The 131150-nt window shown below is 51.1% G+C and overlaps 5 protein-coding genes across 9 annotated transcripts; 4 read left to right on the top strand and 1 right to left on the bottom strand.

Moving 5' to 3' along the window:
• The first annotated feature begins 13946 nt into the window (after positions 1–13946).
• Positions 13947–47389, top strand: LOC122380666 (visual system homeobox 2-like). Of its 2 annotated transcripts, none has more exons than XM_043364031.1 (6): positions 13947–14296; positions 17451–17628; positions 34059–34143; positions 34350–34473; positions 45600–45777; positions 46058–47389. In XM_043364031.1, the coding sequence occupies exons 1-6, from the start codon at positions 14063–14065 to the stop codon at positions 46381–46383; spliced, it is 1125 nt and encodes a 374-aa protein (XP_043219966.1). In that variant the 5' UTR covers positions 13947–14062; the 3' UTR covers positions 46384–47389. The 2 variants fall into 2 exon arrangements, with proteins under 2 accessions (XP_043219966.1, XP_043219967.1); XM_043364032.1 differs by having other exon boundaries at positions 13979–14296; positions 34059–34137; positions 46058–47379.
• Positions 47390–47768: 379 nt separating this feature from the next.
• LOC122380676 (GDP-D-glucose phosphorylase 1-like) lies at positions 47769–57096 on the bottom strand. Its single transcript, XM_043364050.1, has 8 exons — positions 57001–57096; positions 55318–55569; positions 50329–50738; positions 49747–49849; positions 49397–49497; positions 49090–49241; positions 48785–48850; positions 47769–48570 (listed from the first exon to the last, which is right to left on the bottom strand). Exons 2-8 carry the CDS (start codon positions 55567–55569, stop codon positions 48428–48430), a joined length of 1227 nt encoding a protein of 408 aa, XP_043219985.1. The 5' UTR covers positions 57001–57096; the 3' UTR covers positions 47769–48427.
• A 4044-nt stretch (positions 57097–61140) lies between these two features.
• On the top strand, positions 61141–92855 carry LOC122380667 (ubiquitin carboxyl-terminal hydrolase 34-like). The gene is given in 50 exon segments (XM_043364033.1): positions 61141–61427; positions 61835–61937; positions 62116–63067; positions 63947–64060; positions 65017–65121; positions 65505–65654; positions 66028–66179; positions 66501–66614; positions 66933–67088; positions 67465–67611; positions 67895–68228; positions 68635–68841; positions 69261–69448; positions 69840–69974; positions 70426–70601; positions 70946–71147; positions 71340–71718; positions 72092–72256; positions 72926–73141; positions 73304–73409; positions 73803–74761; positions 75065–75349; positions 75719–75832; positions 76173–76376; positions 76798–76970; positions 77303–77472; positions 77713–77918; positions 78272–78391; positions 78618–78928; positions 81109–81286; positions 81700–81833; positions 82467–82578; positions 82880–83038; positions 83622–83859; positions 84320–84474; positions 84910–84921; positions 84923–85181; positions 85546–85670; positions 86032–86166; positions 86672–86862; positions 87223–87400; positions 87705–87824; positions 88222–88464; positions 88803–88911; positions 89279–89511; positions 89885–90088; positions 90384–90518; positions 90829–91128; positions 91450–91480; positions 92441–92855. Coding segments are annotated over 50 exon segments (10113 nt in total). The 5' UTR covers positions 61141–61375; the 3' UTR covers positions 92608–92855.
• Positions 92856–95968: 3113 nt separating this feature from the next.
• On the top strand, positions 95969–121157 carry LOC122380694 (aftiphilin-like). Of its 4 annotated transcripts, none has more exons than XM_043364076.1 (8): positions 96065–96374; positions 98419–98566; positions 98811–100534; positions 101000–101203; positions 102915–103121; positions 103437–103497; positions 104908–104991; positions 119935–121157. In XM_043364076.1, the coding sequence occupies exons 2-8, from the start codon at positions 98461–98463 to the stop codon at positions 120135–120137; spliced, it is 2589 nt and encodes an 862-aa protein (XP_043220011.1). In that variant the 5' UTR covers positions 96065–96374; positions 98419–98460; the 3' UTR covers positions 120138–121157. The 4 variants fall into 4 exon arrangements, with proteins under 4 accessions (XP_043220014.1, XP_043220011.1, XP_043220013.1 ...); XM_043364077.1 differs by having other exon boundaries at positions 96235–96374; positions 98426–98566; XM_043364079.1 differs by lacking the exon at positions 104908–104991 and having other exon boundaries at positions 95969–96374.
• A 2592-nt stretch (positions 121158–123749) lies between these two features.
• Positions 123750–125307, top strand: LOC122380693 (mastermind-like protein 2; the record flags this gene model as incomplete). Its single annotated transcript, XM_043364075.1, has 2 exons — positions 123750–124422; positions 125158–125307. Coding segments are annotated over exons 1-2 (823 nt in total), but the record flags the coding sequence as incomplete, so codon positions are not given.
• Positions 125308–131150: the final 5843 nt, after the last annotated feature.

Raw genomic sequence — 131150 nt, 5'->3', positions numbered from 1 at the left:
AATCAGAATGACTAAACGAGGTGACGTCACACTAACGGTCGCTCCATGTTGAAGATAGGGCCTTGTACAAGGCCCATTTTCAAATGAAGGGAACGAATTTCTTCAACACCAAGAAGCCGCGGGGGTTGCAACCTAGATAGATAGTGGTTTCTGAACCTCGCCGCAAACTTGGCTATCTCAACTCAAACCCCATGTTAAAGGTGGGATAGTCCCTTTAACGAAATAAGACGAATTTTGTTGTAAAAAAGACGAAGACGGAGGAGGGTAGTCGGTCAAACAGCGAAGAACAGGGCTCCGGAGAGACGATCCAGAGTGGTAGGGCAGGGCGACTGAGGGTCGTTCCAGCGGATGGGCAGAGCGACTGGTCCCACCCCAGGGGCCTCCGAATTCCAAAAAAGCTATCCATTTGAGGGCATCCGGCACCCATCAAGCAAGACAGTCTATTTTTCAACTCTACGACGGTCCCAAGCTAGGTAGAAGGGTAGAAGTACGGTTAGAGAGCTGAGATTTGGCATACCTTCGTGACCAGCATCGCGACCCGAGTGTTTCTGACCTGACCTTGACGTGAGGTCAACGTCTAAAGCTGCAGCCTCACCCAAACAAAAAATATTCAACGAGCCTGAGCAGAATGCAATGGTGCTAAAATCGCGGCTCTGCGACCGTTTTTGGTGAAGTTATTTACCAAAAACCGAACTCGTGCCCTGGAGCACTTGACCTGACCTCAGATGTCACCGGTTGACCTGAAACCTTAAGATCGGGTACCAGTCGCTGCGTTTCGTAACGGAGCAAACGCTCGTGTTTTCCGTGAGGCTCTAGCTCAATTAGGCTCGAAGCGGCGATAAGGGATCGTATTGGCCCAGCCTGTATCCAACCTGTATGTACTTACCTATATACGTGTATGTACACCGACCCCGGAGTCAGAGTCAGTAAGATTTTGGCGAAACTGCGACTCCGACTCCGGGAAGAACTCCCGATTCCGACCGACGCTGACTCCGGCTCCGACTCCGGAGCCCCAGACTTAAAGGTGCGCTACATGCGACTAGGAGAATCTGAAAATTATTGCATGCTCTAACCCGCGCCGGGCCGGTGCTCTGAGATTCCGCGCCGGGCCGGGGGGGGGGCTGAACACCCCCCCCCCCTTCCTCCTGGGCCACGTAGCGACACGCGGTAAGCGGCAATCGAAAGAACGTCCAAAATAAGGACGAAAACACTAGGGTCATTTTTTGGGTCAGGTCAAAGGTCAGGTCCCCAGGGGTCACCAAAGGTAAAATGTTGAGTATTTCAACATTTTGGAAACTGCCAAGTGCCAACGGCTATCTCGGGAACCGATAGAGCTACAGCGCCGCGGAAATGCGTATTCGATAGCCCTTTTACAGACCTTTCTGATTAATGTTCTCAGATTTGACCTCAGGTCAACGGTTTAGCCTCCAGAGGGCAAAAACTCCAAAAATAGCCGTTTTTACGAAAAGCGTTTTTTTCTGCAATAACTTTTGACTCGAAAGAGCCACGACATTACTTTTGCCAGCATCGTGTTCCTCTCATCGAGACGCGTCGAATGAATTATAATTTGACCTTGAAAGGTCAACTTGAAAATTTGACCTTAGGTCAAGGTCGTGACCTGACCGGAAAAGGTCATGTTGCATATCAGTCGATCCGCAACGTCGAGCCGAACACATCTAAAGCGTTTTCAGCGCTCTAGCACGCCTCTATCAGAAGTTATTAGCGAAAAAAACTGTTAGATTCTGTTCGTGACCTGAGATGACCTCTGAGACATAACGAGGGGTCACAGTTGCCATTTTCCGGTTCAGTGTGTCAATTTTACCTACATCTCGATGTTTGAGCGTGTCTAGAATAGCGTTCGTGCAAAACAGACGCTTTTCAATTTTCTCCCATTGACTTATAGGTATGTACCTACCTAATGGAGAGGCCGCAAAATTGACCTGACCTTAGGTCACCGATATCAAAATTCCGAGATATACACTTTATAGATAATGTTGCTCTTACCATTCGCTGAAAGTTTCAAGGCAATCGATCAATCGGTGTAGCTATGACGAGCATTCTTATTTTTTTCTGAGGTGAGGTCACTTGGCGTGACCTGGTGATCTGACCTAAGGCGACCTGGGTCTGAAATTTTCACAACATGTGCGAAAAAGATGCACAAACAGGTGTGCCAAAAACGGCGGCCTTCCGCGCCGCCGTTTTTGAGATATCTGCGAAAAACCGCAGGGGGGGGGGTGTTCAAACACAAATGCCCCCCGGCCCGGCGCGGGACCGTGTGGCATTTAGCTTCGTAAAAGAATTGCGGTGACCAACTGACCACATGGCGCTCTAACCTGTTAATGGAGAGATATCGTCACATAATGGGTCGTTTAGGTCGCTGATCGATTCTGACCGTTTAAAGGACTGTTATGGGGCAGCCGATCATTTCTGAAGTGAGGCCAATCGTAGCTGTGTATTAGCTGCACGCCGTTCATGTTAGGGTCTGCAATCGAGTAGAAATCGACGCTAGAATGGGATAGTAGGTAGGGTCTAATGCAAGCTAAGTTTAAATACCATGTGAGAGGTGGACTATGTTGCTGTTAGAGTGAGTTTGCGAAATCGGTGGATCCGCGGAGTCCCTAGGGAATCCACGGAGTCCCTAGTGGCTCCGCGGATGAACATCAAGTCTAGTATACATATTCGCGGATAAACGAGCGGGGATCCGCGGATGAACAAGACTCTTCAGGATAACCGCGAACTCCCTGAAGAGTTGACGAGATCCGCGAACCACCCGGGGAATCCGCTGAGTAACGATTCATTCTAGTGAGTTTGCGAAGTTCCTATGCGTTTCATGCAGCTATCTTATGACAAGAATGCAAGGGCATATTGGTTAGATCGTCTGCGACTTAACCCTCGCCCGTCTTGGTGTTTTCCCAGTTGCTGTTGGAATTCGCTAAGTAGGTAACGATTCATTCTAGTGAGTTTGCGAATTACTTTTTTCATCTCGCTTAGACATCGCTCGCAAATATCAATATACAATTAAATAATAGACGGTAAGCCATTTTTGGCGTGGTTGAACTTCTGCGACCAGTCTGCTTACTTTTCTCCCAACCATGAATATTGAATGGAAAGCTGGAAAGGCATCTGAGCGATCATGTGAATGTATGCAAGTGTGTATGAACTATGAATAACAGTAATGCTCACTCTTCCTCAGAGGCGGAGCTTCCTGTACAGCCCTCAGCAGACTGCGTGGTAGGTATTCTTTTTTGGACAAAACCGATAATTACTCAAAGGCGGAACTCACTGCAAATAGATGAGCCATGCTCCACTCCTTCGATTGGGTCTATCACTAAGCAAAGTATATGCCTTGTGTGGCAATAAAATGCAAAAGTTTTTTTGGGGGGCAAATATAAACTTTTGGGTTTCGTTGCCAAATTGGATGTAAAATGAGCACGATGATAATGTCAATCTAACGTGCGGAGTCTCATGCGTCTTGCTGTCACGATTTCCGAGTGACCGATAGCATAGTATTCGCGTTAGGTATTCTCAGTTTTGTCGAAAAAAGAATACCTACCACGCAGTTTGCAGAGGGCTGCACAGTTGGTGGGGCAGTTGCCCCCTCCCACAACTTGCCCTTTTGCCACAGCCGACCTGACCCGACCGGTCAGCACCGCGCCTACAGCCGCTCCAGCCCGGCGCCACAGTATATCTATTCTGGGGAACATTTGGACTGGAGGGGCAATGCTGAACTCCGATACGAGAACCCAAAACGTACCTATTAACCCGCGCAAAAATATCAACTTTGAAATTTTAGCTAATTTGACCTGACCTTGACCTGACCTTCACCAGAGCATAACCTAAACTGGCCCCAAAGGCTGCCTTACCCAAATAATCGCATTTGTCATGTAAAATTGACCATAAAACATGCATCACATGCTATTTTCATATTGTGACCCTCTGTGACCTGACCTGGCATCAGTGACCTCAACTAGCAAAATATGTGTTTGAAGAACAATTTTCCATCGTTGATTTTCAGTGACATGCATTTTACTCGATTTTACAAGCACAACACATTTCTTGAAATGCCTGTAAACGGTGAAAATTCGACATTTGACCTGACCTGTGACGTTATCGCTTTGACCTAGGTCAATGAAATTGGGTCACATGGTAGTTCCCCGCTGCGGCTATCCAACACCGTTTGCGGCTTGTCGCTTTGTTACGTGGTTCTCGAGATCTTAGGGGGGGGGGATGCTCGGCAGACCCCAACGGGGCGCGGGTTAAGTCGCAGATGATCTACCCAATATCCCATGCATTCTAGTCTAGATAGCTGTATGAAACGCATAGGAACTTCGCAAACTCACTAGAATGAATCGTTACTCCGCGGATTCCCCGGGTGGTTCGCGGATCTCGTCAACTCTTCAGGGAGTTCGCGGTTATCCTGAAGAGTCTTGTTCATCCGCGGATCCCCGCCCGTTTATCCGCGAATATACTAGACTTGATGTTCATCCGCGGAGCCACTAGGGACTTCGCGGATTCCCTAGGAAATCCGCGGATCCACAAATTTCGCAAACTCACTCTAACATTGCTATTTTATTCTTCACCCGCGCTGAATCAGGAATCAACACTAACGGAAGAGCGTTGGGATCGTTTTTATGTTTTGTTGTTCCCTTTGCTCGGATCTTAACCCCCCTCACCGGCACAGGGGGGGGGGTTAATGCAACCCCCTTAAGGTTTTTTTCGCGAATAACTCGCGTAAAAAGCGGCCGATCGCGGCGAAACTTTCAGTACCCTCGCATCGATCAATTTTACACCTAGGTACCCTGAAAATTTCATGACCCTTGTCGTACTGACTTAAAAGTCACCGTCCAGCACAAGAAGAAGATCTATTCTGCTCTCCTCTACACCTTCCAGCCAACTAAACTCACAATCCCCCTCCTGGCACATCCACAGCTCGCAGACACACATCTCACATCATCACCAACCAATCGCGCTGTCATACGTCATATATCTCACATCATAACCAGCCAATCATGCTCCCATACGTCATGCCCGGCCCAGCTACTTGCAGGGTGTAACTCGGCCCTGCCGGCATCAGATGCCGGCGGCTATGACCAACGCTGGGTCACCGGTTCACAGCTCGACGCTGAAGCTGACTCACACTTATACGGCTCACATTCATCCTTGCGTCACGCTACATCACCCCCTGGTTCTGAAGAACCACATTACTCTACATGTTACATGTCATTCAATCAACGCATCAACTACATCCTCTGGCACACCATCGCCATATCTTTCCGGCTCTCTTCGAACACGCGTACCACGCCGCAGCGTCGCAGGCACGAACGTTTCACTCTCGTCTGCGGACACATCGGACCCGGTCGGTGGATCGGGGTTCGGGGACTGAGCGACGCTGGGCGGCCGCGTGTCCGACTCCGTCACATCACTCGGAGCTGGCGACACACACACGCCATCACACTCGCTGTCATCAGACCACTCCACCGTTGGCGCTCGCAGAGCCCCTGGCCTCGGACATTCAGGGACGGTCAACCGATGTCGGAGGTTTCGCACATGTCGTGGGACATTATCGACTTCGATTGTCTGGGCCGAAACGACGCCTGTCACAATACCCTCGTCTGACTTTACAAAACATCGGTCGCCCCGCCGCCGAACCCACACCTTGTCCCCTACCTGGTATACACCGGGTTTCTTCAGCGGCAGGGCGTCACCAGGCTCGTCTGAGGTTCTGCGGGGCGTCACGTCAACGTCTCGGCCAGGGTGTCGAAGCACCCCGTTGATTGGAGCTGTGGCCGGGTCACTGCCATCCTTCGGTGTCACGTTGTATCGATGGACTGCTTCAGCAACGGAGCAGGACTGCCGGGCCACCATCACTTTGATGGTACGATGATGGCGCTCGACGATGCCGTTCCCGCCGGGCTCGTAGGCAGCGCGGAACCGGATGGATACGTCCCAGCGAGCCGCGAACGCTAACATGACCCGGCCACGGAACTCTGTCGCATTGTCCGTGAGTATTTCCGCCGGGGCTCCACGCTCTAGAAACACGTTCTCCAGCTCACTCACAATCTCCAGAGCTCCTGCCCGGCGAAGCCGTCGCCATATGGCGTACCTCGACGGCCCGCAGTCCACCAGCGTCAGGTATGGGTGGCCGTGCACGTGGGTGACATCCATGGCCAGGCGATCCCACGTGCGTTCTGTTCCGAGTGACCCACCGGGCCAGCGCTCCGGCGCCGGGTCAATCGAGGCACACGTCTGGCATCGTCTGACCACGTCTCGCACAGCTGGTTTTGACACCCGCCTCACCCCCAGCTCACGTCGGGCGTACCACAACGTTCTCCTCACTCCTTGGTGACCGATGTTTTCGTGGATGGTGCGGATGTCACTCGCTGAGGCACTTGTGATGGCAGCGACAGCCACCGGTTGTGCTTTGGACGAATCAGTGGTTGGCTGGTCGGCAGTCTGCAGCCAGGCGTTGGGCACCCGCGTCACCTCATCAGCACGGTTGACCGCTGACGCGACCAGCTCGATAGTGACCTCCAGTTCGTACTCGATGACGAGCTGACGGAAAACAGCCACGCGCCGTCGGATAAGCATTTCGGACTGCGCCTTGGTTCGCAGCCTTGCCTTACCCGACAGCGCGTCACTCAGCCAGCGGTGCACCGTCACCGAGTCTGTCCGGAGCGTCAGGCGACGGAAGCCCCATGCTACCGCCAGGTTGACACCGTTGAGAGCGGCATCCAGTTCTGAGATATTGATGTGCACGTCCCTCTCCGATTCGGCACGCAGCCAGGACGCGTCCTCGATGATGGCGCCCGTGTCAGGGTCAGTGAGCACGACACCGCGGGCGATGGAGCTGGCGTCGGTCCACACCACGACGCTCGTCCCTGTCACACACCACTGGCCGCGTGCCGGGTCACATGCTCGAAACCGCCGTGACACCTCATCCACCTCACGTTGTAGTTCCTCGCTGACGATCGGAGTGTCCCAGTCCGGGCTGAGGCGGTTGGCAGTCCGCTTCATCCATGCAGCGGCCGGCCGCAGCCAGCCTGCGACCGGCACATGAGATGTCAGCTGGCCGGCCCACGCGAAGACAGATCGCCGCGTTAGCACGGGTGGAGCCTGCGTTGGTGACTCCCCGTCCCTACTCCACTGGAGTGCCGGCCCGTCGCTCTCGGCGACACGAAGGCCCAGCATACGTGCACCGGTCGCGACCCGCTCCGGCGGCTTGCATGTGAGCCCGAATCGAGCGAAGTGCTCGGCAACCTCATCAGCCGAGACCACCGCTTCGTTGACCAGCAGATCATCGGCGTAAGGCAGCACTGCCTCTGCCAACCCGGGGCTCTGTGCGAGCACCTTCCTGACCACAGCCTTCATGATCAGAGGCGCGATACTGAGCCCAAAGCCGACCCTGGTCAGGCAGTACCGCCGCCCTTGCACGATGACTGTCTGGTACGGCCACAGGGCCGGGTCCACACGAAGCTGAAGAAAAGCTTTCTTCAGATCCAGGACAGCGACCCGGCGTCCGTGACGTCGCCACCTTCGCAGCTCTTCCACGCAGACGTCAGCGTCGGCTGTGTGACGTGTCAGGTGTTGATTGAGTTCCCGATAATCTAACACCGGCCGCACCTTGTCCTTCGCTGCCTGAGTAACCACCATCAACGGGATCAATCCCTGTGCGGGACCGTACATCGTCTCATCGTATTCGCGCAGCCAGCCCTCACTAATCCACAGCGCCAGCTCTGCATCGAATTTTTCACGCGCACAACTCGGCACACCGTACTGAGCTATCGAGTTTCCAAGCGGGGGCGGAGCCACGCCACCGGCCCATTTCCAACGGACTGTCCACACATCATCGAACACAGCCGTGAAGTCAGTCTCGTCAATCCTTAGCTCCGGCTCCGTGTCGACCGCTCGACACACCTCCCGCTCCGGCGGGACCTCACGCTGCACCACAGCAGCCGTGTCGACCGCACGACACACCTCCCGCTCCGGCGGGGCCTCACGCTGCACCACAGTAGCCGTGTCGACCGCTCGACACACCTCCCGCTCCGGCGGGACCTCACGCTGCACCACAGCAGCCGTGTCAACCGCTCGACACACCTCCCGCTCCGGCGGGGCCTCACGCTGCACCACAGCAGCCGTGTCGACCGCTCGACACACCTCCCGCTCCGGCGGGGCCTCACGCTGCACCACAGCAGCCGTGTCGACGCTCGCAACTGGGTTGTCGCTCCCGAAGCGAACGGATCCTCCACTTACACTCACGCCCTGCAGGGCGTCAATGCCGGTCATGCCCAGCAACACGTCTACGCCCAGCAACCGGGCCGGTACGACGACCGCCCGCACACTCACTGTCGCCCCGCGCACTCCAAGGCTGACCACAGCCCGCCCACAGCACAGCACCGGGCTGTCGTTGACAGCGACCAAGCTGGCGTCACTCCGCTCCCAGCAGGACACCATGCCCTTCCACACCACTGTCTCGCTGCACCCTGTGTCGACGAGTGCTCGGCACTTGCGCCCATTTACATTGATGTCGATGATGGGGGCTCTTGGGTCACTGCGGCAGCTGGCGACGGCGGAGCCCGTGGCGCTGATGTAGCGCCGTCGCCGTGCCCGTTTGGGCAGAGCCGGGCGATGTGGCCTACCTGGTTACAGGTCCAACACCGCAGTGGTGGACGGCGACCCGTCCCTCTGGCTCCCCGCTGCTGCTGTACATATGATGGCGGCGGCTGGACGACAGCCACCGATGCAGTCGCTCTCTCCCTGGCCGCCATCGCCAACGTTGACCTAGCGACGGCGACGGCTCCCTCCAAGGAGAGAGTTTCATCTCCAGCACTGTTACGTACTGTTAGCCGCACCTCCGGCGGCAGACCTTGCAGGAAGTGCGTCGTCATCACTTCGTTGGACACTGAACCTATGAGGGATATCAGCCGCTTGACTGATCCCAGGTAGGCATCCACAGACTCGCCCGGTTGTAGACGTCGGTGATACAGCTCATACATAGCCGCGTCGGGTCCCAATGCAAATGCACGATGCAGTTTTTGGCGGACGATTGCAGCATCCCGCTGCTCGGTGGAGGAGAGGGTGGCCCACACCTCGTACGCCTGGTCCCTCAGGCGTGTGGGTATGACAGCGGCCAGTGACACACGACGCAGGGCACACAGCTGTGTCGCCTGCTCCAGCCATCTGACGACGTCACCGCTGCCGTCGAACTCCGGTATTGCCCGCAGATCGAATGCAGGCGCAGGAAACTCTGGTTCCATGGTATTGGTACCAGCTACCGGTGCACCACTGCCCTCTTCTACGTCAGACATAATCACAACACTTAGTCGAGAAGGCCGAAATAGCTTGTCGTACTGACTTAAAAGTCACCGTCCAGCACAAGAAGAAGATCTATTCTGCTCTCCTCTACACCTTCCAGCCAACTAAACTCACAATCCCCCTCCTGGCACATCCACAGCTCGCAGACACACATCTCACATCATCACCAACCAATCGCGCTGTCATACGTCATATATCTCACATCATAACCAGCCAATCATGCTCCCATACGTCATGCCCGGCCCAGCTACTTGCAGGGTGTAACTCGGCCCTGCCGGCATCAGATGCCGGCGGCTATGACCAACGCTGGGTCACCGGTTCACAGCTCGACGCTGAAGCTGACTCACACTTATACGGCTCACATTCATCCTTGCGTCACGCTACAACCCTGAACCAAATGAACTTTGACCTGTGACCTCTTTTCCGAGACCATGTTTGGCCGGAATGCGATTCGGCGTATATCGGCTCGCATTAGCCGCGCGTTTGCAAGCTTTTCGTGGTTTCAAACGTTCAAACATGTGATTTGATGTTGCTCCCATACATTAGGGTGGGTGTCAAGGTCACCTGAAGGTCAGGTCAGGTCATTGACCTTTGGTGACCTCGGGTGACCTCGGCTCACTTTTTCGAGTTTTACATGTTTCTAGGTTAGTTTTTGGAGCTGAATTCGAATTTAGCAACCATTTGAACATTTACGAAGTAGTTTTGGTGCCTTCGTAACATGTTACGAAGCTGTCAGAGTCGGTTGACACGTATTACGAATAGGTACCCGTCACAACCCCTACCGGTTGACCTGACCTGACCTGACCCGACCTGGTCTAAATACTTAAAACCATCATCTCTGATCAAAACTAACACGATATTCGTGATCAGCACCCCGGAAAATCACACAGCAGCCACACTTTACGACTTTCTATCTAACAGGTCCCGATTTTCCCGGTTTTCGGGTCATTGACCTGACCTGGAAGGTCAACCGATGACCTAGGACCTTAAAATTGGGTATCATCGGCTTCCTCTCGTGACGGGCAACACGCTCGTTTTTTCCGCGAAGCTCTAGCTCGATCAGGGGCCAAACGCGAGGGGGGGTCGTACCCCCCCCCCCCATTGTGCCGTCGAAGGACGCAAAATGGCCTGTGCCGGCGAGGGTTAAATCCTGTACGCATCTGGTATGGTCTCTGAGTGTATGATCCTTCATCCTGGGGTATCAAATGCCCTGTGATTCGACCACTATCACGCTTACTCACACAAAACACGTTGAAGAAGACACTTAACCGGCGCCGGGCCGGGGGGGGGGGGGTAGGGTTGAACACCCCCTTGCGGTTTTTCGCAGGTATCCGTTTTTGCCACACCTGTTCATACATCTTTTCCGCAAATGTGTAAATTTCAGACCCAGGTCTCTCAAGGTCAGGTCACCAGGTCACGTCAAGTGACCTCTCATCAGAAGAAGTTAGAATCCTCGTCATAGCTACACCAACTGAACGATCGCCTCAACATCGGCTTACAGGTAAGCCTGACCAGGTCAACCAAAAAATGGTACCCGTGACGGACCTCTCCTTACGTCCCTGAGGTCATATCAGGTCCCGAACAGTTTTTTGACCAATAACTTTTGATAAAGACCTGCTAGAGCGATGGAAAGACGATGTTCAGCTCGACGACACGGATCGATTGATATGTAACATGACTTTTTTCCGGTCAGGTCATGACCTTGACCTGCGTTTAGATTTTCGAAATGACCTTTCAAGGTTAAATTATAATTCGTTCGACGCGTCTCGACAAGAATAACATGATGATGGCAAAATAAAGGTTGCCACGTTCTTGAGTCAGCAAAAGTTATTACGAAAAAAAAAAAACGTTTTTCATAAAAATGGTTTTTGCCCTCTGGGGGCTAAACCGTTGACCTGAGGTCAAATCTGAGGACATGACGGCTAAAGAGCGTTGAAAGAGATATTGAATCGAATGCGCTTTACTCCGGCGCTGTAGCTCTATTGGTTCCCGAGTAATGCGCCGGGTTTTCGAAAATTGTTGAAATATGCAAAATTTGACCTCTGATGACCTCTGGCGACCTGACCTTTGACCTGACCTTAAAAAACTTAGTGTTTTCTATTTTTGAAACTCTTTCGGATGCTGCTTACCGCGTGTCGCTACGTGGCCCAGGAGCCAAGTTAGACGGGGGGGGGGGCGGGGGTGTGTGTTCAGACACCCCCGGGCCCGGCACGGCTGGCGTCGGGTACCGGCCCGACGCGGGTTAACCAGTGTTGCGGTCTACAGGTGCTCCCCTCCCCTCCGCTCTCCTACCCCCTCCCCCCTCACTGCTCCCCGAGACCCGAGCGGCGGGTAGGGGAGAGAGGTCATATTGCGCCATGTTCTTAAATGCGCCACACCTTCCTCCTGTCCAAAATTCGATTCCAATGAATGCTCGAATGTGTGCATTTACTTCACCACCAATAACTCGCTCTTATTCCGGTCCACGGGGGCAGGTGAGGTGTCTCAGCTTTCTCGCAGACCATTTTTTTGTGATTTCCTTTATTTTCTTACGCGAAACAGTCTATTTCGACCTTTCTAGTGTCATGGTTTATCTTAGAGATAGTGATTCAACTAATAATCATTGTTAATTGCTCGTTTAATGGTAGTTTTGAAAGTTTATCACCACCGTGGCTTCGCTGTCCTCGCCATATTTGAAGCTCATGAAAAATGTGTTCCATTCGTAATTGCGCCCACCCTATTTGCGCCCTATTCTTCAACCCAGAGAAACAGCATCTGGTGGTTGGGACACATTTCATTGAACACTTTGATTATTAGAGCGCTCACCTTACCATTACCTTATCCTTCACAGCATAAATGGTTAATGGGCTGACACGTTCAAATAGGCTACTTACACTTAGTTAGGTGGCAAACCGTTGTTTTTAATAGGGCGCTTTTACATGAGAGGCATGGGCGCTTTTTGATGGGGTAGTCCGTAAATGCGCCCTTTGCAGGTGCGTCGGAAAACTTTTCTCTTGTTAACCCGCGCCCCGTCGGGCTCTGCCGAGCAACGCGCCCGGTTGGGGGGGGGGGGCCATTTTGCCCCCCCCCCCTAAGATCTCGAGAACCACGCAACATAGCGACAAGCGGTAAACGGCGTTGGATAGCCCCAACGGGGAACTACCTTGTGACCCAATTTAATAACCTAGGTCAAACCGATGACGTCACAGGTCAGGTCAAAGGTCCAATTTTCACCGTTTACAGGCATTTCAAGAAATGCGTTGTAAAATCGAGTAAAATGCATTTCATTGAAAATCATCGATGGGGAAATGTTCTTCAAACACATATTTTGCTATTTGAGGTAACTGATACCAGGTCAGGTCACAGAGGTCAGGTCACGGGGGGGGTCACAATATGAAAGTGTCGTGTGATACATGTTTTATGGTCAATTTTACATGACAAATGCGATTATGTGGGTCAGGCAGCCTTTGGGTCCAGCTTAGGTCACGTTTTGGTCAAGGTCAGGTCAAGGTCAGGTCAAGGTCAGGTCAAATTAGGTCAAATTTCAAAGTTAATATTTTTGCATAAAATGGGTATCGAATCGATGCAGCTCGTCACGGGGAGTTCAATGGTGGTCTTTGTTTTGCCGTACGTGGTCTAGAATCGCTAAAAATTGAGTTCAAAAATTTGACGTCATCATTTTTGAACAGTTTTTTCGCTATAACTTGGCCAAAAAACGAGATATCGATCTGAAATTTGGTATGTATATAGAAGAGCGCTGGGACTATCACATATATTCCGGTTTTTTCGAAATTCGGAAAATGTTGGATTTTTTTCTAGTTTTTCTAAAGAAAATCAATTTTTTGAATTTTTTTTGGTCAAAAACCAAAAATTTTAAAAATCCGAGATAGCAGTTTTGTAGCGCCGCTTTTTGTCTACTAGACCATATAAAGAACTTTAAAATTGCTTGATAACTGTAGATTTGGTGAGCGTTTCAAGATTGCATGTTTTTTGCTCATTTTTGCTCGAACATGACCTCAGTTTGACCTCAATAACTCCTGACCTAAGGTGACCTAAGACTTGAAATTTGGTGTGAAGGTGTCAAATAGATGCCCGGGAAGGTGCTGAAAATTTGGCGGCGCTGCGCGCCGCCGTTTTCTTGCTATTCAGGAAAAACCACAGGGGCGAGGGTTAATTTTTATGGGTGTGATACAAATTAGGAGTTGTAATTTGATGCCAAAATAACTGAGGTACAATTTGAGATATCATCAAGCATGACAGCTGGTCAACTTTTGCCACAATAGGCCGATATCCTTAAGGTGGCGCAATATGACCTCTCTCCCCTACACTTGGCGGTGGGACGTGGCCGTGGGTGCTCTCTGCCCCCCCCCCCTCGGCTCCCCGGGTGGTGGGTGCATTTGGCGGTGGGTGCTCTCCCGTCTCCGACCCCTCCCTCTCACTGCTCCCTGGGCGGGGGGGGGGGGGGTGCATTTGGCGGGCAGCCTCGCGGTTCGTCGACCGCTAACAAACCAATTACCTCCCCGCCCGTCGGACTGCCTCCTCCGGCGCTGATTGGCCGGTCGGCCGCGGTGGGCGGGGCCTCGGCGGTGACGCGGGGCGGCCTCTAATAGGCCGACGTATGGGCGCCGTGCTCGGCTCAGCCAGATTGGCGCCGGGGTTCGGGCGGCGGGTCGGTGGGCCAAGTGGTAATTAGGGCCGCGCTAGGTGATCCAGCCGCTGCGGTCAGTGTGTGTGCGGCGGCCCGCGGCGCGGCGCCCAGTCGGAGTCCGAGATGAGTGTACTACACCCGGAGAGGAGCAGGATGGGCGTGCCTCCCGGGACACTGCTGGGTCACGGGATGGCCGCCGGCGGCGGGCACCACCAGCGCTCCCCGTTCGCCATACAGGAGCTGCTGGGACTGCACCAGGAGCAGCGGACCGGGCTGCCGCCGCCCCCGCCGCCGCCGCCGCCACCTCCGCCTCCGTCACATACACCGCCCTACAGCCGGACGCCGCTCTTCGCTCAGGTCAGTCGCTCTCTGTCATATGTTTTCACATTTTTCAAAGCACATCTGCTTCTGCAATCATTTTCGATGTTATGTAGGACATTCCGGCATGGGCAGTGGACACACAAAGCAGTTTGGCTGTATAATTGGATGGCATGGCTTAGCGACTTTAAGAGTCGGTCAACGTAAATCAAAGTATATAGTCTTCGAAGTTCTAGGAAGGTGAACCTGCATTAGAGTGTGAAAAAGCCTTGCGGGCACTTGATGGGGGGCACTTGCGGTAGGTATTTGCATCTTCCGGAGAGACCGAACTTCGCCGAAGTTGTGTGGCTTCCCTTGCAAAGAAGGCGAATATAAAACAAAAGTTCATCCAGCTAGCCTGCCTCAACATAGGTATAAGTAGGCGAAGTTTGATAAGTTTTCGGAGGTCAGGAAGTCTTATGGGAGAGCATGGTTTCTTACAACCACCCCCCCCTCACCCCAGCAACGACCAGCACCATCACGGAACGGACCCACCGATGCCTGAACCGTCCATTGCTATGTTCCAATATAATTACGGGGAAGGGAGAGTGGAGTAAATTGGTCGTTTTTTGGAAAACAATATAGGTATCTTAAAACTCACCACTTGTTTCTGCATCTAATCAACGGTAGCTTTTCTGCATTCATTTTTCTATCCGCGGGTCAGAAAGCCTAAGGGCTAAGATTATAGAACAACCATTAATGTCAACATTTTGACGTTCAACAAAGGTCTGCAAGGTGGCCAAATGCTTGGCCGGTGGGGTATGAGGGCTATGGTATGGGGCCGGTGTCAATTAGAGGCCGGAAACATAAATAGTGGCGAAACTTCAGTGTCATCAACGGAAAGTTTTCTACGCACATTTCTCAGCTTAGATCGACGTTGGATTTCGATTCGAAGGACTGGCTAATTTCTGGTCTGCGGAGTTTGTGTCACACTTTGAGAACCATGAGAACGTAATTATTTTAAACGTTCTGCTGACTTTTGAATTATAACTAATTTTTGCATTTGTTTGTTTTAACTTTTATCATTAGCTTCACGACGCTCTTCGAAATGGAAAAGTTACCTTAAAAGTAAACAGCTTATACTCGTATGTCAATTGAAGTAAAACAGTGATTAGCCGATCGAATTTACCGAACGCATGTTTGCATTGTTCCGACGTCATGAACGAAATGCTGCCATCAAAAATGGCAATTCAAATAAATTTAAACCATTGTCGCAATTTGTAGCCTTCTCAGCGCTTTCCCGTTTCGTGGCCATGGACTTCTCCTTTAGGCCAAGTGACCAGAACCCGGCAGCTACTGCGCAGTCTGATGGCTTAGCCTGCACTCCCTTGAAGGTAGACTGTGCCGTAATACCATCTATGTAGATCGACATCACCCTTTTAGAGACACGATTTCTAGTAACGATCCTGAAAGCGCTGGCCAATTTAACCAGCTAGGTATGTACCGGCCAAATAGCCCCGCATCGACATAATAAAAGGATAAATCGCAAAGAGTTTTTGAAAAAAAAGATGAATTGTTCTTCCAGATACCGAACCCACCAACGCATGGTATGTACTAGAGATGTCAATCGGATACCAACTTTTTGGTATACCGATACCAAACCGATACCAACTCGGTATTTGGTATTTCAATCCTAATGTGTTTGGTATTTTGTTGGTATCATGAACCCTCGCTAATGTTTAAGAGGCTAAGAAACCGGTAAAAAGTTAGTATTTTCCTCATGTTCCCAAGTTGGTTTGGTTTCGGTATTTCTCCACGGTTTTGGTTGGTATTTGGTTAGGTATCGGTACTCCGATTTTCCGTAATTGACATCACTAGTATCACAGATAACAGTAGTACTACTGTTTTCTGTGCTAGTATGTACCCGGATGTCGAATTTTGCTAACAACTAAGGTTAGGTCATGCAATACAACGTTTCCAACGGCAGTAAAAGTGCTCGTTTTTCGTCCAAATTCAAATTTCACTGGCTTTGAAGAAAAATTACGGGAGGCAGAATTTTGATACCTTCCCGCACAGTGACACTAGAAATGTCAACTACTTAAAGGGCTATCTATTCATGGCGTTAATTTTCTTACAGGTGGGGCGGCCGATTTACCTCTCCGGATAAATTGTCTCATTATCACCTACCAGAGAGCGCAAAGAGCGAACCAACTCTTTCCAATAAAACGTGTTTTTTTTTAACGAGGGCCTGTCCCAGACGGGTCTGATCCGCCCTGTAACATTTTAAGGGTTTTGTGTCTTTACAACCGTACAACCGTTTGACAAACAGCTTCTTTGTTTAATAAGTTTCGCTGTCGTCCCTTTTGCAATTTGATATTGAATGTCTACTACCTGCCATAATTATGAGTGCTAAACTGAGAGTGTCAAGATTCAGTAGTTCTAATATGAGAAAGCGGTTATTTGAGGTTCATTATAATTAGTAGGTATATTGATGAAATAAAACATCAATCTAGAAATCTGATGATGAACTATGCCCGAAACTGTTGTCTCTTTTATTTTCGATCATACTTTATTCATACTGGGCAAATTGCACCGAAGCGTACAACTTTGCCTGTCCGTCGGAAAACAACGGGCAATGCGTTTCCACGTTTCACGGTTATGGTGCTACAGCACGAGTACTGCGGTTTGTGGCTTTAAATTATTTCTACACAGCAAACACACAGCACAGCACACAGCACACAGCAAACACATTCTGAAGCTTTGGGAATATTTTAAAGCCAAAGAATATTCGATACATAGAAATATAAGGGAGAAACTTCGGGGAATAGTTCCTCATACTGTGTCATATAGGCGGCGGAACGGGGGGGGGGTTGCACCGGGGCATCGTAGGTACCCCCTTGATTTTGCCATTTTAACATTAGCCCTATGGGTGTTGCATGGAAAGAATGGGACCAAAAGTCAGCAGTGCCCCACCTTAATTGAAGGTGTTCCGCCGCTACTGTACAGTGTCCAAAATTGTCAATTTTTCTTTTCATCATTTCGTTCGCACAAAAATAAGCACTAACAATATTATGAATAAAAGTTGTATTTAAATTGCACATTGCACAGCAGCCCATGAGGGTTTGTCTGGCTTGTCTATCGTACGTTTACAGCCGAGTTTCGACTATTTGTCTACATCCCTGTTTAAGCTGGCTCGTCTGCCGTCCGTTTCCAGCCGAGTTTCGACCACCTGAACTCCGTGGCCACATCACGGATGTACCAGGCGGCGGCGGCGGCGGCAGCGGCTGGCTTCCTGCCCTCCGGGGTACAGGGCCACGCCGTGCCGACCACGGGCGCAGGCGCGCAGTTCGCGGGATTCGACCTGCGGGGGATGGAGCACGCGCCCAGCACAGGTGGGTGCCGGAGCGGGCGGCCGGTTCGGAGCGGGCGGCCGGGCGGCAGGGCCCGGGGAGGGCGGCCGGTTCAAAGGGAGGCTCGTACTGAGGGACTGAGATTTGATGTGTACCTACAATGTACGTAGTACGTACATATGGTGTACATATGGTGTACATATGGTGTACATATGGTGTACATATGGTGTGTACATATGGTGAGTTGCGAGAGTGGGGCTATAAGCAATGAATATTGAGCAGTGCGGCTTACTTCCACTGCAATTTGGCGGCTTCCTCATCCAAATACTTGGGTTATCGGTGTTCTCCTTCAAAAGCAATATGAATAACCGAAACTGTCCGTCTCCGGTAAGTATACCTACCGGAGACATCCCGATTTTTGGTGCGTGGATTAAAGGGCATGACCAAAACACATACGGTGACGGACAGAACATCAGAGGAGAGACGAGAGTGAGACAAACCATCACTCATTCCTTATTTGTATTCTTAATCTAAATCGATCACTGTCAGCTGCTGGCATAAAAGTAAGATCAACACAACTGCAGCAAAGTTACGATGTTCCCTCAACATCGAACTCTCGGAAACTCTCAGTCGTTAGATTACAAGCTAACTGGCCACGTGCTCCTCCGTACCTGACAGAACTGACACCTCGTCACGTCCCGATTTTCGCCGCCAGCCCGGTAGCCGGGCGATGACGCGGCATATTTGCACCGGCCTCACATGGCGAGTCAGCTGCGCGGCAGAACCAGATCGATAGATGGTTGCCCAGGCAACCCCGCCGTGAACGAGAAACGTCTTCGCTAATTATTTGTCGGGGAGAGAGGGACCAATAGCGGTGTTTCTCCCGTGATGATTCCGTAAGCTCGTGCCATCCTTCTCGTAACGAGTTGATTGGACCATGGGATTGGGATGGGATACATAGGTTGGCTTATTTAAAGCCAGAATAATCTGAATATACTGCGATGGTGTTCGTGATAGGTTATCAGCGAAAAGAGAATCTTTGAATTGAGTTGTCAATAAACATCCATAGTGCGTGCTCTCAAGCTGTTAGCGTTGTTCACATCTGTAATTACAAGCAAGAGTCACCTGATCTAATGCCTCGTCGAACCCTCGACTCTGAGTCCACCAAACGCTAAAATCATCCGCATCCCTTCTTTAACAGCTCAATTTATTGTCGCTAAAACGATCGGCCCAGCCATTAGAAGTCGAGCTGGGTATCAATATTACATTCAAGTAATCATCACCGGTCCCGGGAGCCGTTTCGTTTCAATTATTGGCCGCGCGTCGCCGCTGCCCCTGGAGCCGATATGGCCCCGGGGCACGGCACGGTCCGACAATGGGGACTCTATTGGCCATCGCCGCCCATTGACTGCCGGGACGGCGACAATGCGCTCCTCACCGGCGTCATTGGAGGCGAGCCGGACTGCCAAACTGGCTGCCAGAGCCGGAATGTGGGCGCCGAATAGGACCCGGGAGCGAACGAATTGGAAATTGGGTGTACTTACAGACCGGTGGACTGAATTTAATTGGGTATTGCCGGTATTGCGGCTGGATGCTGCTACATCTGGAATTTGAATTTTTGCTGGTTTGCATTGGGCACATACGTACCGATTACCTACCCTACCTAGTCAACCATTGGGCAATGCGCATTGGACAGTCTTTTCAAAACATTTTCATTGACACTGCATCATTTCTTCTAGCGTATAACCCAACGAGTGCAGCCTCGGGATCTCTTTGGCCCCTACTGCCAGACTCGTCTATCTATCGTCAGCTCTCCCCGACTGCTCTTCCCAAGGCACTGTCCAGTAGCTAGCACACTGCACAGCACCATAACATCACATGATATCATCCCTCAACACCACATGATCACTGCCCCCGTGGCCACTGGCGGATCCAGGGGGGGGGGGGCCACGGGGGCCATGGCCCCCCCCCCAAAGGCCTAAAGTGGCCTGTTTGGCCCCCCCCCAAAACGCCAGAAAAATTGCTAAGAAAATATGCCTTGATGGAGGTTTTTAGCCACTTGGTGAAGTAAAGCTTTCCACAGCATAATATGGAAGCAATATAGTAGCAGTGAGGGTCAGTCAAAAGTTGCGCGAGCGGAGTCGACCTTAAAAAAAAGACTGTTGTTGGCACGTGTTTATGGCGCGGCAGCTGGTAGTTGGCGGTGTTTCGCGTGGTGTGGCATCACTGGCGGATCTGGGGGGGGGGGGGGCACGGGAGCCTGAGGTGCCCCTGACAGGCCCGTGGTGCCCTTGCTAGGCCTGTGGTGCCCCTGGACGCTGGCAGGCCTGTGGTACAGTCCACAGCAGAAGTAATGTGGGGTTTCAGTCATGGGTATGTTCTGCTTCTGAAGCTTAGGAACGATTAGCCAGACTACAATGAAACTTTGAATGTAGCTTATATGTATCGTCACCCTTGCAGCTGCAACTTTAGCTATTGACATCTTCTTTTCAATCACTTCGCATTAAACAATCGCCAGTCAAAGCCAACCGTTGAGTTTGGTAAAACCCTACATTACTTTAGCGGTGGGCTGTACCTCTGGCGGGCCTAGGGTGCCCCTGCTAGGCTGCTGATGCCCCTGGGACCTGACAGGACTGTGGTGCCCCTGACAAGCCTAAAGTGCCCCCAACAGGCCCGTGATGCCCCCGACAGGCCCAAGGTGCCCCTGCGTGATGCCGTGATGCCTGCGAGGCCGGTGGTGCCCCCTGCGAGGCCGGTGGGGCCCCTGACAGGCCCATGGTGCCCCTGCTAGACCGATTGTGCCCCTGGCAGGCCTGTGGTGCCCCTGCTAGGCCGCTGGTGCCCCTGGGCCCTGACAGGACTGTGGTGCCCCTGACAGGCCCAAGGTGCCCCTGCAAGGCCGGTGGTGCCCCTGTAAGGCCTGTGGTACCCCTGCTAGGCCTCTGGTGTCCCTGACAGGCCCATGGTGCCCCTGCGAGGCCGGCGGCGCCCCTGGCAGGTCTCTGGTGTCCCTGACAGACCTGGGGTGCCCCTGACAAGCCTGTGGGGCCCCTCACAGGCCCGTGGTGCCCTTGCTAGGCATGTGGTGCCCCTGGCGGGCTGGTGGTGCCCCTACTAGGCCGGTGGTGCCCCTGACAGGCCTGTGGTGCCCCCGGGCACCAAGGGGGTCATGACCCATGTGGCCCCCCTTGGATCTGCCACTGATGCATAATATATTGATTTGTAAAGGCGTTATGGCTTATGCAATATGCAATTGCAGGCACTTGGTATCCCTCACTTATCCCTCATTGGGGCTCTGGCGGGCTCCTGAGGGCCCACGTCTATCTCCGGGAGCCCATATAGACAGGCTCCTTTGGGTCCTTTCAGTACACTATAGCATAAGAGGTCTCCATGCGAGTCCTATACATACATCTGAGGGCGTACCTGAGGGCGTACTCTGAGGGCGTACCCTGATGATGATGTGATGAGGTACCCAACTGCAGCTCCAATGGTCTCTTTTACACTGGCGGATCCAGGGAGGGGGCATTTAGGGCCATGCCCCCTTCCCAGAGGCCTAAAGTGGCCCGTTTTCCCCCTCCCCCAAACGATAATGAAACATAGTTCAATCAGGGCGTGGCCCAGGAGCCGAGTTAGACAGGGCTGTTTTACCACCTCCGGCCCGCAAAGGGACCCAAGCACTGACTCGAAGCGGGTTAAAGAGACCCTCCCACCTTCAAAAAAGTTAATGAATTGGCATGAAAGTGATGTCGCTAGGTTCAGAAAGGGCGAAAACGAATATCTACCAAATTTTATCGAAAAATATTCACCGGTTTTCAAGAGATTAGACTTTTATTTTTGTTTACTTTTTGGGATATCCGCTGCTGTTCCTAGCGACTTTATTTGAAAGTGCGGCATTTGTTGCGCGCAAAGCAGCCTATACCACCGCATGCTACCAAACGTTTTAGTAAAATATTAAAAAATCATTAGATCTCCGCTGACGTCACACATTCAGAGGGGTATCCAAAAGCATTAGCCCCTCTGAATCAAAATGCTGCAATTTTGAAATTCAATATTTCCGATTTAAGGCATTTTTCGATGTTGTGAGTGCGTGCCGAAACCGGTAATTGTGAGCCAGGGACCCCATTTTGGCTATCTCAGCTCAAATCTAATGTTAAGGTGGGAGGGTCCCTTTAACTGGTCGATAAAAACAATGGTAAGTGTTTACAAAGTAATATAAAAGCATGGGTCGGGTGGGCTACCATTTATATATTTTCTTTTTAGTTTAAAAAAAAATCATAGTGTCAGGGCTGTGACGAAAAATAAGTGGCCTAAATCCGATGAGAAAACAGGATTTGGGGGTACCCTAGGTTTGGCTCCTGCATGAGTTGGCCCCCCCCCCAAAACGCAAGCCTGGATCCGCCAGTGCCCGTGGCTCACGGACTACATCTCACTCCTCAGCCCACCACTGCACCGCGAGCGGTCGGTAAACCCGGCCTCGCGTGTGACAAAACCACCGCCGCCGCCACCGGCGATTAGGGACGACACGCCAATGGAACGGAAATGACACAATCCTGATAAGAAGGGAGAGGAGGCCCGCTCTCAGGTGTTCCCATGACGTCACGCACAAAATGGCCGCCGGACGTCGACCGCCGCCCAATAATAAGCTCCAATCGGCGGCGGCGGCGGCGGGACATGGGACGGCAGTAACGACCGGCGCGACAGCCGAGGGCGCTTTGTTTTCCCGCTCTGAAGGGGTGTCGAGGGTGAGAGCGGCACAGAGGGACCGGACGGGGTACGGACGGCGACACAACTCGTTCACATGACTGCTCAGCTGGACGGAAGGGAGAGCTTGTGGGACTGTAATCCGGAGGTGGGCGTCGTAGAAGAACGTACTGTGTCCAAGTGCCAAGGAGTAAGGTATGAATTAACCCTCGCCCGTATTGATGTTTTTCCAGCCGCGACCGTATAAGGGGGGAGGGGGGGTCCGTTGGACCCCCCTTGCCGTTTCGCCCCTGATCGAGCTAGAGCTTCGCGGAAAAAACGAGCGTATTGCCCGTGATGAGAGGAAGCCGATGATACCCAATTTTAAGGTCCTAGGTCATTGGTTGACCTTCCAGGCCAGGTCAATGACCCAAAAGTCGGGAAAATCGGGACCTGTTAGAACGTCTTAAGTGTGGCTGCTGTGTGTGTGTGTGTGTTTTTTTTTTTTTTTTGGGTGCTGATCACGAATACCATGATGTAAGTTTTGATCACAGATGATATCTTCATGCATTTAGGCCAGGTCGGGTCAGGTCAGGTTGAACAGTTGGATTAAATAAGGTATCCGCTATGCGAATAACATTATTACCTACAGTTTAAATTCAGTTTCTGGTTCCCTTTCCCTTTCAATTCCCTTTCGACGTTTCAGCTGTCCAAGCCAAGCCTTCTTTGGTGCGACTGTTCGTTTGAATTTGGGAAACTGTTCCGGTCTCAAGCATAGGATTTCAAATTTTGCCATGATATGACACCTGAAGGCCCCTAATAGAAAACACAACGTTCATCAGTCGGCACCTACCGGAGCCGGGCCAGATTTGCCTCCCCACACCTAAACAGAGCGGTCTGCCGGGCCGGCGCGGCTGTGTTTGGTCTCCGGCCGGAACTGACCGCGGCGGGGGACGGAAGGAACGCGCCGACTTCCATCGGAAACCGGAGCGGCTTCTTCCCCGCGCGCCGGCGGACCCCGCCGCGCGGGCCGCTGGGCGCCGCTCTGAGGCTCCCGCGCCGCCGCCGACGGGCCTCGGGGCGCCCGACGGCGCCGACGGACGTCCGCCGGCCGCCTGCCGTCGCCGCCGACCGCACTAATTTGTTGTTGGCTCGATGGCTGCTTGAACGGCTATTTCTGGGCCGGCTGGCGCTGTGAAGTTGTCAATGAACTATCTGGAGGGTGTTCAAGGTGACAGGGTTTGTTTGGAAATGGATATCACTCCTGTAATTATAGTTCAAAACCCAGGCTTCGGCTCGCGGGTCTTATCGTCCTAACGGTAAAGAAAATAAGCATTATTTTGGAAGAAGCAAGAGTTAAACTTAACTGAAACGTAAATAATTAGCCTTGCTTTTCACCATATTCCACGTCATTCCACGTCAAGTGAGACAAAAAATGACCATTTTGAACCTCACCTCCTCCGATTTTTGCGAAACTTTGTAAAACTACTCATCTATATGTGAAAAGAAAGGGGACACGTTTTTGTCAAGATATGACGTCACGTTTCCGAGACAGACGTCATCAAATATTGACTTAGGCAAGGCACATTATCATCTTTAAAGCGTCATAACCATTGAAGTTTTAGACATATCACCATGAGACAAAGTGTGAAATGGAGGGAATAGATCAGGCTTTAATTTGAGGATAACAATATTGACGTAATTAGCTAATTAATGGACTAAATTAAAATTCAAAAAATAAATTTTGATTTTCTGAAAAATGTGTACCCTTCGATTTTGCTGATTTTTACATATTTTATTCTCCCATACATTAGCTACATCATATAAAAAATCCAGAATGGGCCGACGTCTACGTAACTGTCTTTTGGACTTCGTAATGTCTGGCACTCGCGTGTTTCGTTTTAGCGCTACCCGGAGATGCTTCTTTCTACCCCAAACCAAAGCAAACCTGGCCTGACCTGACGTGACCTGACCTAATCTAACACGCGTAAATATGTACAGCCCTCACGGCAGTTGCCGACTGGCCGAATGCTACTTAGATACGAACATTAACCCTCCCGACATTTGCCGGCTGGCCAGATGCTACTTAAAACGAATGCGTGTTCAAACACTTGAGGCTAACCGGCCACGAGCCAGCCACCTTTAGATTACGAGGTGGGTACACTCGGCACTTTAACTACTAAGCCACGAAGATAGCTGGTCATCGCAGAGATGTACGCCAGTTTTTTTAATGATGCAATTGGGTATTCTCCGGGCAGCGCCTCTCTTTGGTTGCAAAAAGGAAATACGCCTGACTCTCCCAGCGCTAGGGGAGAAAGGCCCGGCTTAGCCAAAAAAAGGTATAAAAAACGGAATTTGAATTGTAGGTGGGGCGGTGGGGAACTTTATCGTGTGCCAATTTCATTGCCCCAGATCAATATCTTCAAGATGAAATGAGGTTAACCGTGATGAAATTTGCTATAGTGACTATTTTGCGTTTATACGCCCATAGCTCTAAGAGTTACTGGCCGATTTTCCTATTTCTTCCTTTATACGACATTTGTAGTGTTATGAGAATCTCTAGTTAATCTAACCATAAATTTGGCAGTTCGTGGCCTGCTAAGAGTAAGATGTCGCCGGCAAAGGCGCGGGGATCGGCCGACGCGGGAAACGTTTCAGTCATAGATTGTGTTTGCACCCTAATAATTCAATTTTTACCAGTTGTTTTTCGTATTTATTTGACCATTAGTTTGCCTGTACATTTTTAAGCCTTCACACAAAATTTGACACGAATCGATCATAATCAGCGGTAAGAAGCGCAGTCCAAAGATGGAACCGTCCGGCGCCGGCACAGTCTACCATTCAGGCGCCAACGGCGGGCGCCGGCCCGGCCGCCGCGCCGCTCCGGCAAGATGTTTGACTTTACACCGCTATTACTAGAAAAGTTGTGGACCGATTTACCTATTGCTTGCACGGGAGGATTTGCAATTCAATTCTGGACAGATGCTGAAAGTTTGACGTTAATATAATAGTTATGGCGTGAGTTATTGGCGAAAAACAGGTGGGGTTGGCGAAATCCGCCCCTTACATCGCCCGTGCTACGTTGCACTACTTGTTGCTATATCATCCAAAGTTATTGTTGGCCCACTCTAATTTTCTCAGCACGAATGCCTTACGTGTGGTGGAAGATAATATATAAATTTGAGCAAAATCGAAGGGTACCCATTTTTCACAAATTAGATTTTAAGAAATTAATTCAAAATAAAATAAATTCAAAATCACCAAAAAATGTTAAAATTGCCTAATTTAACTAGCATAACTCCTTATGTACACGTTTCCGTTTAATGTAGATATATTGGACAGGTATGTAGTAAAGAGCAAGTAGCATACGAATATATTCAAGTAGCAATTACATATAAATACGCGGACCGGTTTCGTCTATGAAAGACTTCTTCAGCGCTTTTCAAAAACGTATAACAAGAAAACTAGCACAGTGACAATCGTTTGAAATAAAATCGGATAGAAAATAATAAGCATTGCTGAGAAGGGCACCTTCTCAGCAATGCTTATTGCTGAGAAGCATTGCTACCCGTAGCAATGCTTGCTACGGGTAGCAATGATTGCTACCCGTAGCCGTAGTTTATAGGGTACCATGCGGGATGTGCGAGAAAGCATATATAGGAGAGACAGGGAGAGGGATAAATACTAGACTGAAAGAGCACAAAAGAGATCTTTGCAACTACCGAGAGTATAGCGCCTTTGTGGCCCATGCAGACGAAACGGGACATCTGCCAAACTGGGAGAGAGCAAAAGCAATAGCTTCCTGCAGTTCAAAATGTATTAGAAAAGCAGCCGAAGCGGCATTTATAAGCACTAGCGAAACGATTAACACGAAGGGTGGGTTCATAAAATGGGCAAAATCGGCAGCAACTTTTAGCATCAAAGATTTTACAAAAAGCTGAAAATGAGAGAGAGAGAGAAAGAGAGAGAGAGAGAGAGAGAGAGAGAGAGAGAGAGAGAGAGAGAGAGAGAGAGAAAGAGAGAGAAGGAGAGAGAGAGAGAGAGAGAGAGAGAGAGAGAGAGAGAGAGAGAGAGAGTGAGAGAGAGAGAGAAATGAAATAGATTTCTATACACCGTCAAACATGTTAAACTTTTAGGCATTTACTGATGTATCGGACGTTGATGTTTGGTGTAGGAGCATAATCACCGAAATATGATGATAGATTGTGAGTGTTTTTAGGTAGTAGGTGCCCTTCTCAGCAATGCTTATTATTTTCTATCCGATTTTATTTCAAACGATTGTCACTGTGCTAGTTTTCTTGTTATACGTTTTTGAAAAGCGCTGAAGAAGTCTTTCATAGACGAAACCGGTCCGCGTATTTATATGTAATTGCTACTTGAATATATTCGTATGCTACTTGCTCTTTACTACACGTTTCCGTTTGTTTGAAATTAATAGCTTCAAAAATGTTGAAGCTATAGATCTTTCAAGATTGCAATACACGTCCAATTCTGCTAAAAAAGCAGATGTTTAGCGGCTTGTATCTCTGTAGCCCGAGGGCATATGACAAAATCCTTTGACCCTCAGAGGTTTCACCCAATAGCCAACAAGTATACCAAGTTTGAACAAAATCGCAGAGGTGGCCGATTTTGGCTGTCCCGGTTGACATGGAATGCCCCCATAAGGTTTGACTTATGAGTAGATCACCAAACATGCATCGATATTCTTCGTCCAATCTAATGCTTCAACACCCTCTCAATCTCATGTATCCTATGTATTATGCATATGCCTACTGTCTGCTAGAGCACTTCACGGATAGGCTTTTTAGGATCCGGCCCGGCCCATATCCGGCAAGTCATATCCAGATCCGCCCATTATCCGCCTTTCTTTGAATATCAGAATCCGGCCCACCCATGGCCCGTATTGCAGCCAAACTTCCAAAAAATATCCGTAACAATCCGTTTCACCAATAACTGGTTTCACCCAAAACTGGACTAACAAATTCAGTCTAAGGGACCAGACAGCCATACATCTCATAGACCATCATGGTTCCAAAAACCATGCATACATTGCATACATTATCCACTTGAAGACAAGTCTTGTGACAAGTGAGTGTCATAAAATGATGCCTATTACTTTAATCAAACCTCTGCTGCCGCTTAACACATTAGGTTAATTTTTAACTTCAATGTTGAATGTTAAAATTTTGATCCGTTTTGATCCGGGTTCAACCTTCAATTCCCAAAGCCGGCCAGCCCATATCCGTTCTTTTTTAACAAATTTAGAATCCAATCCTATCCGGTCCGCGGATTTATCCGTGGATAACGGATTTATCCGGCCCATGAAGTGCTCTACTGTCTGCCCGTTTTAGTTCTCTCTTTATCACCCACTCTCGCTTTCCATTTCTATCTACCCCAGCTCTTTCCTCTCCTATCGACCACTTCCTCGGAAGCCGACCACCAAATTGAGAAATGCCAACGGGCAATTCAAGGCGCGCCCGCCGACCGCACAAAGTGTGCGAAATAATTGGCAATTTGCCGGTGACGGTGCTGCTGGGCGGGGACGGGGGCGGGGGCGGGGACGGGGGCGGGGGCGGGGGCGGGGACGGGGAAGCTTCGACAGGCCGTCCGCGGCCGAGCTCCGGCAGACCACAGCCGTCGTGAGGCCACGCCCCAGTGATGGAAGGATGAAGAGAACGGCAGCAAGGAGAGAGCCCGATGGGCGGCAGCATGAGTGGCATTTCTGCGGTGAATATAATGAATGCAGTGCAGCTGTACTACATGGCTGTCATCTAATCATGCAAACTTGTTGCTGCTGATGTTTTGAATACCGTGCCGTTGATCTAGCGCAATGCGACAGCCAACCTGAGATGGGTCACAAAAATGGTTAAAACTAGATTACCGCGTTAGCTCATTCTAATCTGCTTTGTATCGTAGCACACACCAGTTAGCACTAGGCAATCGAATAGAGTTGCCAAGCACGCAGCATCAGTTAATACGTTACATACGCGTTTCTGACTCACCGTGCTGTTCGACTCGAATTTCCATATTATCCATCTGCGAGCTATCTCAGCAGCGTCCGGAATCTGTTCGGCCGTCGGCACGATATGGCATGCACACCGTCAGATAGCCAATATCTTTTTACGCAACCAGGGCTTCGTTTCATAAAGCGAGTCCGTAACTTACGGCGGTTTTTGGTCTTATATTGCAAGCGCATGTGAAGCGATGACGATAGTTTGAATCGTTGAATTTATTTATCTTGCAAGCAAGAACAGAAGGGAGAAGGGGAAATAAATTTATCGCTTCACATGCGCTTGCAATACAAGCCCAAAAAACGGCGTAAGTTACGGACTCGCTTTATGAAACGAGGCACTTGAACGGCCGCCCTATTAAGCGGGCCAAATTGCTAGTTGGGCCGGCCGGCGCGCGTTGCGTGCTCCGTGATTTACTCGCGTCACTCAGCGGGTGCTCGGCCGTGGTCCGGCTGCCGAGCTGTCGAACCACGCGGCCGAGCCGAGATGCCGTGATCGGCGTGATTGGCACGGTAATTAACTCGCTGGAAGTCGGGCCGCGGACTTTGATCGTGGGTGGCGGCCAGCACGGTCGGTCGGCCAGCCGCGGGAACTGGTGGAATATGATCGGGTGTTTTTTTAGGCATGCGTCAGTATCTGGGAAAACGGTTTATCGGGTCACGAGGTCAACCGGATGAGGAGTGCCGTCGTTTGTGCGACAAATAAAACACAGCTCGGGCGGCAGCCCGTCGGCGGAGTTTGCCTGGCTGGGTAGGCTGTACCGCAGTACTGGCGTGTCGTGCGGCACAGCATGCCAGATACATTACGCTCATCGTATGGGCATTCGGCATCATCGGGCGTTGTGTGTTGCCCGAGACTCGAGTTTTTAGTATATTGTTTTGGCCGTATCATTTCATCAACCATTCGAATTCTGAGGCAGCATCCATGACTGTCGGAATGGAAGCAAACACAGTCAATGACGCCTTATAGCATCGGTATATGACGAAGCTAATGACGCCTTAAGCATCGGTTGCGTTATCTTTCTAATCTTGCGAACATTGCAGCGTGCAGGGACGAGGAGACGCATCATTTGTAATAGGTTTGTTAGTTTTTCTGTTGACTGAAATTTAGGTTTGTGAGGTCTGGTTATTTCAAATCGGTTCTTTGCTGTCTTCTGGGCAACCGCCGTGTTGGCTTAAAATACCTTATCTTACCTCACTTTACCGGATATAGTACTTGGAGTGCCCATATGACCAGCAGCGATTCTGTTTTGTCTGTTAGTTCACTGGCAACTGTTGGATTTCTTTTGTTTGGTGGCTGACCATGGGGTCTGTCGGGTCTTCTGGTCGGCTGTCTGGTCTGTATTTTGTCTGCTGGTTTCCCGCCGGACCTGTCTGGTCCGTGACTGTCGGGTTTGTTATCGGGCTGGACTGCCGTTCGGCTGCACTGGTCGGTCAGTGGTCTGTGTCGGACTGCCCTCTCTCTGGTCTGTACCGAACTGGCAGAACTGCCGGTCTGCGTCAGTCCCGTCTGCACTCTCGCTGTGGTCTGTGTCTGTCCTGGCTCATGGCTGCACTCTCGCTGTAGTCTGTGTCGGTCTGTGTCTGGCGTCTGGCGCCGCCGTCCGCAGGTGTGTGGGACGTACCCGACCGACCGAGCAGACACGGCCCGCCGGCCCGACACGACCACAATGGCTCTCCTGAACAGTACACCAATTAGCCGACAAAGCGGCGGCCGTGATTGGCGGCATCCGACGGCCATTTTCGGCCCGTCATGCTCCGTAATTAATCATCACGTCAATGCGTGGCGCGAAACGGGCCGACGCCTCACTATAATTTGATGCTGATTCGCGGCCTGCTGCTGACAGCGAGCATGTGCTGCTGCATATGAACAGGCTGCCACCGCCGCCGGTCGGCACCCGATGCCGGTGAGTGCCACAATTACACGGCGTAATTGTCATACCTGCACAAAGTGGCTGACAGAATAACTATGAGTGAAAAGAACGGGCTGATTTGGGGGTTGTAAGCCGAGGCTTTCAAAAACTCGAGCGCCCGTCCACGACCTGGGTTGTGATGAAGACACGACTGCACATTTTGCAACACTAGCACATGCTAACCACAAAATGCCAGTGCTTTGGCGAGACAACCGTCAGCTCTGAATATAATTAGATGCTTGTCTGTTCAAACAAAATATGATATAGCGTACGTGCCACAATCACAACTGCATGCGTCTGTACAGGCGGTAGCATACGAGCTATACAGAAGCTGACAGGCGCCGGGTGGAGCCCAAGAGGAAACCTAGCCGTCAGCAGCGTGCTTTCATGTTTGCAAAATACAGACACATGCATTCCTGATCACAAAGCACTAAAAGTAGCCACTTTTCAGCCTCAGCTGCCGGTTGCCGCGCCGCCGCCACCTCCAGTGTGTGGGGCTGCGGGTCGGCAGCTGTGTAGCTGCTGTGAGGGTGCCAGGGCCAGGCGCCGCCCTGCTCCCACACCGGGACGCTCGTGTTGTCTCAACGCCTCGCCCGACACGCTATCAAAGCGCGCGAAACGCGAGCCGCGCGCCCCGAGCGCGCCGCCTCCGGTTACACGAGCGACAATGGCCGGCCGTGCCGCGCGGCGCCGCCGTTTGTCAAAATATTATTGTTTGCTCGGTGTGTTGGCGGCGTGGCCGCGGTCAGGCATCTCATTATATGGCCAGCAGCGTCCGGAAATGACACGGACGGAGAGAGTGACTGGGTGTGGAGCCGGTGCCATGCTGACTTTTGAGTTTTGACTTATGCCAGGTGTCAAAATAACCGGAAAGGTTCAGCCTGCGGCGGCTCCGCCATGGTTTTAGGATTGAGGGACCCCAAAATGCACATCTTTATGCATATAGTCACTCAGAAACAATTTTTAGGCATCCTGACTACCACAGCTCCCGATGGCGGAACCCTTGGCTTTGCCTACATACTCTTAGGCATGTAGATCTTGTGTATGTAATGGAAAATAAACTAACCCTTAAGTGGAATAAAAAAAAAAAAATAGGCATGTAGATGACCAAATAATAGAAAGGCTCATCATGTATTTGAAAACGGTAAACGAAAGTAAATCTGAAACGGCGAGGACACACCTACTATTGCACAAGTGTGTTTTCCGTTGTCAAGTCGCTCGAGTTCACCTTGATATGATCGATGCCATTTCCTAAGCTCGTCGCCGAAAACAATTTTGGCATCGATAGGTTGAACATTTATGCGAGGCACTGATTTTTTCTTCAAACTTTGCCACCGGCCACGTAAGTACAGGTCTCGCGAGATTAAGCGGTAGGTTTTGCACTTTTACATTTTCGGTTATATCTCAATATATATTACTGACCGGGCCGACGAAATTATTTGGAAACGAGGTTTGCAAAAATTGACGGAGGCCCGAGTGCGGAGCACGAGGGCCGGAGTCAAATTTTGCAAGCCGAGTTTCCAAATAATTTCGTACGGTTGAGGTCAAGTTGAGGTCAGTAAGATTTTTCCTACATGCCGCATACCTACATATTAAAACGTTTTGACAGGTTTTGGTGACACTTATATAATTGTTTTGCCCACAATTTCCTAACAATGATTGCGCTACTGCTGTGGATAAAGTTTTGAAGGAAATTCAAAGAAGAAAATGCATCAAAATACCTTACTTCAAACGGAATCGTCTCTGAAAACATGCACAACAATCGGATATCCAAGGAACATAATACATGAATGATTTGTCACGACATAAGAACAAGAAGAAGGTATACTATTCCTAGTGATTAAACGTGAATTTTCCAGTCTTCTTGCAGAAAACCTTTGCTTTATATATGTAATCGTGATGTGTTGATGCCCTATGGCAAAACGTTCGTGAAATACATTGTATTTTCCATATTTTACATGTTTGTTTCAAGGAAAGGACTATACAACTATCAAATAATACCTCAATAAATAAATAAACTCAGGCCCAAGGAAACGGTGTACATATAAAACGAAGATATGACAACAAGCGATAATGGATTTCGGTTAATAGGCGCATATCTAACCATAATTTTGGCTTTGTATCCAATACAAAATATTTAAAAGCCCTTTATAAGCAGAGCAGATATTCTTTACCAAAAGTGATAGTTTTCTAATTTTACGATGCAAATATCATGCAATAATGATGTCAATTATACATTCCCTGGGTCAATACCTCTGGGCTAATGCGATAAGCTCTATAGTTCAGAGGTCATTGCCTTGGGCAGTGAACCCGGGCAGTAAACTTTTGTTTCCTGCCCGGCCTATCAAATAACATGGCATTTTGACACCGACAGTTTCTTGGTCATAGTTTTACTGCCCGGCTCGTGCTGTGCTTAAGACATACCCCGGCATGTAGGAAATAGGTTTCCTAGACACCTACTAGCTGTACTAGCCAAGTACTAGCCGTACTAGCTACTTGTCCAACAAGTAGCATACTTTAAAACTCCAGTCACGTGCGAGTTCTGCTGTTTGCACTGACACTGCGGCTGATTTAATGCTTCCAATTGGCACAACCCTTCACGGCAGAGAGCTCCGACAATGGCTTCCTCATCGTCATCCGTGGCCATCAATCGTTTGGTCCATGGTCCTCGTGTTTGAGAACATTTTCATTTCGGAAATTGCTGTTTAAACAAGCTAATAACCAACTGAACGTCCGATGTTGTTTGCAGAACATTTGCATTAGCTGGATGGTGCCTATAAGTGGGCATTCGTGGATGATGTGTGCATATGTACATTATGCACGTATGTTTGCACTGGAATGTTTCTGACAGGAGAAGGGGAAGGGAAACACGGGCCACTGGGTGCTGGGATGGAAATTCTGTCCCTATGACGGCCCGAAACTAGACGAAACATAGCGCATATTGTATATAGGTACATTGGTGTTTCAATGTGTGCCAAACACTTTTCAACTATAGAAGTACAAACATTATGATGATGAATTGGCTAATGGTTATTTTCTTTCCGTGACACAAATGGAGCTCAATCTTGAACCTTTCGATGTTGTAATGGCTGTTACGTGGCACAAGCCACAAACTTCTCAATCAATTTCTGTCTAGCTCTGAAGTTTCGCTATGTTTCATCTCGAATTCCAAAGCCTTAGGCACCTAATAGGTAGCAGGTATTTGGTATACGTCTAAACTGCCTTAGTTTCTCCAAGGAACGCAACACAAAAATGCACACATCTGTCGTTCACAAACGATACAACACACAAATGCATTAGCCAATGTATTAGCGTAGAAAAAAGTTGATTTTAAATGCAAAACATTGCCGCGCAGCAAATTTCATATTTTTATTCTGGCTCCACCTATAACAGTAGTTTAATCAGATTCAAATGCACAACCATCAAAAAGCCACCCGCAGAGGTTACCATCAATCAGATCTTCACATTTTAGCTTACTGTGAGTGAAAATAACGTATAAACACCGAATCGCATTCGAGCACTAGGATTTCTGCGCTCACCCAACTCACCGGCAACGAGGTGAGTTAGTGAGCTGGGGAGCCAGTGAGTTAGAGAGTTGGCTGGCGGCCTTCTTAATGGTCCCCCTTAGCGCCATGTCGATTCGGTCCGTCTAAAGGAGTTATATCGTGGGAAAATGAGTGTTCTATAGCATAGCACATCTGTCGCGCCTGTATCGCGTAAAAGCACTATCGGCAGAATCGTTCAGCTGCGCACAGCGCTAAAATGACGTCAGACACGCACCGACTGAAGACGAATTTGTGGTGGCCGTGGTTGAGTGACGAGAAAAGACGTGGAAAACACAAACTGACAAGTGGCATTTCTCTTCGCAGATTTAGAAAACCACGACACGCTGCTGGGGCGCGACTTCCATCAAGTAGGACACTCCAAGAAAAAGAAGAAAAAACGAAGGCATCGGTAACATTTGTCGTAAATGGAATAACATGTATTTGCTTATGTCTGTATTAGTATTGCCGTCTTTGACGTCTGATTTCTTTGATATTTGTAATCCTGCTCCTGCCTAAGCTACTTCGTGCACTGTGAGATTAATTATGAAACGTTGTCGATGTTCATCGATACATAACGTAGTTTTGACATCCTCCTCGTTCTCTCGGCTGCAATAGGACGATATTCACCAGCTTCCAAGTCGAGGAACTGGAAAAGGCCTTCAAGGAGGCCCACTATCCGGATGTTTATGCCCGAGAGATGCTGTCCCTGAAAACGGACCTGCCCGAGGACCGAATACAGGTATGACAAGTGACAACTACTGCAAGCGTTGGGCATTTGACCCAAAAGTTGCTGTGGTTGTGCAAAAAATTGCGTTTGTGACAGATAACATTTGTTGGAAGTGCGTGACGCTGGCTGCTCAGATGTAAGAGACATAAATATAGCAAGAGAATTTAAAATATTCAGTTGAACTGAACCCACCAACAATAGCTGGAATGCAACGTGGCAGTTTTCCTGGCCACCGAATCGTTTAAAACAGGAGAGTAGACCTATCTATTTGATCTCAGTGATCGACAAAATGTAGGCATACCCATCTGGCAGCTTATCGAAAACTGTTCTGGTACGCGTTCTGGTAACGCCACTCTGCCTCCTATGGGACTCGGGACTGTTAAATTAATCCCTTCACGGCCGAGCCCCCGGCGAAATATTTGCACCCTTTGCCGCTCCCCCAGCGAATTATCATTCATGAAAGATCTCCTGTCGCCAACAGGTGCCCACCAAATGGGTGCGTAGGCACAAAGGGGGATTAATTGGTAACGGGCGGGAATCGATGGGTGCTTAAAGTCACTTTATTGACGGTCTATTGGCACCGGGATGGTCGGGAGGAGTCAGTCACGGGGCAATAATATCGAGGCAGCAGCGTTCTGAAGGAACTTTACTGCTTCTGGGAAATATATATTTTATCATTTGCATTCCAAATACATTTTCCAAATCATTTGCTCAACATAAGAAGACATGAATTCCAAGTGCGACTGTGCTAATCTATGATATTAAGTATGTAAATAAAGCATCGATGATCAGTTAATCAACGTCGAACGATTTTCTTTCTTTCTCGAGCACTGAGTATATTTCCAAGCTGCTATATTTCACTATATTTCATTTCATTTTCATTCACCATATTTCACTATATTCCAGTATATTGTAAATGTGACATCTTGGTGCCTTTTCCTCGCTAAAGCATCTAATACTACGCTTCTCGATGTAGAATAGACTGCAAAAAAGCATACATGGGTTATTGTGTGCCACCAAACCAGTCCTCACCCAGAACTTTATTTAATTCCTACTTTGAGAAGCTGCCTTCATCGCATCCGTGTAACAAGATGGCGTCGGTAACACTTCGTTAAGTGTCGGTGGCGGCCTGAAATGGGCACTTACGTGCTCCTGCTGACATGGTCCAATTTGGACACGCTACTTATCTTGCATATAACCACAAAGTCTAGCAGCCACGACACTCCAAGGAACAGTGAACTTAATTGAATCGTTCCTCTGGGACTGCAGCTCTGAGCCATACATTGCATTACTCTCAGTACGTTTAGTGAATCATTTAAATACACCGTAAGCTCCCTTGCTGGAAACGGGCACGCACTACCTTAGTTGGACGGTATTGGAATTAGCAAACCGTTAAAAAATCTAGTAAATCATTAAGGACGGCATAAACAAGTCTGCTACCTGCGATGCGAGTGATCCTGTAACAAAAATAATATATTTTCACATCCATGATCAAAAGTTATGACAATTTTTCGAAATGCTGTATCCAGTTGCGCAACATAATATTATCGTCACCCCACACACCGTCACCACGTCACTTCCCCTCCCTCCTTCTGGCCCCTACCCTCCACCATGTCCCAGGTCAGCCGTCCGCGTGGCTGCCGAGTCAAATCGCGTGGCAGCGCTGCTGGCGGTCCCGCCCCGCCATCGCGAGGGTGGGGGAGCGCGTATCGTGCTACTGCCGGCCAGCGCGGTTCGCCACTCGCCGTGCGCCGGGGCAGTGCTCTTGGCACCATCATCGCCAGTGAAAACTCCTTCAGGGGTGTGTCTCTCTCGGGCCCTGTAGCAGAGAAGGTAGGCGGTGGCGTCTCGAACGCTGGCGGCAGAGCACTCTCTCACTTTAGAGTCATCCATGAAGAACCAGCTGTCGGCGGGATGATTGAAGCTGTACGCTGTGTAGTGGCCGCTATCTTGACTGCCGTGGTGCTCTACCACGCCATAGAGGTCGTAGACCAGCCTGTACGTGTTGGGGTGCGACCCAACTGCCAGCCGACTCAGGTCGAGGTCCCGCAGGGGGAAGGTCACCTGAGCGTGGTTCTTGCGCGCGGTGCCGCCTGCGAAACTGAACCTCTTCAGGTGGAGGATGACAATGGGTGGAAGCCACCAGAGGTCGAGTTTCTTGTGGACGTCGCACCGACACTGACACTTTGGACAGGTCCAGTCCGTGATGAGGTCGCCACGTACGTACTCGTCCAGACACTGAGTCAGATTGCTTTTGCCTATCGCTAGCGGCAGCGACAGCAGAGAGAATGTTTCAAATGTGACCGACTCGGACCCGCAGCCGGTGCAGAGTAGTGTCGACTTATGCAGCCCGTGAAACAGTTGCGTCACTATCGAGCTGTTGTACCGCTGGAAGTCGCACCACGCCGCCTCGCCTGCCTTGATGTTCAGGAGGCCTTCCGCCGGCGGTCGGGGAGGCAGTTCTCCAGTCGTAGTCACAGCATTCAAGTCGTCGTGCAGCCAACTAAGTAGCAGGATTATAAACTCATGCGCGTCTTGCATTTCCATGCCGCCGAAGTCCCTGCAACGAGCACTTACTGCATTGCGAAAGCGGTGAGGTGATATGCATTGAAACTTTTGCGACCAAATTACCTCAAACAGCTGAGAGATTTCCGTCGCCACCTGACCTTGGCTTAGCGGCTGCTTGTTCGTGTTTTCATAGAGAAACTCGCCTACCATGTATTTCACCAGCGCTTGCGTTTGTGCGAGTATCTGGAGGACGGCGTTCATGTAGCAGGTGTTCCCGAGGTTTTCTAGGCCAGCAGAACCGGCCGGGAGAGACGCTGCTTTGGTTTTCGAAATGAGGAACGAAGTAGTCCTAGAGATTCCTTCGTCTCCGGTTGCTGACTGGCGAGGCGCTGGTGCTGCTGGGGCGGTCTTCGGCTGGCCAGCCGAGACTGTTCCAAAGCTGGTCAGTTCAGAGGCTGGTGACATAAAAGAATATCGTGGACACATTGCAATGGACTTCGCATCCGCACTTGAGCATGTGTGATGAGGCTTGCTGGTGTGACTTGGCGACACATAAGCGCCTGTTGGGATGTGATGCTCTTGCGTGGCAGCGTCAAACACTGACTGTGGCGCAGAGCCTCGTACTGCAGCTGCGTTGCCTCGGATGATGGCCATTGAGACACGCTGCCAGAGCCAAGCCGTCTCACGCCTTTCGCCGGTCGCAGCTACCAACAAGCGACCTAGCTCGTTGATGAAGCTAGTGGAGGCTGGGCCAACAACTCCAGATGTTTCGACTGCAACCGGCGTAAATAAGTACTGCGTTGAGATGGTGAGGTATCGGTGCTTCTTACGCGTCTCTGCAGCCAGGGCAGCCGATCCCGGCTTTAGTGCTGAGTTAACGACTGTGCTTTCGGCGTATGTGTCCGTGCAGGTCGCGTCCCAAGCTAAGCACTTTCCGCATTTAAATGGAAAGGTCGTCAGCCCGTCCGGTCGTCTCCCATCTCCACGGTCCAGTCCTACCGGCTCAAGAACTGAAGGGATGCCGGCGACGGAGAGGCTACGCTTTACCAGGTCATTGAGCTGGGCGTGGCGCGGGAGACGGCCTGCACTTTTCTTGCACGATAGAGCATGGTGCCCAAGGTGACCAACAATACCACCACAGAGGCGGCAGGCATGTTGCTCGCAAACGGGAGCGCCGAGTCGGAGAGCGATAGCAATTCTGACTGTTTCGGGGTCCAAATGTAAGCCTAGACTGGGCACGGGAACCGCATGCAGCCATGCACCGGTATGTGGCTCACTCGAGGCTAAAAGACGCGCCCTGTGAACTTGGTTTGCGTCTTTCAATAAGCTTTCCTTGATGATGGTACACGCCGCGTCATCCCATGTTCTCTGTCGTCCGGCCACCGATGGACCAGGAAGAGTGGTGAGGCCGGTTCGGGCGAGGAAAGAGGCATGGGCTGGTTCGAGAGCTGCGGGCGTAGCGCCATTCGCCACGATGGTAGGTATAACTGAGGCGATGAGGGATGGAGCTGCTGTCAAAGAAGCGATGTAGCATGGTAAGGCCAGGGTCTCCACCGAGCGAACCCCCAGACCCCCATGCCTAGTGGGCAGAGACGCTTGTATCCAAGCCCTGTCTCCGATTGCGACGTTGGAAACGTCAGTGAGTGTCAATCTGACAAGTTCATCGATTGCCTGTAATCCTGTTAGGTTCTTGTACATCGGACTGGACCGTAGAAGGTACTGTAGTCTAGGAGCTGACGTATGGTGAGAAAGGAAGAAGATGGCAGTATGTGCGTCCAGCATGCGGATTCTGTCGCACAACATCTTCACCGTAGAAGCGGCTATTTCTTGACAAATAGAAATACTACCCTCGCCTAGAGGAGAGCCGAGTAGAGTTAGTTGGTCCATTGCAGTTTCCATAATTCCTGGAAGGGCATCTTGTATTTTCCTCACAGTGCAGGAATGAAGCTCTTCCGAGGGCTTCCCAAGGACTGCGACCTCACATTTTGAGCTATTTAGTTCCAAGCCGAGCTCTTGTAGCGTGCATTGAATTTTCTCCTGGTCCCTTGCGACAATATCAGCGGGTCCAGCTATTGTCGCGTCATCCAAATACCATACGTTTAATGGTGATTTCATTGAGCGAGCGCACTCGTCTACGGCTAGGGAAAAGGCGACTGGGCCCAGCGGGTCCCCTTGCTGTATACCGGAGCAGGACCAGATGGAGTGGCTTCCGATGAAGAGAGGAGTCGGGGCGCTGTACGCCTGAAAGGCGAGTCGGTATATTTCAGGACATCGCAAGAGGATACTTTTAAACATCCGGTCCCTCCTAACGGAGTTGAAGGCATTTTTAACATCAACTTTTACCAGAACCGATGGCAATGAGGTGCCAGCCATTGATGAAATAAATTCGCGGGTGGCGTGAACTGCCAACTCACACCCCTGGGCCCTGACGAGTTCCTACACCTAGCTGGACAGGCCTGAACTCATGGGCAAGGAGACTGGCTGCATGATGGGCGGCTATCCGGCAGGGCAGCCGCCGGTAGATACTGCCTACTGCAATTGGCCGGAGACCGCCGTCCTTCTTACGAAGTGCAAAAAGAGACGCGCCGTAAAAGGCTTCTCGAGCACACTCCGGGATTCTTCCGTTCAATGCTAAGTTCACCAATGCAGTTAGAGAAGACAGGAGTCGTTTTCCAGGCTCTGCCGCTTCGTTTGAAGTTAGCTGGCGGAGATAGAGGGGCCTCATGCCGTCTAAGCCAGCCGATGACCCGGTCGGCATGGACTCTATGGCCAGTCGGACTTGCTTCATCGATACCTGGAGCGGTTGGGTGTTGACATCTTGCGCCACAGGAGGGAAGTTCTGGTCAGATGGTGCGCTTGGATGCTTACTTTTGAGAGCATGGATTACATCGCTGGTCGGATGGACGATGTCCTCGTTGGACGTTAGCGCTCTAAGGGCGGCCTTGATGTCCCCGTCTGCACACTTGGAGCGAACACGGCGGGCTATGCTGTCTTCCGCTGTACAAGGCCTGCGATGACCTGTTTGAAGCACAGCTATATTCGTTAGAATTAACACTATTAGTTAACACTATTAACACTATTAATTCGTTAGAATTAACACTATTCGTTAGAATTGTGTTTTTCTATTGAAAAACAACCGGAGCAGTCGTTCAGCGGGCTATGTTTTCCATACTTGGCAGCGAATTGGGGCACATTGATTCCAGCCTAGCCCTAGACTAACCCATCGATGTTCGTAAAAATTTCAGAGTATGGGCTCTCGGAGGCGAAGATCCTGTTCAATAAAATACGTGTTAGAAAAGCGTTAGAAAAGCATTGCCCACCTCTTTCCACATTTATCGGACACATTTTCATTGCTTAGTTTGCTTCTCTTAAAAAGGTTGCCAATGCCATTTATATTGCCTTCCTCTTCTCAGCTGTGTCCAGCTACTAAGAGCGGCTGGCTTTCTCCTTGGGACGGCCATTAGCGAGCGCGATACCTGACCCGCCATATTGGCTGGGCAGGCTGCATTAGCCCGAGGAGGCCCCTTATGGAGGTGGGAGTGGGCGCACAGCGACTACCATCGACCCGACGACGGGAGGGAGAGGGAGAGGGAGAGGGAGAGGGAGAGGGAGAGGGAGAGGGAGAGGGAGAGAGAGAGGGGGAGAGAGAGAGAGAGAGAGAGAGAGAGAGAGAGAGAGAGAGAGAGAGAGAGAGAGAGAGAGAGAGAGAGAGAGGAGAGAGAGAGATTTGCTCTTCTACACATTGTGGTCGGTAAGGCAAGTCTATATCATAAGCCTAGATTGAAGCGACGACCTTTTAGCTGTCCCTCCTTATTTCTGACGTCTTTACAGACGGCGGCGGGGGACAGCCACAGCGGTACCGTACACCGGCACTCTACCCTTCCCTCCCCCTCTGCCACCCGTCAAAGTGCTCAGCCTAATGAAGTGGCCCGGCCCTCCCCGGCGGCTATTTACCGTGCAAACAGCGACAACACGCGAAACTGACAGCGCTCCTGTCTGTGTGCATACCTCCGGCATGCATGCATGCATATGCACATGATGGGAGTGGGCACCGGCGCTGACCGGGCCATTCATCTGTTACATTGATCGGACGATTTTAAAAATGAACCTTATTGTGGCCTGAATTTACGAAATAAACTCCTAATGGGCATTGCAATGGGCATTGCAATGACATTGCAAGATAATGGCTTACGCCTAAACTGACACGGCAGCCCTTTGGGCCCACACTCTAGGTACCCAGGTGTGAACGGTATGATATGCTTCTAATTCTAATTTTCTAATTTTCCACATATTCATGATATGCTTCTAATGTGGAAAATCGTGTTGAAGTCTTCACCAAAATAACTTTTCCAGCTCTTTCTTCCACGATTTTCCACGCTGTCCCCCAGCCAGGTGCTTTGTTTGGTTCAATTAGCCAGAAACCTCTTCAAAGCTGTGGATCAAACGTAAGTTATAGATTGAATGAATGAATGCATGGATGAATGGGCGCCGAACATCTAGCTCATGAGCCCTGAGGGCGTACCTTCTAAGCATCCATCAGACTTAGACAGGGAGGATCCCCAATAAAGCCGAGTCCCGCCACGCTCACTTGGTCGGTACATCCATCCTCCCGACATCTCATCCACCGTTTACCAAATGGGCCCACCTATAGCGTTGGCCCGCCCGTAACGAGCCGTGACAAACCGCTAATCACGTTACACGCTCATCGCCGGTTACACAGGACCCATAGACCGGGAGGAAGCCGATGGTCCTACTCCTGCCAATCACTACCAGCGCGGTGATTTATCGTGGTCTGACCCGAGTGATTGTGGTTTGTCTGTCGGATAATCTGAATGAACTGTCCTTTCCGATTGTCATGATATCATTTGCTGACTAGACGAGTCCCAACTCTCTATAGATGCAAGGCTATAGGCAGATGGATAGTTGGTAAAAGGGAAAACTTAATTACCTTCAAGATAATTGCCTAAAAAATGTGCCTAAGTAACGAACTTTTAGGTAAAGACCGTCTTCTGTGTTAAAGGGACTATCCCACCTTTAACATGGGGTTTGAGTTGAGATAGCCAAGTTTGCGGCGAGGTTCAGAAACCACTATCTAGGTATCTAGGTTGCAACCCCCGCGGCCTCTTGGTGTTGAAGAAATTCGTTCCCTTCATTTGAAAATGGGCCTTGCGCAATAGGGTGTGTCGATAGTCGCAGATTCGCGTTAGACAAAGACAGGGGCGTCGACGCGTAAGGAAAACTGGTCCGACTTTTTCTCGGGGGGCCCCCACCGGTGGGGGGCCCCCCGCGAAGGGCCCCGCGAAGGCGCAGCAGGGCCCCCGCGAGGCGCAGCGGGGGCCCCCGTTGCCGCAGCGGGGGCCCCCGTTGCCGCAGCAGGGGCCCCCGTTGCCGCAGCAGGGGCCCCCGTGGCCGCAGCAGGGCCCCCCGAGAGCCCCAACAGGGGCCCCCCGCGGCCGCAGAAGGGGACCCCGCGGGCCGCAGCAGGGCCCCGCGGTGTCTAGCAGGGCCCCCGAGGCGCAGCAGGGCCCCCGCGGTCTCTAGCAGGGCCCCCCAAGCCGCAGTAGGGCCCCCGCGGTCTGCAGCAGGGGCCCCCGCGAGCCACAGCAGGGCACCGCCTAGTCGAAAAAGTGGTCCGACTAGTCGGAAAAGTCGGACCGGTGTCGACGCCCCTGGACAAAGATATAAACTGGCGCGAGCATGCCAAAACACTAGCCCTGCAGTTGGTTTTGCGTAAAAATGCGATTTGACGAGGCTCGGGCAGGTCGAAGTTACAGCGAAAAAGTCGCAGTCGACGGTGCTGCCACCTACATTGCCAATATTGGGCACTATCATATCGTGATAATTGGGGTAGTTTCAAATGAGAAATGACTTCTATTTTTGTTCAAACTGCTTAAGAAGAAATAAAACTTTTCGGAAACACACATTTTTCCCAAATATCGCGTTCCATTTTTTCCTGTTGAGTTGTTAGGAAAGTGGTAAATTTCAAGGTTGACGGCTAAAAAACGAAACAGGAGGAACAGAGCAGGAATCACCAAGACGTGTGCCGCGCCGATGCTGTAGCCTGTAGATAAGGGGTGAGCAACAGAACCAGCATACCTAACGATTTTGATTACTGATAGATATTTTTCTCTAAATGGAAGACTATTATGTAGTAACTCAGGCAAGCCTTCTAACATAGGTATCGACAGGGACGGTTGCGGTAAAAGGTACAATCGATGGCACATTACAATTATTCTGAGTTGGGTAACAACACTCTTCACTGCGCAAGGCCCTATCTTCAACATGGAGCGACCGTTAGTGTGACGTCACCTCGTTTAGTCATTCTGATTTAAATGGGTTTGTTCGTTGAAAAATCGCTTAAAACTTGGTCTGAACTTTGTTGTGGTGCCTACAGAGTAAAAAGAATCAGCTTTATGACAGTAGGTAATGTGGCCTGGGGAAGGAGGTAATTTTGGGCTGGCCTGTGACGTCACATATTTGAAAGTTTGTGTTTGGAATATGGGAAGCCTAAGATGTTTAATGAAAAATAAATGCCAGAACCGTGTTCCTGGTCATCCAATCTATAAAGTCGGGCACAATTTAACTGGTTTTAACAACATTTTAGAAGGTGGGATAGTCCCTTTAATGGGCTTATATATGCATGTAATTATACCTACCGGCATCCGTTGGGTAGCGATACTATTTTCCGGAAAAATTGTGCCTGGCAAAAACCACCTAGATCCATTTGAAAATGCCCTGTTTCGGAGTATGTTCAGTTTTGTGTTCCGACAAACATATGTCCAACCAAAACGATGTTTCTCTCCTGTCTACAACTGAGCATGTCTGTTCGCACTTCAGAGCAAGCAGCCGTGGTCACCCAGTGATAGCGATTCCCGGCGTCAGCAGTCAGCACTGAGAGGGGGCCGATCTCCGCCCCTCGCCCCCGGGGACAGTCCACAAGGCAATCCAATAACAATTAGCCGCCGTTACTCTGCGGGGTTTCCGCCGCGCCGCGCCGCGCCCTGGTGCCAAAACCGCTTCGGCGCCAGGGGCTAGGGGCTGGTGACTGGAAACGTTGTAAAGCGCCTCCGATGTGCGGGAAATGGAGAGTACGTAAGGCATGTCAGGCTCCGAATGGATCCCTTCGAGAGGATCAAGGGTCAGGCTGATATTGAGGCATTATTATTGGTGTTTTATTGCGACCCGACTGCTAGCACACATCATGGGCACAGTTACTGGTTCAAGAAGATTGGTCGTTGAATTCATCACTTGTCTGACAGAAGTATTTCGGTTCTCTCGCTTGAATATTGCTCAGCGTAAAACATTATTGAAAGGTAGAAAATGGCCGGTGTAGTGATGCTAGACGATGCTGATCGATAAGGATTACATTAGTTTTAGGGCGCAATGGCTCAAGATCGTCTCACGATGACGATAATCTCAAGCCATCCTCTCCAAAAACAGGCTTTTCACTGTTCAGCATGCTCTGCGGCACAGTCACCCACTGACAATATGTCGGCGGTCTTCCCACGACCCACCAGCTGTCCACCGTGTGGTGAGGACATCGGTCCGCCGGGCCGGAACGTCTCAATAGTAATCGGATCATCCCCGCTCCCTGTTCAGAACGAGAGGGACGCGGGCCGGGTCCTACCGCCAGTCAATCCATTGGCGAGTTCCTCGGAGTGGAGCCAGTTAGGGAATTGCCACCAATAATGGTCAGTGTTCGATGGAGGCCTGTTCTAACCGTTGGGAAGGGAAGGCAAAGGGGTTAGTAGGCTACGCAGGAAGGAGTGGTGCTGGTATAAAAGGGAAGATGCAACGCGTTTCCTATAGCTGACGGTGTCATCCTGCTTACGCGATATATTGTGGGCAAAATTCATTATCTAAGTTAGGTATTACAGGTTATATTTGTGTCTGTACTTGCAATATATGAATAAGAAAGTTTTTCATTAAAGCCAATAAACAAAATACACTTCAACTAAATCAGGACTTGCTTGCGGTGCGAATTACCTCATTATGGCGAAGTGGTAGCATAAAATTGGACAAGACGTGTTAACTGGTGTTAGTTATATAATAAAATCGCCCATTGACCTCAATAATAAAGTTACTGCCGAGCGAGACGCTGTCACTCCGCACCTCCTCTCGGCGTCTCTTCCGACGGATCACGCGCGATACACTGATTACTGGTAACGAGGCCACATATCGGCACGGGCCGCCTGCCGGCGCGCCGGGACACAGGATCAGTGAGTCGTTAGTGCCCCTAACGAGACCCTGTTTTCAGCCGCTCGGAGACGCGCGACGTGTCGGCCGCCGTGGGACGCCATTATCGGCGCCACGTGCCGTCGTGGCCGCACGTGTCACGCGGCACGTTCCAGCGACGGGCGGTCCGCTAGGAGGTGGAGATGTGACGCCGCACGAGGCACCCGGGCTTTGCGAGCGGCGGCGGCAGCAGCGACGCCCTTGTCCTGTTTGTTTCTCATTAGGGAGAGGGATTTGACGACAGTGTCAAAATACACGTACAAACAGAAAGGCGCAGAGCACAGGCAGTGTCATTAACTATCCTGCACACATATACATATCTTTTACGTGGTGCTCTTCTTCAAAGTATTTTCGCGCACAATCAGCCGCTGACGCCCTCCCCTCTCTGTCCTCAGGTGTGGTTCCAGAACCGGCGCGCCAAGTGGCGGAAGACGGAGAAGACGTGGGGACGCTCCACGATAATGGCCGAGTACGGTCTGTACGGTGCCATGGTGCGCCACTCACTGCCGCTGCCCGAGACCATCACCAAGTCGGTCAGCGAGGACAAGGACTGTCCGGCGCCCTGGCTGCTCGGTACGCCGGGCGACGGGAGAGAAAGAATGTTGAGGGGAGGGGTGGGGCCCTCATTATGTCCGTTTTCATATACATTCAGGTGTTAAATTTTCTCGGCCCTTTCTCGGCCGCTGTCAATAAACGGATGACCGGAGTCCAAAAGTGCCTCTTTCTGAGGCAATTCGATCAATTTCTAACTCTCGAGTGTTCAAGCGAAATAGCCACCAGGTTCACGTAAGTAATAGATAACGACACTTCAACCTCCAAAGCACAGGCCGCTCAGCTCCTCCTCTGTCTCCAGGCATGCACCGCAAGTCCATGGAGGCCGCCGAGCAGCTGAAAAACGTCGCCGACGACGACACGGGCAGTCTGCCGGGCAGCGGTGACGAGCGGCCGTCGGCCGAGCTGTGCCTGCCGCCGCCGCCGGGCGCCGCCGAGTCCGAGCCGCCCGCCGGGCCCGACTTCCGCAGCAGCAGTATCGCAGCGCTGCGGGCGCGCGCGCAGGAGCACAGCGCCCGCCTGCTCAGCGACGCCGCCCAGATGACCTCGGCCATCCTGCAGCGGGGCGCCGCGGACGCCACAGCGCCCCCCGAGCAGCCGGTGGCGGGCATCGGCTGCCTGTTCTGAGGGAGGGTAGGCAGGCTGTCTATTTGGAGGAAGACTGGCTGTTCGGAGGGAGGATAGGCAGGCTTAACTTGAATACGTATATTATAAATAGCAGGAGGGTTCGATGGGATGGAAAAGTGAAACGCTTTGGATCTGAACAGCTCAGGAGCCGGACGATCGAAGGCTGCGCTTTTTGGAACGCAAAGAACGCAGGGAGTTGGATCTGAGCTGGAACCTCAGCTTCTACACCCCAAAACTATCACAGCTTGGGTGAGTCGCCAAAACTGGGACTGGTCCTGAGCGCTGTCGACATTGCAATGTCGGTCCCCGGCCAGGGGTATTCTTATTACCTACAAACGGTCTCAAGAGGTCCGAGAGGAGATGGGATGCGGTGACAAAACAACTACGGTCAATGTTTGGTTGGAATAGAGCGCTACGACCGGTATGTCATGTCATTATCTGTCAGCTTTAATGTCTAATGGAATGTTGGAGCAGGATGCTTAGGATGAGTGAGCGCAAGAATAACTGATTTTAACTATTGTCGGGTGTGTGGTGGCCAGTCATGATCGCTGCTCTAAATAAAGGCGATAGTCTTATGTGTGTGCCGTGAATACACTGAATAGGACGAGTATAACTGAGTGTAGGTATATGTCGGAGTTTTATTGTGACAACGCGACACTAACCCTCAGCAGTTGTATGTCGGAGACAGCTGCTGGATCTTATTCGTGTACCTATGAATGCACAGTGAATGCATGCGTCAGTAGTTTTCAAACGTGAACACTACAATTACACGTGTGTATTTACTATTTGCGCATATTTGTAATGTTTTACTTGATGTAAATGTGACCCCTCCCCTGCCAGTCAGTTGGATGCCAGTGTTAACGAGTGTGAGACGCCGTTCGTCATAGAGAATCAGGCACTTACCTAAGGTACCTATACCTAAAATCGTGTTTCCAGTTACCTCGTGTGAACTTGTTGCAAAACTCGAGCAATGATGAATGTCAAAATAAAACTAAACACAAGTTTATCGGCAAAAGTTTATATCGACTGTGCATCAGTTCGTCTGGGTACATGGCTGAATTGGCGTCTTATTAAAACCGATACTTAATCAAGGTAGGTCGGTTGTAAACTCGGTCTCTCGGAGGGCCGCAGGCGCTGCTAGAGGGACGGGAACGGCCAGGGGTACGTACTCCAAACATTCCCTGTTCCCTGGCCGAAATTTTCCGATTATTTTCTTTTTATGTAACTCTTATACATGTCAAGCTCCACCATCGTCATTGTCCCACCGCGCCGCTCGGAATGGCCTGTACGCCACCTACCTTTTCTATGCAAACAGCTTGTGGATAAAGCAATGGGTCAGCTGAATCCTTGATAATTTTATCACTTTTAACCGAAAAGGATAGCGATAATCCGCATAAGTGTATTTACGGGCTCTTTTCATCGACGTTGCCACTAGTGACTATAAGGAAATCGTCATAAATTAACCAATAAATTAACAAATAAATACGATATGCAGGTAAAATAGACTATTCCAAAAACAATTTATACACAAGCGGGTCAAGTTTCACAACCAAGCGAGGCACTTATGGCTTAATATGAACCTGGGCCGATCAAATAAAGAAAACATTGTCCATCTTAAAGCTAAAAGCAGATGCAATGATATCACCCATAAAACCGACAACATAATCCGGAAATGTGTCGTATAATAATTCACGCATGTGACTCAAGGCGATACAACATTAGCTTCCAAGGGGCCTAACTCAGCTGCTACCTCATCCCTGAGAGTGGACAACAAACCCGCTCCGAATACTGATCTGTCCTTGAGCTTCAACATGCGGACGGCATGGTCAGCCCTGGCCCGTAATATCTCTACCCCACCACCCGTCCTATGATAGTAATCGAGCCAGTCACCTCATCACTCACACTGCTGGGTGCGACAGACGTCGGTACTTAACAGACAGACCAGTCGCACGTAAAACAACAATAAACAAAAAGTAAGCATCCCCACCCTTCTTCACCTTCAAATAGACTCGCCAATCACCCTACCAATACCCCCGGGTTCCACTCAGCTGCCGGTCGACTCCGCACTGGTTTTGGGCAGGGCCTCTGCGACCACCTGCGACCGAACCCGGTCAAAGGCCGCCTCAGTGACGGACCGGAGGCTCTCCACGATGGAGCTCTCAGTGAGGACGTCCAGCGCCTCCGCCGCTGTCGAGGGAAGGGGAGCGGTCAGTTGTGTGGGAGAGCGTGGAGCTATATAAATAGATATGTAGATTGATAGAATAGTAGGGAAGATGAAAACGGACGGAAGTATAAAGAGACGAGCGGGCGCGCTAATAATGCTCACGGTAAAAATGTGGGTAAAGTCGACATAAGAGCACGCCCTTAGGGGTAAGACTGTGTGATGGAGAAAAGAACTTACAAGTAACTGCGATGTGTCCCATCATTTCGCAGGAAGCCAGCTGGAAATGTTCCCGGGGCAGTTGAGCTGAAACAACATTGACATTCAGTTAAAAACGGGACACATATCATACACAAGCTGAGAATACATACATGACGAAACGAACAATATCAAATCGAAAACATTGTTATACCTTGCCAGGCAGTAGCAACAATAGGTACATTATCGAAAAAAAAATGAAAAGACGCGAAAAAATGGACAAAATGGAAACAAACGGACAATTCGCCCTTACTAACACCGCACAATTTGCTGCACTAATCACTCACGGAACTCGGGCTGTCGGGGCCACACCATCACCCTGAGGGCGGTGTACAGGTCAGGTCGGATCGGTCGGCTCGAACACGGGTGTCCGCGGGTCGCCACCAGGTTAAACGCCAGACCCCGGTCCAGAATGAGTTCCGTCAGCGCCACGACGCGACTGGAAAGGAAGACATAAGAAACAACGTCACGGCGTAACTGATGAAAACGATAACATACAGCAAAACTCAGTAACACAAGAACACCGTAAACATTCCCGGATCGTAGAATACGATGATAACTTAAAGAGTCATATCGCAAGCGAACGGAACATACCTGGCGACTGAGCTCAAATTAGTTGAGTTGACCTCAAACACAAACGCTCGGGCTGGGTAGTCCGTGAACTCGTAGAGCTCATCGACCACTTTTCGTACGTCCTGCAAACAAAAACAAATTCCTGTAGTCATCAACAACACCACGTAAACGTAAAATATGTAGAACATCGACGAGTTATATCTTTCGGCTTTACGCCCTATAGGAAATAAGGCAAAACGAAACGAGTCCTCGGAAATGTTCCGATCGAAAACTGTTGGGAAAGAGATAAGCTCACGAGCACTACGGACGACGTTTATTCACACCATTCCCAATTTATAATTCACATCGTGACGCTATACACTGATACGCACGGCCGTTTCGACGTAGAGAGTCTGAGGTAGTCGGTACAGATGCAGGTGGTAGTGGTTAACGGAAGCCAGCGCGCCCAGACTGTTGAACATGCCTCGCAAACCGCTGAAACAGCCGACGGCCACACACCAGGTGAGACTGCACCAAACGAAGACGTCGGACATATCTATTATAGACCGAATTTCACGGTACAAGGTTCCCTACGTTAGGTGCTTGAGCACATGCTACGAAGTAGCTACTCTACATGTAAGTATAAGCTGCGGTAACAGACGTAAGCTACAAGCTAGTTCGCTAACTACAAAGCTATTCTCACAACGGTAGAGCAGCTCTTAAATCTGAGCAGTATGGTAACAATATGTGAAACGTTATTATTCGCACTTTTCGGGTCTGCATTTTTCTCTTATGCTAAGTCCAGTTTGGTATATATATATTTCTTGCGAACATGAATCATGCTTTAATTGCTTTATGCCTAGCCTTAGTATTTCCTTTCGAACAACGAACCAAACGATGCATGCGAGCCCGCAGTGCACCGGTTTGTCTCCCCGATCTCTCCGCTATATCTCACCTTAGGGCCTTGATCTCACCTGTCTCGGCTGAGCAGCAAGCAGTGCAGCATCATCTGCAGCCCCCGCGGCTCCAGACGCTGCGGACGGAGCTGTAAGAGCCGCGGTAACAACAGCACGTGACTGCGGCCGATCGGACTGACGTTAATCATCACCCAGTCGTCCCCGCCGTCAGCCGGCGCACAGTGGTCCGCTGGTCCATTCTGCTGGTCCACTGGCACATTCTCCCGGTCCGCTGGCCCATTCTGCTGGTCCGTTGGTCTATTTTGCTGGCCGTTTGGTCCGTCCTGCTGGTCCTCGGGAGCGGAGAGTCGGAACAGGCGCTCAGCGACCGGCGCGCGCCCGAAGTGGAACCGGCTCGGGTCGACCGGGTGCCGAGTGCTGGCGAAGGCGGGCGGCGGCCGCCGGGTGGAGTGGCGCTCGCCGTTTACCTGCCCAGTCACACGGCGCACAGTGGGGCAACCTGCGACCCAGATCTCAAAACAGGCCCAACACATGACCAATACGGTACACTCGGGGGCAGATTGATGTTCCACAGGGGCGGATCCAGGAAAACTCCAAGGGGAGGGTCATGAATCGAAGTGGTGCCCCTACCTATACCCAAAATTAAAAACTCAACGGATTTCGTCCACTTCATTTTGGTGGTGCCCCCATTTTCAGTTTTTTTTTTATTTTTTTATTTTTAGTCAGTATCTTAACTCTAAGCCACAACCACATTTACCAATTGTAAGCAAGTATATATGAATGTGCTATGTGTATATGTATATGTTGTGGACGCTGAGTAGTGAGTACTTACCAGGAACGTTATCAGGTAAGCAAATCGTTGTCAGTCCGACGAACTTGACACTGGCGTCTAAAGGGTCTGTCCTTGACACTTCAGGCTTGTCAGGGGCACCAAAGTCCTTCCAGGGACACCACAAACCTGTCAGGAGCACCTATGGCCTAGTAGGGGCGCCACAGGCCCGCCAGGAAGCAGGGGCGCCACAGGCCCGCCAGGAAGCAGGGGCACCACAGGCCTAGCAAGGACACTACAGGCCTGTCAGGGGCACAACGGGCCTGTTGGGCCCATGAGCACCCCTAGGGGCAGGGGCACCACAGTCCTTCCAGGGGCACCGCAGGCCTGTGAGGGGCACCAGCGGCCTAGCAGGGGCACCACTGGTCTATCAGGGGCACCACGAGCCTGTCATAGCCAGGCATCTCAGGCTTGTCAAGGCCCAGGGGCACCACAGGTCTGTGAGGGGCACCAGCGACCTAGCAGGGGCACCAGTCAACACAGGTCTGCCAGGGGCGCCACAGACCTGCCAGGGGCACCACAGACCTGCCAGGGGCACCAGAGGGCTGCCAGGGGCACCACCGGCCTTGCAGGGGCACCTTGGGCCTGTCAGGGGCACCACGGGCCTGCCGAGGGGCACTTCAGACTTTTCAGGGGCACCAGTCCTCTCCGGGCGCAGGGGCACCAGAGGCCTGCCAGGGGCACCAGCGGCCTAGCAAGGGCACCAGAGGCCTGCCAGGGGCACCACAGGCCTAACAAGGGCACCACGGGCCTGTCAGGGGCACCTCAGGCTTGTCAGGGCCCAGGGACACCACAGTCCTTCCAAGGGCACCGCAAACCTGTCAGGGGCACCAGAGGCCTGCCAGGGGCACCACAGGCCTATCAAGGGCACCACTGGCCTGTCAGGGGCACCTCAGGCTTGTCAGGGCCCAGGGGCACCACAGTCCTTCCAGGGGCATTACAAGCCTGTCAGGGGCACCAGAGGCTTAGCAAGGGCACCACAGGCCTGCCATGGACACCACAGGCCTGCCAGGGGCACCACCGGCCTTGCAGGGGCGCCTCAGGCCTGTCAGGGGCACCACGTGCCTGCCGGGGACACTTCAGGCTTGTCAGGGGCGTTACAGTCCTGTCAGGGCCCAGGGGCACCAGGCCCGTGGTGTCCCTGCTAGGCCTGTGGTGCCTCTGGCGGTCCTGTGGTGCCCCTGTCAGGACTGTGATACCCCTGATAGGCCGGTGGTGCCCCTGGCAGGTCTTTGGGCCCCCGGGCCTCAAGGGGGGGGCCATGACCCATGTGACCCCCCCCTTGGATCCGCCCCTGATGTTCCATCACTCTCTACCCATCGGGCTCCCATGACTCAGCACTGGGCCACTGGCTGCTGGGGCATTCCACGATAGATCGACCAAAAAATAATAAAATTTACACCCTCATATTTTATTTTTTGCTTAAAATTGGTCTATTGGGTTGTGATGGGCGTGGAACCCAGCTGTGCCAAGGACTTTTTTCTTCGAACAACGGTTTCCGAGATATAGCCTCGGGCAGTTCCTGGAGGTAACGCTGCAACCCTATGTTTGGTGGCTTATAACTCAGAAACTATTGGTTTTCTTTGGTAAAAACTTAAAATGGTTCAGCTCGCAATCAACCAACAAATGTTTTGGCTATCTCGGATTTTCGATTTTTAAAAATTTTGATCACGTGACATCTTGACCTTTTTTCGAAGAGTGACCTTGATATTTTCCCAACTGAAAGTCGCAATTTTGTCTGATGACGATTAAAGCCTTATCAATTTTCATTCATATGCGATAATGAAAAAGTGGCTTTCGGCCTGCGTTGACCCCAGTCCCCAGGTCAGGTCATTTTTATGACCTTCCCATTATTACGAGCGGGAGCGACAGCGAGATCTCGAGAACAAAGCAAGATAGCGACAAGCGGTGAACGGCAAAGGGTACACATGGATAAGGTCTATAATTTTCACTCAGGTCATTTTCAGGTCAGGTCAAAGATGACGTCACAGGGGTAAAAAGAAAGTCTAAATGGCGGCACTACATATATATGAAGTTTTTCTCGAATAACTTTCAAAGTATCCCAGCTAGGAACAAACTAATAGCACCATCGTGATCCTCTCGTCGATCCGCATCGAAGCATGTGTATGTTGACCCCGAAAGGTCAAGGTCAAAAGTTGACCTTAGGTCACGTGACCTTAAGGTCATCATATATATCATTCGATGGGCCTTGACGAGCTGAACACAATGAGCCTATCCGCGCGGCTGTATCTCAAACCTGTAAGGAGTTATTAGCAAAAAACATTTGGTGACCTTTAATGACGTCACATGACCCAAGAGCAAAGTCACAGTTGACCAAAAGCAAAAAAGGTCTCAAGGTAGTCAAAGTTAGTCGTATATGAAGTCACTCATGGTATATTAGGCAATTCCGACGCGTTTTAGTGTAAAAATAAGGGAGCTGATTTTTCCCCAATTGACTTATAATGGGGTGGTCAAGAAATTGACCTGACCTTAGGTCATCGGTATTGAAATTCAAAACGAACTGGCGCTAGGCGAAAGCAAACGCATTGGTGCCTATTCTACGTCTCTTTCTTTATTAGATCAAAAGGTACAGCCAAAAACGGAAAATTATTGAGTGTTCAACGCGTGACCTCGGATGACCTTTCAGCGGGTCACTGATACAAAGCTGCACCAGTGCCATCAATAATAGCCTAACTCAACATGATTCAAAAGTATTTGAATCGGTCAGATGCGTTTCGGTGGTAGCCGATATTTCTGCTATTGACTTATAAAGGACAGGTCACAAAAATGACCTGATCTCAGGTCAATGCAGGCCGAAAGCCACTTTTTTATTGTCGCATATGAATGACAATTGATAAGGCTTTAATCGTCATCAGACATAATTGCGACTTTCAGTTGGGAAAATATCAAGGTCACTCTTCGAAAAAAATGTCAAGATGTCACGTGATCAAATTTTCAAAAATCGAAAATCCGAGATAGCCAAAATGTTTGTTGGTTGATTGCGAGCTGAACCATTCTAAGTTTTTACCAAAGAAAACCAATAGTTTCTGAGTTATAAGCCACCAAACATTGGGTTGCAGCGTGACCTCCAGGAATTGCCTGAGGCTATATCTCGGAAACCGTTGTTCGAAGAAAAAAATCCTTGGCACAGCTGGCTTCCCCGCCCATCACAACCCATTAAACCAATTTTAAGCAACAAATAAAATATGAGGGTGTACGGCTTTGGTCGATCTATCGTGGAATGCCCCTGCTGCCAGTGGCAGCACTGGCACTGGCAGGCAGTGCTGAGCAGTGCTGAGGGCAGGCAACACTGACAGCAGCCAGTGCTGAGCCATGTGATCGCCCGATGGGTAGGGAGTGGTGGAACATCAATCTGCCCCCGAGTGTACCGACCAGAGCGAGGTGAAATGTTTGCCTACTGCCTACTTGTTGAAAGTGAGCATGCAACACCCACACATCTACTGCATAAAATATATTAAACCAGTATAACGCCTTTTGGGGCGACTAACGGAGCGAGCGAGAGGGTGAGCCTTGCACGTGCGAAATTTCGACGGGGTACCTCCAGCTGACTTGTGCACGGCATCCTACTAACCGGTCTCTAGCGATGTGCCAAATTTGAGCACAATCGGCCCAGCCGTTCTCGAGATCTGGAAGCGGCACCCTGCACGTGCGCACGTGCAAAATGGGTCCCAACTGACTTTTGCACGGCACCCTACTAACCGGTCCCTAACCATGTGCCAGATTTGAGCGCCATCGGTCCAGCCGTTCTCGAGACCTGGAATCGACCCCTGCACGTGCGCACGTGCAGCAGCACCCCAATTCTGGCACATGGATATGCATTGCCTAGTGGGTGCCTACCTACATGCCAACTTTCAGCGCAATCGGCCAAGTAGTTACCGAGATATTGCAAGTTGCAACAATTACAAAAGTGACACCTCTTCGTTTTGCACGTGGCACGTGCATAAGGGGTCACCCACATGCATCGGGAATAGTACAATACTTGGTAGAAGGTATGAAGCTAGTAGCTACCCTACAAAAATTACCGCGTGTAAATCGGTCAAGTGGTTGCTGAGATATAAGCGTCGTAGAATCGTGACCACGGCCGGCCGGCCGGCCGCTCACACTCAGAAATTTCCGTTAATCTAAGGAAAGACTACGCTCGCTTCGCTCGCTCCGTAATAACTACACAACAGGTATCACAGGAGACACTGACTCACCTCTAAAAAGAATCCGAATTTCCCAGACAAACGTCTTTGGGGCATTCCAGGATTATAAGCGAAACGAAACAAGCACTGATTCATAGCTTCTCGCCATTTCGCCTCTAAAAGGGCGTCAAATTCGCTTTGCTCCGCATCAGGGAAGTCTTTGAGGGACTTCACGTTCACCTCGAACACAAAGTCATTTCCACTGTAGCTAAAAGTCGCCGGGTCACCCGGTATTGAGTTTGCATCCACGCAGTTGCCCTCCATCTGAAAGGTGGAGCGCACGATCAGAATAATGCGACATTTCCTAATGTTGGCGTCGAATGAGCAGCTTTCCGCGGTATATTGCGGTTCAAACCAAGTCAAACAACCATTTTTCTCATTTTTCAGGGGCCTGGGTAGTGGCCAGTGGGTTTAACTCATCAGCGATATAGAAAATCCATGGCGAAGCGCTAAAATGAATGAATGAATGAATAAATGAATGAATGAATAAATGAATAAATGGAGTGAGCGAGTGAGTGAGTGAATGAATGAATGAATGAACGAATGAATGAATGAGTGACTGCATGAATGGTGCTCTGCCAGTTCCCATTTTTCCAGGAAGCGAGAAACTATCAGCTTCCAGTCCAGGGAGCTAACTTCCATTACATTGCAAGGTCGTGATCATTGATCATGGCCCGATCTTCGATGCCTATTGCGAAATCTAGGTCAAGGCACCTTGATGGGAACTTCCTCTCTACGTTCTTAGCTCCAAAACTTCCAGTTCCCTCCGACCTGGTTTGAACGTCTAGGAATCATCTGGGTGGGGCGGAAAATTGCGTAATTATAGGGCGGCGTTTCATATGATCGACTCTTTCTATGCTCGTAAGTCGTATGTCAGCCAAGATCGACTTCCGAGGCATACTACACTACACCAAAAGCCGTACATTTCTCAGCGATCATCTCATGCAATGCCCTGCCACGTGGCTCTGAACGGCTCCAATGCAGCGCTGAACGGCGCCAAGGGGGCGCGGTTTCGTCTCTCGCGGTCCCGGCCGAGGTCGCGCCGTGCCGCGCGGGCTGTGACGTCAGCCGCCCCGGGGACGGGGGCGGAGCAGTCGGAGTCCGGTGACCGGTCGAGGCCGGATCAGCCGACTGGTTGCCCCCCGGCAGTTCGCCATCCGGCTTCGAGCACGACTGGGCGATCCGGCTGGCATGTTCTGTGTGTGTGTGAGCACTGTATGTATTGCGTTCGCGTTTTCCGATGGAAATACATTTCACAATGAACTAATCGTTGTTTTCAGATAATCCCTAGAACCTTTGGAGTTTACAGCTTAGCGCTCCGAAGTCCGATGATCTATTACACTGGGAATCAGTTTCTTTGGAACATTATTTTGCACAGCGATGCCCGTCGGTATGTTGCAGCACCTATTCATTTTGGGTTTACATGTACATGTGCCAAAATATTGAATTAACTTGTTGCCAGCCTACATTCCAGTTAGGACTAGTTCAAAAATGCCTCATGATTGTTGTTCATCAACGAGTTGAAATATGTAAAACATTATTTGCAATGAGAGCAGCTGGCAGAAAACAGGATTGGATTGGGAACCCAAACCAGTCCAAGTCCAGTCGACTTTCAATTAGCCCGCCGAACAATGAACATCCAGGCCAATCACCGGAACATGACAGTGACACAAGCACACAAGCAATGCCTATTACCTATAAACTTTAACACAAACAATTATAATTGCACAGTAACACGTTCTATCTCCTTCCTCTCCTCATTGCACTCGAATTCCAATTTTGATTTCACTGTTTTTACTCCACTCGCCGCATAATCATTGTAACAAAAGCGCAGTTATTGTCTCTTTATACTGAAATATTTCCTAAATCAGCTGATTTTGGCCAAAGTTGAAAGAAAAACTGCTATTCTGCTTATTTTTGTGGTCAAAAGATAACGAAAAAGCATTATTGATATTTAAAGATCGTCGCTCTTTTATAAAAATGATTATACTAAGATAAAATGACCGTAAAATGTATTTTTAAAGCATCCAAAGAAGCAAGTAATTAATTTTCATATAATCAGCTGAGTGCGATATAAAGAGTTTCTCGAATGTGTCAAAAAATGCGAGCGGTAACCACGGTGCATCAAAATCTAATTTTTAGAATTGCGTGATTTTCAGATCGGTTTGGTGCTGATAGTTTTCCGTGGGAGATTGCTAGTAGTGACACTTTTATTGAATTCGATTGTTGATTAACAGGTCAGCAGACACTTAGATTCTGTATTTTTTTGGCCCGGCTGATTCTTCGTTCTCATTCTGCCTCTTTTGTGTGGTGGATCAGGATTCAAAACAGTTGCATGTCTTCGATGCTGGGGATTTGGTCCGGTGTCTTGGCTACTATTTTAACAATTTATTGAATGCACACTTGTGTGGTTCATTATACACTGTTATTGGTAGACAGAATGAATTGCCACCTTTTACATTTTTGCTTGTCTTTGAAGTTTGAACTAGCATGACGTTAGGCCCGTTTGGGTGTGCCGTAAAACAATATCGATATTAGCTGTATGCATTAGATAGTGGCATTACTGTTTTGGGCACTACTAGCAGGTCACAATTGTAGGGAGGTTTGGGCATTGAGATTTCATAATAATGTCTATGTAGGCTGCTGGCCGAGTTGCACTCAAAACCTGAGCTCTGTTCGCACCCCGTTTATTTATCAGCAGGCTGCGACCATGCTGCTGCTTCTTGGCTCCTCATTGGTCGAGTTCAAGTGGTCTATTCGTTAGACCAATGAGAGGCCAAGCCGCGCCAGCAATAACTTCCTTATATGGGGAAAACCGACAGCACGCCGATATAAAAACAGCAAGCGAACAGGGCCCAGGAAAGTAGGGTAGGTAGGTACCTACCAAATCCTAATTGACTTAATCACATCAGAGACTAGGTATGGCATTTTAACCCTCGCATGTGTGCGGCGTTTGCCAGCTTCTAATGTGTAGGGGGGGGGGGGTCGGTTGGACCCCCCCCCCTTGCCGTTTGGCCCCTGATCGAGCTAGAGCTTCGCGGAAAAAACGAGCGTGTTGCCCGTGACGAGAGGAAGCCGATGATACCCAATTTTAAGGTCCTAGGTCATTGGTTGACCTTCCAGGTCAGGTCAATGACCCAAAGTCGGGAAAATCGGGACCTGTTAGAAAGTCGTAAAGTGTGGCTGCTAAGGGGTTTTTCGGGGTGCTGATCACGAATATCGTGTTAGTTTTGATCACAGATGATGTCTTGAAGCATTTAGACCAGGTCGGGTCAGGTCAGGTCAGGTCAACCAGTAGGCGTCGTGACGGGTATTCGTAGTACGTGTCAACCGCCTCTGACAGCTTCGTAACATGTTACGAAGTCACCAAAACTACTTCGTAAATGTTCAAATGGTTGCTAAATTCGAATTCAGCTCCAAAAACTAGCCTAGAAACATGTAAAACTCGAAAAAGTGACCCGAGGTCACCCGAGGTCACCAAAGGTCAATGACCTGACCTGACCTTCAGGTGACCTTGACACACACGGGAGTAACATCAAATCACATGTTTGAACGTTTGAAACCACGAGAAGCTTGCAAACACGCGGCTAGTGCGAGCCGACATACGCTAAATCGCGATTTCGGCCAAACATGGTCTCAGAAAAGAGGTCACAGGTCAAAGGTCATTTGGGTCAGGGTCATGAAATTTTCAGGGTAGGTGTAAAATTGATCAATGCGAGGGTACTGAAAGTTTCGTCGCGATCGGCCGCTTTTTACGCGAGTTATTCGCGAAAAACCATGGGGGGGGGTCCATCCGACCCCCCCCCCTACACATGCGAGGGTTAACAAAGATTATGTAGCATAAATAATCCCAGGTTCCTGAAATACAGGAACTTTGGTGGTAAGAAGACATTTATTTGGCCATTTATAAGTCATTACTTTGTACTTGATTCATTAGTTATAAACTCATAGCTGTCATCTTAGCAATGCTTTTTGGTATATATGTAGATGAAGTATGGTTGGTAAGTTGGTAGGTTGTAGGTTGGTAGGTGGTAAGTTTTAGGTTATAGGTCCTAGGTTGGTAGGTTGTAGGTCTTTGGTTGGTAGGTTGTAGCCTGTAGGTTTGTAGATTGTAGGTTGGTTGTAGTTCAGTAGGTAAGATTAACCCTCGCACGACCAGGCCATTTCTCATAACACGAACGACCAGGGGGGGGGGTTGTTACGACCCCCCCTGGCGTTTCGAAACGGAAGGTCGTAGAGCTTAGCGGAAAAAACCAACGGATTGCTCTCAACGAGATCTCGCGATTGGTGGTATATTTTTTGGTCCTAGGTCAACATTTGACCTACTTATGACCGGTCAAAGGTCAAATTTTCCGAAAAAATCAAACTTTTTCAACTTTCCGCGGCGATTGCGGCAAAACGGTGGGAGATATCGACTTGAAACCTTCACTATCGTGTTCCTTGATCAATTCTCTATCGTTTGGTATGTATTTCGTTTCCCTAGCTCTAAAAATGGCGCGTTGGGAGCGCCGGAAGTCGGCAAGATCACAGTCGGCGGTAGAAATTCGAAAAATCAAAATTTAAATTTTTGAAATCTGATTGTATTTTTGGATTTGGGAGGTCCATTTGCTCCCTATAGAAGCTAATATTGCTGCATATTCCCATTGAGGTGACAAGAATTAGCAAAATAGTGGTTCGGGCGCTTTTCAAAAATAGTACCGGACGCTGTTCCTCTTGTGACGTCATAGCTCCGTGACCTGACCTGACCCGGTCAATTTTCTTGCACCACACGATAGCCAATGCTTGCCCCAACATGCATAAGAAGTTTCATCATGATCCATCAAACAATGTGGGTATCACCGGCAGAAAACCTAGGGATTCGGCGCACACGTTTGGTAACTGTCGGCCGGAGGCTGTACCTCTTATGACGTCATAACTCCGTGACCTGACATGACCCGATCAATTTTTTTTCGGCAAGAGATGCGCAAAGGTTGCCCCAGAGGGTATTGAAAATTTCAGCCCGCTACGACAAGCCGTTTAGCGTGCACTTCGAAAAAACCTCAGGGGGGGGGGGGTTGATACAACCCCCCCCCCTAGGCGTTCTAGGGTTAATTCACGTTAGGTTATGTTTTATATCTTCACAGTACTTCATTGACACATTTACCTGCTTTTTTGATAATGACTTATTCACCTAAAATTAGGATCAAAATTGTGTCACACTCTGTAGTGCACAGCTGAGGTGATTCCAGTTGTTCAAGAAGAAAAAGCACAGTACTTGTAAAATGGTTGTTTCCTAAATATGGTAATGCTATGACATGCCTGGATTCAGACTTGGACTTCAGGGTTACTTCATGCTTAGATATAAAGCATCACATTTCAAATATACCAAACATTCTTGTTTTGGTACCTATGACACTATCAAGTCTATCCTCTTCAATGTCACTGACTGTTGTGTCTCAACATAAGACATTCATCAAGCTAAATGTTACATTCAAGGTAACATTCTGAATTGGACTTGAGGAGAGATGTCTCATACTGAGGTGTCTCAGGTTGGTGACAGGCTGCCGTTGGTGACATGGAGATTAGAAGGATGGAGTTGATATGTCCTAGGAACCGAAACAGGAGTGTTTTGTAGATGGATGGGTTAGAGATGTGCAATTATATTCTATAGAAGGACACACTGCCACAAGGCCATGAACACTTTTTAAGACTCACAGGTCATGCAGCACAAATAAAAATAAATGTGTAACAGAGGCCAGATGGTGGATGGATGCACCCAGAGATCCACAAAATTGATGCTGCTTAAAAGTGCTAGTTATGATATTAAATTGACTGAATGTTTGCTTGTTTCACAGGTGCTCCATCTCTCTCAGGCAGTTCAGGGGAAAATCAGCCCAGAATGAGCTGGTTCTAGTCTGCTTCTCTTTCCCTGCCTGGGATGCCAGATGATGGGAGTCAGTGTTAGAAGAATCTGTTTTATCAGCTGGTTGTTATCAGCATCTGTGTACTGTGACTGCGAGCAGGCAGTCATCGAGGCTACCTGAAGGCGAGGAGCTGCCCCCTAGTTTGTGTGTAGGGCAGGCTGTCACCAATGGAGTCTGTCTGCGAAGTGTGCTCAGCTGTACGGAGCCTCACCGATTCCTGTGAGTTGAACAGGGAGAAGGAACATTTGGACATGATCAGATGTGCCAAAGAATATGCACCATCAATATTCTTACTTTGCTCATTACTGTGTGGTCTTTACAACGTATTGCTGCAATCACAGCTTGTGCACTCTTCATTTCCAATCGCAGATGGATTTATTTTCACATGGCATCATTTAGGAATGTGCTAGCGAAGTTTGATACCAAAGTGCCATTTGCAGTTACAAGCTGAATTTCACTAATGTCCAGATAATAACACAAGACAGGAGGTGTCAATGTTTTTATCACTTCATGCTCTTTTTTATGCTAGACAATAACGTAATGGGTGCAAAATGACCTTGTAGTTGGCGCGCCCTTAAGCCCCAATAAACAAACAAGACAATAACAAAATTTATTGCCTGTTGCAGACAATGAAAAGCTTTCATCTCAGAACTTTCCGACCACCAAGCCGACAATATCAAGTGCAGAGGTCGCCACCATTGGCAACTTCATCAGCAACCTAAACCACAGGTTTGTACCAGTCAGGTCCATAAGATTTATCTTTTGTTGTTGGTTTGCTTATTTATCACTTTTTATATTCCAACAGCGTATGATAGTTGTTTATTTGCTCATTAATCAACTAGCATTTCCGAGGTATAGGTATTTTACTGCATCAGCTCATTACGAACATCTGCATTCATCATTGCAGAGCATGCAACTGCTGTTTCCAAGAGCTGAAGCAGTACGGGCGGCTGAACAATGTGGTGCAGGGCCTGCTGCAGACCTACATCGAGCAGGTGAAGCTGATGCCGGGCCGGCGCTGGACCGACCCGCCGCCGGCCGAGCCGGCCCCTGCCGAGGCCGCAGAGCCCCCGGCCGGCGGCGGCGAGCCAGAGAATGACGGCGGGGGTAGCGCCGGCGGCGCTGAGGACCTGTGGCAGCTGGAACAGGTGGAGCGCATGCTGCACCTGGTGGTCAAGGTGTTTCAGCCGCAGTTCCCGCCCTACCTGGCCTACAAGCACGTGCTGCCGCGGCCCGAGTCGGCCGGCGGCGGCGGCGGCTCCGGCTCGGGCGAGCAGCCGGTGCCCTATAGCGCCTACTGCGACGTGCACGACCCGGAGGTGTCCGAGTTCATTCTGCGCAACGTGTGCTACTTCTGCGAGTCGGGCGCCGTGCAGGCGGTGACGGCCGCGTTCGCCGGACAGAGCCCGGCCACGCTGCCGCTGGTGCTGGCGCACGCGCTGCTGGCCAGCGTCTCCAACCTGAAGGTGTGGCTCAACTACCGCACCATCGTGCAGCTGCTGGTGCCGCTCCGCGCCGCCATACTCAAGTACATGTGCAAGTTCAGCGACGGCGACCTGCGCTCGGCGGCCTCGCGCTCCATGTCCGACTTCATGTGGAGCTCCATCAAGGACCCGCTGGACGCGCCGCTCTCCTTCGACAAGGACGGACTCGACCTGGCCTTCAAGTTCTTCACCAGCAGCACGCTGACCATGCGGCTGGCGGGCATCTCGCAGATCAACAACCACATCAACATCTTCAACGAGCTGTGCAACGGCGAGAGCATCGTGGAGGCGGAGAATGTGGGCCTGCAGCTGGCCAACTGGCTCATCCAGAACCAGATGGTCGAGCAGCTGTTCGGGCCCAACCTGCATGTCGAGGTGAGTCCACGCCGCGGGCCTTATCTTGTACGCTGGATGGTGGATTGAGACTGGAGTTTGTTGTTTTTTTTTAGACACAAAAAAGCGTACAGTTGTCACGCACTTAACCCGGCGGCCGCTGGGCCTCCGCGCCACCCGCCGGCCGCTGGGGGGGGGGGCATAAAGTTGCCCCCCCTTTACTTCTGCGACGATATCGTCGCAACGCGAAGAGATAGAGAAGCGAAACTTTGCACACATCTTCCTGAATACCTAGCCGAGGTTGTGTCCAAATTTGGTGTCGATCCCATTTGAAATGACGTCACAGTGACGTCATAAGTGAAATTATAGATTTGCGACTCTCATATTCCTCACGATACATCACATATATGGGACCGAATATAATGGGCCGATTATTGGTCAGAAACTAGATGGAAGTGTAGTAAGATGTTTTAGGATGACAGCAGGTGCTGTCTAGTTCATTTACAGTCGAGTTTCATGCTCAGCGTCATCAGAAACGGTCCATATCGGAAAACGACAAAACTTTATGACGTCACTGTGACGTCATCTTAGGTGCTACAACCTCCAAACTTTCCTCAAACATTGCCTAGGTATTCATTTGAAGCTATGCCAAGTTTCACGTTCGTAGCTCATCAGGTTTCGGAGATATTTCACAAAATGTAAAGGGGGGGGGGCAACTTTATGCCCCCCCCCCCCCCAGCGGCTCGTGGGTTAAGTCTCATTATAAAAGGAAGATGATCGGGAACTAGAGTGCACATTTACGGTCAACGCGACTGATGGGTTACGATGGATGACGTTTTTGTGTAATTTTCTGTGTGATATTATCATATGCAAATCAGACGGATGCCATTTTGACCGTGGAATGCCCTCTGCCCTGTTCAGATTGTGAAGCAGTCACACGTGGTGCTGAGCTTTCTGGCTGTGGAGGGCCGCCTGACGAACGGTCACATCGAGCTGATCCTGCAGTCGGCGCAGCTCAAACACTGCAGCAAACAGGTGAGATCGGGCTGCTGATCCTGCAGTCTGCCCAGCTCAAACACTGCAGCAAACAGGTGAGATCGGGCTCAAACACCGGTCACATCGAGCTGATCCTGCAGTCTGCCCAGCTCAAACACTGCAGCAAACAGGTGAGATTGAGCTCAAACACCGATCACATCGAGCTGATCCTGCAGTCTGCCCAGCTCAAACACTGCAGCAAACAGGTGAGATTGAGCTCAAACACCGATCACATCGAGCTGATCCTGCAGTCTGCCCAGCTCAAACACTGCAGCAAACAGGTGAGATCGGGCTGCTGATCCTGCAGTCTGCCCAGCTCAAACACTGCAGCAAACAGGTGAGATCGGGCTCAAACACGGTTCACATCGAGCTGATCCTGCAGTCTGCCCAGCTCAAACACTGCAGCAAACAGGTGAGATTGAGCTCAAACACCGGTCACATCGAGCTGATCCTGCGGTCTGCGCAGCTCAAACACTGCAGTAAACAGGTGAGATTGAGCTCAAACACCGGTCACATCGAGCTGATCCTGCAGTCTGCCCAGCTCAAACACTGCAGCAAACAGGTGAGATTGAGCTCAAACACCGGTCACATCGAGCTGATCCTGCAGTCGGCCCAGCTCAAACACTGCAGCAAACAGGTGAGATTGAGCTCAAACACTGCAGCAAACTGGTGAGATCGAGCAGATCCTGTCAGCTCAGACATTGCAGCAAACAGGTGAGCAGTTCCTCCAACATTTCGTGGTTTTTCGGTCAGCATCACTGCGAACAGCATACTAGTTGCTTGAATTCCACCCGAACTTGACGAAAAGGACAGTGCACTTCTTAGTTTTTGATTATCTTCGTTGTGTTCCTGATAGATTTTCCAAATCGAAATTCCCAGGTGATGCCTTGAGTCGCAGCAGATAGTCATCTCTAGCAAGACGCAATGCCATGCTGACACCATAACGTTAATTCCAGGTGTACGACATTTTGGCGCCGCTGATCAAGAACCTGGAGGCGGAGCCGGTACTGCATCTGTACTCGCTGCTGCAGAAAATGGAGCCGCGCGACCACACCGAACAGGTTGGCAGCGGCGACGGCGCTGGTGCGGGGCTGTCGAAGGGGTGTGAGGTCGCTCCTGTAATACTTCGGCCTGATGGCGGCTTGGTTGGGCTGTGAGATGCTTTTGTGTTTTATCGTTTTTTTTTTTTTTTTGCTGCCACAGGTGGCAAAATATGATGCGTTTATCAACATGTTAGCTAGACCGCAGCATTTAATTTTTTATGTTTGTTTTGAGGATTACATTTACTTTTCTATAATTGCCTGAGCCGTACGTTGGCAATTCAATGAACGTGTGACACAGCTTTGACTATTATTTCTGTCCCCAAACTGAAAGAGATCGCATCGATGCAAAAGTTGATCACGTTGTTCGGATATTCACCAATACCTGTTTACTTTTTTCGCAGAGCCTGTACCTGACGTCTGTGCTGATCAAGTTCATCTGGAGTAACGGCGGCACGTACAGCAGCGTCTTGGACAACGTCATCAAGTCTCTGGCGGGCGGCGACGTGAGCAGCAGCGAGAACAGCATCAGCATGGACGCATCGGACGACGAGGTGGGCGTCAGGACGGCTGTGGAAGCCTCATTCGGCTGCCTCAGACTCTTATGTTGCGTGTCGTTTCGTCTTCTTTCGCTTTGTTTGTTCTGTTTGTTTTGTTGGGTTAGGCCCTTTCGGTCTGACGAGACCATTTCTTCTTGCGCCCTTGGCCGTGTTTAATATACATTTCAAAGGGAGCTAACGCTGTTCTGATATATTTTTTTATCTCCGGTCTAAGCTGACGATAAAGGGTACTGTACCGACTAACCAATGTTTCCCCGTGTATTCCGATCGGAGGTGACGATGTATGGTCCTACTGACTGACTACTGTCATTATGTCGAAGCTGGCGGCGTAGGGTCCTGCGACTGACTCTGTTTCCGTCTATTGCAGTCGGAGCTGGCGGCCGTGTCTGGCGCGCGCAGAGAGGCGCCGCCCGACCGGCCTGAGGTCACGGGCAGCCCCTCCCAGCCGCCGACCGCCGGAGCCGGCGCTGGAGCCGGAGCCGGAGCGGAGCTGGGCGCCCAGAACGAGCACGCCGAGAGGTACGGGGACGGGGAGGGTAGGGAAGGGACGGGTTGGGACTTGACTGGATATTCCGGCAGTGGAGGGGTGAAGCGAGATAGGTGTGCAATGGAATGGGAGCCAGGGGCAGAGTAGGGAACCAGGGGCAGAGCAGGGGCAGAGTAGGGAACCAGGAGCAGAGTTGGAAATCTAGCGGTGCTGTTTTTACTAACTTCATTCCTTTGAGCCTAGCTATGGTCGATTAAGCAACCTCTCCCTCCGTCCACGGCTCTTCATAGACAGGAAATATCGTAGCCAGTGGGTGGAGAAATGAATAACCCCTCCCTCCGTCCCCGGCTCAGCTCGAGAAAGCGCTCGGAGCCGGGCGGCGGCCAGATGATGGAGGGACGGCCGCACCTTCCGTCTGAGGAGGCGCGAAGGAAGAGGCTCATCCACTGCCCTGCCGGCCAGCTCAGGTACAGAGTGGTCTCTGATAGTCGAGGGACGTCGGCTCAGCGGCATCGGTGGTCATTTGTTGTTAAGTGTTGGATTATCATAGCGGATAGGACCATGCGGTTGTTATCAAAGCAGAGAACTCCTTCGCTCTAATAACTCATTTCTGTGAGTTTTTCTTTAATCATGCTCTTACCTTCTGGAAATATTTCTTCTTTTATTAATTTCTTAAATCTGACTCGGTTTATAGCCGCTGCTATGTTACATTCATGGAATACCGAAATGCGAATAATGCGAACTGAAGTGATGACTGTGACATGTGTCCCTCTCGCCCGTTGCAGCGGTCGGGACTCGAGCGACGACAGCTCGTCAGCCGAGGGGGACGGTGACGGCGACGGGGAGACGGCTCCGCGCGCCGGCGTCAAGAGGCGGCGCCGGGCCAACCCGAGCCCGCCGGCGCAGCGGCTGCTGCCCGCGCCCGCCGCCGCGCCGCCCGGGTACGTGCTCGTGAAGAGTGACCCCGTCCCTCCGGCATAGCTTGGTTGTTTGGGTGGCGTTCACCTACATCTATATTTTGTTTTGTATTGTTTCGTTTTGTTTTTCGTTGATCATTTGATCATTTTGGTTATTTCAGGTGCATAATGACCTTGTTGACGCGATCATAAGCCTCATCCAACATTTTGATTGCCTTTCTTCCTCGCATAGCAAAATGTATTACACTAATAAATAAGCCCACTTTTAGGACATCATTTCAGTCAGGTCGGAGTCGACCTTGTATCATTTATCAGTTACGTTAACCCTTTGATCCTGGGAAGGCTGGTAGCACAGCAGTTGTCCGTGCGTCGTTTTATTGACTCTCCTCTTATATGACAGTCTGGGAGCGCTGGTGTCTGTCCGGCCGCCGCCGTCGCCGTCTCTGTCGTCCCAGGACAGCCAGCTGGATGCTGACGTGTTCGCCCACGACAAACTCAAAACTAGTCTGCTGAAAACGGAACTACAACAGTTCAAGATGCAGCAAATGTACGTACTTGTCGATGAAATCATGCAGATTGAAGCGTAGTGACTCACGTATTGACTAAGAAACAGTACTGACCTACCTCTCGTCATCATTCGGCGTATAAAGTTGTGTTTTTGATACCCTATCTATTTAGTCTCCACTGTCACATCCTGGAGCCTTACTTTCCCACTCGTCCAATTGTTTTCATCCTCCAGCTTTTCCTAGCTATACTCCCCGGCCTGATGACTCACTTTTTCTCAGACTCCTCCCGACGACTTCCGCTGACTCTGACTCTCCCACGGGCAGCGGCCGAGATCTGAGCGACGACGAGGACAGCTGCTCGTCCCGCATGTCGGTCAAGTCGGAGAAGAACATGGCCGACTTTGAGGGCGAGGAGTGCGTCTACGAGGAGGAGCTGGTGCAGCTGGCTATCCAGGCGCAGTCGCAGCTGCCGCACCACCTGGCCAGCATGGCCAGCATGTACCAGGCGCGGTTCGGCGCCGTGCCGCCGACGCTGCTGTCCAAGGCGCGCCGGCCGCCGCCGGCCGCCGGTAGCCACCTGTTCTCCCGGTACGGCACAGAGACGGTGTGCCAGCCGGGGAACACGCTGCTCTGGGACCTGCTGCACGACGACAGAATCGTACGTGGAGCGGGGGGAGAGGGAGGGATGTGTGCGGGGTGTGTGGGAGGGTTTGTTGTGGATTCGGGGTTACATATGCTGCGGTTTGGTTGGTCAGGGGTCTCAGGCTATCATCAACTTAATGCATGACGCTTGTGAGTGCTTAATGTGGTCAGTTTTCCCAGCTCTTCATCCATCACGTTCTACATCATTTGTACCAAATCGACACCTATTACTTGAGCTGATGCATGCATTCATATTATATCTGTTATTGCATTTAATCTCGATTCCAGCGAGTAATTAGGCGTTCACAACTCACTATCCTAGCGTGTTGATATGACCGTCACTGAGCCACCGGGCAGGGTGAGCTGGGCGAGGGTATGGCCGCCGAGTGACCCCGCTCTAACCGAACCGTCCCGCCCCACAGGGTGAGCTGGGCGAGGGCATGGCCGCCGAGTGTGAGAAGATCCTCTCCAACCTGCTGTGCTACAACTCGGACCGGGCCATCCGCAAGAAGTTCATCGAGGGCTGCCTGCAGAACCTGGCGCAGGGCCGCTCGGTGCTCGTCTCTCTGCGCATGCTGCCCAAGCTGTTCGCCTCCTTCCAGCAGTTCCGCGGACTGGACACACACCAGGTGGGGTTTGTTCGCGGGCTGGACAGACATCAGCTGGTAGGATACAGTCATGAGGTGTCATATTCTGCGTGGAGCGGGGAGGGAGCAGAGGCGTAGGGCTGGTGAAGACATCTGTTGGTGTATGGCACAGAATACTGACGGACCGTCATGCCGCATGTCTTATTTTTCCTCTTCTCATTCTTCTGCAGGTTTTATTTTTGATTTTCTACCTTTATTTTCGTAATTTTATTTTAACTCCATATCCTTTCATTCCCGTAGCACATCGATCGCTCCATTAGGTGTGCTTGTCTTTATCTCACATTGCCCTTCATCTATTATATGAGTATTTTCTTATTATATCTCCTTTGTTTTTGCTCTGTTTCACCACCTACATATTTCGCCCTCACCCGACTGACCGCGTTCTCTGCTCCGTGTTCCAGATCACCTTGTGGGCCGAGCGGGAGCACTCGATGATGCAGCACTTCTTCAACAGTCTGCGGCAGCTCTCCTCTGGTGACGCGGGCTCCTCGGACCCCAGCGGCCTGTCCACGCGCCAGTCGGAGGTGCAGGTCCGGCTGCACTTCCTCTCCACAGTGTTCTGCTCGCTCGGATCGCCCGAACACTTCAGGTCAGTGGACTGGGGTCGAACGAACACCTCAGGTGGGTGAGCGTACTAGGGTTGTTCGAACACTTTAGGCCAGTCAGTTCTGGGGTCGCCCTTACACTTCAGGTCAGTGAACCAGGGTGAACTGAACGGCTCAGGTCAGTGTACTAGGCCGTGGCATGAGCACTTCAGGTCAGTGCGCTTAGAATGGACGTGATGACTGTTACATTGACACTCATTTGTATGACATCGTCCAAATCACTTGTGTAAAATCACGACACTGCTGTGATGAACTTGTATTTGTTTTACTACTTTGGTTCGCGGATCACATTAGGTCATTACGCTGAATAGGTGGAAAGGATTGATTATCTGTGTTGAATCGCTGTAAAACCACTCCACCTCTTCCTGTCCACAGACTCAGTGTGGAACAGGTGGACACGCTGTGGAACTGCCTGGCGCACGACCCGCGCCACTCGGATGACCTGTTCTCGTGGATGTTGTCCCAAGTCCGCGGCAAGGAGCAGCACGCACTCGGCATGGACTCGCTCAGGTACGGGCTTACCCTGCTCAGTGCGACACCTAATTGAGGAACCGACAGTATAAGACTTACCTAATGTGCATCTTTGGCCGTGTTTGAAGGCAACTAAAACAATGCCAAGGAATCGCTGGGAATATATCTACCACTTATATCTATGTTAGCAATCGAGTTATCAGCGTGCTCTCTAGATTTAACGAGTGCGTTGTTGAATTGAACGAATGACATCGAAATTCAGCTGGTCCAGCCAACATTCTAACTGGGTCATTAATAATTGTTCACCACTGCTGGAACCCAACGAATGTTTTCTTAACCTAAAGTTGCTATAGTATCCTCCGAGTCCACCCCCCTTCCCTCCGGTGATGCCGCTAACCGCCTCCCCTCCCCACCTCCAGGTACCTGGCTGACGGAGAAGCTGCCCAGCACTGACCGCCTCCCCCCCCCCCACCCCACCCCACACCTCCAGGTACCTGCTGACGGAGAAGCTGCCCAGCCTGGACCCGGCCGAGATCGGTATGACGGCGCTGAACCTGTACCAGCAGCTGTATCAGCTGCTGCGGCTGGCCGGCGCGCCGCTGGCAGACACCGAGGCCGTCGGCATGGACCAGCTCTGGAAAATTGCGCTCCGGGCCAACAACACCGGTGAGCGGGGCAGGAGCTGGTGGGAAGGGAGATGGGGAACGGGGTGAGGGGTGTGCTCATGTAGGGTATGAATGGGGCTTACAGGAATGGGGTAGTTTGCAATTTTATGAGTGCGCATTGTTAGACATTTTTAAGGACTTGTGAGCATATCGTGCTGACTGAGCCATAAACACTCGTGAACTTCTAGCATATAACTGCAGCAACATAACATAAACCTCTTCCAAATCTGCCAGCGGTTTTTCTTTGGTACCTCCTTTCTCCAGACTTGTAGATCACTCAACCCCTTTCTATCAGAATTTTCCAGAGGCGTTAATGCCGCTCTAACCCTTCCACCCTCCCCTCAGACGTGTCTCTGGCGGCGATCCAGTACCTGAACTCGTGCTACGTCAGCGGCCGGGAGGAGCGCGAGCGGCGCTTCGTCGAACGCTGTATGTGTGAGCTGGCCTCGGCCGGAGCCGACCTCGGCCAGTCGGACGAGAGCTCGCTGCTGCGCATCCAGCGCGGTCTGGTGCTGCTCAAAACACACCTTCAGACTTACAGAAAACGGTGAGAGCGGGTGACACTAGGTACTGGGAAGACGAAGAGTGGAGATTTATTTTAGTTTTTATCGATCTAGGCACGGAAATCTTCCCAGTAAGTGACAGTTGTTTCCTGCAGTAATTTGTTCGCACTCGTCTGCCAGCCTGTTGTTTGTCCCCGATTCCGTCTGACCGCCCGCCCCGCCCTGCGATCGGCCAGGTTCGCGTACCAGGTGCGCTGCTGGCAGCTGGAGGGCCACGGCGTGATGTCGCACGCCCAGCTGGTCGGCGAGATGGCCGCGCCACTGCGCGTCGTCCTCCAGCCGGCCTGTTCCTCAGAGAGGAAACCCATCACTCTGGCGCACAACAACTACGTGGCCGAACTGCGGGCCGAGGTGCACGCGTTCTGGCAGCAGCAGCAGGCGGCGGCGGCGCAGGCGGCTGCGCAGGGCCAGCCGGCGCGCCTGGGCGGCCCGGCCGGCGACGGTCTGAGCGCGGCTACCGACCCGGCCCAGCTGCGCATCATCTCACAGGGTACCGAGCTGACGCCCGACTGCGACGACAAACTGCTCACCGACGTCGGCTTCAAGGACATGCAGGTAGGATGGCTCTTTGCGGGGCACGGAGGGTGGAACTTTTGAATGACACATGATGAGTGGTGTCGATAATCGTCTTTGGTGGAGCCACAACTTCGAGTTAATCATTTTAAGGTCCGTTATTCAAATTTCAAACAATGTCGGCCATACAAGTTTGGTGTGTGTTGGAGTTGAAGTAAGATTGCAAATAATGTTAGTGTGAGGAGGCTCGAATTTGAAATAGTTTATCGAAATTTTTGGGAACTTCATGTTGTCTTCGCCAGCTGTCTGTGCTGTGTTTATTGTAGAATAATGATATTCCTGCCCCTAAGTTGCCTGCTGCTCCAGCCGAGAGCAGCCGTTTCTGACCGCTCCCGTCCCCCCCCCCCCGCTCCAGCTGGTGTACATTTCGGTGGGCGTGTCGCGGCCGCAGCGGCGGTCGGCAGACGGCACGGACGGAACCCCTACCCGCGAGAGCAGTCCCATGATGCTGCTGCTCGAGGAGAAACACTTCACCCAGCTGCTGCAGCTCATGAACCAGCTGTCGTCGCTGCGCGGACCGGTGAGACGGCCACGGAAAGCGGGCCTATAATCACAGGCTGACCTAATTGGCTTGTGTAATAATATATTATTGTTCTGAGATGTCGCGCTTTTATTTTTGGGTGATCCCGGGCTGCTCGTGTATGCGCGAATGTTTGATGATTGTGCAATGACGTATACATGATAACACTTACTTAGGTGTGCACACTGATGGCAAATGAAGTCCAGACGCTTCATAAACCCAACCCGTCATCGTAAGACTTTGATGTTCGAGCTGGTCTTCGAGTAGGAATATAGGAGGAACTACTCCGAGGTCCATTTGTATCACTGGAAGGAGATTACATCTTGGGTCTTCTAACCAGGGCTGCGGAGTCGGAGTCGGAGTCGGAGTCGGAGTCGGTCGGAGTCGACAATTGTGACCGGAGTCGGAGTCGGAGTCGGAGTCGATTTTAGAAACCCGAGCCGGAGTCGGAGTCGGAGTCACCGAAAATCTGTCGACTCCGCAGCCCTGCTAGGTCTGCGGAGTCGGAGTCAGAAGTTGGAGTCGGTCGGAGTCGACAATTCTGCCCGGAGTCGGAGTCGGAGTCGGAGCTGGTTTTTGAAAGCCGGAGTCGGAGTCGGAGTCGGAGTCGCCGAAAATCCATCGACTCCGCAGCCCTGCTTCTAACCATCCCTCCCGTCTGTCTCGCAGAACGGCGCTCCGCACACGAAAGCCCAGGTGCTCTCGCGGCGCGTCTGGGACATCCTGATGGTGCTGCCGACGTCGCCGCAGCTCAAGGACGGCTTCGGCGACCTGAGCGCGGTGACGCCCAGCACGCTGCACACCCTGCTGGACCCGAACATCCCCCAGAAGCTGATGTACTCGCTCTACCTGGTGGCCAGCCTCTGCAGCGGAAAGGAGGCCAAGGTATGTTCATTGTGCACAGCATTCTCTAAATGCATAATGGGTTGAATGTGTTTACAAGTTCAGTGTGCTAGTGAGTAGCTATTTAATCGAGTTATCTTATGATGCAATGGTAATTACGAACATTTCAATGTAACCGAATCACGCTGTGTGTGCCGTTTTCAGGAGGTATCTGACTCGGACCCGGAGAGTAAACAGCAGACGCAGGAGTGGAGACAAAAGTTCATCGAGTGCGGGGGCCTCCAGCATCTCTACGACATACTCATGTCGGGTAAGCGGGACCATGGTTGGCAAAGGAATGTAGACTGAATTGTAGCCAACGGAAAGCCTGATTACTATGGCACATGCTTCTTGAACACTTTGAAGCGTTTCTGGCACTGACCAAGCTAAATGCTCCTGTCCAATCAAACAGTTTTGTAACCTAACTGCTACTTAACTAATTACATCTTGTTAAATGAACTGATCAAAATGAGCAAACATCAAAGAGCAACATGCTCATCTCATGATTCATCCCTGTGCCATTCGAACTTTGCTGCTATCCCACACTCATCGTGTTTCGTTTTCTTCTGACGGTCGCCGTTGGCATACATTACAACTAGCATTTATCCCTACTCCGTCCCGCCCTTCCCCTCACTGACGCCGGCCTCTCCGCCGCCTCGGACAGGCGTGCTGCAGCTGCGCGAGGCCAACCACTGGGACGAGTGGCGCCAGGACTGTCTGGCCTGCCTGCTGCAGCTGCTGCTGCAGATCTCGGTGGTGCGGCCCGAGGGCGGCGGCGCGGCGGCCTCCGGCCCGGCCACCTGCTCCTCCTCTGGCGGCGCCTCGCTGACGCCCGAGCACGCCAAGAAGAAGGCTCGCCGCCAGCAGCGCAAGTGGGACCAACTGACGGTGCCGCGGCTCAGCCCGGCCATGCTGCGCCTCATGGACCTGGAGTCGGTGGCGGCGCGACTCACCAGCGTGCTGCACGACGCTTCGCTGCCGCGCGACCCCAACCACTACAAGACGGGCTTCTGGGGCCGCGCCCAGGTGGTGCACTACGCGCTCAACCTGCTCGTGTCGCTGTGCTACTCGGCGCCCGAGGCGGCGGACGCCATGTACCGCTGCGACCGCTACCCGGACTGGATGCGCCGTCTGCTGCTCGAGGACCCCGAGCCGGAGATGCGCCGCGAGGCGGCCAGCGGCCTGGACCGGCTGTGTCTGGGACACGCCGACGGCGGCCAGGCCGGCGATCAGTTCGTGGCGCCCATCCTCAGCGAGCTGCTGAAGCTGATGACGGTGGCAGCCGGCGTGCGGCCGTCGGGCATGGAGTGCGCCGCCGCCGCGGTCGCCTCCGCCGGCGGCGAGGAGGCGGGGAAGGAGCCGTACGGCCCCTCCTGCCGCGAGTACTTTGGCCTGGTGTGCCGCCTCCTGGACAGCGTCGACGAGCCGGAGGCCACCGAGCTGCGACTGGCCGAGCTGGCGCAGCAGTGCGCGCGCAGCATCGCCGACCGCGAGCTGCTGGAGCGGCGCCACCAGACGGCGCCCGACGACGGCCTGGTGGGCCTGCTCAAACTGTGCGCGGCGCTCACCCGCCAGTCTCCGGCGTTCAAAACCAGCCCGGCAGCCACTCAGATGGTACATGAGGTGAGTGAACACTGGCGGCGCCTGCAGTCCGGTGTTGGGCCAGCGGTTGGTGCTCTGGTATACAATTAATTGCAGGCTTTTTTATATTCATGTGCGCAGAGGCACGCCTATCCCAGTTTTTTTTTTGCAACATGATAAGTACGTAATTGACAATCTATTAGTACCAAAGGAAGGAAAAGAAAACATTACAGGTGGCTTGAAATATAGATGCGAGGACGAGGTTAACTGCAGTGTAAGCTCTGCTCATACCACAGAAAACGATTATTTACCCTGGCATTCACCCTCTCCCCCTCTGCCCTGCAGCTGTTTGACGCGCTGTTCGCGCTGCCGACGCCGCGGGAGCGGCTGCTCCCCAAGTGTAAGTCTGTCCAGTCTCGGTCGGCCTGCTACGACCTGCTGGTGGAGCTGGCCAGCGGGTGCGAGGCCAACTTTGACGCGCTGCTGGGTCGGCTGCTGGAGCAGACGGCCGCCAGCCGTCACTCGCCCTACCCGTGGGACTACTGGCCGCACGAGGACGGCCGCTCCGACTGCGGCTACGTGGGCCTCACCAACCTGGGCGCCACCTGCTACATGGCTTCCTGCATGCAGGTCGGTCGCGGCAAGAAAGAACTGGGGAGGGGCTGGGATTTATTTTTACGGTTGACGATGCGCCACAAACTTTGACGTCAGGCAAAATTTTAAGTTCGCCACTTTGTTCGGCGTTTTTTTTATGACAGCCTGCATGATACCGCTCTTACGTTTTTAGTTTTTACATATGTGCACTAGCTCGCATTCATAGTTCATTTGACATATTTTTGACAGTGGTGTTTACTAATTTGTTGCTGCTGTGCGATCTCTGTTGATTACTTGGTATATCTTAAGTTGATTTCACTCCCGTGTTTTTCTAAGCTGTCCATAACCTCAGCAGAGCACCTCCGAACTCCAGCTGACCCCCTCCCCTCGTCGTGTCGCCCGCAGCACTTATACATGATGCCCCAGGCGCGGGCCAGCATTTTACAGGCAGCCGTGGACAGCAAGTGTCAGCACGGCGTCACACTGCGGGAGCTGCAGCGCATGTTCGCCTACCTGCTGGTGGGTGCCAGCGACCGAATAGTGGGATGTGTTGTGTGCAGACGTGATGTTTTCGGAACGTAATGTTGTGCTGTGCTGTGGTGTGATGTGATGTGATTTGATGTGATGTGATATGATATGATGTGATATGATGTGTATGTGTGTGTGTGTGGGGGGGATGAATTGGAGTCTTATTTCGTTATCAGAATCTTATTTTTACCCTTGAAGCTTGGAATTCGCAACATTTTTTTATACCCTGCCTCTTGCGTAACCTATGATATCTCGACATGCCGTTCTGACCCTACCCTGCCCCCCTCCCGGGCTACCCTCCCCTCTAACTGCCCCCCTCTCCGCCGTCCAGGAGAGCGAGCGCAAGGCGTACAACCCGCGCAGCTTCTGCAAGGTGTACACCATGGACCACCGTCCGCTCAACACGGGCGAGCAGAAGGACATGGCCGAGTTCTTCATCGACCTCGTCTCCAAGCTGGAGGAGATGACGCCCGAGCTGAAGCGGCTCGTCAAGCAGCTCTTCTGCGGACAGATCACCAACAATGTGGTCTCACTGGTGAGTGGCGTTCCACAGGGCGGGTGACATTGTGGTATGTGGGTTATGGCGTTTGGATCCGTATAAAGTGATGATATGAATTGAAGCTACTAAAGTTCAATATTTCAGTCATGAAGTTCGTCACGTCATGGTAGATATACGTCTGATCAAGGATCAATGTGTTTCAAGGATGTTTCTGCATTTTGTAGCGCAGCGATCAAAATTCCATGGAGTTTGGACTAAACGACTTTGAGTAATCCATCGTAACTTGTTTTGTTACTTCACGCCATGGACACTGTCGGACCTGAACGCGAGTTCTCCCTCAAAACTTGAACACGAGCACGCGATCTGAGCACAATAAGGGCCCAAGGCTGTTCGCTCGACTGGGATCCACCCACCGGCCCCAGCTCTGACCCAGCCCCCGCTTGTTCCGTCACCGCAGGACTGTCCGCACGTGAGCCGCACGTGCGAGGAGTTTTACACGGTGCGCTGTCAGGTGGCCGACATGCGCAACCTGTACGAGTCGCTGGACGAGGTGACCGTCAAAGACACCCTGGACGGCGACAACATGTACACTTGCTCGCAGTGCCAGCGCAAAGTGCGCGCCGAAAAACGGTCAGTGCCGGGCAGGGAGTCGGATAAACGCGGGTTTTGCTGGCTACTAACGTATTTGGAAGTCGTGAATGAAAGCTTAAAAGTTTTAAGTGCTCTCTCTTATTCTACGCGCATTGTTGCTACACTGAGCGTTTTAGTAATATTCATTCATTCATTCATTCATTCATTCATTCACTCATTCATTCATTCACTTGTTCGTCATGCCCATATCTCAACAATCTTTGAACTTTTTCGTTTTTTGCTTGTTCTGCTTTTCATCTCAATTTAGCCTTGCTATTTCCCAAGCATGACCTTTGTCATCACATCACTGACTGTCGTTTTGTCGATTGCAGGGCGTGCTTCAAGCGCCTGCCGCACATTCTGTGTTTCAACACGATGCGCTACACGTTCAACATGAACACGATGATGCGTGAGAAGGTGAACACGCTGTTCTCCTTCCCGCTTCATCTGGACATGTCCGGCTACCTGGAGCGCAGCCTAATGCCCAACAAATGCGAGGACCGTACGTGAAACTTGTGCATTCAGGGCCGTGCTGGGTGGGAATGGAGGGTTGGTACTTGGTAGCTAAATTCTGGGTGTGATTTTTTAAGGCGTGTTTGTGTGTTGCTTAGTGTGTTTATTAGGATTCGACGCTCTCCTTTGCTTTTGACGTTGTTCCTCTGTTCCTTATTGGCTCGCGTGTTTGGAGTCCCGAGCTTTGAGTGATGACTGCGACATGACTCCGAGTCACCCCTCCCGACAGGCGGTGAGTCGGAGTCGGAGTCGTGCCAGTACGACCTGATCGGAGTCACGGTACACACGGGCACGGCCGACGGCGGCCACTACTATAGCTTTATCCGGGATCGCACGGCACCAACGCACAACAGCTGGCTGTTCTTTAACGACGCCGAGGTGAAGCCGTTCGACCCCAGCCAGCTGGCCGGAGAGTGCTTCGGCGGAGAGATGACGGTGAGAGGGGAAAGAGGGGAGAGAGAGGAGGATGACGGTGAGAGGGAGGGGAGGGGGTATTTGGTAGCGGAGGCGTGGAGAAGCGTGAACTGGCCACACAGGATTACTAATTTCATAAATGGTTGAGTTTTGGATGTTGTGTTATTGCATATGATTGGAAATGATAAAACTTTGTAGAGTCAAGTCTTTGATTTAGTTGGTAGGCGTTATACCTGCATCAGCACTGGGTTGATTGGTGTTTATATACTTTATGCTATATAGGTTATGCACATAGCTTCTATCTGCCGTGGAGTGAGTACCTAGTTTGTCTCTGAAACTCAATGTATTGACTGGTATGTTTTATTTCATTCCAGAGTAAAACGTACGACTCAATCACGGACAAGTTTCTAGATTTTAGCTTTGAGAAGACAAACTCGGCGTATATGCTGTTTTATGAGCGATGTGTGCAGCCGCCTGAACAGGGTGGATCCAAGGTAATTGACCGACCTCTGCCTTTTTCACAACGACATAATGGTTTAGATTGCTATGCTAGATAAGTCAAGTCATGTTTGCTTATTTGTGCTTGCTATGATTAGCCCCACCTTGTAGCGTGCGAGTATACTCAAATGCAAGATTATTCAAAATTGAAATTGGAGGAATGCAGACGTGACCACTAGTTGATTAGCTATTTATATATTTCCGCCCTTTCCAATACCACAGCAGCAGCAGCAGCAGCAGCAGCAGCAACAACAGCAAGACCAGCAGCAGCACGACTCCAGCTCCGACCAGCAGCCGCCGCCGGACCAGCAGCGGCAGCTATCCGTGGGCGACCAGCGGCCCTCGCCGCCGCCGGCGCCGGCCGAGAAGGCGCAGCCGGTCTCCCCGCCGACCGCCGCCGAGCTGGCCCGACCCCACCTCCGGCCCGTCGACCTGCCCAGCTGCGAGCTGAGCTCAGAACTCGAGGACTGGATCTGGAAGGACAACATGGAGTTCCTCAGGGACAAGAGCATGTTCGACCACACGTTCTTCAAGTAAGGCGCGGACTGGCTCTCGATGCTATCGCAAACATGCATTGGTTCAAAAATACGAACCGTTGTTATTTCAACATCGTTCTTGCATCCATGGTAGACTGATAGGACTCGGCTCCGTTTAAAGTATTTAAAATACATATTACACAGCATGTAGCCAACTCCCACGCATCATGCGTATTTCGTTACTGGGTCGTTCCACGACAAATCGACAAGTGCCCTGCACCCTCATATTTTATTTTTTGCTTAAAATTGGTGTAATGGGTTGTGATGGGCGGGGAAGCCAGTTGTGGCAAGGATTTTTTTCTTCGAACAACGGTTTCCGAGATATAGCCTCGGGCAATTCCTGGAGGTCGCGCTGCAGCCCTATGTTTCGCGGCCTATAACTCAGAAACTATTGGTTTTCTACGATAAAAATTTTATGTGGTTACACTCACAATCAACCAACAAACATTTTTGCCATCTCGGATTTTCAATGTTTGAAAATTTTTATCACGTGACCTTTTGACCTATTTTTCGAAGAGTGACCTTGATATTTTCCCCACTGAAAGTTAAAATTTTGTCTGATGACGATTAAAGCCTTATCAATTGTCATTCATATACGATAATAAAAAAGTGGTTATGACCCTGCGTTGACCTCAGGTCAGGTCATTTTATGACCTGTCCATTATTACAAGCGGGAGCGACAGCGAGATCTCGAGAACAAAGCAAGATAGCGACAAGCGATAAACGGTACAGGGTACACACGGATAAGGTCTACAATTTTTACTGAGGTCATTTTCAGGTCAGGTCAAAGATGACGTACAGGGGTAAAAAGGAAGTCAAAATAGTTTTGGCTGTACCTTTTGATCTAATAAAGAAAGAGACGTGGAACAGGCACCATTGTGTTTGCTTTGGCCTAGCGCCACTTCGCTTTGAATTTCGATATCGATGACCTAAGGTCAGGTCAATTTCTTGACCATCCCATTAAAAGTCAATTGGGGAAAAATCGGCTCGCTTACTTTTAAACTAAAACACGTCGGAATCGTCTAATATACCATGAGTGACTTCATATAGGATCAACTTTGCCTACCTTGAGGCCCTTTTTTGCTCTTGGGCAACTGTAAGGCCATGTGACGTCATTAAAGGTCACCAAAGGTTTTTGGCTAATAACTCCTTACAGGTTTGAGATACAGATGCGCGGATGGACTCATTGTGCTCAGCTCGTTAAGGCGCATCGAATGATATATATGATGACCTTAGGTCACGTGGCCTAAGGTCAACTTTTGACCTTGACCTTTCGAGGTCAACATACATATGTTTCGATGCGGATCGACGAGAGGATCACAATGATGCTATTAGTTTATTCCTAGCTGGGAGACCTTGAAAGTTATTCGAGAAAAAACTTCATACATATGTAGTGCCGCTATTTTGACTTCCTTTTTGCCCCTGTGACGTCATTTTTGACCTGACCTGAAAATGACCTCAGTAAAAATTGTAGACTTTATCCGTGTGTACCCTGTACCGTTTACTGCTTGTTGCTATCTTGCTTTGTTCTCTAGATCTCGCTGTCGCTCCCGCTCGTAATAATGGACAGGTCATAAAAATGACCTGACCTGAGGTCAACGCAGGGCGATAACCACTTTTTTATTATCGCATATGAATGACATTGATAAGACTTTAATCGTCATCAGACAAAATTTTAACTTTCAGTGGGGAAAATATCAAGGTCACTCTTTGAAAAATAGGTCAAAAGACCACGTGATCAAAAGTTGAACCATATAAAGTTTTATCATAGAAAACCAATAGTTTCTGAGTTATAAGCCGCCAAACATAGGGTTGCAGCGTGACCTCCAGGAATTGCCCGAGCCTATATCTCGGAAACCGTTTTTCGAAGAAGAAAAAATCCTTGCCACAGCTGGCTTCCCCGCCCATTACACCCCCTTACACCAGTTTTCAACGAAGAATAAAATATGTGGGTGCAAATTTTATTTTTTATTTGTCAAAATAAAAAATAAATAATAAAATAAAACAGAAAGTCAAAAAGCCAAATTATCGATACTGCTTCCCGCGACTGTGTTCGCGACTGTCATCTTCCACCTTCTGACCTCCGTCCGTGCTCGCCCTCCCCCAGTTTTATGTGGCAGGTGTGCTGTCACTGCGGCTACACCTCCCTAATCTCTGACCGTGCCCCCCCCCCCCAGTTTCATGTGGCAGGTGTGCGGCTACATCCCTCAGACCCTGAGCCGCAGCGAGGCGGTGACCCTGCGCGCCGCACGGCTCTCGACCACCTTCTTCCTGGAGATCTTCATCCACGCCAAGGAGAAGCCCACCATGGTGCAGTGGGTCGAGCTGCTCACCAAACAGTTCAACGCGTCGCAGGTGCGGATTAGCCCGGGGACACGGGTTGAACGGTGAAAGGCGTGGGCTTATTATGACTCATTGTAATTTCAAGTGTTAGTAGTGTTCAATGTGCCAAATTCCTAGTGTGCTGCAACTTTACTGTTACGAAATGGCCCACAAGGTTCCCTACTGCATCCGTTTCTGTAATAGTCAGATTAGCTTGAGTAATATACTTGAAATGTGAATATTTTTATGCATTTGAGGTCTTTAGAGCAAGCGAACTGGTTCGTGCTCTTTTCAAGCCTTTGACATCTTCGTTATTCTACATTGTATCATCCGTTTTGCTTTGATCAGCATTTGTTGGTGGCCGCCTCTCTTCAGCTTTTTGGTAGTGTTCCCTGGAGGACCACTGGTCACTCAGATCGATGACGTCCCGTTCTTCTGTTATCCAGGCGGCCCGGGAGTGGTTCCTAGACCATATGGCTACCGACGAGTGGTGGTCCATCCAGATCCTCATCAAGTGTCCCAACCAGATCGTGCGCCAGATGTTCCAGCGGCTCTGCATTCACGTGGTGCAGAAACTCAGGTACGGCAGCGGACGGGCGCGGGTGCGGGCTGGGTCGCTGGGCTGGGTCCCGGGTCCGATTGCTAAGGGAAAACTAAAACACGACGCAGCTAATGTCGTGCATTTGGCTGTGGTACTTCTGATTAATGTAGGCTGGTGGTAGGGGGAGTGATGAAAGAGCTTGTGTGTGGCTTAGCTTAGTGTGTAAACAGATGAATTGGTTCAGGCGCGCATGCAGCTGCCTTCACTCATGAAGTCTTCCGAGGCCTTTTCTGTCTTATCGTCGTATATGAATGTGGGAAGGTTCATTCATGATCGTGTTTCCGCGCGCCCCAGGTCGGTACACAGCGGCCTGTACCTGCAGCCGGCCGAGGGACAGCAGGCTGCCGTTTGACTGTCTTGTCTGTGTATACTATATGACCTTGTCTCCATGCGCCCCAGGTCGGTACACAGCGGCCTGTACCTGCAACCGGCTGAGGGACCATTGCTGTTTGTTTGTCGCGCCTCTGTCTGTGTATGTTACATGACCTTGTCTCCGTGCGCCCCAGGTCGGTACACAGCGGCCTGTACCTGCAGCCGGCCGAGGGACCATTGCTGTTTGTTTGTCGCGCCTCTGTCTGTGTATGCTATATGGCCGTGTTTCCACTCTCCCAGGTCAGTGCACAGCGGCCTGTACCTGCAGCCGGCCGAGGGACAGCAGCCGCGGCCCTCCGAGCTCGGACAGCGCTCTTGCGTCACACGCTTCGTACGGAAACTTATATCACTGGTGAGTGAAAACAAAGCAAAACTCATCTTACTGGTGAGTCAGACGTCAAAACCGATGGAACCTCGTTTGAAATTTAAATCGGGCTCCATTACAATGCATACCACAACTCAACGAACGCGGTACGTGATGAATCATTTGAATTGGCACCAGATGGACTCAGTTACCCTTTCTTGAATCGCTCCTCAAATCTGATGCGGCTGTTTCTTCTCTTTTTTTCTCTCTCAACATAATCCGTTTCTTCGTCCAACCCAAAATCCAAGCCGTACAGCATCATATGACAATCTTCGTGGCCTTATTTCAGATGGAGCACGGCGCCAAGTCTCACCTGCGGAATCTCACCGAGTACTTTGCGTTTCTGTTCGAGTTTGCCAAAATGGGCGACACCGAGACCAAGTTCCTGCTGGCCACAGAGTGTATCACGACCATGGTCAACTTCTACCTGAGCCAAATACCGGAAAATGTGAGTGAAAAGATACCGGATAACGCTGGAAACTTATTCCAGAGGCAGGAGGCTCTCCCATGGATCCAGTTTTCGAAATGACTTGGCTGGTTTGGTGACTTATCCGGTCTATTGAGTTAATAAAAAAGTTGACACTCATTTTCGTAGTAAAAATGAGAGAATAAGTTTCGTGTTCGATGTTTTTCGATGTCGAGGTTTTGTCCCGATTCTCTTTAAATACCTGAGAATATGAGTGGAGACGTTTTGTGAAGTCAAGAACGTTTTGTGAAGCTGCATCTCACTTTAAAGTCTTGCTCCTGAAAAGCAGCAACTTTCTTGAACATGAACTTCGTGTTTGTAATGCCCGAGTCACGGTGTGAGCTGAGGTCTGTGCTTCCCGTGTCGACTCGACAGTGACTCTTCCTCCCCCACCCCCACCCCCACCGGTCACCAGTCTGACGAGGCGTCTGACTCCCCACCTGTTGCCAGTCTGACTCTGACCCTTCCCCCCACCCGTCGCCAGTCTGACGAGGTGTTTGACCCTCCCCCCACCCGTCACCAGTCAGACGAGGTGTTTGACCCTTCTTCCCTCACCCGCCACCAGTCCGACGAGGTGTCGGACGAGGAGGAGGAGGAGGCCGAGACGGCCGGCGGGCCCGGCCCCGGCGGTCCCGGCCCCGGCCCCGGCGCGGGGCCCGGCCCCAGCCCGGTGCGGCCCGCCGATAAGTTCCGGCCGGCCAGCCTGGAGAAGATGATCAGCCTGGTGGCACTGCTGGTGGAGAAGTCGCGGACTGAGGACGGCAGGCTGTCGCTGTCCGCCTCAGATCTGGCCGCAGTTGCAGGTAAGGCTACGGAGGGTAGAGAGGACTGGGGAGGACGGCCGGCTGTCCCTCTCCGCCTCAGATCTGGCCGCAGTTGCAGGTATGGATTCAGAAGGGTAGAGAGGGATGGAGAGGGGAGAGTCCGGACTGTGGTGGTCTGCATTGGTCTGAATGACTGCTTAGACAAGAGTAGCCACTCAAGGATAGTGGAGTTTGCTCGTGAACTGTTTTTTAAGGAAGATATTTGAGCTGTTTTTTTTTCTTCTAATAGTTGAGAGTATTTCTTGCATATGCTTTACCTTTCATGTTGGCCACTCAGGCCAGGCTCCAGGTGGTTGACAGTAAATGTGTGTGATTCGTCACGAATTCTCACGAATTCTGTGTGTGATTTGTCACTTTGTCACGTATTCCCGGACTAACTAAATGCGGAACGTCGGTACAGTCATCTAACCCCCAGCTGCCTTTCTGCCTCTGTCGACAGGCGGCAAGGGCTTCCCGTTCCTGTACCACCAGATCAAGGACGGTCTGAACGTGCGTGCCACCTGTACCCTGGTGCTGGCGCTCTGTCGGTGTAACGAGCGGCTGGCAGGGCTGCTGGTCGGCATGATCTTCCAGGCCGTCATCAAACACCAGGAGGTGAGAGACGAGCGGACGGAGGAGTCGGAGAGGGGAGGGATCATTTAGGCGCGATAGAAAGATCAGGAGCGAGAGTGGGATCAGTATGTGGGACAGTTTGGAATAAGAGACGGATCAGAATGTGAGACAGCTGAGACTTGGAGCCCTTGGGAGAAAGAAAGATATTTTAGGCAGATGGGGTTGATGACGAGTCTGGAGATGTTAACTGATTTTTATTCAGTGAAACCAGCCGCGAGGGTGAATTAAATACGGCTTAGCCTTTGTATGTATGTATGTATGTATGTATTGACACCAAAAGCCTTCCACATATGGCGTGGCGATTACGGCTTAGCAAGGGTCAGTCGTAGCGCTCTTTCATTGTGAAAGCATGAGCCCCGTGTTCGCTGATCTGCTGAGCGCTGACCGCCCGTATCCGTGTCCGTCCGTCTGTCTCAGGGGTGTCAGCCGTTTTTTCCGTCTGCTGACGCTGTTGGTGGAGGCTGACTCGGCTGCCGGCGGGACTGGCGGCGGCGGCCAGCAGCCCTGCTTCACCCAGCTGGCGCTGCAGCACATCTGGGAGGTGGCGCAGTTCTGTCCCCAGCCGGTACTCGAGTGGCTGGCCGCTCAGGTGCCGCGCAACAAACAGGTGCACTCCTGGGTGCTGCAGAACCTCGACAACTGGTGCGAGCACTTCCTCATCGGGCACGCCCAGTTCCGCGTCAGAGCCTGTGAGTAAACCCGGGGATCGGGAGGGTGCTGGGTAGGGCTTGTGGTTTTGTAGAAACAGAAACCGAACCTTGATTGTGTTTCGCAACGAGTACTGCAACACGTTTGGTTGCTGAGGCACTAGTTACATGGTTTGAATCACACCGCTAAGTACTACATAAGTGTTTCGAACCAGCTATTAGTGACTGCTGTATTACCGTATTTTCGGGTGTTTTAAAGGTATTGTTTTCGAGGACTCGTTCACTAATCAAGCCTACAACTATCAATTGATATTAACTAAAATAAGCAGCACTCTAAGCTTGGTGATTTCTGAGCCGGCCCGTATGAACTGTGACCTGACCTGTGCCGTTTGCCGGTCTTTTCCAGCGGCCAGCCTGCTGCTAGTGGGTCTGGTGCCGTCCTCACAGTTCCGGCACCTGTTTGCCCAGCGTCAGCGCCAGAACTCGGGTGACCTGACCCTGCCGCCCGAGGCGCTCACCGTGCTGCACCAGGTCAGTCCGGCTTAGCGGTGGGCTGGAGCGGGACGGCCGCTGGCATATGCGTGGGAATGTTTTTAAAGGGGGCACGTGTCCGGCGATGACTTATTGGTGGATACTCTAAGGGGAGATAGCTGATTTTGGACATATATCCCCAGCAGCTTGCCCTTTAATGTTAAAAATGCCCAAGACTGTGTCCACTATGGCAAGATGTTAACTGTATCGACATATAATGCCTTATTGCACGCATTGGCACGTCTGTCCAGAATCCAGATCCAAACTAACGATTGATTACAGCTTCGGTGTAAAATTATACCCCTGACTCAACCCCTGACACCTTACCGAGCGTTCTGACGTGTTCTCACGTGTCTTACAGGTGTACCAGTGCCTGCTGCGCCTGCTGAAGCCGGCCAGGGTCTACACGGACGTGCAGATGCACGGCAACATGAAGCTGGTGCAGTACTTCCAGCTGATGCAGTACTGCGTCCTCTCCCGCGCCGAGAAACTCATGGTAAGGTCACTCGGAGTCTCGGTGGGAGTGGGAGGATTATAGATATACGAGCTAGTTTTTGTGCCCATTTTGCATGTTTTAGATATAAGGGCGATGGAATTGACAACCACAGACTGGTATCACTTCTGCCGACGCTTTTTGCATTTCAGTCCGTTGGGTCTGGGTCGTAATGTTCCTCCTATTAATTTTAGTTCGAACAAGGCCGACCTGCGGCTATTGTTGTGTTTCAGTCCAGTCACTATGTCCCGGCTGTGTATTTCAGTTCAGTCAATACACTGCCGACCTCTGGACGCCGCTGTGTTTCAGTCCAGTCTATAATTACCCCCCTAGGTGTGTATTACAGTTCAGTCCGTTCACGGCCGATCTGTGGACGCTGTTGTGTTTCAGTCCAGTCACTACCCCCGCTGTGTATTTCAGTTCAGTCCGTGCACGGCCGACCTGTGGACGCCGCTGTGTTTCAGTCCAGTCTCTAAATATCCCCCCCCCCCCCCGCTGTGTATTTCAGTTCAGCCCTTACACGGCCGACCTGTGGACTCTGTTCCACCCGAAGCTCTCGGAACCGTCGATCGCTGCGCACCACAATAAGCAGGCGCTGCTCATCTTCTGGTGCACGGTGTGTATCGACTGTCCGGAGAACGTACAGCTGATCGTCTCCAACCCGCACATCACCAAAAACATCGGCTTCAACTACATATTGTGAGTAGGCAGACGCCCAGGGGTTGGACGGGTGTGGGTGGTTGGTATAATTCGCTTGACGCAGAACTAGGAAACTATTGTGGGCTGCAGCTTTTGTAACTATAACGGTTACGTTTTAGCGATGCCGTTATATTGGCTGTATTCTGAATATTCTTTCATCAACGGTGTTTGGTATGAACGATGTGACTTAATATTGATCACTTATAAGCAGCTGACGACACATTCGATACATTTTGTTTGACGTTCCGTTCTCACATAAATATCTTAGACAAAACAATTCTCACTTATCCCCTTCGCGCAGCCGTTTCATCTCTCGCTGGCCTCCCCTAACTTCATCTCCTCTCTAATTATCCTCTGCAGGGCTGACCACGACGACGACCAGGTGGTACTGTTCAACCGGAGCACACTGCCGGCCTACTACGGCCTACTGCGGCTCTGCTGCACCCAGTCGCGCGCCTTCGCCAGGCAGCTGGCCAACCATCAGAACCTGCAGTGGGCCTTCAAAAACATCACACCCTACCCGGCGCAGTACAGCGCCGTGAGTATACGGGGGACGGGGGTGGAAGGTTGCATGGCACTGGACTGGTTTCACTCCGAACTCTCAGGTTTGAGAAGATTCGTTGGCATGCTCTGTTTAGATTAAGACGCTTGATCAGGATAAGAGAAAGTTTTTTTGATAATGTCTTTACTGTAGGACTGACGGGATAAGTTTATCTGATTCTACGAACAATCCGACGTACTCGGAGGTAGAAAATTTGTATGGGCATCTTCCCTGGGTACCCAGCCAACTTCTCACGTCCCTCCACCAGCTGCAGCTAACGTTTCCTCCGTCGGCGTTTCAGGCGACTGACGAGCTACTGAAGCTGATGTCGCTGTTCGTGCTGGTGCACCCGGACACCACCGAACAGGAGCTGAGGGAGATCGTGGCGTTCAAACGCCAGACGCTGCAGATGTACCTGCAGGTGAGCCCATCAGCTGGAGCGCGGGCGGACAGCGGGAGTGGCGGAGGGGATGCAACGCGAGCGTGGATGGGCAGCGCTGAGAAGCTATTTTATATTATGCTAAGCCACCCAAATGCTGGGTGGTTGATTTGATTGGCTTGTGTTCATTCTGATGAACATCATTTCCGAACATTTTTCCTAACCTAGCATTTCTCATTTATCGTCGTGTGCAGATGATTGAACGGGCTAGAATATCGTTCGCTAGCCAGAGCCGACGATGGTTTAGAATTTCCTCCCTCGTTATCAGGGCTGGACGCCCGTTCCAGCTGGGTTAGACTGTCCACTAGCAACAGTGTCCACTGTTCACTGTCCACTTCCACTGTCCACTGTACAAACCCCGCTCCCCTCCCGCCGTCAGGTGCTGGACGCCCGCTCGAGCTGGGCCACGCTGATCTCTGCGCTGAAGGTGCTGCTGGACACGGCCGAGGACCGGCTCTTCCTGGTCTATAACGGCGGCGTCACGCTGCTCTGCGAGGCCACGCTGGCGCTGCACGCCATGCTGCACGAGGCCACCGCGTGCCACGTGACCGGAGAGCTGACCGAGCTGGTCCGGCTGCTGGCCGACGTGCTGCGCTGCTGCAAAACATTCAGGGATAACAAGGTAGGCCGGCGGGAAGGATGGTGCTGTTGGATCGTCCCGGGTATTATGTGAAGGAATCACGCAAAGAACTTAATAGACATCATCGCAGACCACTTGATAATGCAGCATCCAATGTAGTGTTTCTTTTTATCGCAAAATGCTAAAAATGTTACAGTGTATCAGCATTCTCATGAGTGGTGAGTGAAGCATTGCCGTGCCCTGGCCCAGACTGTAATTTCGATAGTATGGAAGGCTAGGAAGAAGTTAATGCTATCAACGATGCCAAACTTTCTCTGATTACCGATATCATCTTGACCACCTTCACGACTGACCGAGTTGTCCCTCCTTCTCTGCGTCAGGACGTGCGGCATGCGCTCATCAACTGCAAGGAGCGGCTGGAAGTGATGCGGAAGCTGGCCACGCTGCTCAACAGCTTCACACCGCCCGAGCTGCGAGCTGCCTGCATCGGTACGTGGTGTGACCGGGCGGCCGGTGGGCGGGAACCCGTGCACAGCAGGAATTCAGTGGAACATGGGGACCGCAGCATTTTATGCCGGTCGTTTTATCGTATGTTTTTCTTTGGTACTGCTCGTAGATAGTATTTTAGTTATCGTGGCTTGTCTCCCACAGATTTCTGGCATGTTCCAAAAATGCTTGCTTCGATCTTTTAACCAAAGCGGGCCACATTTCGTTGTGCTATCTCAGTTAAAAAGCGTAATGCATAAAATACCACCCCACCTCGGCCGACTCCAGCACCAGTTTCAGTGATCATTATCGCTCCCCGGCTGCAGCTATGACCGCTCCCCTAATTGCATCTCCCTCCGCCGTGTTCCAGACGCGCTCAAGGAGTTCGTCGTGGTTCTCCCCCACGAGAGTCTGCAGGTGCTCACTCCTCTGATGCTACACGCGCACTCGCCGGCGGCGCGCGAGGGGACCGACCCGGCGCCACTGGGGCCCTTCTTCCCGCGTCCGGGCCAGGCGGCGCCGCCGGCGGGGGCGCCCAACCTGCGGCCGGCCCGGCCGCTGCTTCAGATGAGCGTGCCGCGACTCCAGCTGCCGGCCAACAAGGTAATGGGAAGGATGGACTCGGAACGAACGTAATGTGTTCAGTGTTGATTTATGGCCTTTATCACACACCAATGTATATCTATTAGTCCTGTCATGGTGTATGCTTGTATCTAATGTAATGGTCTGATGGTCTAATGTCATGGTCTGTGTGTGTGTGTGTGTGTGTGGGGTGGGTATGTATCTTTTTGTCGCATGACGATGCTGAATAAACAATAATAATAATAATAATAAATGCTAATCGGAGCATTGCAAGGCACCGGTTGTAGAAGAGTTGTACGTGAAATACGTGACAAATAACAATACAGCAATGCCATTGTATGCCATTGTATGCCATTGTATGATCATTGTATGACCCCGCTCCCTGTCGCTCCAGTGCGAGCGTGACGAGTACGACCGTGCGCTGCTCGAGTACTTCCTGCCGTACCACGTGCTGGCCGACCTGATGTGCCGCGTGGCCATCAACCACGACCTGCTGACGGAGCCGCTGGTGACGCTGAGTGTGCTGCTCGGCATCGACGGCGTGCCCCTGCACCTGGCGCACTTTGCCAAACTGTGGATCGACGTCTACCAGACCAAGGTAGGGAGAGGCGCGGCAGCTGCGGGGGAGGGGCGGGGGGTGGAGGGGGGGGGGGGCTGTGGGATCAGCAGGAATTGTGTGGTCTTGAAGGGTGTGTTATTCGGGCGACGAGAATAAAGTGAAGCTTCTGAGTAAAGTCATGTATTTCCGAAATGACAGATCTGCGAAGCCGATATTATTCTGTCGAATATCTTCTGGTATCCCTGCACACTGCACACCCTGGCACCGCGTGCCTCCACCAATCTCCCTCCCCCCCCCCCCCCGAGTCATTAACGGAGTCCCATCCGTTCGCCAGGCGATGGAGAAGCACATCGAGCGTCTGCTGAGCTGCGCGCAGCTGGCCGAGTACCTGCAGCAGGTGCTGCTCACCGCCCGGCCCTCGCTCACCAACAGCGTCATTTACAAGTTCTGCTCGCTATTCCTGCCAAAGGTAAGGCCGAGTGATTCCCACTCGCTGGGGCGCTAAATTTATGTAAATATTTGAAGATATGTAAGGGAATTATCGTACATTTTATCGGTGTCAATATAAGGTACATTTTTTGGCTACATAAATGACTCAATAGGTGCTTTATAAGTCAGAAAACTAGGGGGCGATTGACGTCGCTGTTCATTTTTGAGGAGTTATATACCAGTTAGCCCATTTCCATGTCGCCCATCTCGTTATGTTGTGCGCCCCTCCCAAAGCCGTCCGACTCCCACCCGTTCTCCCTCTGACCGTTCCTGTGCGTCCCGTTCTGCAGGTGAGCTGGGAGCGGTGGTCGCCGGCCGCGCAGCTCTCGGTGCTGGCCGACCAGGTGACGGCCGACCTGGTGCAGCTCGGGGATGCCGCGGCCGGCGCGCAGGCGCAGCTGGCCACCCGGCTGACGGGCCAGCTGCGCGCGCTGTCACTGCTCTACCACGCGGCGCCGCCGCCCCCGCCGCCGCCGCCGCCGCTGCTGCTGGCCGCCCTGCAGCAGACGGCCAGCAAACTGGACCTGCCCGTGACGCCGGCGCCCGTGCCGCCGCCGGCGCAGGAGCCGGGCCCGGCGCCGGCGGCGGCCTCCCTCTCTACCACCGCCGAGCGGACAGGTGAGATGACAGACTGTGCGTCCCTGTCCACCACCGCCGAGCTGACAGGTGAGATGACAGACTGTGCGTCCCTGTCCACCACCGCCGAGCGGACAGGTGAGATGACAGACTGTGCGTCCCTGTCCACCACCGCCGAGCGGACAGGTGAGATGACAGACTGTGCGTCCCTGTCCACCACCGCCGAGCGGACAGGTGAGATGACAGACTGTGCGTCCCTGACTACCAACTGTGCGTCTCTGTCCACCAATTGTGCCCCCCTGTCCGCCAGCTGTGCGTCTCTATCCACCAACTGTGCGTCCCTGTCCACCACCGCCGAGCGGACAGGTGAGATGACAGACTGTGCGTCCGTGTCCACCAGCTGGGCGTCCCTGTCCACTGACTGGGCGTCCCTGTCCACTGGCTGTACGTCCCTGTCCACCACGGCCGAGCGGACAGGTGAGGCCCCTACCCCCCCCCCCCCCCAACTGAGCGTCTCTGGGAGCCCTCCAATTCACCGTGCGTCCCTGTCCACCAAATGTGCATCCTTGTCTACCACGGCCGAGCGGACAGGTGATTCCCCTGACCGCGCGTCCCCGTCCACCGACTGTGCGTCCCTGTCCACCGGCTGTACGTCCCTGTTCACCGACTGTGCGTCCCTGTCCACCACCACCGAGCGGACAGGTGAGGCCCCCCCCCCCCCCCCTACCCTTCAACTGTGCGCTCTGTGACCCGTCCAACCGTGCTTTCCTATCCACCTACTGTGCGTCCCTGTCCACCGGCTGATGTTCACAGACGGGGATCAGCTATCTGGGCTGCTGCCTGCTGGTCACGGCAAGTATGCTGTCTGATTGTTGAGCCTTACTTTTTATGTTCACTGCCCGTACTATTTTTTGTGTAAAGCCAAAATGGTATGCACGATTGAGAATATATGCTGAGGAGTTTCCGTTTTTGTTTCTATCACATGTGAACGTTACCTACACGGACCGCACTGCATTCGCATACATGGCGCGATCCACAGTCTCCTACTGCCCCGGCGTTCTGACTGCCCGATGGAGACGTTCGCCAGTCTGACAGTTCCTGCCGCACCTGTGACGGTCCGTGCCGCCCCTCTGACGGCCCTTGACACCCCTCTGATTGTCCGTGTGGCCTACCCATGCCGCCCCTCTAACATTCTCTTCCGTTCCTCTCTGTGTGCCATAGACAGCGTCAAAGGCGTCACAGACCCCGCTGACGGACCGTGGCGCCCCTGTGACAGTCCCCGTCTCCTCTGTAACAGACCGGTCCGCTCCCCTTTCTGTGCCACAGACAGCGCCAGCGGAGCCGAGTCGTCGGGCGCCGGCGGCTGCGGCGCCAGCGGCGAGCCCTCGGACGACTCTGGCGACGCGGCCGGCTGGCGGCCCGTGCTGGCCCGCTCGGTCCAGATGCTCAGAGACCAACTCACTACCAGCAAGGCTTGTGATCGCAGGGCGTAGGTGCCCTGCCGCGCGGGCCCGGCCGGCCGCGGCGCGCCCGCCCAGTAGCCGCCGCGCGCCGCCCGGCCGGCCGGCCGCCACTGTATTTATCTATTTTCTTACGTCGCTTTGGAAAGACATTTATGTGATCCGTTTTTTTTAGACTGTCCCGCGATTCATCCTTATTTACGGATTGGTGTGTTTGTTTTTTACTTTGAACTTAGTTTGGTCTTGAATATACGGTTGTTGGCCGTCGTGCGCTGCTGCGATTCGCTGTTTTGCTTGTGACGATTGAATAATAGATGGCTCTCAGGTTACATTGGACATACGTGCTGCGGCAAAAGATGCGTGACAGCGTGACAGCTTCTAGGCGAATGGCTAGCGCCTAGCGACCGGCGAAATCCTTATTAATTCCGAATTTCGATCCACCAAGCGCCCCTCTCGGATGCCTGAAACAGAGATGCTCTCGACTGGGTGAACGAAGACGAAGCTATGCTAGTCTACGTACGAATGCTAGCAAATTTTTCTGGTGAAGGGTCTGTTGCTGGCCGCTGGGTCAGGAGAAGGAGAAAATTATCGTGAAGTTTGGATAGAAGATGCTTAATTTGCCAGCTGTTTGACAGGAGACAGTGCGGCGGTGGCCGGTGGTCGAATCGGCCTTGGTATTGTTGTAACTCGCTGGGCCTTGAGCTCACTTTCCATGGTGTTGCGTGCATCGGAAGAAAAGTGCCTTACGCAAGCTTGCAGCTGTTTAACCCGGCAGGCGGTGGGCCTCCCAGCCACCTTCCGCGCGGTGGGGGGGGGGGGGGCATTTTTTTGCCCCCCCCCTCGTATCTCCGAAACTACTGGACGGATCCGGAAAATTCAAACGGCGTTCGATAGCCCTGTCAAATTTGTTGAAGGAAACCAAATTTCATTGTCCTCGGGGTCACCGATGACGTCACAGGTCAGGTCAAAGATAAAATGTTTCACCGTTCACGGGGCTTCTAGGGAGTGCTATAACACCGAGTAAAACGCATTTTGTCGAAAATCAGCGATAAGGCGTCAGTTGTCTAGTACATATGTTGCTATTAGAGGTCACTGGTCATACCAGGTCAGGTCACAGGTCAGGTCACCAAAGGTCACCAAGGGTCACCACATGAACCCAACTTTACTAAGGTTGTGCGATGCATGTTTTATGGCCAGTTTTTCATTTCCAACTCAATGGTATTGGTTATAAGACCATCAGGTACGGCTTAGGTCACTTTCTGGTGGAGGTCAGGTCAAGGTCAGGTCAAAAAAGGTCAAATTTCAAAGTTGATATTTTTGCATAAAATGGGTATCGATTCGATGCAGCTCGTCACGGGGAGTCTAATGGTGGTCTTTGTTTTGCGCTACGAGGTCTAGAATTGCTAAAAATTGAGTTTGAAAATTAAACTTCATCAATTTTGAAGTTTTTTCGCTATAACTTGGCCAAAAAAAGAGGTATTGATCTGAAATTTTGTATGTAGATAGAAGGCGGTAGGGACTATCACATATATTCCGGTTTTTTTTCGAAATTCAAAAAACTTTTTGGATTTTTCGGCTATTATTTTCAAAAAATCTATTTTTTGATTTTTTTTTTGGGGGGGGGTCAAAATCCTAAAAATTCGAAAACCGAAATAGCATTTTTGTAGCCCTCTTGATTCCACACCTTTTATGTCTGAAACATTTTTCTGTATCTCTAAAGCTGTAGGCCTGACAGCTCTTCCCGCAAAACCTTTTTTTGGGTCGAAAATGGCAAAAATGACGTCACTCTGACGTCATTAGCGGCCAACCTATCATAGCCTTTGGAAAAAATTTTGGTCACCATGTGCGCTAGCTACTCCCGGGAGGGTACTGAAAGTTTGGTGACGATCGGCGCAGCGGTTCTCGAGATATATCGAAAAAACTAAAGGGGGGGGCAAAAAAATGCCCCCCCCACCGCCTGGAAGGTTAAAGGGACCCTCCCACCTTAACATTAGTTTTGAGTTGAGATAGCCAAGTTTGCGGCCAGGCTCAGAAACCACCATTTATCCTGGTCGCAACCCCCGCAGCTTTATGGTGTTCAAGAAATTTCTTCCCTTTACTTGCAGGGTGGGACCAGCGTGGTCCCTATCTCTTAACCCTCGCCCGCACATGCCATTTTCCCATCCTAGAACGCACATGGGGGGGGGTGGTTGCCACCCCCCCCCCCCGCGCCATTTCGTTCCTGTTGGAGATAGAGCTTAGCGGTAAAGACCAAAAAGATTCTTTGGGAAGAGACGAATCCAATGATACCCAGTTTTACCTTCTCAGGTCAGTCATTGACCTTCCAGGTCAGGTCAAACTAAAAAATGTTGCTGTTTTAGGTCACCGTTGGATATCAAGCGCGCTGCTTGTCGTATACCGATGACGATGCCGTTTTCTGGTGCCAAGCCAGCTAGAACCTCTTTGTCACACTACCCGACCAGGTTTTTGCTGCTGAGGTCATCTCAGGTCAAGTTAGGTCAAGGTCAATAATATGTGTTTGTATGTCTGTGTGTGTCTGTGTGTATACTGATGTGTGCACCGATTGTTTATGTGTCCATATTACATGAAATCATGATCTGAGAAGCTTTTAACAAAAATGTAGTCAAAAAATTTCAAAAAAAGTAAATTCAGCTTGCCTAAAACGCAATTATCTTAGATGACCTAGGTTGACCTTGACCCTGACCTTGACCTCTGTACATCGTCGAACAACATGTTTCATGATAGGTGGGAGGTAGGATTGGCATAAAAGGCCGAAATCAAGGTGTTAAAAGCTCACAAGGCCCATAGCCAACGCAAGATGTTGAGAATTGGCCATTTGGGTCATGACATGACCTGAAAAACAAGGTCATATCTCCGAAACCAAAAACCACAGAAACTTGAAATTTTCAGTGGACATCAAGAAAGGATAGAGGAGCAGCTATACGAAAAATCAGCCTTCTAGCTCTAAAAATGTTGAGTGCAGAGCAGAAAGACTACCTGGGGGGGGGGGGGTGGCAACCACCCCCCCCATGTGCGGGCGAGGGTTAACCATTACGGGAATCTGATGACGTCATCAGGCTTTCGAACGTCCGTCATTACTTTTACTAAAACGTTTTGTAGCACGCGGTGGTATATGCTGCTTTGCGCGCAACAAATGCCGCACCTTCAAATAAAGTCGCTAGGAACAGCGGAGATCCCAAAAAGTAAACAGAAGTAAAAGTCTAATATCTTGAAAACCGGTGAATATTTTTCGATAAAATTTGGTAGATATTCGTTTTCGCTCTTTCTGAACCTAGCGACATCACTTTCATGCCAATTCATTAACTTTTTTGAAGGTGGGAGGGTCCCTTTAATTGATGACTAGCCTCGATTTATCACAACCTTGAATGACAAGCCAAAAGCAGCTGAGAGCTATTCAGTTAATTCCGTCGCCTCTGCTCATAAAAATGAAAGGAAAGTTATATGACGTCAAATTCTTTCGATCGACAAATGAGCAACTCGAAAAGTTGGTTCGTGACGTCATTATTTCGAAGAATCCGCACTCTTCTGATGCTGATTGGCCAAGCGCCCGATCAGCAGAAGTTTATGAACAGCTGAAGGACATATCGGAAATGAAAAGGCGAAACTGGCGCGAGGGATAGGTGGGGGGTTTTGGCGAGATTTTGGGCATTTTATATTGAAAAATGAGACAGTGATGTCTTGTGGGTTGGGGTAAGATTCTAGCCTGAAAATCCAGTTATTTGGGTTCAGTCGCATGAAAAATCGCTGGGCCTAGTGTCTCCCTGGCTGCTTGAAACAGGGTGAGTGTTTATCAAACTTTTGCTTCAGCTTGACCCCACAATATGTTGTGGCATGAGGGCACTTTTAGCAATCTCTGGACCCTGTTTCATGGCACTGCGCTATGGCACACTGCACATATTGGTGTATTTGGTTTCCGTAGAAACATTAAAAAGATCAGATGCTGGTAATGCTGCCGATGCTGGACCGTCGAGCCTAATTTGTTTCAAACTCCGCACCAATACAGCAGTGCAGCAGTGCACTGCAGTAAGCAGTGTTGGGCCGTGAAACAGGGCCCTGAACTGGAAGTGACTTAAGATGATAATTGTATTTTGATAGAAAATTCCAACTTGAGTAGAGTTAAATGCTCGATTCTGCTTATGAGTGCACTCGTCAATCTAGATCCTCAAGTGAAGTTAGAGAAGGGCTGAACACAGGCACAAAGACTGCAGTATGCATATGCCATAAATGATTGACCAGCAGGCCAGTAGGAGAGCTAAGTGAGAAATGAATTTGGCAATGTTGAGTGCCAATGAGTCTGTCCTGTACTTTAGTCCATGGAGCTTTGGATTTAGTCTGAGTCTGATGAGAGCACACATCCTGGTTGGAAAAGTTGGGCTGGAGGTGTGACCTGTAGCCAGCTGAAGTTGGTGAGGGGACTGGCCGTAGACAGTGCAGCTGTGTGTATCCACTAAACTTCATGCTCTGAATTCTGCCACAAACCATGAATAGTGAGAGCAGAGGCTAGATGCCAGAGGGCAGGGTCAGCACAAGAAGCCTTGCTTAGCAGGGGCTCTCCATTGGCAAGTGTTACCAGCTGTGAGAAAAATCCAGACTGATCAGGCTATAAATCTGAAATCTGCACTGGACAGGTGACTGGCCTGCAGAAAAGATGGCATGTGAAGTGTAAACTGTACAACAAGCTTCATAATTGGATATATAAATGTACATAACTGGAATTTCTTGTTTCAATAACTTGATGGATAAGCATATGAATTAGGAGTAGGACTTAGTGGTCACTGGCATTTCTTGCATGTTTTATGGCAAGTGATGATTTCAGGGGGTGCTGTATCATTGTCATATATTCTGAGCACAAAACAGTTTGTTTAAATGCTGGAACACAGCTTTATTTCTTCAATTGACTTGTATTGGTGAAGACACTTCACTGAAACATCAGAGCTCATTTGGCCTGTATGAAAATCTGCATTCATCACCAGCTTGTCCCTTAGCTCAGTTTGTGGAGTATTGGACTCCTGGGGGTGAGAGCCCGGGTTTGAGGTGGTCCAGCGCTCGATATTTGAGACCCCTGACAGCGGCTGGTGGGAGCGGCCGCAGCCAGTTGAAATCAGTTGAGTGGGACAGCCCGTGTCTGTGATGGACAGGTTAAACTTGTGTCTAATAAATTCTCCTGTTACCCAGAATTGTGTGGTCGCATGGTAGGGATCAGAGTCTACGCAAGAAGCTCGGCTTAGTGTAGGCTCCGGCTCTGCCAATCCATTCATTCAAACATTCGAGCTAAGTTTATATAAAAAATATAACAAGTTGTGACGACTTGGGAGGTGACTTCTTCCTGTAAGTTTTATCTCCCTGCAAAACTGGTAAACTTTAGTCATTTCCTCAAAGTGCCATTAAATGCTCAAGACTTGTAGTATATAAACTATACACGGTGGTATGGTTGATACTTGATACGCTGTTGCTCTAGTCTCTGCCGATCATATATCCGAGCGTGATCACTGAACTGTAGTGGGGTTTATCAGTGGCACTCAGTTGCGCATTCGCGGGCCGCGGTACTTCACTGCTACTTAGCAAGTACCACCATAACTAGCTGCCCTTCATAGCCTATCTCCGATATCAGAGCAGCTTGCTGCCCTCGATCCGAGACTTTTTGACCGGTGAGAGCATCATGCTGTCTTGCTTTATCTCATAGCACGCTTACAGTGCACCAGGGTGAACAAAACATTGTCAGCGCGCTGATGCAGCAGTCTTAATGTTATGAGTCACGTTCCTTGTTTTTTTTCCGGAATGTAATTGCGTGTATTACGTCACCGGTCCCGTGTGTCTCCGCAGGCCGCAGGGTGCGCCTCCGCCTCTGAAGAGCCGGTGGTGAGGATGTTCCCTCCCATGGTGTCGGCGTCGCCGCCCCCCTCTGACGATGAACTGTCCGGGGATGACGGTGACGAGCTGGGAGTCGCCGACTCCTCGTTCGATATCACAGGTACGCTCCTCGGGATTGAGCGTGTTTGATTATATGTAGGAGTGACCACATTAGCTTACATTGATAATGCTTTTGTAACGCTAGCCAATAGTCCACGTATTGGCATAGTTTCGCTCAAATTGATAAAGCCTTATCAACTTACTGAATGTCCAAACTGCATAATTTGCTCATTCATCAATGTTATTTACCTGTTGCCTCCATTTATATAAAAGTGTTCGTGTCTAAACCCTTTCGATTTCCCCAGGTCTGTCTCAGAAATTGCCGGTGTGTCAGCCGCCGAACCACAAGCCGCCGGCGCCGGTCTCCAGCCGTACCTACTCCCCGGACCCGGCACGGTCGAGTCCGTCGCCGCCGGCCGTGCACCGTCTGCCCTCGGACGACTGGGGAGAGTTCAGCGGCGCCCCGGCGGGCGCAGACCCCGCCGCGCTGGTCCCAGCACCTCCCGCGGCGCCCCAGCAGTTCTCCGGACCGGAGAGGGACGTGAACGGTGCGGAGGACTCGCCGTCTGAGGTCCGCGCGGCACCTGTGTCGGTGGATGCGTCCCGAGCGACCGGTGTCAGGCAGGAGCGCAGTATTTTCTCGGATAGTGAGAGTGACAGTGAGGAGGCTAACGGACCTCAGCGGGGAGGAGAGGCGAGCCCTGCTCCACCGGCGGCGGCTAGTGAGCGTGTGCAGCCCAGTCAGACCTCCGCAGTTATTGGGGATAACGAACCTGCGAGCGAGGCGAAATTGCACCGGGAAGGAGACAGGACGGCATCCCCGACGGTGACGCTTCAGAATGGGACTGACGAGCTTTCCAAAGTGGCAGCGGGTGGCGACTCCGATAGTGACGATTTCGGCGATTTCGGTAGTTTCAGTGCAGCGACTGCGAGTGAATCGGTGACCGCGGTGAATGCAGTGACAGTGGTGAACCCAGTGACCGATCAGTCGGTGTCACTGGACAGTTCCGTGCCTGACCACCGAAGTGACGGTCAGTTTGCCGCGGGCACTCCCCCATCTCTAAAATCAAACTCCAGTAACGGCCGAGAGGAAACCTCTAGTACGGCCATCCGCGTCTCTAATGCCAATCCTTCCGCGGCAGATGTCGGTAGCTTTGCCGTCTCAAATGGACCAGATAATGCTGTGAATGATAGTACGGCAGTGGAAGGCAGCTCAGACCGTATCCCCTCTCCGGATGATGGCGTGAAGTCTGAAGAAGCTGCCAGTCCCTCCGAAACCGTGGATGACCCACACAACGCCAGCCCGGTCCCCGAGACCGCGCCCTCGAGTGATTCGGCGAGCGCACCGTCTTCCCTCGGCAGCTCGCCCAAACGTGCCAAATCGCCGGACAATGTCGAAACGCTCACAAAACTAGAGAAAGCGACCGACGAGAGTGTGCCCGGGGATGACTTTGGCGATTTTGCAGCTCCCGCTGATGATTTTGGCGATTTTACTGCGCCGGCTGGTGACTCATCAGCCCCTTCTGACGAGTTCGGTGATTTTACCGCTAAAACTTGTGATGTTTCTGCGCCCGATGAGAATTTAGGCGACTTTACCGTCCCATCTGATGTCCCCGCGCCGGATAACGATTTTGGTGATTTTACTGCGCCAGCTAAGGACCCATCCGCCCCCACGAACGATTTCGGCGATTTTGCTGCGCCGTCAGGTGACGCCTCAGCACCAACTGACGATTTCGGTGACTTCGCTGCGCCCTCGGACGACTTTGGCGACTTCGCCGCGCCCTCTGGCGACTTTGTCGATTTCTCGGGCCCGGCTGCGAGCTCCGGGGCCGGCTGGCCTCCGGACGGGGCGGACGGCGGGGGAGGGTTTGCCGACTTCGGCGCGGTGTTCGCCGCCCCGTCTACTGAGGCACCGCTGGAAGCAGAGGGTCAGCTGGCCGACCCGGCCTCTCTCAGTGACGACGATTTCGGCGACTTTGAGGACTTCCAGGCACCCGTGCCGCAAGAGCCGGCGCCGATCACTGACGAGGTATGTGTATCGTTGGGGAGACGTGCTGAAATTTTTAGAGGCTGTTTGTGATTGTTACAATGGTGTGGGAATCTGAACAATGCGGCTATTGTTAAGACTTGGTACCTACTTTTTATTGCTTTTCCTTTGTTTGTTGGTGTTTATTTCAACTGGATGTGTGGATTTCTGAACAAAGCAAGTAGATATTGTTAGGTTCATTAGATGCTCGTTCCACGCTTCAAAATTCGCGTGTCATATATTCGTGGATAGTGACATGCTCGAGCGCCTGTTTAGCCGTTGGTACGTCACTTTCCCCTTTTTGGACTATAAAAGATCTGACGTAACCGAATGATGACCGTGGTCCTGGAAATCCATTCCAAGTCCACCAAAACTCCTCTATTCCCTAAAAGGTTCTGTATGCCCCTACCGTTCCGCCGCTCTGCCACTGATTCAGTCCGTCTCACTGATTCTCCCTGCTCCCGCCAGGCGGCGGTGTCGGCGCTGCTGGCGCGCCTGTTCCCGCTCTGTGAGGAGGACCGCGAGCCGGCCTCCATCCCGCTGGACGCCGGCGGCGTGTGGTACCAGCTGCGGGAGACGGACGCCACGCCGGCTCTCCAGTACCGCTGGCCGGCCGGCCGCAGCTACACGGCACTGCTGCACGCGCTCAGAGTGGACGCCAGCAATATCATCGTGAGTGCGGGCGGGCAGGGGCGGTTAGTTGAGGATAGGGGTGAGCCAAACTGTGGCGACAAAGAGCATGACATATTTTATTGGTGGTGGATGAAATTGGGGATATGTTAGCGCATTTAGACATAGACATAGACATTTATTTCGCTCAGGATCCGACAATTTCGGGTTTTCACTTGCGCACGTCCGGTTGGTAAAATTGCACTAAAAATAGGATAACACATGTACCACACACCAACATCCATCCGCATAAAATTGGAGACACATGCATACACGCAGCTCAACTCTTTAGTCCGGTTCACGCCGTACAAATCGGTAGAGTGCTTTCCTGAATGAGTCGTGATCTCTTCTGCCCTGGCACACATCATTGTACATTTGTACGCCACTATACTCAAGCTGGCGCCTACCAGTCTCTGTTCGAATGGCTGGTAGTCTCAGCCGATTGTTCTGTCGGGTCTGGTGGTCGTGTCCGTGTTGGCGGTCTGCGTCCGTGATAATATCGTGTAATGCCTGGGGAAGCTCTGATGCCAGCACTTTGCTGACCATCTGGACGCGGTGGTATTGAGCAAGTTGAGATGCTGTTAGCCATTTGAGGTCTTTGAGCACTCCAGAAATATATTCAAACTTTTTCTTTCTGCTGACCACTCTCGCTCCAAAATGTATGATTTTCTGTATGCGATGGAGTTCTGTTTTTGTGCACGTGCCATAGATGGACAAACAGTATCTCACGGCAGACATAACCAGAGATTAATAATAACGTTAATTCTCATTTCAATATGACTGTGGACCTCGGGATCCGAACGTGTTTGGTGATAAGAAATTATGCGACAGAACGACTCAGTTATTTTGATGCACTCACTTTTAACCTGTCGAGGCACTCACTCATGATATTTTCTCAAATGATAGGCGGTTGCTTGAGTAATATCGTGCCTTAGCTACTGTCTTTAAATATGATGTCACGGTCGTCAATTCTCATGGTGCTCACGCGTCATCACGCGTAAACCTATCGATAGTTCATTGTGCGTTCATTAGGTGGTGCCACGCCGCGCTGCTATCTCCGGTGAGCCAGTCGCGTTCCAGGTGGGAAACTGATCACTGCGCTCATCCCTCCTGATTGAGCGCCCCGTATCAGAGAACTGCTCTGTCTGGTAGCGGCGAAACCGTCCAACAAACGGGCGCGGATGATAGGATGGTGGGCTGGGGCTCGTCTGCCGTTTTAAGTCGCAGTGAACTCGATGGTTGGTTGTGATCTGTTGCTTATCCCCGTGCTTGTACAAGAACCAGCGCGTTGTAACCGGACGTTATCATCATTGGATCATCATTTCTTACGATCGCGCTGACCGTCGTTAGCGGCTCGCCCCAGCGACCGTGACCCTGTGCTCCCGGGTATCCGTGGTCTCTGACGGTCTCCGCGCGGCCGGCGCGCCTCCGCCATGGGGTCAGATTGGCCGTGTCGTCAGCCACATCATTTGTCACTCGCGGGGTTTGATGAGAGCCGCCGCCCGGATTCCGGACCGTGATGTGGCCTGGGGTCAGCGGGGTAGGGGCAGGCGTGAGGATGGCGCTAGGGGAGATAAGATTGAACGTGGAGGACTAGTGGTATTTGTGTACGAGTTTTGCACGGGAGGGATTTATGTGTAGGCATGATTCGTATGGTCTGCGTGCTGTGGTTTCTAGCCTATTTTTTAATCGTGTGTGTCCCGGCGTTTTGCAGAATTTCGGCGGCTGGGGCGGCCGGCCGAGCCGGTTCGGCCAGCCGCTGGGGTCCGACTCGATCCTGCAGCCGGTGAGGGCGGTGCTGGAGCCGACGCCGGCAGCGCCGCCGGCACCGCCCTCCCAGCCACCGGCCCAGCAGCAGCAGCAGCAGTCGGTGCAGCAGGAGCAGCAGCCGCAGCAGCCGTCACCGCCGGCCGGCGGCGAGGTACGGCGGCCTCATTAACTGATCAGTGGGAATTCTAGTCTGATAGTCTGTCGTGGTTAAATGCTGGTTAGATCTTTTTTGTTGGGTAAGTCAGCGATGTAGTTTAAACTCCGTAACAGGTAATACTCGATGTATTAAGTATCTGTTCACATCACATGCTGTCATTTTCTTCGAAATGTACTCTCCTGACCATTTGTTATCTGATTTGATGATATTTATGATAGTTCCTGATTTAATGGCCCTTTAGTCGCCGCGACCACAACTCCCAACTAGCAACTGAAGGTGGTGGTCTGAAATAGTATTGGTTTGTTGCAGGTTCCACCGGCTGCGTTTGACTGGAACAGCGCCGGCCTGAAGAACCCGCTGGACTCGACAGGTATGTGCTATCCCTCTCTTCCCCTCCCCTGTCGCCTGTCGGACCAGCCGCCACGGCAGGCCCGGGTCGGCCAGGGGGTGTTAGCTAATGCGGCCCGCCCGCCCGGCTGTGTCGGCCGCGGGGCGTTCCCCTGTCGTGTTAGCGTGTCGTGCGCCGTGACTGCCGATGGGGTACTGATGACCCGGGGACAGAGGTCATGGGTGACAGTGTGTCGCCGTGATAGCGTGTTAGCGGAGCAGTCCGTGATCCCTCGGGGTCGGTGGTCCTACTTACCTGGGGCGACTGGGAACTATAATTTTAGTGGCAAGGGTTATTCCCATTGTCGAGGACTTACTGAGGTTTGAATAACAATTTCTCGATTCACGTGAGGGATTTTTGTTTAGATGTATCTCTTCGCGCCATTTATCTTTCCGGGCACCTCAAAGAAGCAGAAGTCGCTCATTGCGATATTTTCAAATAGGTGTGATTGTTTGCCTGCATTTAGCCATTCCAATTACCGAACAGGCATCTTGCATCGAAATGCCTGCTTAGGTAGACTGCAATTTTCCCGGGTATTTTTTTTTTCTTGCGCCGGATTCACTCTAGAAAAACTTTACCATGACATCTGCTTAGAAATCTGCCTGACAACTATACCTCTGAGATAGGAAGTGGGTGTAAAATTGTTTACCGCCGTTGGTAAGTTTACTGCGTAGGTGCTAGGAATAAGCCAATACTATCTAGCTGGCTATTTTGAGCAAAGGTGTTTCTGGTGATGGTTGCGGCGGAATTTTCCAGGTAAGGCTTGTTTGCATTGTCGGCTGCTGCTGCGGTGAATGGGCTGCTAACTATGTGTATCTGAACTTAACGAACTTCAGCTCTGTTTGGCCTCAACTAATCGCTTATCGATTTCCACTGAGGATTATTTGACCGACATTCTTGTAACCCGGACTTCGGACGATTAATGTTATACTGCCAGCCATGAGATTGTGTCCTGTCTCACCTCTACCGATTACAATCATTCCGTACCGGAGAGGTCCTGAAGCACGGCCTTTATCGTTGAAATGTTGTTCCTCTGATCCCGCGGTCCCTCGAGATTTCATCGCTGGCCGAGACCATTCCATTCGTCGCAGGTTATCGGTGCTCTTTTGCGTCATACCTACTTATGCCCGATTACCTCCTCCGAACTGATAAAGGAATACTGTTACTGTCGACATATTCCCAGATAGATGAAATGTGCTCATCGCCCATCTGTCGTCACTCATGCTCTGTCGTTTCCGTCCCCTACTAACACCCATCGGTGGCCGGTACTTAACCCCCCCCCCCCTCCACCTGCCCGCTACTAACCCCCACCGTTGCTGACCCGCACCGCCCACTACTAACCCCCACCGGTGCTGACCCCTCCCCCCCCCCGCCCGCTACTAACGGCTTCAGGTCCGGAGAGCTACGGCCTGCTCGGTCTGGACATGTTTGACACGGACACGCGTCCGGTGGCCGCCTCTGACTCGTTTCTATCGTGTAAGTGCGCCCGGTGGGTCTGTCCGTCTCCCGTCTGTGTTCGTCCGTCTGCCCGGAGTCTGAGAGACCGCCCGGAGCCACCCCTGTACCGGAGACCGGCGGTGCTCCGTCTGCTTCCTGTCGTATTCCGTTCTTTGGGAATGTTTTGATGTATCGCCAGTCGCCTTTTCAGTTGGTGATGTTTGTTCTGTCTTTGGATGACGGATTATGTTTCTTTTTTATTTTGATGCATTTTCTTTCGTTCCTTTATGTTGGATTGACGACGGTTGACATATGGTCATATTCAATCATTTTTGTCCATGTCTGCCCGGCATGCCAGTGCTGCTGCAACTTCCATCGCTCCACGTGATTCTATGTTTCGTTCATGTTTGTTTTCGCTGCATGTGACGAGCCTGACACCGAATCAGCGGATACGGTGTCCATTGTTTGTTGGCATTTTGTTGTACTGTTTCCGCTAGGCTGGTTTTGTTTGGTCGCCTGTCTGTCCCTGAATATGGAACTCGATTCGCCCATTCCAGCGTTGGATATTTACTGAACTGCGGGTCAAAAAGCCGCACAGTTTGTAGTTAACTATGAATGCGAACTGCTTAAAGGGACCCTCCCACCTTAACATTAGATTTGAGTTGAGATAGCCAAAATGGGGTCCCTGGCTCACAATTACCGGTTTCGGCACTCACAACATCGAGAAATGCCTTAAATCGGAAATAGTGAATTTCAAAATTGCAGCATTTTGATTCAGAGGGGCTAATGCATAGGAATACCCCTCTGAATGTGTGACGTCAGCGCAGATATCTAACGATTTTTAAATGTTTGACTAAAACGTTTTGTAGCACGCGGTGGTATATGCTGCTTTGCGCGCAACAAGTGCCGCCTTTTCAGCTGCCAAACTATTGCTTCCAAATAAAGTCGCTAGGAACAGCGGAGATCCCAAAAAGTAAACAAAAGTAAAAGTCTAAAATCTTGAAAACCGGTGAATATTTTTCGGTGAAATTTGGTAGATATTCGTTTTCGCTCTTTCTGAACCGAGAGACATCACTTTCATGCCAATTCATAAACTTTTTTGAAGGTGGGAGGGTCCCTTTAACGTCAGGCTGGTGTTTTCAGTGATGTCGATCTTCTTAGCTTGTGCTCTGTGTGCTTTATGAATGTTTTGTCCTTAGTATTTGTGATATTTGACTTGGCTATTTTGGTCACCGTCTTCCGTTAATTTGCATCTTGAATGTCCATTAGGCATGCCGTAACGCCATTCATGCCAGCTGACCCCGGATATGTTTTTCGTGCGAGCGTCTGTCGGCCGTACGGACGGAGCACCCTATCCGTAATTCATGTGGCCGGTGCATGCACGGCTTCGCCCTCAGTTGCATGTAGCTCTATCTCGTGCCGTCAGCGCGTTTCGCGGTCGCCACCCCGGTCCTAATTTGATGTGTCGTCGGGCAGGACGTGTGACCCCCGTCAGCTCGGGCCGGGCGGGCGACCCCTGTCAGAGCTGGAGGTCGCCCCTCCCCACTGTCACTGTCACTGTCACTGTCACTGTCACCGCTGTCACTGCCACCAAATGCCAGTTCGGCTGACGGAGGCTCATGGGCATGAATTAGCCAATGGGCTGCCGTCAGAGCTGTCAGCAAACTTTTTTTTTTCACATTAAAATAGTTTATTCAACACGACTCAACAGCACCGTTCATTCAGACACAGTATTGGCTTCGTCCACGCACAGGTGCAGGCCCATGCGGCGTACAGAAAAAAAAGAAACAGAAACATCCTCACGACATTCGCAAAACACCGCCGGCATCCGGCACCATCGCCAAGCGACCGCCGCAACGCGCGCGCCCGACGCCGCCGCGTTCCTGAGAACGATTTATCCCTGTTTACCGCACAAGTGATTCATTCAGAGATGAGTCCTTAAGTCCGTCCAGATTAGTTTGAGAGGTTCGTACCATGATGCCGTCCGTCCGAGTCCGTCCGAATGAGGCCAGGAAGTCTGTCTGCCCTAACAGTACGCCGGGCGGCCTGCCCGGCCGAGCCGGGACGGCGCTGGAAATCAGCGGAGACCGTCCCGGTCCCGGGGAGGACTGCGGTCCTCAGCCGCCTAGCCGAGGGTCCTCCCCAGCCGGGAGGATCAGGGCTCCCCCCGGCGCTCCCGACAGGCCGCCGGGCGTCAGCTCCCGCCCGCACCGCCCCGGCGCAGGCACTGGGCGGCGCGAGTCCGGGAAGACTGTACCAGGTGGATCCAGATAAGAGTAAACCCAATGGGCTAGTCGCGCCATCGCGACGGAGGGCGCAGTATGGGCGCCCAAAGTTCATCGCATCTAGTCTTCCTGTCTGTAATTACACTTATGTATTTTTCAACTCTGTAAACACGGAATAATACCTTGGCCATTTCTTCAACACTTGGCCGATTTTTGTTCGACCGACATCGCCAAATATATTGTTTTGCGATCAATATTAAAAGTTGTATTGACTCTGTAGACATGCTGGGAGATCCATGCTCTAACTTATTAAGAATAACACTAACTCTGTCCAACAACGTTATACTATAAACACGATTCATATCTCGCCAGAATGTTTGAGCTACTTCGCACTCCCAAAAAACGTGGAGAAGACTTTCTGGGACCACAGGACAATAGTAACATTCGTTTGAATCCACTATGCCAAAAATTTGCAGCCTCTTATTTGCTGGAAGAATACGGTGGATTAACCTCAATTGCAACCAGCGTACTGCTATGTCATCCGTTGTTTTGTACAAAGCATCATACACTTTGGTCCACTGCATATTGGCAGGCAAATTCAATTCTCTGGCCCATTTTGAGTGACTGATTTCTGGCTCAACGCAAGTTTTAAACAACTTATGGTAAGCCCATTTTGCCACGTGCGTGGCTGATTCTAGCTCTAAAAGTTCAGCTGAGTAATTCTGAAAAATCGCGGGCTTGTCTGCTATAAGAGTCAGTTTCCATTCGTTTGGGATAGAGGTTAATAATGCCAGGGCAGATAGTGGATGCAACCCGTATTTTGAACTTAGCTCTCGAGCTGTATACATTGATCTGGTTTGAATATTATATAAATTTCCGATGCGCACCACATTGTTTCTTTCCATCAGTCTCCATTCGTAAACACCAGATGCTTCGAGTTTAATATTTGCGTTTAAATACAGGACTTGACTTAACACCGCTTCCCCTGGTAACTTGGCCTCCTCTGGCCTCTTTATTACGTTCCACGCTAAAAGCGCTTCTCTCCAGAATGCGCTTTTCACTTTTCTCTGGATAACCTCCGGGGACATATTACATTCAAAGATATTGAGATCGTTTGGCAACGAAAATATAGGCTTCACTACATTTTTCCAGCTCGACTTCAGGTCATTATCAGCGTACTTTTTTATCCACATTATCTTTAGACTATCTGCCCGGCAATTGATGTCTGGAACTTGCAGCCCTCCATGTTTATATTTACTTTTTAACGTGGCCCGCTTTATTTTGTCTTTTTTGTTCCCCCATATAAAATTGAATATTATTGTTTCAATCGACTTAATCAGCACTGGGTTCGGTTTCGGCAGGACGGTCATTAAATATGTCAGCTGGGATAACGCTTCAGTTTTTACCAAGTGCACTCTGCCATATGGAGTGAGATATCTGTAGGACCATAGCTCTAGTCTAGTTTTTAAGTGGTTGATTTTCTTTTCATAATTAAGATTCCCTATATCTATGTTCGGGTCGTTCGGTATTTTTATGCCTAACACTTCCAAAGGTGTCGCTTCCCAAAAAAGATCGAGGTGGCTGCAGATTGGTCCCTTTATGTCGGCATCCTTCCCGATCCAAAAAGGTTTAGTCTTTTGCCTATTCAGCTGGAGGCCTGAAATTAGCTTAAAGTCTTCGAACAACGTCACGCAATTCTCCAATGAGGTCTCGGAGCCATCCAATACCACAGTGACGTCGTCCGCATATGCCGTGACCTTAATATTGGAATTGCCGACCCGCAATCCTACAATGTTTTGTGCCGCTCTTATTTCTGTCAGAAGTGGTTCGAGGCACAACAAAAACAAATAACAACTTAGCGGGCAGCCCTGTCTCAAGCCTTTCCGTAAAACGTACGCCTTTGAGAGATGTCCGTTTATCTGCACCACTGCGCGCGGAAAATTGTCGTTATTTACATTTCCGTATAGGCTAGAGATTAGTTTAACTATATCTGGACCAAAACCAAAGCGTTTTAGAGTATTTATCAGATAGTCCCAGTCTACTGTATCATATGCCTTCTTAAAATCACATGCGAGAAGCAGCCCAAGTTTGTCATAATCATTGCAATGTTCCATTAAATCTAAAATAAGTCGGATATTTTCACCAATGAATCGCCCCTTTATAAAACCGGTTTGATCTCCGTCGATGCAACTTTTGATTACTCTTCCTAAGCGCGCTGCAATGGCTTTAGTGAATATTTTGTAAGGCACGTTTAAAAGACTAATTGGTCTTAAATTATTAATAAACCGTGGGTCCTTGTCCCGCTTCGGAATCAAAATTGTCACAGAGCTTTTGAAATCTGCTCTTGTTCTACCAGTGTCCTGAATCTCCTGTAGCGCTCTCACCACCACTAGTTTTAGTTCTTGCCAGAAACACTTGTAAAATTCTGCTGTGTATCCAGCAGGACCTGGGGATGTTCCATTCTTAAGTGAGAACAGTGCTGTGCGTAATTCTGACTCTGTTAAGGGACCTTCGCATAGCCTACTTTCTTCTGATCTTAGTCTATACGTATGTTCAAAAAAGTTCAGTTCTCTCTCCGACTCCCTCATTGCGTCTTTCTTATACATATCTGCAAAATATGTTCTACCTTCCTCGAGCATATCTTGAATCCTGTCGGAAAATCCGTCGTCCCCTTTGGAATATCGCAGACTTAAGGACGTAAATGTGTTTGGTGGCCCAGTACGATTTTTTAACGCGTGAAAATATTTTGTGCCCCTTTCCCCTAGTCGTCTCCATCTCACTCTCGCTTTAAACATATTGTCATGGGTACATTTCGAAATAATTTCATCTCTTTCATCCTTAGCTGCCTGTAGCCTACTGTTTTGTGCCGCGGTGGGAGATGTCGCCTGAGATATCGTGTCTATTTCTGACTGTATAGCATCAAATTTCCCACATAATTCTTTTTTTCTTCGAGTCGCATAAGAAATTATGTCTCCCCGAAGTACTGCTAAAAGAGTATCGGAGAGGAGGCCTGGTGACATTTCAGGATGTTCATTTTCTGCCAGAATCTGTGGGATACGCATTTTTATTAACTCTACGAAGGCATCTTCTTTCAACAGGCTATTATTAAATTTCCAGTACGAGCGGCCACGCTCACAACTATTTACTTCTATCGTAAGACTGACTAAACTATGATCGGTGAGGTAGCCATCGACTATTTCTGATTGCGCACTCCTTTTACTTAGGATAAATGCTTTGCTACACAAAAAGAAATCTATCCGTGATTTTGAAGGTGGCAACTTTCTAGAAAAAGTGAATTGTTTGCGGCAAGGATGATTTGCTCTCCAAATATCTACTAAATCATGCGCATTCGCAAAGTTCATAATGACCTCTCTGCATTTACGGTTATTTTGCGGGCATTTTTTAACCGATTGACGATCAATGCTGGTATCCATGCAGAAATTAAAATCTCCCCCTAAAACGATATAATCGCTATCGATCAAGCTTAATGTTTCGCACATCTTTTCAAAAGTGGATGGCTCATCGGCATTGGGCCCGTACACGTTACAGAGTATCAGTTTAACACCTTGCATAATTAGTTCAAGCAAAACAAATCTGCCTGTGGGGTCTCTGTGCACCTTTATTACTTTAACGCGGAAGCCTGGCTTCAAAAGTATAGCTACTCCTCTGCTTATGTCAGTTCCGTTTGCGAAAAAGCCTTCTCCACCCCATTCGTTAAGCCACAATTTCTCGCAAGCTTCGTCTGCATGAGTTTCTTGCAAGAATACAAAATCTAAATTCAATTTTTTAAACCAGGTAAACATTTTTCGTCTTTTGGACGCTAATGGTCTATTCGTTCTCAGTCCGTTGACGTTAACTGTCGCTAGTCGTAAAGAAGTCATAGTCGTTTTACTAACGTCTTGCAGTCGTATGGTAGTTCTCTCCTAATTATGATAGCTACGGATGCTTCTCGCGCGGCGCCCGGCGCACGCCCGGCGGCGACCACTTCCCGGTGCTTAGGTAATACGTGATACAGATAAAAAAAAATGATACATGAACGAAACATACCCTGGTGTCTCGGGCTCGGCCAGGAAACTACATTATCTAACAATTGACATACAAGGTCACACGCTTATCCTATAACAATTATGGTTTAATCTTTTGATTTAAGAAGCAAATTTAGCACTGGGTTATATAATGGCTTCGATTTCTACCTACATGTATACATATCATGATAATCTGTTGTTACCTCCGCATTCCCACAACGAAGAGACACAAAAACAACGCCACTCGTCAGATCCTGCTCCATCCCCCCCCCCCCGAACCCGCAGGGCCGCGCATCGCGGGTCTACAGTATTACCCCGCGCCGGGTCGCCGCCCCGCAGCCGGCCCGGCCCGGGTCAGCGCCCCAAGGCGGCCAGCCGGCCGGCGCTCGGCCGCCCGCCGCTCCCATGCGGCCGACCCCCTGTCAGCCGTCGGACAGCAGCAGCCCGCCGGACAGCGCTCAGCAGCTCGCCGAGCAGCCGGCCAGCCCCCAACAGCCGCCCAGCACCCCGCCGCCGTCACCCCGAACCAGCTCGCTGTCAGCCCGCGTCCAAGAGCCGAAACACTCCCCCCCCCCGCAGCCCCACCCGGCCACCAGCCGCCCCGAGCACGTGCCGCACCCGGCAGCACGGCCCTCGGGGACAGGCCGGCGAGCATGGACAATCGCCGAACCGCATGCTACAAAACTGACGGATCCTGCTATAAGTACATTTTCACATTTCACCTTTACGGCCGCATAAAGGGGGGGGGGGGAGACGTGAGTACATAAAAACGAAGGGGCAGGATTAAATTCGTGCAAAAACCTTGTACTTATGTATTTTATCCAATACCTATGACAGCCAGCCAACGACCGCCCGAATCCTGGACCAGGACGCAAGGGGAGCGGAGGGGGGGGGGAGGGACAAGGACTTCCTACTCAACAAAGGAGTTAGTCTTTCTCGTCACTCTTGTCGTCCTCCAGATCCTGTCTAGCCCACAAGTGAGTCCATCTCCCGCTCAGTGTTCACACGTATCGGTTTACCGTATCTTTCACTCGTGCAAAACACCTGGCCGCCGCGGGAGAACACGGAGAACAGCTTACCGTCTTTTTTGAGGCCCAGAAGTCTGCCGAAAATTTCTGCTCGCCGCTTTGTGAGACACTCGTTTATGTATATGTCTTTACCCTTGAGTTCCATCCGGCGGTAGTATATCTGATCGCGCAGCGACCCCCCTTCCCGAGCGCACAAAGCGGCAGATGACTTTCTGCTCGCCGGGCAGACGGTGTGCTCTCGCGATGTCGCTCGCGTTAATGTTCAGGTCCTGGAAGTTCTCCCGTACCACGGACAGCACCGTCTTCTCTACATCCTCCGCTTCCGGCTTGTTCGCGTCCCTGGGCTTTCTGGCGAATGGCCTACCGGAGAAAACCAGCGAAGGAAGTCGGTTTACAAGTTCATTTTCCTCCACCCTGTCCTTCAGCAACTTGACCTCCTTCTTCGTTTCCTGCAGACCGAGGGAGAGGGCTTCGATCTCCCTGTTCTTGGTCTCCAGGTGATCCTCGATGTCCTGGATCCTGGCTTTGACCGCATGAAACTCGGTTCGTATCGTCTCACTGAACAAGTCAAAATCCTGCTGAATCTGCTCCCTCAGCTTATGGATAGCCCTTTCCATCGTGTCCTCCAACTGCGTTATCCGGTCCCCGCGCTGGTAGCCACGTTGAGATCCACGCTTCGTTGCCGGTGCCGACTCACCGGACTCTGATCGGCCGCGCTTACCGGCGGCGGCGGACGCCGCTCCACCGCCGGCGGGCGGGAGCGCGTCCCCGGCGGGCGTTGCCGCAGCCGCGGCGCTGGTCGGGCTTGTCTCGTCCAGCCGCCGGGCCATGTCCCGAACGGACAGCTGCCGCATCATCGGCCGATCTCGACGATCCTGCTGCAGGCCCACCGGCTGACCGGGGTCATCCTCCACCTCACTGCTGACGGAAGTCCGGCGTGACATCGCGTGACGCGACTGGCCCGACCACCACAAATTGCGTGCTTCTCAATCGTTCGCGCGCCCTTCACTGTTCTCTCCGTCACTGGCCGAGCCTCGAGTTACTAAATCAGTCACTGCTCATCTGTGACGCACTTTGCGATCGGGGCACACGGTCACACTGAGGCGGACTCGCTCTCTGTCCGCTCGCTCTACGCGCACCGCGACCCCTGACCGGTCACTCGCCGGACGGCCCGCCAAGGTCACCCGCACCCGACCGCGTCTGGGCGCCAACTGCGGAGCTGTCAGCAAACTATCGCGAACCGGATAAATGCGAACCGGATAAATGAACAGGCGGCCGGGCGACAGCTATATAGAATTGGTTGCTCACTTACGAAGTATCTGAATTTTGAGCTGGATTGCTGTCATATTTGATTGCTACTCACTTTTTTGGACATTTACCTCATTCATTTAGTATTTAGCATTTAGCCGCTGCGCCGATACAGTATCGGTGTGTTTATGCGGCCCGCCGGCTGTTGTATTTCTCACGGCGGTGGCTCAGTGACCGTGGCGGCTGTCCTGCTGCCCCGCCCCGCCCCCTCCCGGCGCCCCTGCGCCGACCCGGCCGTCGGTCGCTGATGGGAGTGGCTGCATATTCAATGGGCGCGCATCGGTGCGCCGTATTCCGACACCCCGGGGACGCGGGACCCGGGTCCGACCCAACACGGACGTCTGGAGGTCAATGAAATGGACTCGGGGTGAAATCGACACTGTGAGGGGGGCTTAGGCCGGTCCTGTAGGCCCTTCGTTACCTCCCCTCCGGTTATCTACGTTACTCTACATGACAAGTGGTAGGCCGGGACGTCTCCCAGCCATTACCCCGACTGCCACCCGGGCCACTGTCATCTACACTAATTGTACTAAACTATGCATCGTGGTTCAGGTGAATAACTCCGCCATTTTGGGGCACACGCGGTTGGAAGCGTACCCTCGTGGGTTTGGAGCTAAGCTCCTGAGCCGTGATGACTAGACTACAGTACCGAATGAATCAGACTCCGCTCAACCTCCGTTCTCCTCCGACTCAACCCGTCTCCAAATGCATCTGGTCAATTCTAAACCCATTATTGTGAATGGCCGAACGACATAAAAGACTGCGTGAGTCAACATTCGAGACGACGATTCACCTTCCGCATTTCGCAAATCTCTACCCTATCACTACCCTAACGGTTTACGGCGCGCGAATCTACCTAACCCTCCACCCCGGTGCTCCTATCCTAACTATGGGATGTGCTTTGAGCCCAGCATCAATCCCTGCGAGACAGGAACCTACCTCGAGCCAGGTGAGCCAGCAGCAGAGAGCAGTCGGGGGCTCGATGTCCGTACCGGACGGCAGTCAGACACCAAGACCCCGATCTCCTCTCCCCTGCTTTCGTCTCGTCCCTCGCCCGAGTAGGCCACGCCCCCATCAGCCGCCTCGAGGCTAAAGATGGCGGCCGATGTGGCCGTGCGGTTCCCGTCGCGCTTGCCTCCTTTCAGACCCCTGCCTAAATATCCCACACGTACAATTTTAAAGGTAGTGTGCCACCTTCCAATGATTTCCCATATTATTTTTCCTAGGATAAGAAGCTTCTGTTTTTACCTAATATCGCAAAAAAATCAAAAATGGGCCTAAAACCTAGTACTTTTTTCGCCTAAAAGTTTATCGGTTTTTCGATATGTATAACAACTGTAGTGGGCTGACCTGCAAACAGGCGTCGGCAACAATCGCGAATGCGGCGCACATGTGACAATAAGCAAAGGTCATTATAGAGTTACGACGTACGGGAATGAGTTATCAGCTGTCTAATCGTAGACAACACAATGTCGAATTTAAACTGTAAGCCTGTATTGGTATTGTTTCTTTAATTTGGCTGTCGAACATTAATTTATGGTTTGAAATATTATTTTGTGTAAAATAATTGATATGAAACAGCCGTCTCTAAAGTTATGACCCCATCTCACCACATGAAAGTGGCAGAAATGACAATGATCAGCTGACGCATTTTTCTTGGCCGAAGTCAGAGCGCGCGGCCCGACGCACCACCACCGCACCACAAAGTATCAGCAGAAGCCACCTGCGGTAGACCGCGCCCAAAGCCAGGGCCCCGGTGACGTGAGGTAGCCGAGTCGGGGCAGCGTGCGCTGACCCAAGCCGGGGCCGTGGCTTTGGGCGCGGTCTACCGCATCCCCGGGCAGCCCCGGGATATCACATGACACCGGGAGGACGCGCGGCCCCGGCTTGGGTCAGCGCACGCTGCCCCGACTCGGCTACCTCACGTTACCGGGGCCATGGCTTTGGGCGCGGTCTACCGCACCACCTAACAGGCGTGTTCGAAACCGCAGGAGATGATGATGAACGGGTTTATCGAAACTTGATTGGATGAGCCTATCGGTAATAGCGATTTCAGTGTGTGCATTTATTGTTCATAGTGGTGTGCAATGTGGTTGGGGTACGACCGACAACCCGTCGGGGCGAATTTCGCACTGGGGTACTCAAAATTTGAAGAATTTAAGACGTTTCCATGAGTTTTGAAGGTATGGATAAGTTCTAAAAATCCGGTTCTCCTTATTTGGGCCCTTAACTCCATACGGTCCAGGAAAGCTGGCACACTACCTTTAACAAAACCAAGGTAAACTAAAACGGACACTAACTCAACCCTAATCTCTAAACTGGTACGGCCGCTCTCCCGCTCCCCTACAACACCTCTGCGGTCTAATTCTATGGCTTTGGTGACAACAAGCAAACATTAAAGGGAGATAATGAGCTTTCTTTTTTCTTAAATAAAAATTACTCGACATCTATACTATTTTTACTGTGGTTTCTATAAAATATGAAAATTTCCTAGCACATTTTCGTATGTGAAAAAGGTTTTTATTTTTGCAAAAAAGAAGCAGTACTTGCAGTACTTGTAACACCCACCGAAATGCGTTGTCCTTCTCTATAAAAAAGTCGCAGCATATGGCGCTTTTGTTTCAAACAGCGACGCTTGGGTTTTTGTTTATGTTATCGCCTTGTCGTTGCTTGGTTGTAAGGATTCTAATTTGAATTAGAGTTAATTCGGTTTAGAATTAATTAGATTCTAATTCGGGGGTACATAGTGCCTACTCTTCTTTGTTTCCAAGTAGGTAATAGCGCCACAAATGAACGGCATGCGCCAGAAACGCAGCCAAATCTTGCGATTGCGACTACGAAATTCATTATTTTGACGTCAGAGCCTGAAGCGAAAAATACAAGCATATTTATTTCAAAAAGACTTCAGGTTTGTCGAACGGTGTTATGAGAATTTTGATAACAGTACTGCATAAGTTTTTCAGTGATGCCGCAAAAGTGTTGTATCTATCTTCTTTTATTGTGCAGTCGGCGGGACCGATTCAAAATTGAGTCGTTGCTACTAAAATAGCAGCATATGGCGTCAGATGATGAACAGGAAAAATAGTTGCGTAAATTTAGACATAAACCACCCCCAAACCATGAATATCTTTTGAAGGCACTATAGACGACCATTAACTAACTAGATGTGATGAAGATCAAATGTAAGGAATACGCTCATTTTACAAAATTACATGCAAGTACCAAAAAGTGATGTAAGTACTTATTCAACGGTCATTTTCAGCACTCCCCGCTAACGTGACTTCAAGTTGAGATATTTGCGGCAAGGTACCGAATTGAGCAAAATGGTTTTAATTTACATTATAACTTGCTGTGTTTTGTCAGAAAATGGTCCTTACTCAGATTTTGTGGAAAAAGGTCATTATCTCCCTTTAAAGGATGGGATATTCGGAGCGAATATTCATGTGCTTAGACGACAGTTCTGTGTTGTAAACCACGTCAAAATTCCAGGTGACCTAACCTAATATCAATATTTTATAGAGTTGCGCGCTCCTCTCGTTCAACTCATCCATCGTGAAATTGCCCGATTGGTGCGCCGTTCCGCGGCAGCCGCATTGAACCCGCTGACCTCGAGTGGGTTAGTAAACGGTGCCATCATCGCCTATTGCGCACTCGGGGTCGATTAAAGTTATCTCGGCGGCGAACTTTTCCCGCTGCTAATATTATTGCCGGCTCGGTGCCGCCCCGAATGGTCAGCCGTTAGTGACTTTACTAAATGCATGGGACATTTCTAGATTTTGATGAAAAAAATGAAGCTTTCACTGGCCTTGGAATGTTTGTTTCATGATAAACGCGTTTTTATTGTGACAAGCTCCAAGCTGTGTAATTTCTATCTACTCCTATTTTAAACGTATTGCCCCGGGTAAAAACTTATTTGTGACTGAAAGGACGGGCCATCATTCCAAGCTGTTTTCCCCTCCTCTCCCCCCAATATTCAGTATTCACTGAAGACGGTTCATAACGTCCCTTCTTTTCCGCTGCCTGGAGGCTGGAGCTACCACTGGTCGAGGTCCAGAAATACCGCCGCATACCCCCTCACCGCCGCCGGTGTGGGTCGCCGGCGGTGTGGCGGCGCCGCGCATTTAGTTACCGGTGACACGGCCCGCGGCCGTAACCCCCGTACCGCCGACCGTCGCGATGGGGTCACGTCCGGAACCGTGAGGGGTGGAGCTGGCGGACGGTCCGTCGGAGTTTAGCTCATCTCCCTCAGTGAAACACCGAGCTCCTCTGCTATGACAGACGGTGTGCTTGAGATGTCAGTTACTTTATGTACCGGTGTTGGTGAGGTTCTCGATTACCCTGACTAGTGGTGATAGCTGTGACACTGGGATATTTGCGCGGCTTGTTCCGCTTGGTCGCCGGTATCCCATGGCCTGTCCCGTCATTATCCCGCCTGTCCCTCGCACTGTTCCCGTCTTCCTTGCTCCCTCGTCCTCTCCCTCTCCTTATTTCTAGCCCTTAGCTCGACAGTCCTCAAGTTTTCTCCATCTATCGCCGCATTTGTTCCCGTTTGTCCCGGGTTATCTTCCCTTCTGTCCCCGGTTTTGTTCTGTCTGTCTGCTGCGGTGGGGCCGGAGGGGGTCAGCGCGGTGCTGGCCGTTTAGAGTCGTGGCACGTCGCACCGCTGTCGTTAGTCGCTCGTCGGGAAATATTTGGGCTGTGACCCGCCCCAAACACAGACCGTCGCCCCGGGTCGGTCACCCGCCACCACCCCCGGCCGGCAGACACACCGGCCGGCGGTCTGGGCGGACGGCGAGGGGGTGCCTCTTCTGCCCCACGGCCTGCGGTGTCTGCCACCGCGCTGTCAGTGACATTGAGCCTGTCTTGTCCGCTGCAAAGTAGACGTAGTTGTGACTTCGTTTTCACCCATCGAACGCAAAATGATTGCCGTTCGAATGTTAGCGCTCTGTGATAAAAGAAATCTGGCTGAACTAATAGGTAATGGACGCCATGCCAGCAATGCCATGGGATTGGTTATTGTTCACTACTGAACTGAACTGAACAATGTTCAGTTTGTTTTACAGCTACCCTGAAACAACTTAATTTGTATCCATATTTAAGATTCTTGTTTGTATTACCTATAAACGTTTGTCTTTGGTGTACTGTCGCGTTTTTTCTCCTCACAATTGACCGTTTGGAATTATCCGAACCGTTTGAGTAGCTGCGTGCGCATTCGTCAGCTTCGAGTTTATGGTTGGACGCGTCATTTGATTGTTATTGGATGCCTTTTGATGGGTCATAGGATCGCCTTTATCATGCAGCAAACCAATCTATTTAAATCGGCTTCATATTGCGAAAGTCAATAAAGTAAGCACGCTTATGTCTTACGATAACGACGTCATTGTGATTATAGCGCCGGCGTTATGAACGGTTTATCTGATCGCCTTTATTGAATGGAGACTGAATGGGGCAATCGGCTCATAGCAAAACTCGATAGTCGATGGGTCTACGATACCTAACCTACACAGCTGTCTAATACCTATTGATCGAGTATGTAATGACTTAGATATAGTAAGCTTGCAATCACAGTTTGTGCATTCCTGAAAATAAAATGGCATTACCTCAATTCCATGCCATTTTTCATTTGTAGTTTAGATATAAGGCTAACTCAGGGTGAAAATATTTCTATTTTTGTCTACCTGCATAATCCTCCGACCTCCGTCTATTATGTATAACGGCATATGTTTAAACATGCGCCGCCGTTTCTTGTATGCCCTCCCCTCCCCCTGGCGAGCTCTCTCGTGCTTGCAAGTCACCCGACAGCGTTGGTATCCGCATGCCCGAATTCCTTATTAGAAAGCTCAAGTACGAACAAATATTGTGCGAGATGTAACACACCGCAGTACCGAAATGTAAATGTTTTTGTAAACCGTCTGCAAACTTCAAACATTTTCCCACTGTTGAGGAGCTAAAAGAGTAAGATTATCCTGTCTTCAAGCGGCCGCAGTGTTTATCCGCTGTAAACCGCCCATCGCCCGTCTGACGGCGATGGGTGGTCCTCTCCTGCTCTCTCTCTCTCTCTCTCTCTCTCTCTCTCTCTCTCTCTCTCTCTCTCTCTCTCTCTCTCTCTCTCTCTCTCTCTCTCTCTCTCTCTCTCTCTCTCTCTCTCTCTCTCTCTCTCTCTCTCTCTCTCTCTCTCTCTCTCTCTCTCTCTCTCTCTCTCTCTCATCTCTCTTTTTCTTTTGTTCTCTTTTTCCATCATCTTTCAATCTCCATCCTCATCTCATTTTTATCCCTCACCCTTCTCACTCCGCCCCGTGGTGACCTGCCCGGCCAATTGCCAGCTACCCCCGTGACCGTGACCGTGTCATACTGTGACCGTGCCATGCCGTGACCATGTCGTGTATCCCCTCATAGGTCTGGAGCGGGAGCTGCTCTCGGCCGAAGAGCCGCCGGCGCCCCGCTCCGCCGCCGCCGACTCCGTGCTTAGTCGACTGATGGCTCAGACGGCCGAGAGGCCGCTGTCAGAGGCGGCCAGCCAGGTGGTGGCGCGCATCCCCGACATCGACTTCATGCAGGCCAAGGTGCTCATGTTTCCGGTCCGGGGTGCGGACGAGTGATGTGCAGTCCGTGAGTGGGTGCGGTCTACCCTCAGAGTGTGATATGTGATCGTGGGGTGGTTGTTGGGTGGGTTTGGGACGCTGGGGTGGCTGGGGATAACGTGCTGTGGGATGGGAAGGCAGCCCGCCGGGCGTAGTCATGTTTTATGTTATGCCATACATATCCCCTATTCGGCTACATTCCTGTGTTGGCGGGTACGTGTGGCTCCGTGCCGGCCCCGCGGTCATCGGTAGCTCCTGTTTGCGCCGCGCGGTGGTATTCCACCTCGGATAGTTCCCGTATATATGATTTGTTGTCTAGTCACCTCGGTCGCTGGTGTCGAGGTTGCGTTCCGTCCTGTGGGCTGTCGGCCGGCCTGTCAGGGTCGCCCTGTCGGCTGTCTGTCGGGGTCGCCCTGTCGGCATGTCGGGGCCGCTCGGGGTCACCCTGTCGGCCGCTCGGGGTCGGTCTGTCGGGGTCGCCCTGTGTCGGCCTGTCGGGGTCGCCCTGTCGGCTGTCTGTCGGGGTCGGCCTGTCGGGGCCGCTCGGGGTCGCCCTGTCGGCCTGTCGGGGTCGCCCTGTCGGCTGTCTGTCGGGGTCGGCCGCTCGGGGTCACCCTGTCGGCCTGTCGGGGTCGCCCTGTCGGTCTGTCGGGGTCGCCCTGTCGTCCTGTCGGGGCCGCCCTGTCGGCCTGTCGGGGTCGCCCTGTGTCGGCCTGTCGGGCCGTTCGGGTGCCGTGCCATGCATTAGTAGCTCGGCGTGCTCCGGCCGACCGCCGGCCGTTTTAAGTGGTGTCCTGTGTTTGCCGGGTGGCGATTGTTTGGCGGTCTGTCGCCTGCTGGGCTGGCTCGGGAGTGGAGGGGGCGGGACGGCAGTGGGCGGACCCCGTGGGGACTCGGCAGCGCCCCTGTGTGTGTGTTAGTGTATACAGTGCGGTCGCACCGAGTGTTACGGCCGTGTGCTGGTTCATATTGTTATACATCCATATTGCATCATACCGAATCTGACAATATATAACTGATGAGTAACAGACGTATGAATGGGTGTTTATTTCTTCAGCCATGCATCACTTCTGTGTTGCACTGAGTAGCTGACACTTTGTCCAATCGTAAGCCATGTTTGAATATCGAGTCTCGCGTCGATTAACGAAATCCTGCTTGGTAAATGCGTCTCTGCTGAGGCTTAGTTTCGTCGTTCGCACACACAGTAATTGGCAATTACAGTGAAACGTGTTGTGTGCCGGAGCCGGCTGAATTAGCTCGCTTCCGTAATCACTGTTTGACTAATACCTACCGACTAGCGTTCTCACTGTGTGGGCAATGCGCGCGGACTGCTGATGAGGGCTGAGGACTCACGCCCGAGAAATCAAAGGCGCCAAACAAAACGATTGAGGAAAATTAAACACCAGCATACGCCAGTATGCCAGTCATGGCTTCTGGGAGTTGCCAGTGCCCTTTAAAATAAAATAAAAAATCTGCCATTGTTATGGTCAGCACCTGCGGGTTTTGTATTTGAGTTTCTCCCCTGACATTTGCCAATCTGTTGAATTGGGACCGTCGTCTCGGCGCCGCGGTCCGAGCTCCCTGCTGCCATGATTGTCTGGGGAGCGGCGGAGTCGTGCGCCCATCCCGCCGGGTCCGTGTAACGGCGGGGGCCGTTTTAGCTGTCTGAGGGAGAGATGGGGCACCTCGTCAGGTGTCACCTCATTATAAACAACCGTCGCACCAGTGGTGAATCTTATAAGGTTCCAACCGAATATCGTAACCTGGATTACATTCGATGTTGTTTACGCAAGGCTATGCAGTGTGCGGCCCATTTGACCTCGAATGTCAAATGCCAATGACACTGAGCCTGGGCCGTCGTCAGCCTGAACGTCCTACAGTTGAATCCAAGGCGCCTTTGTTGTTCAATCTGCATCATAAGTTGATACAATTTTCTATAACAAAGTACATAACTCATGCAATGCCACAATAACTTGTGATCCACAGAATCCTTGTGATCATGGTGTTCTGTCTACATATTTCATCAACCCAGACGGAGCTCAAATACCCGTAATTGACTTAGCCCCTGCGGGCTGCGTCGCACTCGGGGTGTGATATTTCGGCCTGGGGCTGAGCCCGGGCGGCGCCGTCGGGGCGTCAACGGCCGTCGGCGAGTTACCGTCGGTACCCACTGCACGCCGCCGGCAGTCGGGCCCGGGTGGTCAGCGGAGCCGTCCGGCGCGCGCTGTGCACCGGAGGGTCGGACTGTCGGCCTGACGTCGCCCGCGGCCGCTGCTGTACCTGTACCTCTGTAGCTGCTGTTGCTGCTGCTGATTTTGGTGAGTACGCTGCCGTGTGCAGACACATGGGTTCCTGATGTGTGCAGGTGGTGCCGCCTAATTGGTGCACTGGTGCCATATGCTCGTGACCGACTGGGTTAGACCTCCCTCGGGTGTGGTCTGAACGTGTGCGTGTGAGCTTCAGTGAGCAAATAGTCGAATCGTACCGTGGCCCGTGGCCCGGTCAGGCGCGAAATCGATAACCGTCTCAATGCAATCGTGTGTAGCGGTGGTACCTAATCGCTGATTTTTGATGAGCTGCGCCATGTGTCTCAAAATGTGTCGGTAAATGTGGTCTGCTGTTTCCAGTTCACTGGCGGGTAGTGATTGTGCCGCTTTGTCCCACGGTCCCTGGTCCCAGAAAACTCGTGCTCCCGAGGGACAAGGGTTCTGATTCTTGGAGCACCCGCCGAATGTGAGGTGGCTGAGACAAAGGATAGGTACCCTTTACATATTAAGTTATACCTATACTTTTTACACTGTCATCAAAGGTGTACCAGACAAACTTATGTGGATGTTTCATCAGTCGACGGAGGAAGTGATCATTGCATTATATCTAAATGTCAAGCTTTTGTAGACATACATAATTATCTTTTGATAAAACTCGCTTTATCACCGTACCGGACCGGTCGCTTTCCAATAAACTTTGGTAATCTAATCATGAGATAGGCGACGTTTTCGGTACTTCCGAAGCGTGATGTCATATTATCTCCTAGCTAAAGAAACCCATGACAGTCTCAGGGACACGGGTTTCGGGACGATGCTATTCTCGGGGTGTGAGACTAGCTGCACGCTCGGGAGGCCTGCAGGGATGATATTCGCTCTCGTCTCGTCGGAGGCGCAAAAACCTTCAGCTGCTGCCCGTTATTACGGCCGCTAATGACGAGCCGTCGTAGTACCGTTCTAAGGACACTTATCATTTAAATGTTTAGTCGATTCGATCCTTGTTGAATGATTCTGTAAGGATATGTGCAAGAACAAAACCCTTTTTTCATCATACCGCTCGGCAAGCCTGAAAGTATTTTTTTTTTAAATCCACAATTAGCTTGTGCGACGAGCGTTTACTGAATATTATGTGCTTTGCAGCGAGGCTGATGCAGCTATTTCTGGTCATTTTCGCAGCTACCATCTAAAGGCACAGCTCGCGTTCGACCGACCTAGCCAGAAGAGGACGGAGTGACAAAACACTCAGCAGAGTGACGGCGAGTTGTGAGACTCGGCAGAGCGCCATCTGACCGGCGCGGCGTCTACACTGAACAAGGCAGCGAGCTGACCGGCGAACCTGCTGAATCTCTACAGAACGTGCTGAGCGATGGCCGACACCCCCACCACCTCCTCCCCCACCGCCTCGCGCCCGCCACCCGCCGCCGCTGGAGAGGTGAGATCCGGTGGCAGTCAGCCTTCCTCACTGCCGGCGGACCTAAGCCGGTCGGTGGGACTCGGTGGGAACCGTCAGGATGTCTTCACTCCGCGGACGTCTGAGCAGCAGAAACATCCAGTGCAGCGACAGGCCAGGTCTGAGGGGCAACCGACGCAACAGGATGTCTGGACAGGTCAGTCAGATCACCAGGAGAGCCAGCTGTATCAGCCGGCTCAGCAGGACAGTCAGCTGTCTCAGCTAGATCAGCAGGGCAGTCAGCTGTATCAGCTAGATCAGCAGGGCAGTCAGCTGTATCAGCTAGATCAGCAGGATAGTCGGCTGTATCAGCCGGCTCAGCAGGACAGCCAGTCGTCTCAGCAGGATAGTCAACTGTGTCAACAGGAGGCTCAGCTGCGTCAGCGGGCTCAGCAGGACAGCGGGCTCCACCAGCCGTCTCAGCAGGAGAGCCAGCTGTATCAGCCGTCTCAGCAGGGTGTCTGGTCGCACCAGCCGGTCGGTGGGCCGTCCGGCCGGGACGCGCGGCTCAGCCTGTCCCCGGAACTGCTGCCCGGAGCGGTGCCCTCGCCCGGAGACAGCCTGGAGCTGGCCTCCCCGCGGGAGCCGGGCCCGGGGCTGCGGCCGGGCGGCCGCTCGCCGGGCCGGCCGGCTGACCAGAGCAGCTCGGACGGACGGCCCTCCTCCAGCGGCACTCCCTCCGGACACTCGCCCGAGGACCTCTCGGAAACGTCCGCCGAGTCGTGGAACCAGCGGCCGCGCGTGGGCTATCACCTGGCCAGTGGAAGCCCCTCGATGGCCAGCTCTAATGAACGGTCGCCCGTGACCAGTGATCACTGCGGGATGGATTCGGGCGAAAACGGGACGGATGATAACGTAGCGAGGAGCTGCGACCAAGACAGTTCTAAGATCAGCAACCCGGTAAGGCATTCTGACCACATTGTGGAAATCGGTAGCGAAGAAGTGTCACCTTTCTTAGACACAGTCCCAGCAACAGTACCAAGTCAGGAATCTCAACTTGCTGGAAGTTTGCGACCAACTTATGCATCACGGCATGAGCCAGCTCAAAGTCAGGACCAGCGTCCAACTCATCGTCAGACTCTGAGTGACGGCCTGACTCAGAGTCAGAGTCAGCGTCAGGGCCACATCCGCTGCCCGAGTCACGGCCAGACTCCCGTGCAGAGTCAGCCGGTGCGGAGTCGACACCAGGCGACTCCGAGTCAGAGCTGGAGGTCAGCGGCGCCTGGCTCGGCTCGGCACGGCTGGCAGCCGGTGCCGCGGTGGTCTCCGAGGGTGGCTGCCGGTCCGGACACCGGCCCCGGTCCCGGCGCTGACCTCTCCGCAGACCCCGGACCGGACTCCGGCTCCGGACCGGACTCCGGCTCCGGATCTCTCCCGGCGGACGCGTGCTGCCGCTGCCGGCCCAGCCGCTGCTGCTCAGTTCGGCACGTACTCGCCTACTTCAGAAGAGCCTGGATCGGAGTGCGCTTCAAAGGTGAGAGCGGCACGTGCCGCCGCCGAGGGTGGCGACCCTTGAGTGGGGGCCCCCTCCCTCTCCCCGGGGTGGAGGAGGCTGGGCACTGCGGTCGATTGGGTGTGTGGCCAGAGAAGCCTTTTACCGGACAGGTCCACTAAAATCGGTACCTCTATCTCAAATGCATCGCAATTCTGCAAGATTTTTTTTTCACAAATATGATTATAATTGATATAATGACTCCAGTATTCGCATGAGTGAGCGAATGTTAGGCCTAGCATGGTGCTCTAGATCAGAGGGGCTGTCGCATATCCCTGTTGATAAGTGGTGCAGGCTATCTTAACTGGCTACCGTGGCACAAATCCTAAACTGGCGTCAACACTAAACATATCAAATGCCCATTTGGACTTTCGATGAGGGGCAATTCGTGGTTCTTTTTACCCCGTCTGCCGAGAGGGAAAGAATGGAGGGGGAGGTAGAGAGACAGAGAGTGCGACAAGTTACCCGATACGGCTTTCAAAATAAGCATCGATTCGATTAGATGCTTATTCATTCGAAACATCATTAAAATGCATGAGAGACTATGCAAATATACACACTTTGGGAGGCAAATAATCTTATCGCTCACGTTATCTTGCTGGATTCGTCGCTAACTTAACATGGTCACGGTATCTTGTAGGCCGACTCAGGAATGAATCCCCAATGATAATCATGAAACGTACAAAGATAGAACAAAGCCCAGCTATGAGCTAACCGGGCACTGAAACATGTCAATTTACTGGAAAAGTGTATCGCGGAAAACTTCTCTAGATAGCTAGGTGGGCGTTCTTTGAACTGTCTTTCAGTCTGTCCAGGAGACCAAGTTCACCATGGGAGGAGCTTTTCTGTCACGCCACGGCAAACTTGTCACAAAGACCTCCAATAGCGATACCATCAGCGCGACTGATGTTGGCGATAATCGAATACTTTGGCGCTCGCTGGAATAGTCTTGCGACGTTACTGCCGTCGTGTGTCACGGCTTTCAACCCGAGTCCTGCACGAGTGCTGCAGTCGCATGAACATTATTTTGCACATTATTGCATGATGCAACGTTGTGCTAAACCATGTTTTTTTGCCATACAGACAAAGCTACACTTTCCAGCTACATTTGTGCTACATAGATCCTTGAAGAAACGTTTGTCAGTATTGGCATTAATTCATTTTGAGGTCGCCTTTCGACCTAAGACTAATACGGGTAAAGCTGTTGGTTATTTCTGTGTCCAGGTACTCGCCATATCCACCCCTCTTGTCACCCACGAAGACCCACCGTCGCCCCCCCCCCCCCCCCAGTGTCCCTCAGGTCGGTCGGGTTTACCTTTGATCAGCCTCGGGGCAGTGTCACCGGTAGGCCAGACGGGGGCGGCGGGGGCGGGCGGCGGACCTTTTATCGGCCGGCGGGGGCGAGAGATGACGGCGCCACTCCACTGGCGTCCGTATCCGGTCCACAGATATTCAGCCGGCGTGGTGCAACTCAATCGTGGAACTAAATGTTATCTTGAGCTGAAGGGATGCATATCAAATCGTACACACAAAGGCGAGCTTATATTTGAGCCACGATATGTATTCTATTGATTTAAATTGTTCGTTTGTCTGCCAACCCAAGGCAACATCGGTGTCACTTCGGGTATATGGATCTGACCTGGTGTGCCCCAATGCCTACCAATAGTTTCAGCGTTGTACCGTAATACCTATTATGTTAAAATGGAACTGGACAGGGACAAACGGATAAAGCAGCATGTCTCATTCTTAAAGGGACACTCCCACCTTAACATTAGTTTTGAGTTGAGATAGCCAAATTGGTGGCCATGGCCTGCAAATACCGGTTTGGGCACTCACAACATCGAAAAATGCTTTAATTCGAAGATATGGAATTTCAAACTTGCAGTTTTCGGATTCTAAGGGGCTAATGCATTGGAATGCCCCCTTAGAATTTGTGACGTCAGCGGAGATCTAACGATTTTTAAATCTTAGACTAAAATCATCGTTAACACGTGGTGGTATACGCTGCTTTGCGCGCAGCGTCTGCCGCACTTTAAGGCTGCCAAATTATTGCTTCCAAATAAAGTCGCTAGTAACAGGGGAGATCCCAAAAAGTAAACAAAAGTAAAAGCCTAATATCTTGAAAACCAGTGAATATTTTTCGGTGAAATTTGGTAGATATTCGTTTTCGCTCTTTCTGAACCAAGGGACATCACTTTCATACCAATTCATTAACTTTTTTGAAGGTGGGAGGGTCCCTTTAAGGCCCTTGCCTTGTCCGCGGCTGGAAACCCCTTGTATAGCTGCCATGGCTGGTTCTGCATAAGGCATAAATCGGCCAGGGGAGATATCTCTGGTATGCTGCAAACATGTTGTCGTAGCAGCAACAGCGCCGTTAGCCCGTCTTTTGAAACGTATGTTTGCTGACGAATGCCCTTAATCTGATTATGTGTATTGTGTATAACTGTCCCTGCTTTCGTAGGTACTGCACCCCGCGTAAGCAATATTGAAATGCGAGGAATTGCGCGTCTATGACCGTGAATCGGAACTGATTAAAGTTATGTCGAACATAAGTTTGGTACACCATTATATTCATGTTCATCATAAATTAAGTACATTAAGCTGCATACACGATGAGGAGTATTTTTGTTAAGAAATTCTGCATAGCAATTAAGAAATATGTATTTTGGGTTAAAGCTTCTAAAACGTTTGGCTTGGAATCCTGGGTGTGCAATGTGTGTGACTGCGCACGCAGTTTATAACAGTGTCAACTGGGTTGGAACAATGGAGCTGGCGACCACTGAACCGGGGCGATAACAGGGGAATTGATGAACCACTCGGCCGCACCTTTGAGGTGGTGAGATACGGACCGGTCAGCGGGTCCAATCTGATTCGGATGTGGCGAAACCACGTCCCCGGAGCCGAGGGTGGGCGACATGCCTGGCGCAACGCTCATCGAAAATCATGTCAGCCTGCTCGACATAACATTATTTCTCTTATATTTCTTAGAATCTTGTCAACAAGAATACTTACTGTAAACAAATAAACAACAAGTGCAAGATGAGTTTACATTCTAATAATAACCGTTAAACATTATGCCGAGTCGAAGATAAATACAAAACACCATTGAATTTAACCCGCGCCCCGTAGGGGGGGGCCGAAACGGCCCCCCCCTGTCCTTTTCGGTCGATATCTCCTAAACGGCTGGAGATATCGCCACCAAACTTTCAGGACCCCTCCGGGCATCAATTTTACACATTGTGACCAAAAATTTTTTTCCAGAGGCTGTGATAGGTTGGCCACAAATGACGTCAGAGTGACGTCATGTTCTGTCATTTTCGACCGAAAAAAGACCTTCGCGAGAAGACCTGTCAGGCCTACAGCTTTGAAGATACAGAAAAATGATCAAGACATAAAAGGTGTAGAATTGACAGGGCTACAAAACTGCTATCTCGGATTTTTGAAATTTTTGAGTTTTGATCCCCAAAAATCAAAAAAGCATTTTTTTGGATATATTATCCAAAAAATCCAAAAAGTTTTTTGAGTTTCGAAAAAAACCGGAATATATGTGATAGTACCTACCGTCTTCTATCTACATACCAAATTTCAGATCGATACCTCGTTTTTTGGCCAAGTTATAGCGAAAAACCTGTTCAAAAATGATGACGTCAAATTTTCAAACTCAATTTTTGGCAATTCTAGAACTCGTAGAGCAAAACAAAGACCACCATTAGACTCCCCGTGACGAGCTGCATCGAATGGATACCCATTTTATGCAAAAATATCAACTTTGAAATTTGACCTAATTTGACCTGACCTTGACCTGACCTTCACCAAAACGTGACCTAGGCTGGCCCCAAAGGCTGCCTAACCCACATAATCGCATTTGTCATGTAAAATGAACCATAAAACATGTATCACACGACACATTCATATTGTGACCCCCGGTGACCTGACCTCGCTGTGACCTGACCTGGTATCAGTGACCTCAGATAGCAAAGTATGTGTTTGACGAACAATATACCATCGATGGTTTTCAATAAATTACCAATTTACTCGATTTCACAGCACATTTCTTGAATTGCCTGTGAACGGTGAAAATCTGACCTTTGACCTGACCTGTGACGTCATCGGTTTGACCTAGGTCAATGAAATTTGGTCACAAGGTAGTTCCCGGGTAGGGCTATCAAACGCCGTTTGAATTTTGAAAATCGGCCGGTAACTTTCCGAGATCTTAGGGGGGGGGGCCGAAACGGCCCCCCCCCTACGGGTGGTAGGGTCCGCCGGTAGCCCTACGGGGCGCGGGTTAAATGAGTAGATACGTATACTGTCATAAATTAGGTATGCATGCTTTGAAAATACTCTCACATCCGTACCTGAAAGGATTCACTTACTGCTTAGACGTTTTTCATCACAATATAAAAAATCGTCAAACTTTCCCATAACCCGAATCTACCTGGTCCAACGACCCGACTGGGGTGGGGTCTACGTCTGACTTCGAGTAGTCCGACCGTTTATAGCACTCTTGCTTGCTTGTATAAGATTCTAAGGCCTGACCGGTTCACCCCGCTACATTAACTGTGCTATATTCATCAAACCTGGCTCAGTAGCCTTTCAGCGAGTGGCTTGATGTAGCCCCGGCCAGCGAGCAGTGTCGGTGGTGTACCGAAGCTGTAGTTGCGCTGTACGCCGCAGGTGGCGCTCAGGTCAGCAGAAGCCCCAGGTCCGTCCGTAAGTCTCCGAGTCTGGGCAGAACACTTTAGAGGGATAAGTGGCTTCAGCTGGGTATCAGTTGTTCCATTCCAGACACCAGTTTTCTTCTGCAACGATTGACCTTGACACAAGTTATACCTTCCGATGAATATAGCGAATTTTAACCAAAATTTTCAATTCAACGGCGGCTCGTTGGCTTAATGCCTACTGCCTATATGTAGTTATATTGACTATTTTTAAACTCATTTTCCTATTTGACAAAGTATTATGCTCTTTGACATGTGAGATCAATAACAAATTTAGCTCCAACCTTAGGGCACGGGGGATCCACAGCTGTGTTCGAAAAATAAACCCGACTGGACCAGTAGGTAGGCATACCTTTTATTACCTACCGGACAATGTAGCCGATTTCTTTAGGACATGAGAACTATATTGCATAAAATATTCTATGCAACATGCTATAAGCTCAACCCTCGCCGGACCTATCGGTTTTCTACATCCGTCCGACCAAGGGCGGTACGACCTCCCGACCCTCGCTGTTTCGCCCCTTACTGAGCTAGAGCCTTGCTAAAAAAAAAAATGAGCGTGTGCGCCGTTACAAGACGCAGCGACTGGTACCCAATCTAAAGGTTTCAGGTGAACCGGTCACCTCTGAGGTCAGATCAAGTGCTCCATGGATTTTGGCAAATAACTTCGCAAAAAAATGTCGCAGAGCCGCGATTGTGGCATCATTGTGTTCTCCATGTACTCAGGTGCATCGAATAATATACTTTTTGTTAAGTTGAGGTCAACTTAGGGTGTTGACCTCGGGTCAAGGCCAGGTCAGAGCCCCTCAGGTCACGAAGCTGGCTGAACGAAATCATGTCGCATATCATTCGATTTGGTAGGTCTTGCCGAGTCCACTGATGGCTTTCGCGACTCGCTAACTCAATTTGATCGGGAGTCATTGACGAAAAACTCCTTTGACCTTGGTGACGTCATAAATGACGTCACGATGTCCGATGCATGACAGGCATGAAAGGAGTGCTTGAAATCACGATTCCAACATGTGCTTGAGATAGTATTAGATCATTCCCGGCGCTAAAATAACAGTTCCCATATTTCTCCTACAGGCTTGTAATGGTGAGGTCACG

The sequence above is a fragment of the Amphibalanus amphitrite genome, unplaced genomic scaffold (genome assembly GCF_019059575.1).
Source record: "Amphibalanus amphitrite isolate SeventyFive unplaced genomic scaffold, NRLGWU_Aamphi_draft 000104F_arrow, whole genome shotgun sequence".
NCBI classification, from domain to species: Eukaryota; Metazoa; Arthropoda; class Thecostraca; order Balanomorpha; family Balanidae; genus Amphibalanus; species Amphibalanus amphitrite.
This window is presented reverse-complemented; position numbering and strand designations above follow the sequence as displayed.

Coding starts and splice junctions, on each gene's coding strand:
- LOC122380666 (XM_043364031.1), top strand. CDS start 14,063: ATGAGTGTACTACACCCGGAGAGGAGCAGGATGGGCGTGCCTCCCGGG. Junction 14,297..17,450: donor GGACGCCGCTCTTCGCTCAG/GTCAGTCGCTCT, acceptor GTCCGTTTCCAG/CCGAGTTTCGACCACCTGAA. Junction 34,474..45,599: donor TGCCCGAGGACCGAATACAG/GTATGACAAGTG, acceptor CTCTGTCCTCAG/GTGTGGTTCCAGAACCGGCG.
- LOC122380676 (XM_043364050.1), bottom strand. CDS start 55,569: ATGGAGGGCAACTGCGTGGATGCAAACTCAATACCGGGTGACCCGGCG. Junction 50,739..55,317: donor AATTCGGATTCTTTTTAGAG/GTGAGTCAGTGT, acceptor GTGACTGGGCAG/GTAAACGGCGAGCGCCACTC. Junction 49,850..50,328: donor TTGCTGCTCAGCCGAGACAG/GTGAGATCAAGG, acceptor CGGCTGTTTCAG/CGGTTTGCGAGGCATGTTCA.
- LOC122380694 (XM_043364076.1), top strand. CDS start 98,461: ATGTTCCCTCCCATGGTGTCGGCGTCGCCGCCCCCCTCTGACGATGAA. Junction 100,535..100,999: donor CGGCGCCGATCACTGACGAG/GTATGTGTATCG, acceptor TGCTCCCGCCAG/GCGGCGGTGTCGGCGCTGCT. Junction 103,122..103,436: donor CACCGCCGGCCGGCGGCGAG/GTACGGCGGCCT, acceptor GGTTTGTTGCAG/GTTCCACCGGCTGCGTTTGA.